Below are 144,179 nucleotides of genomic sequence, written 5' to 3' on the forward strand. Positions count from 1 at the left end.
TCTGGTGTAAACTATAATTCTTAGAAGAGCCAAGTGAACAAGGAAGGCATGATAACACAGTACCATAAATGGCAGCTCATATGCTGAGTAGGACCACCGGGGGGAAGGGCAGCACTCCACTGGTCAAAGTGGGACTTTTCCTAATGAAGGATGACATTTGAGATGGTTTTAGAAAGGTGGTAATGGTCTGTCCAGGAAAAAATTAAAAAGAGAGATGGGGTGAAAGAGGCAGCAAGTGCAGACAGAGGGATGTCAAAGCACTGGGGTGCTGGAGAACACACAGTCTGAGGAATGGTGCAGTGTGGAGACGTGGCTGATCCATGCAGGTGGATCATTGGTAGAGGACATTATACAGGTTGTTTCTTACTTCATGACAAGGACAATTGATTTTCTAGGCGATTGGGTGCTGTTTCTTTTGAAAGGTTTTAGATATGTCCTTCAGTAGGTCACCAAAATTATGGAGAACAGAAAAGTTCTGGAGAGGAGAGGAGAGAAATATTGCAGACAGAAGGACCACAGGAGCCATGCTTGGATGCATCAAAATATTAACTACCCTATCTACAGCAGAATACTAGAGTGCTTGTATAAGAGAATGGTATACATCTTCAGTTCTTTTGTAATAAAAACTATAGTTGAAAATATGTATTAACTCAACTTCCTGGAGTGGTGTATTAAATGTTATTAATGACAACCAAGTTTATTCCTCTGAGACAATTTTGCAAATGACTAGCGATTTACTTGCTTTAATTGGTTATATTATTTACCAGATGCTGTCTGTTAGAATTCTGTAACATAGAGAAGAAACAGTGGCCTTTCCTTTACTTACATTTCTGAGCCATGAAATTTTTGACACTGAGAAGACATTTCTCTTAATATTAGATTGAATGCTGTGTTTCTGTCTATTAAATGTTTTTTGAATAATTTTTTAAAGACAGACAGAGAATATACATTTTTCTAGGTAAATGTTATCTATTTAAAGGAAACAATTCACTTTGAATATGCAGTTTAATTTTGAACATTAAAATTGAAGGCATGATTATGACAGGAAAATAGAGCCTGGAAACTGAAATATATCAAAATCAACAACAATAATAATATAATGAGCTAGCTTGCAGAGAAGGCTGGAGTTCAGCCCTACCGGACTTCGTGTAATGGACAGAACAGGCTGAGAAAACCCTATATGCAAACTTTGGAGAGGTAGGTGCTTTGTAAATGTACAATAAAGCGCCACACATCTCATGGCCCAATGTCTGGGCTTTGTCTCTGAGCAGTCCAGCCCACTTCTATTCTCAGGAGTGTTTTCCATTTCTTAATAATCTGTCTCTATTTCAAATCACACGTTCCTGATGCAATCCTTTGTCTTGGGAAAGGGGACCTGGAGTGAGGTGCCCTCTGACCTCTGGCATATTTTTACTTTTTCTTTTCTCTATTTTTTTTCCCTAAATAGTAGCCCAAAGCTAAAGCATGCTTTCTCTGACACGCTTGACTTTCTTACTGTTTCTCTGATTTCCATACATAACTTTCTGTCTTTCCTGCTCTGTCTCCTTCCTCCAGCAGCCATTCAGAATTATAGGTTGCCCAATCCACTGTTTTTCTCTCAAACTTTACTAAAATTGTCCTCAACCTTCCTTCTGAGCGCGCGCGCGCACACACACACACACACACACACACACGCCTTATGGGAAACTTGGTCTGTCTGGTAACAATGTGTAGAAACACTACCACCACCAACAAAACCCTAATTCAAGGCCACCATACTTTTTAATAGAGGAAGAGTGTGAGGGGGGACTGGAATTTCACACATTTAATCTGATGCCGAAAATGAAACTGAAGCTATGTGTCAGAACTGCTGGCCCAGTTCATTTTATGTTTTCTTAAAATGTCAACACTGACTTCCTGCATGAGTACTCTGAGTAGATGGAATGCACAGAAATGGGTTTCATGGTATTTATTGTACCCTACGTAATTGAAGTATCAATAAGATGTATCACTTTACATAGTTCAGTAGCCTTGGCTACAATACTTGAAAATCAGAATGTCCACTTCCCCCACACTTTTCAAAACCAAAAGAACAGCCATTTACACCAATATTCTTTGTTATTAAAATTAAGTTTTCTCATTTCATGGTATTGTTGCTTCTAGGAGGAGGAATTTGGTTGAGTCATTGTTATTTCTCAAACAAAATTCCAATATAAAAGTTTTTGCCGAAAGGATTTTATTACGCACAGAAGCAATTATTTTAAAAGTTTACCAAATTATATCTATACCTCTATGTTTGCATAACAACCTTTAGCTGGAAAGGCATCTTCTAAAGGTATTCTCTTTGCAGCTGAAGCCTGTATAAAATACTTTGGAAGGTAGTGGCATTGATATAATGCATATTAATTGGCTGCTACAGAGCCTTGCTTATTGATTACACATCAAGATGCTTTAAAAGACTTAGGATTTTGCAAATCAATATTTGAGTCCTCTGGTATTGGTCAAACCTGTAAATTGACTTGAGTAGGAAGAAGCCAATGAATACCATTAGTCACTATGTAATTTATTTTGGGGAAATTATGAAATATATATCCAGATCTGAGTAGTCTTAAAAATATTCAATAAAACCTGAGTTTTCCATGGAGATAAAGGTTTGGTTAGGAATTGACAAAAAAGCAAGGGACCCTGGAAAAGTAACATCAATTCTTAATCCCTGTGTCACTAATACTTTATAAGTTATAGAGTGCATTTAGGAAATAAAACACATGAGTGACATGTTAGTCACCAAGATATCAGGACACGACACCATTTATATTTGGAGGCATTGATATTAGAATCCTGTTCAGTCAATAAATTAAGTGAAATTGATAACCATTGTTGAGGGCTGCTGCAATTATTGTCAAGCCTGAAGGTTGGGTCACATGGGCCGGCCCTTTGATGAAGGAACAGTTCACAAAACTGCTTTTAACTAGTCTTTATTTTGACAGTCTTCTGGGTAGATCATGTAACAGGGTGTTACAAAACTCAAGAGAACTCTTATGAATACAAATGTCAAATCAAATACAGGTTTTCATTAGTTGTGTAAATTTTTACCTGCCAATAGTAATAATAATAAAAAAAAAACTCAGTCCAACAAATGAGATACAGTAAAAAATGAAGAATTTATTCTTTTGGCTCAGTAATGAAGTAGCTCACCATTCTTTTAGTAATAGCAATTCCCTGCATGCAGTTCATCAATACACTACAGTAAATAGTTTTGTAAAAGGAATGAACATTAAACTTTTGGTTTGTGCAAAAAAAAATTATATCATGTTAGGTAATTGCACAACTTTGCCCCTTTGTTCCTGGCTAAAAAGGACAGAGCTCATGTTATATCCATGGTAGATTAAGTGCAGCAGGATTTAAAAAAATAAGCCTAGTCTGCGTATGCAAATACTACAAAAGTTGAGTTAAAAAAAACAAACTTCCATGAGTGAAGGATTACCTGCAGGCAACCAGAGTTGGTAAAAAATGGTCAGGGTTTGAGATTTTGACCAACATATCTTTTATTAGAATGGTAGAAAATATATTATAACAAAGAAATCCACAAAACCCATTGTCTAACTTTTATTTTAGGAAATTATCTGCTGAAAAGTCTTTTGGATGCAAAAGTTTGGAAATTTGATTAAAAATAAAAAGCAAAAGGATAAGGTAAAATAAATTGCCATGTCATCAACCTGAAAATAATTTTCTTATGTACAAATGCTGACAAAGAAAACTGATTATATTTTACATTATTTATATTTAAAGAAATTTTGGACATTTTTTTTTTAGCAAACTCTGAAGTCTAGGTTTTAGTGATAGGCCCTATACAGTGTGTCTCCTTTAAATTAATAAAGACACATTGTGATACTCAAGTCGATTTAACAATGCAAAAATAAAGGTGTTTTAAAATAATATCAGTGAGATTTTCTTGACAGGTGGACAGAGAGCAGGACTGAATTCATTCTACCACCAACAGTGTCTCTTCTTACCAAAACTTGTGATAAATGGATTGATTAAAATAGAGTAGCTTAGGCAATATTAACATGCATTAGTGATAGCCTCCCAACTATTTCTGTGTCATGAATGGTACAGGCTACCTCTCTGTTGGAAGCTTGCAAAGACACATACACTGTGGTACATATTTGATTTAATAGAAGTTGTGTATTAGGCTATATATACGTTTATATATATATTTGCCCAAACATGCACCACAGGATAAAATAACTATTTACATAACAGAGGGTATTTAATTGACATAAACTGTCAGTTTTGCTGAGAGCAAAAAAATGGCAACAAAATACTGCCACAGAAAGTGGAACACTATTCTAAAGTGATACTTTGGATAGATTTTTCTAGAACAGAAATATTAGATAACATTTTTTGGGGTGGGGGGCATTTAACCAAACTTAAATATAGAACTCTGAAACTTAGAATAAAATTTGCACTTATTGAAACAAAATATTTTGCATAAAAATAATCCTTTTAAATATTAGTGGAGACTTTCCAGGCACATAACTGCTCAGGTATAAACAAACATAACAGACTAAAATACTTGTAGATAACACCATCCAGAAAGTAGAAGTATTTGAAACTGTTAACATTAGAATTTTTTGTTTTTAGTTTTGAGCAATAATTTTTTATCTCTCAGGCAAAATATTTTTTTTTTGATTACTGGAGAAACTTGTGGACTTTGGAACACAGGATTCTTATATATATTTTTTTTCCCTTAACATAAAGCACACTTACAAAAATAGTGACATAGTATTGTGAACAGACTATGAATCAGGGACCAGGAAGATCCACTGGGACAGATTTTTGTAAAAACATGGCAAACGTGAATGTTAAAAATCGAATGGATGGGAGTGTGGTCCGAATGGCGTTTGGTGGTGTTATCATGGTCACTTTCACAATGGAGTTCTCCTCAGCAGTGTCAGCTGGTAATGGAAGCAACAACCTCTTGTCAACGTTGATACCCTGTCTCGCAGAGCGGCAGTGACAGAGAGGCCACTGTCTGGTATAGGCACTGACCTTCAGTATTTGTTGAAACAGTCAGTTTGGCATGGATCTCTCCTCGGAGTCCAGTTGACACATAAACTTTCCCTTCAGGGGCTGTAAACAATTGATCACAAAGATATTTCTTTGTTGCGTTTTACTTTTGATTTCCTCTGACCTCCTTTCCTTTGCTATCTTTTTCTGGTTTGTCTTTCTCAAACTTTTCCTTATCTGGTTTTGTCACGCTATCATAGGAAGGAGGAGAGGTGGTAGAGGAACTTCCATCTGTCTTTTCTGGGGTGGAATTCCCGTTCAATTTGTCAATAACCATATCTCCTTTTATAGGCAAGTCAATCCTCCCCTTGATTGTCTCTTTGTCATATTTACTTGATATGTTTTTTAACCTTTGCTTTAAAAGATAACATCTGTAGTTGCGCTGAATGATAGCAGCAGACACCTCCTCTTGTTTGCGTTTCAACGTGGTGGTAATCGGCTCATAGGAGACTTTGGAGGGGTTGGAAGCCATGAACCGATCTTCCATCTGGATTCGAAGGGCGTCCATCTCTCCGCTCTCACCCAAAACCCGCTTCGTAAAAGCAAATAAGATGTCCAGGCAGTGGATGCGGTCTCCACTCACCATGGGCAGATCCATGGCAATGAGTTGAACTTTGTTTGGCTTTGCGATGAGAAGGGGAGGATCCAGGGCAGCCGCAAAGTCAGAGAGCTTGCAGAACTCTATGAACTGAGTGGCATCAGGGTCGAACTTCTCCCAGACCTCATAGAACATCTCAAAGTCGTCCTCACTCAGGGGCTCTGCGCTTTCCTCCGTGGCGACGCTGAAGTTCTCCAGGATGACGGCGATGTACATGTTCACCACAACCAGGAAGGATATGATGATGTAGCTGACAAAAAAGAAAATCCCCACCGATGGGTTCCCACAATCCCCCTTCACTGAACTTCCAGGGTGAATTGCATCGGGGTCACAGTCAGGAGGTGCACTGTTGAGGATGGGAGCCAGCAGTCCGTCCCAGCCTGCCGAGGTGGTGATTTGAAACAGGCAGATCATGCTGTTGCCGAAAGTCTCAAAGTTGAACATGTCATCAATTCCAGCTTCCTTTTTAACGTAGGCAAAGTTGGACATCCCAAAGATGGCATAGATGAACATGACCAGGAAAAGCAGGAGGCCGATGTTGAACAGCGCAGGAAGGGACATCATCAGAGCAAAGAGCAGCGTGCGGATCCCCTTGGCGCCTTTGATCAGGCGTAGGATTCGGCCAATCCTGGCCAAGCGGATGACTCGGAACAAAGTAGGGGACACAAAGTACTTCTCTATCAGCTCGGCCAGAAACATTCCTATGGAAAAGTATACAGAAGCGAGAGATGAACAGTGAGTGTATCAATGTTTATAGGAAAGATGTATGTGTGTGTGTCCTTTTTTTTTTTTTTTTTTTTTTTGACATAGTTTCTCTGTATAGCCCTGGTTGACCTGCAACCTACTCTGTAGGCTGGCCTCAAACTCCGAGATCCATCTGCCTCTGCCTCCCAGTTGCTGGGATTAAAGGTGTGTGCCACCACCACCTGGGCTTTTTGCATATGTCTAATTAAAAAAATAATCTTACAAAAACTTACCTTAACTATACCTTTGAATCCACTCTAATATTAACATTTAAATGTTTTTGAGTTTTATTCAATGGTACTATAATACAACGTTATAAAGCAATACAGATTCTTCTAAAATCCAAAATAATCTAAAATATTACTATGCTAATTTATGGTTATAGTTTCCAGTTATTATGCTTCACTACTATACATGAAATATAGCAATTAGAAATAAAGGTTATTTCTGAAATAACTTAACTCATTGTTCTCAATGAGAGTGGCATACTTTAGTTTGAGAAAGTGGACCACATCTGACCTATAGTTTCTAAATTTGGAGCTTTATGATATCATTTCCTCTTTCTGCCTGTTAAAACCCCACCATTCTTGCAAGAGTCATGTCAAATGTCATTTCTCCTTCTTCTGAAAGACTGTTAAATGTTTTGGGCAATGCTGGCTATTTATTCTTGATTTTTTTTTGGAATTATATATAGTACTGTTTGAATGAAAATGGTTCCCATAGGCTCATACGTTTGACTGTTTGGTCCCCAGTTAGTGGAAATGTTTGGGAAGAATTATGAAATGTGGTATTGTTGGAGTAGTATGGCCTTGTTGGAGTAGGTGTGGCTTTGTTGGAGTAGATATGGCCACATTGGAGTAGATATGGGCTTGTTGGAGTAAATGTGACCTTGTTGGAGTAGGTGTGGCCTTTTGGGGAGTAGGTGTGGCTTCGTTGGAGTGGGTGTGGCCTTGTAGGAGTGGATTGTAAACTTTTTAGAGTGGGTGTGTAAACTTCTTGGTGTGGGTGTGGCTTTGTTGGAGTGGGTGTGTCACTGGGAGTGGGCTTTGAGGTTTCTAAACCCCATGCCAGACCCAATCTCTCTCTCTCTCTCTCTCTCTCTCTCTCTCTCTCTCTCTCTCTGCCTGCTGCCTGAGGATCAGGATGTAAAGCTCCCAGCTACTGCTCTAGTGCCATGCCTGTCTGCTTCCTGCCATGATGGTTATAGTTAACCCTTTAAAACTGTAAACAAGCCCTTAATTAAATGCTGTCTCTTATAAGAGTTGGCATGGTGTCTTCACAGCAGTAAGACAGCGGCCAAGTTGTACACTCACACTACTGTGCTATGAGGACGAATTTTTAAAGACGCGTGCCTTACCCTTAAGCCTGACTATTTACTGCCAGCAGAATGTTGTGCTTTGAGGGTTAGCCATTGCCATAGGCTCAAGTGTTTGGACCTTTGCCATGCTGCTGTTGGTGGTGTTTTGGAAAGTTGTGGAACCTTCAGGAAGTGAAACCTTATTAGGAGAAATGGGTCACTGGGGGGAGGAGGGGCAGGGCTTGTGGCTTTATAACACAGCTCAATTTCTTCTTCTCACTCTCCTTCCCAAATGCAGGTTCACTTGAATCAGCTGCACCTTGTGCCCCATGCCAGGCTTTCCACACCAGGATGGAGTGTATCCCTACAACTTCGAGCCACAGTGTACCTGTCCTTTGTTAAATTGCTTGTCGGTTATTCTATCCCAATCAGGAGAACGGTAACTGATACAAAGCGGACATGCTAATTTTGCTTCCTGTTTTCTTCACCTATTCCCAGGATCCACTACTAATACTTTAATTTCTAACCAGTTAACTTTGTGAATAAACTCGTTTCAAAATGGTATTCAAATATGTTAGCATTGAAATCTTCACTCTGTACACTCCATTTTCTCCAACTGCATTTCCGTGGCCAGCTGTTGGCAGGATTTGGGGGAAATGTTCTCTAGAAGTACATGTCTCTGGGATTGAACTGTCCTTACCTACAATTGAGAGAATCACCACCACAAAGTCAAAGATGTTCCAACCGATAGTGAAGTAGTAGTATCTGAGAGAGATGAGCTTCAGCACAAACTCCCCCGTGAACAGGACGATGAACACAAGGTTGATTCGAGACAAAACCAGGGTCATGTATTTGCTCTGGTCGTCAGTTTCCACCATCATGGTGACCATGTTGAGGCAGATGAGGATCATGATGCTGATGTCAAAGACTTGTCTGGTTACAAAGTCAAACACCATTCCTTGAAACTTGTTCTAGAAAAAAAAGGGAGATGAGGTTAGTGTACACATTGCACAAATAGTGATCGGGTAACATTGCAAATCAACACATGGCCCTCAGGTATGCACCCTCCTTACAGTATCCTAAATAATCTTTAAACTCCATTTTACTCCCTATCTTTTTTTTTTTTTTTTTAATGATAGGTACCATACCACATGCCAGTAGCAAACATACTTGTTTCATTTGGGTCTCATAGGAAGACAGAACTGAATAAACCAGAAACTGGTGGAAATTGGCTGGAAATATGTAGAGGCTGTTTGGTTAACTATGATAATTTTTATAAAAATGATTTCAATCATTAGTGAAGACTTCAGAAAAGGCAAATACAGACTTTTAGATGAATAATCTACTTCACTTATCAATAGTTTAAGAATTTCCTGTTGTCCCTTATTTTCTTCCCTCAAATGATATTAGTTATATTTATTCAATTCTATTTGTTTATTTGTTGATTTATCGGTTTTCTCCATCACAGTTTCCTATTTATGTTTCAGCAAATGCATGAAAGGACTAGAAAGATGCCTCAGTAGCTAAGAGCCCTGTCTGGTCTTCCAGAGGACCGAGATTCAATTCCTAGCCCTCACATGGTGGCTGATAACTCTTAACTTTAGTTAAAGGGTATCTGATTTGCTCTCCTGGATTCCACGGGTAGAGGGAAGACACATGGTGCACAGAGACATGCATAAGCAAAATGCCCTCCCACACATAGCTTTTTAAAAATGCATGAGACGTGAAGGTCTAATTAATACCTATTTCAGGAAACATATGCTTTTAGAGTCCTGTGTAAATCCAAACGTAAATGTAGTTTTATTAGATAACTAAAAATATTTATAATAAATACACAAAATCCCATGGCTTATGGAAAAAAAAATCCAAGGTCACAAACCAAGCATGTTTCCAGATATCAATGACTTTTGGTGAAGCGGGTTGGTTTATTCCTTTCCATGTGCAGTGTCTTCCCATCTTTCCTCCTCATCTTAAAACTCCCAATTTCAATTGCTTTTAAATGCACAGTAAGAGGATATCACTGATGAGGTTCACGAAACTTTTCAATTGTGAGTTTTGCTGATCACAGGCTTTGTGGTCAGGGGTACAGTTACTTTATGGGCCTCAGTTACCTTATTTTTTTTTAACCTGTCTCAGAGAGTAGATGAGTTAGGGTACAGTTCTGTGAGCATGACCCAGCATCATTATGCCATCCCACGTTAGGAGGTGTTACAGAATATGCATTTCAATGATCTTTATTCTCTTTCTGGTGAAACATAATTTTGAGACAGTTTTTCTTTCTAAGCAAGTTGGGAATATTTTCTAGTCTCAAGAGTGAGGGAACCCCAAAAGACAAATGGTTTTCTCATGTGCAGAACTTAAGTTTAATATATATCAAGTTATAGATAATATGGAGAGAGATCATGAATCTAGGTCGATAGGGGAGCATGAGAAAGAAATGGATGGGAGGGTTGGGGATAGAGCTTTGGAGTGAAGGTGATGTGAAAACAGAGTAGGTTACTATTTACGGGGGGAAGGCAACCAGAATGAAAGGTGCAGAGGAAGTAAGGAGGGCAGGAGAGGGAGGTTATAATGAAGTCCAATGATACGCATGGAAATGCTGTACAAGTATTGTTTACTTTGTGTGCTACCTTAAAAGCTAGTAACAGAAAGAAAAAGAGGAAAAGAGAAGGGGGGAAAAAAGAGGACAGAGAAAGGGAATGGTGGTGAAGTGGGCCATCTGGGAGCCTCCATCTACTTAAAACCACAGATGTCAGCAAGGTCAGAGGAGCAGCAGTCAGACATATTGGCAGCCGGAGAGTCAATCTTGATTTGGGGCCAGTTCCTGGGAACTCTTGGTGATCTCAAATCACCAACTATCAAGAACATCCCAGAATTTTAGGAACTTGACATTTGCTATCGAGTTTACATCTGTAGACTGTGCTGCACAACATGAAATTTGTGATTAGTGCTATGGATCGGTGGTATCACCCTAGATGTTCTGATCCAGACACTCCAATGAAAACCCTGTCTTAGAACCTTAATGAATACAAGATATCTGTCTTACTGCAGGCCGAGGGATGGGCTTCTGGGGTTTTTTGGAGCCAAGTTTCTTCATTGCATTGTAGTATTTTTTCTGTTCTTCTGTCATAAAGATGTCTTGACCTCCAAAGTAAACACACAGAATCACCTGGTTACAATCCCAACCTGTGTTACAACAGTATTTTAACCAAAGTATTTCTGAGTCTTCCTTTAATCTTTTCTCAATTTTAAAAGGATTTTTACCTTGCTAAATATAGATTCATTATTCTGCTTCTCCCATTTATGTGAAATACTGCAGACTTTAATATTATGCAAAGCCCATAAGCATATAAAATTCTGATTAGTACAACATCCTAATTGGATCATGTTATGTTCACAATGAGTTTTAAGGTCCTCAAATATATTTTCATGGAGCAAGCCAAATATTTTTTTTCCTCTTTTACTGTTGAGAGTTTTATTGCTTTATTCGACAATTTTTAGCATTGTTGTGTGTGTCAAACCATGCGATTGGTATGAGAATTGCATAGGTACATAACACGATGTCATGCTCCTTAAGTGGGTAGGTCATTAAAAAGGAAGTATGAAAAGGGGGAAAGGAAGAAAAAAAGAGCAAGCACATGAACAGGAAGAAGGAAGAAAAGTTATTGTAGACACAACAACAAATTGAGAGAGTCAGGCTTAAGCTTAAGGCTTTAAAGGATAATAAAGAGTTTGCAGGGTAACACATCTCAGGAAGAGAAAATATCACATATAAGGCCACGGAGAAACCAGTGCATGTCTGAGTTCAGAAAAGGTCAGGAAGATTCATGCAGCTTCCCTCTAACAAGTTCTGTTGATGACGTGCGTGGACGAGGAAATGAGTAGGTAACAGGATAGTGGATAAAACGAGATGTGGGAGAAGATGAGGCTGAGATATTGGTGAGGGTAATTCCTGAAAGACCCCAGAAGCCATACTAAATGCTGAATAATCATTGGCTGTCCTGAAATAATGGTTATATTTCTGGGTCAGGGAGATAGCTGCCCAGCAGATGAAGGGAGAGAAGCTGTTGAGTAGAGGCTATAGCTTTACTGGCCCCAGAGTAAGAGTGCAAATAATATCAACACAATCTAAGTATGTCATGACTTCAAGTATCTGGTTGGCTGTGTAGCACACAGGTGCTTTGAGCAGGGAAGGGTGGGGCGTGGGCGACACTCATCTTTTTCTTCTGCTGGTTGAAGTTGTCTATGATGACACCGATGAAGAGATTTAGAGTGAAGAACGAGCCAAAGATGATGAAGATGACGAAGTATAAATACATGTACAGATTTTCTTCATATACAGGTTGAAGTTTGACCTAGACAATAGGGAAAATATTGAATACTATTAGCCACATGGACACTTGGACTAAATAACTCAGTGAGCACTGTTACTTCATATGAACTTCTCTTATCATGTCTTCAGATACTATTTTACAAAAATAATTATTTTCTCAAACTAGTATGACATTTGAGAATTTTACATTTGAAATCCAACATGTTTTTTTCCATTGTAGCCTACCTACCAACTACTCCTCAGCACAAATAACACTGTTATAAATGCAGCTAACAGTTTGGGCCTGGTATTTTATTATTATCATCTCAACATTATTATTATTCCAACATTTTTTGCAATATCTTCAGTTTGTGTTTGGAAAAGTTTTGATAGCAGAAAATCAACTGAGAGAAAAATACAGAGTAAGCAGATGTGTTTTAACCAATTCTTTATATTTGTACTTTTGAGACTGAGTTTCCTTGAAGTCTGCTCGCTTGTCTGGCTATAATGTCCTTGGAAGCTGTTTCACAGCCTGGCTGATGATGTTCTCCAAAGGAGCAGAAAAATGAGTGTTTCCTGCATTGAGCTACCTTCCTACTCGAATAGTTCTCTTTGCAGGGCTAAACTATCCTCCATGTAATCTGACAACTTTTCAGAGTAGACATATTATCTATTACATATCATACCTATAGTAACCAAATAACTATCCCCACATAAGCACCCTGTCTTAAAACAATCATTTCTACTTGCATTGGTAAATACTTGGACTTTATGTAATATAGAATTCTGAGTCTCTCAGTTCAATTCTCACCAATGTTTACCTTGGACAATCTAGTAGCTGCAAATAGTGTCTGAGAGCTACTTACATCCCGTGAATCAACAGCTGCATACATAATATCCATCCAGCCTTTGAATGTGGCCTGTACATAACACAATAGAATTATTTATGAATGTCTCACCTAAATTTACCAGACATAAATACAACAACATTGTTCTAAGTATCTTTTCATATAATACCATGACATTCTCTACTCAGGTGTTGAAATGGGTCAAATGAGGTGTTATTAAGTACCTCCCTACTACTGAATATCAAAATTTGTGTTCAGAGTTTAGAATTTCTTTTCTTTTCTTCTGTTGGGGGCAATTCTGTTTTTTTTTCCTATAGCAAAACATAACTGGAGACTTGATTAATGAAAATCCCATCTTAATCTCATCTTAATTCCTTCCAACAAGAAGATAAAATCTGGGGTTCCAGCCTAGGGTTGTATTTAAGCGCAACTTATTTTCACTAATAATTGATAAGCAACTGTGCTGTCATGAAGTTAAAAAGAATAAGCATTACATATTTTGAAAAGTATCCCTTGAGATTTTGCATTTCAGCATGTATAATAATATCATATTATGTTAGACATTGCTATGGAAAGTATCTGGCTAAAATTCATACATTTAATTCATAAACAGAATATGTAACCAATATTTCAATATACATGATTTTTACAGAAAATTAAAAAACTGAAATAATGGTCAGTGATATAACAAGAAAAACACAGAAGAAGAAATAAGAAATCCTGTGAAAACATTAAAAACTGCACTCCCAGGGAAAATAAAAACTACAGTGTCTCCTTCACAGCCAAATAACTAATTTGAGGTGTCAACTACCTACCTACTTTTAAATATGAATTGTTCAGAGAACATCACAAAGGGGTCTTGGGCAGCACACTTCTCAATGTTTTCAAGGTTCCTACAGTAGCCACTTACCACTTGCAACAATGCCAGGTAGCCCGCCCCAACGTTGTCAAAGTTGACTTTCACATTCTTCCACCGGGCTTGCTTGCCAAGAGCCTGACAGTCACTGAAGTTGTTGACTTCATTCACGTCGAACATATTGCCTGTTGTCATGTTAACACAGTGATAGAACTTTCCAGCAAATAGGTTCACACCCATGATACTAAAGATCAACCAGAAGATGAGACACACCAGGAGTACATTCATGATGGAGGGGATTGCGCCAACGAGAGCGTTCACAACCACCTGTGGGAGGACAGGAGAGCCATGACTTGCTGACATAGAAGCCATCTCTGACGTATATGCATTTGGCACTAAGACACATTTGGAAGGGGTTAAATGGGTATCTAGGTAGATTTCTAACCCTGGAAAGCTTCTTCTAGTGTTTTCTACTGCATATTGACAAGAGGAGGCAAATGACAATACAGCTAAAGAGCTAAGCAAGGAAGGAGAACAAAATACCACAAAACTGAAAAGAAATGAACAAAACCTGAGATAGTGAGATGGAGTCAGAAATCCACGCTGAGGAAAAAGTGCTGAGGGAGAAATATGCATTAAACACCAATGGTAGTAGTCATTGGCAGTGACATATTAATTTTTGTGAACACGAGCGAATTAATGATGACCTGAAAGAATAAGTACACAACTCCTTCACAAATAAAGCATGTCAAGGGCATAAAATCTGTCTCCTCAGGCCAGGAACATTTATATGACCATGAAGGTGAGGATGAAGGGTTTAAAAGTCTTGTTTAATTTTTTTATTTTTGTATTAGAAAATCTCTGTCTCTTAAACATAGAATAAATTATAGGCAGAGGTAAGATTTATCTTTAGATGTAAGACAATCAAATATATCCCATTATTATTACTTGCCAACGCCTACGTGTTCCCCTTAAGTCTATGTTCATGTTTTTTTGCTAGGCTGATGTGTTTAGTGAAGAAAAGCCCGACCTCCTTTGTTTCTCTGAATCCAGGAACGATTAAGATGCATTTCAAGATCTCACGGATAGCAAAAGTAGCTTTTCTAACTTCGCTTATCTTACTCCATAGTGGATGACTCTGCTAAGGATTCCTACCCAATAAAACTATCGTTTTATTTAAAAATATAGTAAATGTTATTTAAAAAAATTGTAAACCAGCATTAAAAATTGAAATCCAAAATTGTAGTGTTTTCCTATATTAATTGAATTTTATTTTCTTTAGAAACTAAGTCATACAAATTGTACTTGTTAGTTTTCTTTTCAGATTAAAATTATGTACAGTGACCTCATTCATACCTCTACAAATTTTCTTATCTTCAGATAGATGTTGCTACATTTAGCTGAAATCTTAGGTATTCCATATGAATCAAAATACTAATCGTAGAATTTTTTTAGATAAGAGGAAAATTGTAGGTTTGCAGACTTGCTCAATTGCTATTTCCTTTCTGCTATAAGCTATAATTATGGTTGTTGGCCAAAGGGGTCCCATGTACACCCTCAAACAATCCAGGCTATTGCCAGGACTATAGGTTTCTCTCTTTGCAACCGACAGCAAGGCCCAATCGCCGAAGACAACCCCCACACAACTCATTGAACATGGAGAAGTAAAGCACTGAGCCTTCACACCAATGTGCTAGTGTCGTTGATACAGGAAGGTACTGTGCAGGACACCAAAGCAGAAATGTACAAACCCAGCTACAAACCTTTTGATCCACAATCATGTCCTGCCTGCAAGATATGCTAGTGCAAAGGTGACACAGATTGTGTGGGAGTAACCAATCAAAATCTGACTTGACTCCACTAGATGGAATTCAGATCTGGCACTGCACGGGTGACCAAGAACCTGAGAGATCTTGGGTAAAACCAAACAATCCTGTTCTAAACAAACAGACAAAAACAGCAATAAAATGACATTCTGCTACACTCATAGATTAGCTATCATCAGAGAAGCTTCTCCCTTCAGCATATGGGAGCACAGATAGACTCTCAGCCAGACATCATCCAGACAGTCAGATATTGGAACACGCACTCAGCGGTAAATGATATGTCACCATCAAATCCCCCTCCCTAGGGTTCAGGGAACTCTCCAGGAGAGGCTGTAGAAAGACTGTAAGAGCTGGAGGGGATGGAGGACATCAAGTAAACAAGACCCTCTAAATCAACAGGATCGATGTACATACGAACTCACAGAGACGGAGGCAGCATGCACAGGGCCTGTATTAGGTCTGCACTAGATGGGGCCTTAGAGCTGAAGGAAGTGGACACATGCCCTATTCCCTAACCCAGAAGCTTTCTCCAACTGATAACCACCTGTGAATGAAAATCTACTTTTCTCCAAGGGAGTCTCACTGGGAAACAAGCTACTCTTAAGGGTAGGCGGCATGCCCAGCAGTAGATGGCCTAGAGAAAACAAAGTCAACAGGATCTTTGGAGCTTCCTTGTCCTATAATGTTGTATCAGGACTTTTTTTGTTTATGTTTTTAATTTTATCTTACTTTTTATTATATATATATATCCACACACACACACACACACACACACACACACACACACATATATACACATATATGTATATTCTCTCTCTTTTTACTCTACAGGTCCTTTGTGAATATATTATGGTTTCCTGCTTAGTGTTTTTTATGGATTCCTGAGTGGGTCTCTGCATCTGTTTCTTGAACTCTTTTCCTTTTATTTGTTGTATCTTCTTCTGATGTTTTAAGTTTTTTTTCTGTCTTATTTTATTATTGTCCTTTAGAAGTCTGTTTGTTTTCTAATGAGAGACAGAAAGGGGGTGTATCCAGGTGGGAGGGGAGGTGGGGAGGATCTGGGTGGAGGAGAGGGAGGGGGAACTGTGATTAGGACGTATTATATGAGAAAAAAATCTATCTTCAATAAAAAAATAAAATAAAATAAACCATCAACAAGAAGCCATGAAGCATGATAAAGGCTGAGATGATGTCAGCAGTAAAAGAAGATTGTTATTTAGAACAGATTTTTATGAATTTGTTAACATAAGCAATGAGACAGAATTTGTGACAGGCAAGCCAAGCGTGTCTCGGCTCACAGTGCTGCGAGAGCAGCTGGAGGGTGGTTTCGTTTTCCACAATGAGTAAATTTTGCAGTCAAGGCTGAAGGGGTTTATTGCCCCAAACAAACCACCTCCTAACATAAAAATCCCATGGCCTTGAAGAAATTCAATATCCGTGTGCATTTGCAAAGCAGATTAAACAAAGCTGGCCTTTGTGCAAAGCAGTTCTGAAGGCGTGGCAGCCATGCATTTTCTGTCGTGAGACAAGATATACTTGCTAAGGGAGAGAGCAGGGGAGGACAAGGCTGGTACTGTGGAAAAACTGAACCTCACCCAGAACGTGTGCTTAAAAGATCCGTGAAGCAAAGCCGGCTTGTTAGAAATATGCGGCTAATTATCCTAGCAACTCACTTGGGATGTGAGGGATGTACCAGGTTTGCTGGGTGCTGTGATTTACATAAATTCAAGAACTAAAGCATTGCCTTTTAAAAAAATTTGTATTACTGATATGTTCTGAGGACTCAAACTTATCTACTGAAGGCCCTGGCAGGATGAATGTTGTCAGCCCTTGTTCCAAAGTACCCGAGCAATGAAATTAAGAGCAGTGTGTGTGTGTGTGTGTGTGTGTGTGTGTGTGTGTGTGTGTGTGTGTGTGTGTGGTGGGGGACAGGGGAATGGGGCAGGCCTGAACCGTGAACTCAAGCCCCAGATGCTGGTATTTGCTCTGTCTCAATTCCTGAGTGTGTGTTTAAATAAACTGCAATTTCCAGAAGAAAAGCTTGCTGTTCTCTATGGCTTTAGCCCTGAATTATCTAATTCTGTGGAGACTGCTATGTCTCTGAGTCACTGACTGCATGGAACTCTGCCTGGAGCTTCGGAGAGCGTCACTGAGTTTCCTTACCCTCATGCCTTCAAAGCGGGATAAGGCTCGGAGAGGCCGGAGCGCTCTCAGTGTCCGGAGGGATTTGATGGCACCAAGTTCTGAGTAACCAAGAGCAGTGGCGACCAGGCTAACCAAAGAAACCTGTAGATGGAAAATAAACCGTTAATCTACCACAAAATAAACTGTTAGATCGAGGCTCAGCATGTACTGTCCATTCCTTAGTAACAGCCAATTGAAGTGTGACTTGACTATGACCCTTCCGTCTTCATCTTCCACAGCATCCGACACTGGCTGCCTCAGCCCTCCCTGTCCTTTCCCTACCAATAAAATGTGATACTTGTTCATACTCATTAACACTTACAGAGATGTCATGCCACAGGCTGGTTTGCAAAGTGTGTGTATTTTTATCACTGATAATTCAGGGCTTAGTTCAAAAACCCAGTCCCTTTGCTTAACACTGCCAAATAAAACTTAAGACTTCTCTCCTAAACTGTATGGTATCAAGGTTGTGAATCCTAGAGATATTTGCCAGATACCAGGGCTGGTCAGCTGGCTAGGTGTTTAATATCTCCTTCCATACCATATAAGCATTTGATTAGGTGGGCGTGAAACTCTGCTCTTAATGTACCTAATATGGTTTGGTTAGATACACATTAGTGGAGCCATTGTCTCCTCATTGGATAATCTAGCATGTAATTTATAAAATTCAAAAAAAACAATGCATTGGATTAATAAAGAAGAAAATTTATCTGAAAACATTTTTATCAGAAGTAGATTTTTGATAATAAATACTTCTTATTCATAGTGATCACACATCTTTCTGGTACTTGTAATTAAGGTGAATTTTCATTGAGTATATGCAACATTAAATAACACACATCCTTTTGGGGTTAGGGGAAGTAATTTGGCTTGATATTCTTCCCATATACTTTGAGGCCTATATTCACAAGTCTCCAGAAGTCAGTACTGCTCCTGACACCTCGGTATTGGTAGGAAGCTGAGCCTCAATCTGCACACATACATTCTGATAAAGAATAACAAGCAAAAGAAAGGAAGGAAGGGAGAAAGAAAAAGAGAAAAAGAGGGGATGAGGACATGGTTTAGCAGTTAAGAACAAGGGCTGTTCTTCCAGAGGACCCAGGTTCAGTTCCCAGCACCTACACTGCAGCTCACACCTATCAGTAACTTCAGATCCAGGGTATCCAATGTCCTCTTCTAGTCTCCTGAGGGTACCAGGCACACATGTGGTATACATACAGACATGTATACAGACATACATGAAGGCAAACACCCCCCCACACACAAAAAAAAAATTAAAAATTAAAAAGAAAATGAGCTATAGAGATGGCTCAGAGGTTAAGAGCACTGGCTGTTCTTCCAGAGGTCCTGAGTTCAATTCCCAGCAACCATATGATGGCTCACAACCATCTATAGTGAGATCTGGTGCCCTCTTCTGGCCTATAGGCATATGTGCAGGCAGAGCACTGTATACATAATAAATAAATAAATCTTTAAAAAAGAAAACTTAAGAGAAAGAAGGAAAAGCAGGACGCACATCTAGTAAGAGGTGGAGTTGGAGGATGCTGGAACCTAAATCATTTGACTTAAAAGTGTATTTCAACTTTTATGTTCACTTAAAAAAATGTGGTCTTCCTCAGAATCCCAGAACATACACAATGACTCCAGTGACTACGTTCTCATTCCTTGTATGGGTAACACATCACACTTCTTTGTTTGAGAAACATTGATTCATTATATTAATTCAATGACTTAAGTGCATGAGAACTTAATTTTCTGTGTAAAAGCTATTGGGAGACTAAGTGAATTCTCCCTGTGGTACTCCGAGGCAAGATGGAGTCAATGATCTGCTCAAGCACACGTGGCTTTGAGGGTGACAGAGGGACTTTAAAAGCGTATGCAGCCGCTGTCCCTTCCTTGATTGATTTAGCATTAACTCACACATACAGTCTAAGAGAATAATAAATTACTTGAATGTTAAATTTGATCAGTGACAAGATTATTTATGAAGCTCTTTGTTTGTGTCCTGGGCTTGCTGCTACGGAAGAGCGGGGAGATTGGGAAGGCTATTAGTGAACTCTTTGGCTTTTATGTTCTCTGCTCCTTTATCTTGGGAGAAATTAACAATTCTTAAATTTTTTTCCTAGAGTTAATATCTGAAGACTTCTTATCCTCTTTATTTAAGACTAGGACTTTAAATGGAAGTGGCTGCATGACCTCATGACCCTAAAGGACATCAGCTCATACTTTAAAAGGAAAAGAATAGCATTTCTTCTCATGAACAGAACCAGTGGGTTCTGGGAGCACACGAAGTCTTGGCTTTAAAGGCTAGATGCATCCCTGGCATTTGTTCGCCCTGAACTGGAATGGCAATCTTGCTTGAGAATCTGTTAGGAAATCTGAACTTCTAATGAAACTTAGGGGTTAGAGGACAAAATGTCAGATGTCAGATCTGCACCCAGGCACAATCGGGGCTGTGAAACTTATTAATTTTCATATATATATATATGTTTGTGTGCATGTGTGCAGGCCAGAGATTGGCACTGAGTACCTTCCTTAATCACTCCCTGTCTTATTTATTGAGACATTGCCTCACACTGAGTCTGAGGCTTACTGCTTCAGCAATATTTACTGTCCAGTGAGTTCCAGGATGCAACCACAGTTGGCTTTTTGCATGGGTGTTGGAGTTCAGAACACAGGTCTTTCTGCTGTGATAAGCAGTTCACTGTCTTGTGAGATAAACTTTTTGTACACTGTAAAGATGTGTCTCTGCTTAAGGCACTTTCTGATTGGTTTAATAAAAAGCTGAATGGCCAATAGCTAGGCAGGAGAGGGTAGGCTGGACTTCTGGGCAGAGAGATGAACTGGGAGGAGGAATCTAGATGTGTGGATTTTGTCAGCCGACTCAGGTCAAGTGGGATGTGCCATACTGGGTAGAGGTAAAGAGCCACGTGGCAAAACATAGATTAAAAATATGACTTAATTAAGTAAAAAGAGCTAGTTGGAAACAAGCCTAAGCTAAAGGCCAAGCTTTTATAATTAATAAGAAACATCCATGTTGTTCTTTGTGAGCTGGTGGTCCCCAAAGAAGCCAAACAACACTCCCCAAACTATTTTTTTAGCCTGCTTTTACTTCAATATGAAAGTTTCTGGGCAGATAATCAAAAATTGGCTGACCTTGTGGGGATTTGTAACAAATTTTATTTATTTGGGATAGTAAAGAGGATTTAAAAAATGGGGGGTTGGTGAATATTGACTGTAAGTTTGTTTAATCAAGTAATGTAAAATAATTGTTTTTTCATGCAAATCATTCTAATAAGATTATCACAATTTTAGTAGTCATACAAATATTTTTCTGCTTTACATTTGACTAAAGTTAAAATGTTATTCTGTATAGGACAGAAATACAGTTTATTGGATTAATTTATATGATCAAAAGTCTTTTTTTAAACTGAAAATAGGTTGTTTTCATGCAATATATTCTGATTACAGTTTTCCCTTGTACCTTAACATCAATTTTGAGATACTTTGACTCTCTTATAAGCAGATGTAAATTACTGAAGAAAGTTAATGATCTTAGAATACTTAGTTTAGAGGTAATGGTTTTTGCAGAGCCATGGGCAATTTATAACGATCACTTTTACTCATTATCTCATGTCTAACCTAAGGATAGGCATCAGGCAAGCTCCAAGCTTGGATCTGGGCTCTCTGCTTACAAATCCGTGTATTGTTTACTTTTAGTTGGGCAAGTTTGTGCATAGCTGTGTCACAGAGTGTTCCAATCTTCTTTTAGCAGAAATCACAGGAAGCATTCCATGCTAACATGTACAAAGAGGAAGATAACCAGCTCAAATCAATTGAATTCTTAATATGAATTTACAGGAACATGAGCACATGCCACACCACACAGTAAACCTCCATGGTAGAGACTTTCTAGGGTTGTTCAGCTGTGATCACACAGTTTTACACTTGTGTGTCAGTTGAGCATGAGAAATAAAGTCCTCTGGAAGGAGGGAATGATCATTCTGAAGGACACCCTGAAGTCTGTGACCCACTGACGAACAATGCAGAAGGAGTTAGTTTCCCTTCCAGATGGGTAAGGATAAATTCTTAAATTCAATATAAGCAGTCAGTAGATTAAAACTGGGTACATCACCTCTGTACATTCTGATGATATACTTCAATCCAAAACACTTCATAATTAAAAAAAAATATATACTAGACTTTTAGAATGCTGTACTATGTATTTGTGCCTTTTTAATGGTAAAATCTAGAAACACTCCCATTGGAACTAGAATGACAGAATCTTCCCATCATTAATATTACTTTTTAATACTTTCTGGAAAATGAAGTGAGTAATAGAAACAAGAAAGTGGGAGAAGTCATAGTAAGTATAGTTGCTAGACATAAAAACACAAGAGAATCAAGAGAAAAACCACTATAAAGAATAATATAATCACTTTAGGTCATTGATTTTTTTCTGCTAATTTGTTAAAAATTTTATATAGGGGACTTGGGGACTTGGTGGCAGCAGAGGTAGGGAGGGTGCTTGTTTGGAATATTTTAACAGGGGATCCCAATTCCTGGTATACCCTTCACTGAAGACTGCTCCTCTTCTATTGGGGAAGGTCATTCTCTTCCACCCACTGCACAGCTTTGAGAGGAAGCAGATACTTAAATAGCCAGCCAGATTAGTCAAATCAACCCTAGTGATCAATGAGGTGACAGTTATCACAGCCAGATGGTCCTCACACCCTACAGGTGTGAGATTTTGAAATACATAATTTTGATTAGGTAATTAAAAAAATAATCCAAGTCACTTCCTGTTTCTGGCCAAGCTCAAGAATTTGAGACAGGGTATGATGGTTAAATTGTCAACTTAATACAATCTAAAATCACATGGGAAGAGAATCTCCATGTGGAATTGTTTGGTTGGGTTGGTTTTCAGGCATGATCTGAGAGAATTTTGCTTAGATTGGGTTAGCTGAGGTTGGAAGACACACCTTGAATGTGGGCTGCACTAACTCAAGAGCTGGCCATGGGGGCTGAATGAAAAGGTGTTTGGGTGGTATGATGCCACAAAGCAGGTCTCCCCAAATGGCAGCGCTGCTGAAAGTATCCTAAAATGATGGTCCAGGCCCAAACCAGGCCAGATTCTTACTGAGTAAACAGAAGGACTACTATCAGGTATACAGAAACCTAAATAAACTTGGTATTCCTTAGAAACCCTGTCATGGGGGAAGCAAGCCAGTAAGTAGCAATCTTCCACAGCATCTGCATCAGCTCCTGCCTCCAGTCTCCTGCCTGAAGTTCCTACTATGGTTTCCTTCGTTAGCCAAACAGTAACACATGCAGGTTCTTCTTAAACTCAAATTCCAACCTATCACTTGAGTAAGTATTTACTTATGCTCCCTATTTGGATGAAACTCACAAAAGAAAAGGACGGCAAAGAAACATAGCAATGCTAACAAAAGAAGGGACAGCGAACAGGTTAATTTGAATCCATGGATCACAGAAAGCCCAGAGACATGACTTTAAAGAAGCGGCAGAGACCTGTGTGTCTATAGTAGTGAGAAAGAAGATTGACGAACACTCAAAAGTCTCTGGACCCGGAGCCACTAGGTTCCTTGAAAATAGGATGGGGCTACCCAGAGAAGTGATTGCAAGTCTGTGTGCATGAAAGCTGAGTACTATTTCTTGCCTCAATCCACCTTGTCCAGCCGTGCAAGAGAGCAAAATGCAATGCTCTCTTCATAGCCGAGAGTGAAATCTATCCTTGCTCAAGAGATCAGAGTGTAGGTCCTTAACTGCTTGAGTTGCTCTGTCACACAGCCAAAGCCTCTTCAATGCCTCATGCAATTGAGATTTTCAGTGAAGCATGTGAAAGTGTTGGAGTGGCATGTGGGTTATCGAAATATTTCTCAGGGAAGTGGAACCTGGGAGGTCAGCATGTTGGGTACACAGGATGAGGACAGGTTAGATAGGTTTAGGGGCGGGGACCTCAAAACTAATAGTTCCAGTTCTTGAGCTTGGCCAGAAACAGGAAAGGACTTTGATTCTGTCCTAACTACAGGTGGTGAATGCCAGAGGGAGTTCTAATTTCTTCCCTCTCTAGACCTAAATGAACACCCTGTTTGCAGGCTACCTGTGAAGTTATCACTAAAACTCCATCACAGACAGACATTAATTCCTTATAGTGAACACTCTGGAATTAGATCTCTGAATTTTTATGGTAGAAATGGATACATATGTATATATACACACATGTATTTACATATATTTATAATTTACCATATACATCAAATTATATATTTTATACTATATAAAACACACAAAATTATGTTTTATAATTTATTGTATATATGATAATAACATAATTTTGTATATTATGTTATTATAGATTTACAATTTATTATATATACTAAATTATGTTTTGTAATTTATTGTATATACTATATATTATATATAATTATTTTTATATATGTTTTATATACTCTCTCTATATATATGTATGTACTTGCTCAATTTCAGCCCATCTCCTAAATTATTTTATAGCCTAAACACCTTTTTTTAATGTTGAAAAGATTAATTTTAATTCTTTTTTCTCTCTTCACTGTCCCAGGATTTAACTGAAAATAAAGCTTTTTTTTCTCATGGAATTTTTTCTGTGCTACTTTGAGTAAAAAGGAAGAACTTCCCAACTTTCATATTTGGGTCAGAAAAATGGCAAATATAGGAAGATATGTATCCTGTTTATAAACATTGAGACCCAGGTATCACCCCAGGGCGATTAGGGTCTCCACTCTTGAAGAAGAAAATGTTACAATAAACTTGCAGGACACTGAGGATGATAGCAGGATTCTGCTGAGACCCGTTAAGGGAAAGCTATTTCCTTCTCGTCGGAGGGATGTACTATTCCTCTGGCCCTGGGTGAAGACCCAACGTTGTGTTCTGCTCCAGAGACTGGAACATTACATACTAAGTGTTAATCCATGTGGGCCTGTCAATCACCTGGCCAGGAGGTCAGCTCTCAAGAAGGCTGAGTCACCTAAAGCCATGCCAAGAAGATGAGAAGAATAATTATTTCTGTAATGAGATAATGTATTTATCTCCCCAAGAAGCCTTTGCCCCACTCAGCCACTTGAAGAAATTCCACCAGGCTGGTATGTGGCTCCTCTGTCCCGTGGCCTGTCTGCTTTTCTGAGAATCAGTTAAAACAACAAAGTGTAACTTCCATCTTTTCCTTTTCCCTTTTTCATATACAAAGGTTGGGCATGCTTCCCCTGGCATTCTGGGCCTTCTCGTTCTTCTTTGAAAGCCTCCCCCTGCCCCCCTGCCCCTCCCCCCTCCTTCTATCACGTAGTCCAGGATTTACAGTTGCCCACCCTATTGTAGTTCTCTGAGACACTAATAAATTTATCCTGGAGCTTTATTTTTAGTATCTTTTCTTTTCTTTCTTATTATTATTAATGAGACTAAGAAAGGGTCCACAATTTGTCCTGTGGCAATAGGGAGAAATTCTTTAAAAAGCCAGCTGCATCCCTACCAAAGGCTGATGACGGAATTCCAGAGTTTCAGATATGAATTAGAGCAAGAGCGCACTAAACCACCTGGGGCCATCTGGAAGCCTAGATCACTCACGGGCCTTTGCTTCATTGTAATAAGATCTCCGTATCGTTAGCATTGAAACACTATCTGCTCCCTTCACTCACAGGACGTCATCAGAAAACATAAGGGCAGAAAAGACGAGGTTGTGTGGTGCTTTTTCCTCTGGGTATGTATGACGAGGTACTATTGGACTTTTCCCCTGCTAACCATGGCAAGAGTTGACAGTCCTGTGGTAATGACACTCCTTCCCTACTAAGGAGAACAAGAGGGTCCAAAGCCTCTCACCCGAGATTCCAGCTATTGTTTCTCTGCTCCCCTCCCTCAGCTGTAAGGGATTTGGGGATATATTAAGCGAAAGGTTAGTTGGAAGCAAACCACCATGCAGTTCCGTGAGGTCACCATCCATGATGGAGTGGGACCTGGCTGTGGGTCTATACTCCTGTTTAAAACCCCTCACTGTGCTCTCTAAGAAGACCCAATAAACTCAATGTATCAAGTCGAACTTTGGTGAAATCATAATTCTGTCTGCCTTTAGTGCCCCCACAGGCAAGCTGATGTTTGTGTCATCCCAGAAAAAAATAAGGCAACAAAGGAGTAACCTTATTGTAGGTAAACCCCAATACATTCCTTAAATCCTGTGTCTTCTTGCCTTAGCTGATAATTCTTTCCCATTCAAGTTTGCCAAAAGGAGCCATCCAAATCTCTGGGACATATAGCTCCCTCCTTTCTCCACCCCTCCCTCCCTCTCTGATTGAATGCAGAGCCTCATTCATGCTAGGTAAGTATTCTATAAGCTCCAGCTCCAGCCTTGCTCCTTTCTCTTCACATACCCACAATCCCTTGAGTGTGTGCTTTGTTCTATAGTAAAATTTCTCCCCGTTCGTTATTCTGTTTCATCTTTGATTGTTTGCTTATTACATTACTGGTGACATGAAGTGGGAAACCCTGGGTGGAAGCCTCAGTTTGTTTTCTGAACATGAGAAACACCCCCTCAACACACACATGCTGTTCACCACCAGTAAAAATGGGGGTTTATACTGTAGGACATTTAGTCTAAGGCTTTTAGAGCATATTTGTGGGTCTTTGTGTACTTAATTAGAGAAATCACAAGGCTCTCAGTTATGAAAATGCATGTATCCTGATGATAGTGAGAAGATGACCTGAATGCTCCTCTCTGGGCAAAGGATAAGTCCAGCGTGGTAGATGCATCACTGGGGAGTGCCATGGCTTCTACAACTAATTCCATAAACATCCGAAACACTATTTTTGTTGGTTTAAAAATGAGCAATTGGAATCATGTGATCTCTTCATATTTACTTCTTTGATCCTCTAAGGTGATTACAACAAAAATCATGCTGTGTGTTACTTATGCTAAAAAAAAAAAATCACAGTGTCTTTGTTAATGGGTGCATCATCTTTAATCAAGTGCAACCTTGGATTTGAAGCGTCGATTTGACTGTGAAAATGATTACGTCTGTTTATGATGTCTATAATTACAAGTGATGAAGATGAGTTTGCTGATGGATAATGTTATGCTTGCATAAAAACCTGCAAGGACCATACAGATGCTGGTTGTTTTCAATATATTTCAAGTAAATATTAATTAAGTTATGCATTTAGTCTAGCAGCATTGGTAAAGAGAGTTTGTATAGTTCTGGAATATTATAATATATTATGCTTTTTATGAGGATGAGATCATTTTGATAATAAATAGTTACCCAAATGGAAAAAGTGATCTGTCTTGGACAATCTTGTGGTAGACAGAAGCATGGGTTAAGACGGCCTTCTTCATTCTAAGTTGAACCATCATGCTGGCTGTGGGCCTCTTCATCTCCATTCTTTACTCATTCTTTTTTTTTAGAACTTTATCCCATCACTTCCATGTGACATCTTTTATCCACAACACCGTTGACCTCTCCTTTCTATATTCTAGCTTCTATTTTCTGTACTTACACCTCTAAACCCTCCTGAAGCCTTGGGGGGGGGGAATGTCTTCCTTTAAAAAAGCCCCACGTACAATGGGTTTTCCTGTAAATTATGACTACTTAGTCAAATTTATGGTTTATTTTGTTTTGCTTTTGCCCAGCTTCTTCATGGTAAAGTGCAGATTTTACTTCTGCACGCCCTTTGTTAATTTTCACTCTGCCTAGGTGAGGGAAAGCATGTCTGTAGCTTCAAAAAGCATCTCTCACTGGCTAACCCCTATATTCATACATGAATCCGGCTTCGTTCTTGAGCTCAAGACTTGTATAAAATTCACCATCTCCTCATGACTGTCTGATAAACATTCCTCTCCTAACCCACCATCCACTCCCTGTGCCAAACCTGTTTTCTAATAGCCTGCCCCCCCCCCCCCCCCGCAGTTGCTGGTTCTGTCTGGTACGTATGTGTTTAAGGTAGAAGAAAAACGTGTGTACGAAACCTACTCTGTTTCTTCACTCTGTATATCATGCTCATCAGTAAATCATGACCTTGGAGCCAAATGACTCTTTTTCTCTCTTTTCTTGGGTCTTTGAATAGAGGCTTCCTCTCTTTGACCACCTCTCAGGGACACCCAATTGGACAGTGCCTTCCTGACAATGACTTCCTGCTCCCAACCCAGAGTCACATCCTGTCCCTTGGTAAGCAGTAATCTTCCATTTAGACTCGGTTGTTTCCATAATCGGAGCTTATTTACCCTACTTCCCAACCTATGGAATACCGTTTCTGCTAGAAGTTGGCCCGTTTCCACCTGTCTCCTTTGTCTACAAGACCTTAAGTTTCCTATCAGGTTTTCAAACAGATTTCCCGAGTAAGTGGATTGATTTTAGGAGATTAAAAAGACCATTGTGGCCTCATTTTACATATAGGTAGGATTTGGAAGAGGTTACATTTATTTTAAAAACAGGTACATGCCTCAAGTATATGAATACATTTTCAAAGATATTAAGTATTCCTTGCTGCAAGTCTGACCTTACTGTGGCTGTTTGGTATAGGTTCAGCAATTTACTTTTAAGATATTTTATTTGGGGGCTGGAGAGATGGCTCAGAGGTTAAGAGTAGCCATTGCTCTTCCAGAGGAGCAGAGTTAGATTCCCAGCACCCACATGATGGCTCACAACCATCTCTAACTCTAGTTCCAGAGGATCTGATTTCCTTTTCTGATTTTTGTGGACTCCAGGCATACATGTGGTACACAGACATGTATGCACCAAAGTACCTATACTCATAAAAAGGAAAATAGGCTGGGTGGTGGTGGTGTATACCTTTAATCCTAGCACTTGGGAGGCAGAGGCAGGTGGATCTCTGTGAGTTCGAGGCCAGCCTGGGCTACAGAGTGAGTTCCAGAAAAGGTGCAAAGCTACACAGAGAAACCCTGTCTCAAAAAAAACCCAAAAAAGGAAAATAGTAATAAAAAAGATATTTATTTGTTTTTTGAAAAATAATATTAACCTAGTATATACTGTAACTCAGTCGATCTAGTTCTTTGAAGATAAGTTGTTATCAACAATTAACATTAATTTATATATTTCAGATCTTGTTTGGGGTTAGTAGATAAAAATCTAATATAAAACAACTTGCGTAGAAGAAGAAGGGTTTAACTAATCAGTAATTTTTTTACTCACTAAAAGACAAATAATTTGGCATAATTGTCTTGCCCTTTTAGATATTACTCAATAGAAGATACCAAAGTGCCTATATTACATATTTTTAAATATGATATAAAATCTTAGCCTTGAGAAGTTTTTGCATTATACTTTTGTTTTCTAAGTAAAGGAAATCTACGAGGTTACCTCATTAATAAACGATTGTCATACATGACAAAAGTAATATATGGACCGTTAGACAGGAAATATAGGAGGAAAAGGGAGATCTGAATTGAGAATCAAGAAATTTGGACACAAGTGTCGGCTTTGTGACTAGTAGTTATTTCAGGAAAATTATTTAAACCAGTTTACTAAGGTGTAGATTACAATAAAGGCCAGCTTTAAAGATCCATTCCAGCTACATAATAAAGGACATTAAACTCTCCTTTGTGCAGAGATTTCCAGGACAACCTAAGATACGTCTCTATTATTCATGAAAGACCGGCCATGGTGATTGGAAGTCATTTATGGTGTATTAAAAGAAACTTAACGGAAGATTTCTGATGAGCTCAGATGGTTGACCACATTTTGGCTGTAGAATAAAGACAGTAGTAGTTGGGCAGACCCAGGCTTGCTAAAATTGCTACACTGAATGGATGCTCATATACAGCAATCCCTGATTCATACTGCAAATGTGAAGATAAAAACTGCTTTTAATTGCTAGGACACCTCCAGAAGATAGGGCACGGAGTGCCTTCTTCCACTAGGAGACTGTACGGCTTTAAACAGTGAGATATCACAGACTAGAGGGTACCAGCTGACTGTTATTTCCATACTGTGTCTCTGTTATTAGATTGAAAAGATAAAATAATCTCCAGGCCAGACAGATCCCATGCTGTGATGTTGCTCTAACCACTCACCCCAGGTCGGCCAGAGCAGACCTTTGTCTTACTGGTTGCACGGTAAATAGCTCACTGGCTACTGGGATGCCCAGCTACTCATTTAAAAATATAGAAGCATTTCATTGTCTCTATGGACACATGGCCGAAGGAATATAGTAAATGAGTCAATTTATTGTTACTTAGTAACAAGAATTTTAGTTGGGATTTAAAGTGCAAATCTCACAATTCCTGCCACCAGGCCCCAGCCTATCATGACTGTGTCCCCTGGAGGTTTTTAAATGCTCTATTAATAAGCTAATTGCTCAGATCCAATCAATCAGCTAACAGACTTACTTACCTAACAAAACCACTGCCTTCTGCCTATGGCAGAGAGCAGGCTCCCTGGGTGTATTTTCTCTTACCACTTCTACGTTTGGGGCACTTCCTCTACTCTTCCATGTGAACCACTCCTCATTGTGGAATTTACTGTAGTTTTTTTTTAAAATCTCTACAGTTACATGAGGGAAACAAGGTCTCAACCACAGAAATACGTGAACGATGGAACCCCGTTCCTTTAAAGTGATTCCTAGAAATCATCTCTGATACTCACATCAACAATCAAGAAGTCCAGCCAGCACCAGGCATTGGTGAAATAGGTTTGAAACCCATAGGCCACCCATTTGAGAAGCATCTCCAGGATGAAGATGTAAGTGAAGACTTTGTCAGCATACTCCAACATGGTCTTGATCGTCTTTCGCTGCTCAATGTATATATCTTCAAAGGCCTGTGAATCAAGAAAACTTTATTTACTTTAATGGCCTGCCTTCCCAAAATGCTTACAATTTTTTTAGTCTAATTTGGATAACCAATCGACAGTTGAAGGTGTGTTGGCTAGGATCACACAAATATTTTCTATCAGACAGATGTTAAAGGCCAAAGCTAGCTGGGGAAGATGGCCAGAGAAATGTCAGCATCTTCATTGACTGTACATGTGCTTTTATCTCTACTTCTCACCCAAAAGTGTCTACCTCAATCACAGCAAAAAGACATGCTTCAGTTCATGGAAGATGAACTAAAGGCATTCAGTTCATAAGGGATAGAATTGACTTCTTCCAACAATACTTTCTGTGATTCCGTTGCTTATTTTCAAAGAATAAGTTTATTGAACTTAAAGAAAGCAAGATACACAGATCATCCATATATATAGTCATTAGGGCAGACTGGGTGACATTTATCTGGTGTGCTAGCACAGCCGGGGAAATGTCTCAGCAAATGGTGTGTCAATGAGGAAAATATCTGGTGAGAAAACACAAGATGTGAGGTTCCTTATGAGTGTTTCATGGTTGTTGTGAATATTCCTTTACTCTGTGTGAAAATGTGTCACTGTGACTGGTTTAATAGTAAGCTAAATGGCCAATAGCTAGGCAGGAGCTACAGCAAGGACTTCTGGACAAAGAGAGCTCTGGGAAGAAGAAAAGCAGGTCACCAGTCAGATGGGGAGGAATCAGGATGGACAGTACAGAGTAAAGGTAACCAAGCCACATAAAAGAATGTAGATGAAAAGAAATGGGTTAATTTGAGTTATAAGAGCTAGTGGGAGGCCGGGCGGTGGTGGCGCATGCCTTTAATCCCAGCACTCGGGAGGCAGAGCCAGGCAGATCTCTGTGAGTTCGAGGCCAGCCTGGGCTACCAAGTGAGTCCCAGGAAAGGCACAAAGCTACACAGAGAAACCCTGTCTCGAAAAACCAAAAAAAAAAAAAAAAAAAAAAAAAAAAAAAGAGCTAGTGGGACAAGCCTGAGCTAATATAGGCCGAGCTTTTATAGTTAAGTATAAGTCTCTGTGTCACTTTTTGTGAGCTGGCAGCCCAGAGAAAAAGCCTACGACACATGGTTTTGACTTGTTTTGAACAAAATTTTGTGGAGAGTTCCTATCTCTACATGGCACAGATGCACGTATTCTTTTGATTTCCAAACTGAATGGACACTTTTAATATGTCCAGAGAGTCAGCTACTTCGCTAGAACCTGGTTCTTGCTAGTACGCATTCACTTACCAAAGCACCACTACTGAGAAGAATCATGAAGACAATGAATGTCTCAAACCAATTGTGTTCCACAATGCTGTAGCAGGTCTTCCTAAGATTCCACCAGATTTTCCCTTTGCCTTCTTCTGTACTTACTTGGCAGAAGGGAAATTTTTTAATACACCCTAAAAGGCAACATTAATATAATAAATTAAGAAAAATATGCTTTGATCATTAATATGAAAAAATAACATTTTTCCTTCTTCCTCACCCCAATTCTAGTTCATCATTTTATAGGTAACTGGCTGATAACATTGTCTAGTTTTGTTTCAATCTCTCCTATATAATGAGTCATACTTAACTTATAGACTTAGAATTTATGGAATTTCTCTACATTCCCTTGAATAAAAATGTTGTTGTTTCAAATCAAATTAGAATCTCTTTGCCTTGAGGCCACTAAGGAAAATAGAGTCATTTTTCATTGCACTGGTTTGGAAGCAAAGCTAGATATGTAAATTGTTTATTCATATTTCCATGTGACCCTGGGGTTTAATTCCCTTCTTTTCAAGGACAGAAAATCCCACTGTCTCTCCAGGTGACATCCACTGTCAGTTTTCTCAAGCTAACTTACATTCGTCCTCAGAGCTTTTCTTAGTCACACCTATGACTCACTTGGCACTCATGTCTCTTACTCTGCTCTATTCTTCTCTGCCTCCTAGACTTCATATGACTTCCAATTTCTGTCTAATCTGTTGTCCTCTCTTAGCTCCTACTTGTTGTATTGAATCCAACCACAACGAATCAATGAATCTTTATTGATTTCTACTCAAGATGAGTTTATCACTATGAGAATGACATGGTAGCATACCAACATCCTACAGCTCAGCACCATCTCCACACAGCTCTCGTCAGAGCCCGAGTTAACCAAATTTGAAACTGGGAGGAATGAGATGTAATTTTTGCAGTATCTGTAAGTCCAGTGACCTCACTCCCCAAACATTTTGAAGGGACTGACTGCCATGTGGATCACATGACAGTGCAGAATGCCACACATCTCAAATGTTATTATGTTCTGGAGGATAAGGACAACAGTGCAAAGCAGAGCAAACAACAAAACAACATATGCACTTAGCACACTTTCAGATTTATCCAGGCACAGTCTCTGCTGTAGTCTCGTCTGGAAATTTAAGATCTGAGGCAATTTAAGACAGAGTTGTTGGAGGAAACAGGGAAAACAAAAATAAACATGCCCTCACCATTTCTTTTACATGTTTCTTTTAAAGGAGGCAGACATATCCAGATTCTGTAAGGATGGGACATTTCAACATGTTAGAGTTTCTTTACCTTCAGTAAAGCAAGCTTCTGGTTTAAGGTCTTCCTCAGGTTCAATTTCAGCTTGTTCGCCTTCTCGGGGAGGAGCAACATCAACTGTGCTTCCTTCAGAAGAGCTGGTTGCATTTAATTTCTGGAAACAAAGCCCATGTCAAAGATGTGACTCTCTTCCTTTTTAATCGGGTGATTGGGAAACACTCTGTCACATATGGGAAAATGGCAGTGACTAAAGGTGACGACGCCATAACGCTACTGATGATGACGCATTAGTAACAGGAGCAACATCCACTCTTCAGACAAAAAGGACAGTGGTTAGTGAAGATGACGTGGAAAGACAGACAGACTTGCTTTAGAATCTTCACTTGTGCACGAATGCAGTTGTCAAACAACTACGAATACTCCAGCCACATCAAGAAGAGTCTCATAAAGTTGAGTATGCTCACATCTATCAATGATAACTTTAATTAAATGCACCAAATCAGATCACAACTCCCACCTCTTTAGATGGAAAGTTTCAGAGGGCAAAGAACACTGTCAGTTGCTTCTAAGTACTGTCCATGTTTCTGTAATTTTAGCAAGGCAGGGCTACAGGTTAACATCAATCACATTCATTATGGCTCCGCTTTGAGCTATATTTTCTCTAGCTTACATAATTTTCTCCTTACTTTACTAGCAGAATATGATGGATCTCCCCCTCTCATTCTTTTTTGAACTGCATAAATGAATTCAACACTTGCCAAAGAATTCTAAATGAAATGGAAATTTCTCCATAAATGACATTGTCTGGAATCTTTATTAGGAGCTCATTCTGAATGCAATGTATGATCAGGCTGCAAATTTTCCCTTTAAATAAATCATTGTGACATGACCCATGGCAAGAATAGCCACTTCAATGTTGCCAGAATAAATATCTAATACATTTTCTGAGATCATGTGGGAAGACATCACGAATGTGCAATGTTTTAAGAAAACTGAGGCAAAGACATGACGTACAAGGCTTAGGGGATGTCAAGCTTTTAGGGTGGAAGAGCTGCTCATGGACATGCTAATGGTTTCCAAGCCCCATTAATTTCAGCATCTAAGTGTCTGAGTCACAGTGCTCTAGCCTTTGGGAGCAGTTAATGTGCTGTTCTAAAAAGGCCTAAATGACTCCTTAAACACAAGTTCTATTGGGAGAAATATGGCTCCTAATTCCTGGCTTATCTTAAATCCCAATGTCAATATGGTTTTAGTATTTTGTGATGTGAACTAAAGTTGAAGAATAACGTTAGGGTAGTGCTCTCTGTGCGGTTATTTTAAAGCTTACAGGAACCTTGCCCAACTAAGTCTATAAAGAAAATGGCTTTAAGTCAAAATATAATTCAATACATAGTCCCTCCAAGTGAGTATCATGCTGAAGAAAGAAGCTATCTCATAATTTGGGGCTGGTGGCTCTTAGGATTGTTACAGAATATGAATTCTTACCATCATATTCCTTTACTTTTGGAAATGTGGGAAAGCTGAGATAGCCCTTCTCCTCCTGAGAGTTTCTACTTCTTTCAGCCAGAATAAATTTATTTTTAAAAAAGAGAAAAGCCTAGGAAAACTGTCACTGGGGATAGTTGTAGCAGCTTCTGTTATAACTAAGGACATACTGGGTAATTGATTCTAGCAACTCAGCTTCACCAGTAGCTGATATAGTGAATGCTATAGTTTTTGATGAGTGAGTGCAATTATACCACTGCATAAACAGCACTGGTAAGAGACCAAAGTATTCCTGGTTTCAGAGATTGGTCATAAAAAGGCTCATTTTCATCTTCTTCCTCTTGGCCAACCAGGCTCAATAATTTCCTCCAAGCATGATCATGGTCTATCTCCTCCATGAATTCTTTCTTACACGATTGTCTCAGTCAAATTTCACAGTCCATTTAGCCCATTACACTTACTGCCTTTGGCCAAATACACTCATTTATACATGTGCATGAGTGTTAATATATAGAGAATGAACACCCACATACATGTATATGTACACAAACATATACGTACACATATATACCAAATACACATACATACTATGTATTAAAGATCAAATATATAACCAAATATGGAATAGATATTAAATCTTTACGTTGCTTTTCATGAAGAGTGAATAAAAGAATGCATTTTTATGTTACTCTTATAGAGAGAATTATGATGTTTAGATAAATTCATATGTGCTTTCTGATAAATTATGTGAATGAATTGATTTGAATGAAGTCTAACTATATTAGAAAATGCTTTTTATTAAATATAAATGCTTTAAAACTAGAAACATAAATTTTCAAAATGTTTTTCTATAATATCAGCAGACTTTCAATAAAGAAGTTTGAGGGGAGAATATTATAAGCATTAGATATAAAATACATGTACATATGCTTTCTCATGTAAAATTTTTAGAAAATATACTTACCCTTCACTTCCCATTTTACTGATGGCACTATGTTTAATTTTCAACCAAAATTTCTCACCTATGATATACTTATATCTTATATTTAAATACAAATATTTAAAATAATTCTTCGTAGCACAAATAATACTATCTACTAACTTGAATGACCAGTTTGCCCAGTGTGAGCCTCTGAATGTAATTTTGCTATTGTGTTCCCTTAAGATGAAAAATGTATGGCTCTACCTAGCAAGCTTGGATATCATGATATCTATATCCAGTTGGCCCTGGAGATAATGCACTTGAATCTTAAAGTAGGGAGAAGAGTGTCCTATTGCTCCCTCTATCTCCTAGTTCTCTGGGGTTCAGCATGTCTTCAAAATGGCGGGGAAAAGACTTTGTCCCCTTTCCATGCTTGTCTAAGGGGCAGAACCTAAGTACATGGAAAACTGCTTCGTGGCCATCCGAGGTGTTTTCTAGTTGTTAAGCTTTGGCCTGGGAAGCTTCCCAAAGAATGTTCAGAGGGATTCTTACAAGTCCTTAGGACCTTCATGAACCAATGCTAGAAAAACGGTGTCGTCTACTAGAGTCTATCTCATAAGTGTTTTTGTTTGTTTGTTTTTTACAGGAGGCTTCTTCTCTGTGGAGGCTGGCAAAGAGTCAGCTTTTACAAGTCAGAGCTCTAGTCCTGCTGAGATCTCATTGGTGAGCAAGGCCACACCACTGTTTGAACCCCTTAGGCCAGATTTTGGTTGTAGGAAAATGTGAATACTTTATTCCATGAAACTATGAAAATCCTGTATAAACTATGTGAAAACTTCAAAGGTAGCCATTTTGCTTATATTAGTAAATGAAACCATGAATTGAGTTCAGATTAAGCGACATCAACTGCCCAATATACTACCTGGTATTCTTGAGTCACTGGATACACGAAGAAATCACATTTGTACTTTAAAATCACTAATTTACATTCTAGAAAATGAAGTACTTTATACATTGATATAAGAGCAATCTATACTAATTCAACACATCATTACAATATAAATAATCTACATACCAAACACTATAGAAATCATACTCTAGTAGAGGGCAAAATTCTTATCACTATGCCAAAATGACTACCAGATTAACTGAAAAGTAAATGATTTATTTAAAAGCAGTGACTGATGATAAATACAAAGAAAAACTTACTTTCATTTATATTGCCAGAGATGTGATACTACAATGATATCAAAAAAGCAAAGAAACCAGAAATGAAATTTACCATATTAAAAATTACATAAATACACTAAAAAGCCACAGTTAATAGTTGTTCTGAGGGAGTTAAAGCAAATAAGCATATCTGGTGAATATAGGCATAACCACAGAAAGCTTCCATATAAAACCACATAGTACAAGTTCAATCTTGTTTTCTTGTACTATTGTCTCCTTAACTCATCCAAAATTACATGGCCCTTAAAAGTTAGAGTCTTCCATCCCTTGTAGAGACTGCTCAGTCTACAGAGGGATGATGGCTTATGCTCTATGAATGCACGCTGGGAAGCAGGTTTTAAGATGCAACATTCTCCAGGCCGAACTCAGCCACAGAAAACATGCCTGGTTATAGCAGAGGCCTGGCGCAATGCTGTGGAAGCTGCTCGCTGATCCAAGAACCATGACTCAACCATGGTACCTGATTATGACACTTTCAAGGTTAACTACAACTACCACACACTGAGAGGAATGGGTTATCTCAACAGAAGAAGGACAGAATTAGCAACCAAACAGGCCATGAGAACATTCCCCCCAGATCATGTGATCTTATCTAGAAATTCCTTCTTATGAAGAATAGCGCTCTTGAGATTTCATCCAATTAAATAATAAAATTTAACTTTCAGAGATAGAAGAGAATGTTAGCAACTGGCCTACTTCCACTGAAATGCGCTCACATTTCTTTTAATTTTCAATCAGCGCTCAAATTTTGGACGCTTACAAACTGCTGTATGGTTCAAGAGACAAAATAAAAGATTCAGCCATTACAGATTGCCTCAAAAATTGAGCTATCACTCTCAAGAATCTTGATTTTTATCATAAGGTAGACAAAGAAAGTCTTTTGAGAGCCTTGGTCTGATAATTTGGATATAAAAATCCATATCCTGTTTTAAAACATTTTACACAAACAACAAGCAGCCATAGACTGGGGCTGTTAATTGCTTGACCAGGGCAAGAAGAAGTGACTAAAACCAATAACTCTCTTCAACCACTTGCTGAGTGGTTAAAAAAAAATATAAACTGCCACCATCTGGTTTCTCCTTGACATATGTTAAACAAACAATACCCTGAGTGCTCCTTTTATGTAAAAATAGCCATCATAAAAGCATTGTATGTAAAATGGAAAGCAATTACTTGGTAGGTGAAGAGTAAGTCAAGGGCATCGAGAAAGCAGGAGAGAACGAACCACTTATCTCAAGAAGCGACACAAACATTTCCATCAGAACCAGACTTAATGGGGGTTTCCTCTGCAGAACACCAAGACAGTTCCCTAAAGTTCGGATGGGTTAAAGTGGCTATTCACACATCCGTCTCTGCCTCTGGAGAGGTTGTTTGAAGGACACAGGCAAGAAATCAAAAGCTAGAGTCATTTTCCCATTGTCCAACAATGTCTGAAAACAACATAGTGCTTTTTTCCAATAGGTCCAATGCTCAGGACCTCAGTAAAAACACTTATTCTTTAAAATCTCCACAAAAGCTTCAGAAACGAGTGTCCCTGTAATGACCATGAGACACACAACTTCCCGACATCCTTTCATTCTGTTCTGCTAAATCACCAGCAACTGTATTTTTCTACTTTTCATGAAAAATTTTATTTCTGAATTGGTTGTACTCAGCAACTAGGGATTGATGTCCCTACAGAAGAATGCGTGTATAAATTAAACTTACAGACAACTCTCAGTTTGAAGTAGAAGTTGGTCTTGCCGAAAGCCAGCACTTAGCAGTATCTGGCTTCTGGGTAGTTTTCCTGCCAGAGCCTCCCTTTGGCTGAGATCCAGTAAGCAATAGTACCAACAGGAGAACACTGAGTCACGAGAGTAAAAAGTTGACAAACCCAGAGAGCCACAGTAATCTCAGGAGACGACCCTGGTCCTCATAAAACTACAACCAACTATCAGAAGCAGGAAATTCTCCAAGTACTATTATTTTTGCACACTCAGTCTAGGGTCGGACATTTAGGAAGACATTAATACACACAGGGAAATATCAAGTGAAAGAGAACGAGTCCATTAGAGGAAGGACTTAGTGGCCAAGGTGCCATGTGTGTTTCCTGCTCACAGCACAGACTCTTCATTTTGACTACTTTATGGTGGTTACTGTGTGTTTTCAGACTGAAAAAATTACCCCAACTATTTGAAGTCTAAGATACATGGTGCCCAAACGCATGTTCAGACTAATATCTGTCTTCACCAAGATCTCACTGCTGTCCTCTTGTTTTTACAGAGCCCTTTCAAAAGTATGAAAGCAAACTTCCACCTGGAGCACAGAAATGGGTTCAGTTCAAAGTGCTACCCATTGATCTGAACAGAATGACTTGAAAATGGCAGTACTATCACACACACAAAAAAAGCCCCTGGAGGCTTCTTTTGGTGGCACAGTTTACATATAAGGGCTGAATCATCAGTAACAAAAAAAAGTTGTGGTCTTATTTTAATGACATAAAAAACAGAAATTAAAAATATGCATGCTCTCTTAAGTCCATGATTATATTGAACTGTAAGCATTTCTAGTATGTTTAAGATCGGTATTGTGATACATCTTATCGGGCATGCAATTATTGTTTTTTAAATTCTAAAAGACTAAAGTGGAAAGCCCATCGGCAGAATTGACTATGACGTTGGGACTGCCCGTCTCGCCTGACCATGCTGTGATGTGTCACACGCTTCAGCAGAGAGCAGCTGGGCCAGCCTCACACTTCCTTGCCACGGCAGGGGAAGGAATGGAGCTGTGGAGCATGCAGGCCAGTCAAAATTCGTTTAGGAAGTGACTGAATGAGCACAACTTGCTTTGGTAACCTGGGTAAAAGTGGTGGCTTGAGCCTCTGGATGCTTAAAAAACACCAGAGCGGCGTTCTTGTCGGCTCCAGCTTGGTCTCACGCCTGTGAGAAGCAAGAATGGTCAGAAGTGAAGGTCACAATTGGATATTGCTAGACTGAATTTGGAATTCAGCTAAGAATATGATCATTAAGAGCATTTATTCTAAATCTTTCCTTTGGGAAGATAAGCCAGTAATCTTTTAAGCACTAAATTAGATCATGATTATGAGAACATTAAAACCATAAAAAACCCCAAGACTGTACATCAGAGATTGCCACACTATTTGCAGAATTAAGAGTTTCCTTAAGATAAAAAAAATAAGTATTTTGAAATCTATGCCTTCATTTTTTCATGCAAAGCCTTGGATTTGTTTCTATTCCAGCCTGTTTACCAAAGTGGCATGTACATACACACGTAATGAACACATTTTTGAAGTACACATTCGGTAATAAATAAAAGACTAGAGTTCACACCTATATCTTTGAACCTTTTCAGAGATCACTTGTCTCTGGCTGCAGTTCCCAGTCATATTTTATCACAGAAATGAGTGGAAATACTTGAGTAGCAAGGGTTTTCAAACCATCTAAGGGGACTGGTTTACTGCCTGATGTAAAAGAAGGAAATGCATGCAATTGTGAAATAATTTTATTTTTTAAGGATAAATGTAATAAAACTCTGTTGTGTTCAGCCTAATGATTGCTTAGTCTGTGAGCGAAGCCAAAGGATATTACATGCTCTCCAAAGTATAACTAAATGTTTTACTTCTGGTGTGGTCAAGAAACTAGCAAAAACCAGTCAAAATATCCTCTCTCTCTCTCTCTCTCTCTCTCTCTCTCTCTCTCTCTCTCTCTCTCTCTCTCTCTCTCTCTCTGTGTGTGTGTGTGTGTGTGTGTGTGTGTGTGTGTGTGTGTGTGTTCAGGGTGTGGGTGGGTGTGTGCATGTGTGATGTAGATCAAAGATATACTTAGGTGAAATTTATCTAAATGTTCTTCAATGTTAGAATATACCAATTTTTGTTTTATTTTTAAAGTTCTATCTCATGTGTTGTGTGTTAGCATATATGAGAATTTTTTTATTGCTTTTGGGTAAGTTTTGGGGGTACTAATTTAAATGTTTCATCCACATAAAATTTATTGTTAAATGAATATAAAATTTATTGTTTGTTGAACAGAACTTAAGTTCAAGTAACACATATAATAACATTTTTACTTATTCTTTGAGAATTTAGAACAATGAATTTTGAGCCTACTCCTTCTCCTCCCTCAATTCCTCCCAGATCCTCCCTCACCTCCCTACCCACCCATCTTCACAACAGTAGATTTTCTTTAATTTGTAGTCTGTATGTGAGTGTTTCTCCTGCATTTATGGATGGGTACCATGTATACACAGTGCCTCTGTAGTATTGAAGATTGTCAGATCCCCTGGAACTGGAGTTACAGACAGGCGTTGCCTATCACATGAGTGCTGGGAAACAAACCAAGGTCCTTGCAAGAGCAGCGGGTGCTCTTAATCTCTAAGCCATCTCATCTTCCCCAAAGTGCAAGCAGTATTTAATATCACTTTGAAGGGTCATTTCAAAATTTAACCAAGCACAAAAACATATATGTAAGCTTATGTTTACTTTGATGATTTCCCACTAACATTTATAGATTTAAAAAATTTCATTAACTTCTGTAATTAGATTTCATGCATTCAAAATTAGGTTGAAAGAGTATAGAATTATAAAAATTATCCAGTAATAAATTCTTGTTTAGGAAAACAAATGTTTTCCAGGAATTGATGATGAGGAATTATGTCTTAATATTTCAAGTTTATGATGTTTAAGCCATTAAAAAAGAAATGTCTGTGTATCTTATGGAGGTTTTGAAATATATTGAAACCAGCTTTTTAGCAGAAGCAAATGGAGATATTTATTCTTCATAACCCTACTCTCATCAGTCTATGCTATTAATGCAAAAGAAGCTGTCTTTTCTTGACCTTAGGCTAGTCAGGCAATTGTATTCTTAGTTTTATTCTATTTTGGGCTTATAATTATTTCTTTGGCCTCTCCTATTTTCAGGGAATCAAATAATAATTTAAAGTCTTTCCTTATCTGATCAATCTACTTTTCGCTCTGACCTCTCACCCTGACCAACAATGTTACCTTCAACCCAGCTATCCCTTGTTGTCCACAGGGGATCAGTTCCAGAACTCTACAAAAATACCAACCAATGGGATATACACATCCTGCATTTAAACTGACCTAGCATTTGAAAACATGCATATAACCTACACATTGTACTCTCATATCTAGATTATCTGTAGTACAAAATACAATATAAATAATGATTACACTGTATTCTCCCAGGGAAGAATGGCAAAATAGTACATATCTATTTAGTAGCCACATTTTTCTTTGATGTTTTGATCAGATGTTGACTGAACGCCAGTATGCAGACTCCATGAGTGTGAAGTACAAAACTGAAATCTCTAATTGAACTCTTTCCACACAAACCTGCTAACCTTTCTCAAAAGACCATTTCAGACTGTGTAATTGCCACTTTTCAGATTCCTCAGATTCCTTAGGTCTGTCAAATTGCCAGTTACCCTCGGTTCCCTATTATTTTAGCCTAGAATTTCATCATCTCACTGCGATAACAATGTGTAAGATAATCTCCATTGTCTCTCAGTCTGACCTGCTTTACACTTTAATATCAAACGTTCCTGAGATAACCCTTTCTAATTGCTTCTGTGTTTCATAATACTCCTTCCTGACCACGCAGCCAATTCCAACCTCTGACTTCCTTTGAAGCGCTGCATCTGAAGCTTCCAGACACACCAACACACTCCTTCCACTGTCCCCCACTCTCTACCCACCTTGGTAGTGGGAGCTCATTATCAGTCCTGGCTCTTCCTTTGTAGAGTATTATCTTTTACTTTTTATGATGTGACCCAAATAGGAGGCCTATTTCAATCTTCTCTCATTTAACAGCCTTTCCCAATCTTAAATATCTAAGAATTTATCACAGTCCAGTAAGATCAAACTTCAAAATAGAGTTTTAATGACTTTGTGAGTTTGTTGGGAACTGTGTGATAGAGCTTGTCTTTGACCAAATTGGACAAAGTGGTCAATGAATACCTGCTAGATATTTGTTGTTTTTTCTTAAATCAATCTTTGCCATGTAAGGGAGAATAAAGCTAGAATTGATTCTTAGTTTACTAGGATGAGCAATGTAAATTAGATGTGCTACACATACTCTGAATGCAACTCTGAAAATGAACATTGCTACCTCATTTTGTTTATATTTCTAAGTTTTTAAGAAATGTTTTAAAATAGGAAAAGAATGGGGACACTAAGAGTTGGAATGCTATAAACTTCCTATAAGGATTTCAGACCAAATTATCTTGGTATCCTTGGTTTTCAACAGTTCCAAGAGAATTCACACAATCAGACATCATTGGTCTGATTCCTGGGGTGTGGTTATTATGCCCTCAAGCTAAAGCATATCTTTTATAACTCCATCTGTGCTGACTAACTTCCAGCTGTTGAGTCCAAAGGCCGTAAGTAAACAACAGCAAAACATTTTAATTGAACGAATACCACTAATTAAGCTATTGCCATTAGAGTTCAAACCATAGAGCATAAGAAAAAATTTGTTTTTCATTCTAGTAACTGCTAACACGAGAGCAAATCTTCCCTCTGTAGTTCCACTAGAACCTCAACTGTGAATCCTCAGGACTATCAAGTGAACACAGAGCATGTCATAGGTTTGCTCATCTTTAACAGGGGAAAACCATTGGTACTGTTCGTACCTTCCTTGTAAATAAAGTACTCTCATAGGTAATGTACTCCATTGTGGTGAATGAAATAATCAGAGGTGAGTAAAGAACACATAAAATTTTCACAATGATGGCACAACCACCATTAAAATACAGTCCATTGATTTTTCTAAAAAGAATAACTAATGAAGGGCAAAATATGTTAAGTAGTATCTTTTTTTAGGGTTACATTTTAAATCAGGCTTTCAAGCCATCAAGAAAATGAACATTTTAAATGCTCAAATGGTGATTATTTTCCTGTGGAAAGCTATAACTAAACACATTTACCAATTTCTCATGATGTTCCAACATTACCATAGAATATTCCATTGTTTTTGCATGTGGTGTTGGGTGCTACAGGAACTCAGGCTTGTTAAGCATTCTACACACCCAGCCCATTAATACCTTTTGATGAAGCACCTAAAACAATTTAGAGAAACCATACTGCATGGATCACACACACACACACACACACACACACACACAAAATGCAGCCCGAACCGAAAAGTACACTTACCTCTTTGCTTTCTTCTAGTTCTGACTCACTGCTGAACTCTTCAGTATTTAAATTCTCAAAGTCAGACTCTCCCACAGCTATTGGCACAGTCACAGTGAGACTGGGGTTGTTTATGAATGACATGTAGTCATTTTCATCGATTACATATTTTTCAACACTGCTTCCAGTACCTACACCACTGGTGGTTCCATTACCATCTTTAAGATAGTTAAGCTCTTTGCTTATTTCAATGCCCGTGTTATTGGACATGCAGCTGTCGATTTTGTTGCCTTCATGGATTTCTATAACTTTTGGCTTTCTAAAGAAGGCTTTTCGGAAGCACTCCCGGATCTTATTTTTCACATAATCGATTCCCTTTTGCATCCTTCCCACTGCGATCTGGAGGTTGTTCATTTCGTTATCATCGTCAGTAGCAGCAAGGTTGTCTGAGCTAAAGGAACTCAGCAGTAAGGCCAGAAAGAGGTTCAGAACCTAAACGAAAAAAGAGGAAAAGTTCCATGTTAATACTGAATCACGCCGAAGAATGGCAAGTGGACAGGGAGCTCAGATCTTTGCTACGGTGTGGTTAGCAAATTCCTTTGAATGCTTTGTGCACATCAGGCTCTGCATTAAAGTCACACACCATTTGAAGGGCATGATAGATTTTACCTGTGGTAACTGACAGGAGAATGGTAGCTTGGACAACCTTCTCCACTGAGAATAGCAGGAAAAAGCAAAGATTTAAATCACATCTACCCAGCCTGGCCAGTGAAAAGACAAAAATCCCACTTACAGCAGCTCTTGTCACAAGAAAAAAAAATATTTTTCATTTTTGATTATTTCCTTTTATCAGTTTGTCTATGGAATGTCTAGTTTCATGTGTTCATATAATATGTTTATTTAATAATCTGCTGATTTGTACAAAAACAATATGTAGCAGAAACAGATTTCTTTGGTTCAGTGGCTGCAAACTGTAATAGCTGACATAGCAATTTACATAAGGGCTAACCTATTTCTCATCAAGTATACTTTAAAAGTTAGGTGTCCAAATAGCGTAGACGGTGGAGAAAACCCTAAAATAGTCTAAGGGTTGGCCAGACTCATATAATGGAAATCCCTTCTCTCCTCCATTTTGCAGAGTCTGTGTGACTCACGGCCGAGGATACCTGGTGATCTGTGGTTAATCCAGGGATAACACAGGATATCTGATATAAAAGGAGATTTATGTGCAGGGATATTTTTAGTTTAAAATGTAATTACTGGGTTCCTTCATATGGCAGGAGGATGATGCAAAGCAGGATCCCTGGGTTGTTTTCTATCTATACATCATACAGCTAGTCTTGGTAAGAAAACACATTTTTTGACAAGAAAAAAAGTAAAGGTAGTTTGTTGAGAATCTAGGGCTCTCTAATTTATTATTAACAACCCTCAACCATGCATGAAATGCACCTCCCGTCTTCATACCCTCCACAGCCCATCAGTTTTATTCTACTGTCACAGACAGAGGCTCCAGCCCCAGAGAACTTTAAGATGGTCCTTCAACGATGGCTTGTAGGGGGATTGGACTCTCAGCTGCTGGCAGTCAAATTAGAGATACATTTTACTGCTTAAGTCACATATTATCTACAGCCCAAACTCATTCTTATTCATGAACATCTGCAGTACATACGTACCACGAGGTTCCCAATCACCATGACCAACATGAACACAATAAGGCACATGGTCTGGCCAGCGACCTCCATGCAGTCCCACATGGTCTCTATCCACTCTCCACACAGCACACGGAACACGATCAGGAAGGAGTGGAAGAAGTCATGCATGTGCCAGCGTGGCAGCGTGCAATCCTCGTTGATTTTGCAGACGCACTCCTTGTAGCTCTTTCCAAACAGCTGCATGCCGACCACGGCAAAAATGAAGACAATGATGGCCAACACCAAGGTCAGGTTGCCCAGTGCGCCCACCGAGTTACCGATGATCTTAATGAGCATATTCAGTGTGGGCCAGGATTTTGCCAACTTGAAGACTCGCAGCTGTAATCAAATAAAATGAAATTTAGTATATGTGGAAGCCAGGCTATTATTTTATGAGTCGATCATAACACAAATCAAAACCAAAAGTAATAATAATATTAGAATTATAAATCAAGTCATATCATTTAAGAGCATTTTTTCTTTATAATTTTCATTTCAGATTTATTGAAAGATAAATACCTATGAAAAATATTACTACTTTAATTGCAGACACTGTTAATGCATCAACTGTCACCTCAGATTCTACTCTAGAAATTGAAAAGGATGTGAAAGTATGAATTTCATTTTCTTTATTTTAAAATAGATGTGAAATAAACTCATATAACTTTTAAAAGCTTTCTTCAATTTGAAATGTATATATGTATATATATATATATACATATATATATTTACTAAATTTCTAACAAAAACTTTAAAAAAACTTTAGTAAATATATTTGCTATAATTCAAAATGATTTATGATATCATTGTTTAAAATACCAAACACACCAAACATTCTTGTATGTTTTGAATTTGTTTTGTTTGTCTTGGTTTTGGAGATAGTCTCATGTAGCCTAGGCTGGCCTCAAACTCAGGGTATAATTGAGGGTAACTCTGAACTAGTCCTTCCGCCTCCACCTCCTAAGTGCTGGGGTTCGAGACAGCACCACTGTTCCTGGCTTTCCACTTGCTTTAGAGTGGTTCCTCCAATAAGAGTGGGCCTGATTAGAAACCCGGTATTAACTGGAGCTTAACATTTTATTTGTCTTTCTTTCCTTCTTTTCCCTTTTTCTTTCTTCACCTTACAGATATGAAGTGAAATCCATTTCAGAATATAAAACCAATTTAGAAAGAACATATGTATTTGTAATATATATGTTTCCTACATACTGAGTTGTGGAGTATTTCAATTGCTTTTATTATTCTTAGAAAATAAATTGCACTTATCTTCAAAGGTCATGGTCGTACATTTTCTGAGGATATCGACTTAGTGTAATTAAAAATGCAATTTTCAAACTACGTTCATTATATAAGCATACATTTAAAACTAAATGCTATGCTAGTGAGAGATGGGACATGAAGAGCAGGGAGGTACCAGTCTGAAGGAACGAAGCACAGAGAGCCCCTCCACATTTGCCAGGCCAAGCTCCATTAAACTCAGGCTAACAATAATGCCATCAAAAATATTCCAGCCCTCTTGGAAATAGTAATAGGGATCCATGGCAATGATTTTTAGGACCATTTCGGCTGTGAAGATCCCAGTGAACACCTGGAGGGAAACAGAGCAGCACTTCATCAGTGCTGAGCATGCATGCTGCAAGAAACCACAAAGAGCATTCAACTGTAACAAATACAAAAAACATCTGACTTTTATATTAAACAAGTCAATACTGGCTTAGCATTTCCCCACATGCTAGCATGGTGCTAAATACATTTATCATATTTAATAAATCAGCTGGATTTTTAGGGAAAACAAACTTTAAGACCTTTCACTGTGCACACTTCAATCTCCTTCCGGATAATAGCTGTGGCATTATTGTCATTATGACCCATTTTGCTTCTACAAAGCAGCACATTTACTTTTTATAATGTTACAAAAAAAGGTTGCAAACTGCATTATTGGAAATAAATCCACAGATTATTGGAAGTTACTAAAAATTACTTAAAACTGATAAACACATACATTTTACTTCTCAATTTTGTAGTTTTCTTGAAGGGGTAGCATTTTGTTTCTGCATTTTATAAACACTCTTGAAACTAAAGAGTGTCTGCCACAAATGTTTTGTAATAATGGTCTCTGGCTGTCTGCCTCAGAATTAAAGTTAATGGATTAATAGATTTAATTGGGACAAGCAGGAGAATATCCTCAGTCTTACACATCAATAATTAAGAGTAATATAGTGAGTGGCTAGAAGGAATGTGTATTTGATGATAGAAACAAATAAAACAGAACACATTAAACATTGATTTCAAACTTGAAGCCACAGGAAATAAGAACATAAGTGCGTGAAGGACTATGAAATTATTCTTGCCCAAATCTTTTAAAATAGTTATCCTAATTCTGTATAGGTAAAAGCTCTGTTTTATCCTGGTAAAGTCAAATTTACCTTTATCTTGGAGAATCTCTGTCAAAATAAATTTACTAGAATCATTTAGTATCTTAAACTATCATACCTTTTAAAAAGAATCCAGACCCACCAACTCTTATAAAAGCATAAAGATAGCTAATATCTCATTTTTTAAATTGTACAAATATTTTAATAGGAAATATCAATTCCAAAAACATACCTTAACTGCTGCTAGTCATGTGTTCACTTATATAGAAGTAAAATGTATTGTAAGCAATGTGGAATGTATTTTGAAAAATGATGTTTTCATTTTATACAATAGCTCACCATGGGATTTCTTTTTTCAAATAATGCTCCCTGGTGAATTTAAAATCAGTTCTAACTCATGAAAATTTGATTTGTGTAAAACTTTCAAAAGCAGATATTATTTAAAATAGGCCCCCTGATGATAGAAATGCATTAAAACAAGCTAGAAACTCTTTAGCTAAATGATCCTCAATATCTCTTCTTACAGAAAATCAAAATGAATCCTTTCAGATCTGCTGAGATGACTAGCTTTCCTGCAGCTAGCAAATGGATATCCCAAAGTCAAATGTTCACCCAAAATGCAATGCCACCATGAAGGTTCTCCTTAAGAATATTTGAATGAACATTTTCATTTCAAAATTACGGGCATCTCCCCTCAGTTTTTTCCAGTGTACGGTCCCAATGCACTGCTAATGCTGTTGTATTTTTCCTGTAGTTTTAGTCAGGTAAGTTTGTAAGGAAGAGATTCTATAACACAATATAATGTGTAGACTCTCTCTGGTTTCTAAAATCCCTATACTAGCTTGAATTTTAAAGCAACTGGGGAAAGAAAAAAACGACCCCCTGTGAAAATATGGAGTACCAGAGAGAGACTCAATGGAGGTTTTTAGTTCTTCCAGATACTCAAATTGAATCAATCAAATCACCAGGGAAGTGATGTAATGTTCATGTACTGTAGAAATAGACTGCAAAAAAAGAAGATTCCTAGGTCAAAGTCAAAATAGAAGGTCCTATAACCCTTTTCTGTTCTTTTGTTCTTAATTCAGCCTACATTTTTATGGGTTCATATATAAGTCACTACATAATTATTTGAGCAACAATACACTAGTAAGTTGAAATTGTCATTTATTTTAATGAGTGAGTTTTAATAAACTCCCAACAAAACATAACCATCTGTCATCTATGATGTCTAATTTAGGGCAAATGACCTCTTGTATTAAGGCCCAGACTTGAAGCTCTTGTGCTTTTCTTCTTGAGTTGCCTATTACCCAAGTTGTGTCATCCTATGCTCACATATGCAACAGCTTCAACATTGGAGGCCCAGAAAATGTCCAGTTCCCTCTATATTCTGGAACGTTTTCCCAAATGTTCCTCACTTGTTCAGTTTCCCCAACTTCCCAATATCCTGGGAAAAACATAAGGCTAGGAGCAGAAATACTTTCCATCAATACTTCAATGACAGGTTCAAGAGGTTAATGGCATCCATGTGGGAGGAAGGAAGCCGTTCATTGAGTCCATGCTAGATTCTAGGCACGATGCTAGATTCTTTCACATTACCTCATTTGACCTGCTCAACAGCCTCTGAGATGGGTATCATTACACCCATTTCAATAATAAAAAACAAGGCTCAGAGCATTTGTACTTTTCCAGAGACTGTATTATTCACCTCTATTGACAACTATAGTCAGGTCATGCTGTCTGTTGATTCTAAAGCGCGTGCGATTTTTACCAAAGCTTCCCTCCTGAGGCAGCTTCTTTAGGAGTGGGAACAACCAGTCATTTTTTTTTTTTTATTGAGGAACTCCAACGTAGACACAGCGGATGACACAAAACAAAATGGGATCCAGGGTTTGCCACTGAAAACTCACAACAGATGGGAAAAACCACAGCTTAGAGTGTACGAAAGTCTATTAGGGATTAAGGCAAAGTTGCTTAATGTGGGCTGAATGCCATGTTAGAAGAGAGGGAGGAGGGAGTGGAACTTGGAAGAATATGAACTGAGAAGTGAGAACGCTCTAGATGCAGATGAAGAAAACAATGGGCAGAGAAATATTTAAATACGTAGGCCACTGTGCGGCATGTGTGCATGTGGCATATTGTAACAAGGCTTTTCTGATGTGGCTGAGGGTGATTATACAGGAAACAACAGACATTAGTACTAGAAATATTTTAAAGTTTTTAAGAGTAAGAGATAAATAACCTGAAAGTAAAAATAAGGGATTTTCATATCAAGTAGATATGGTAAATCAAGGAGAAGTTACATCCTAGTGCCTCTGCCTCTGGGGCTGGAAGGGACTGTTAAAGATAGCGCAAGACTTAAGAGGGGCTGAAAGCACTTCCAACAACCCTTGGCAAAGGTGGCCATTCAGCTGTGCCCACACAGTGCTTAAAGCAATCCTTGACCAATGATCTATGACAGCTGGGCACACAGAACAGAATAAAATTCATACTGCAGAATGTATCATCCCTCAAGTTGCTGGGATGTAAAAACATTGACTGAAAAACATCATAAATGATGTAAGGAGTTCAACAACCAGTAATAGGGATCACAGAGAGTGTCGGGGAGTGATTGACATTATCAAGAAGATAATCAGGAAAAAAAGCATCATCACCTCATTGTAGGTGTCAAAGTGGAAGAAAGAGGTGGATATTCTCCTGAACCAAATGGTACAGAGAGGATGAGGTGATGTATTAATATGCATATTTATGCCATTGTCTTCCAAGCATTCCTTTCCCTCTTTCTGGTAGGACTAATTTCTCCATCTGTATGACTAATCAGGACTGTCATGTTTTCAAATGGCCACACCTAGTCCTTCCCAGGCTGAATATAGCAGAAGTGACTGTCTATGAAATACGTCCAACATAGTTGTGTCATGAAAACTTTGAACTGGAATAAAATGAAATGTATCTTTTTATTGATTAAATGATGTGAAGTGTAATACCTGTGAGCTGCTCTAGAGCTGAGAGATGCAGAAAATGTTTGAACTGTATCCAAGACCAGTTCCTGCATCTAAGCTTCACCATCACCCTTCACAAGATTTGGTCCTTCATCTTTTCTATTTGAGGAGGTAACTCCCTCCCCATCCTTTACATGCACTTGAGATGGTAAAGGAAGGTGTTAATTAATTGTATATGTAAACTCAAGTCTCAAACTGAAACTCCAGGGAAGTGATAGCAGGGGTGAAGTAGAATTAGACCGGAGGGAAAAAGACTAATATTTTGTGGATTAGGTATTTCACTTACAATGAGTTAGCCTTTTCACTGATGAGACTCATGTGGTTCAAGGGTTCACTTCTACAACACTTCCCAATTATCAACAATCTTAGGACTTCTCCTTTTCATACCCCTCCTTCTTCCCTTCTCCCCATCTCTCGCTTTCTTTTTTTTTGAGTCAGGATCTTACTATGTAGACCATGCTGATGCAGGATTTTCAGTGTTTGCTACCATGTGTACTTCTGATCCTCATATTTTGAAGGTGCAACACTCACTGAGGACTTTGTATCCCTACAGATGAGGGGTTTCTAATGCAAAACTGATAGGAATAATAAGTTGTCTGCCTTAACGCAAGAAAGATTGTTTCATAGAGTACATTCGATGGTCACAATTGGAGATCTTTGCAATTTAAAGCCCTGATTAGCGCCCTTGATTGGAAAGAGTCATGTGATCAGCTTCAGGCCTTCGCAAGCCAAGCACATCCACTTCCATTTTTGACTCCTTGAAAGAGATCTATATGCTCTGGTTATAAAGTACTTCCCAGAACCTACAGAAAGGAGTCACTTGTTCCACACAGCTTTGGGGAGACATGTCTGGACATTAGGCAGTAAGGATTCATTGGAGGAAGAAGAAGTTACTCATTACCATTCTCTTCCTCTCTTTTCTATAATATAGTTGCTAATTAGTACTAAATTAGATGCATTCAATTATAAGAGCAAATGTATGTCTCAATGCAAACTGTTAAAAAAAAAACTCATGTAGCACAGAGGTTACAGAAGGCAAAATTCTCATTCATGTCCATGTTTTATAGTTTCGTGGGGAAATGTATATTTGCACACAGAAACAAAGGCAGATTCAACTCAACTGAATGAAAAGGATGACTAAAACATAAATGCATTTTAATTCAATTCTGTGTTAGAGTAGAAGCTTTGTTGTGATATTGCAAAGTGCACTGCAGGTGGACCATGATGGAGTAGTCAGTGACCCAGAGGGAAGCAAAACACATGAATTCAGGTTCTCTGATGGAACATAGAACTGCTACTTCTAGTTTTCTTTCCTGAAATGGGCTTGGGGCATCCCGAACTGCACATGGTTTGCTATAGTATATTCCTCTAAGATGTGTTCAAGATCATGATTTGTGGGTCCTCCAAAAGGCATTGAAAACAGTACTGAACAATATCATCTAGATACAGATGCCAAGTATTGGATCTTAATGAACGAGATTGCAAACCATTTCCCTTTAGATGGATGCAAAAGATGTCCAGGGAAAACTATCATCTTTAAATAACCCAAGTCTCTTTCAGTGCAGTTTTCCAAATTTTGACCACTACTGAATGTTCCGTAGAGGAAGTTAACCAAAATCAAATAGGTAAAAATACGTTAAGTCTTTGAACGGTTTTAGCTCATGGCCTTCTGTGGGAAGCAAAGGGAGCCCTGAGTGTATGAGGTCCTGATCGAATGCGTGTTGTTGACATGAGCAACCCTAGCCTTAGACCCATGGGGAAAAATGACAAATCCTTCTTCCTGGAAATGAGGCTCAAAAGAATGACAAAGCCTTCATCTGGTCCATGCGTGGATGTTGATAGTGTGTGCAGAAAACATCTACTAAATCTGCTTCCTTGATTCAGCTATATATAATAACCCTGCCTCCTTGTTTATCTGTATGTAATAACTCTGCCTCCTTGTTTATCTGTATGCAATAACTCTGCCTCCTTGTTTATCTGTATGTTAATAACCCTGCCTCCTTGTTTATCTGTATGTAATAACCCTGCCTCCTTGTCCCAATCCCAGCCAATCTGTGTCTGTGTGTCTGTTTCTCTTTTCTTTATTCACTCACTGCCTCAGTCAGGCCCATCCTGGGAGCCTTGCAAGGCTGCAGCAGCCTTCACAGAAACACAAAGTAGCCAGGTATTTGTCTACTGATGATTAAATATCAAAATATTTATCAGTACTTTATAATTGGCAATGAACTCTATACTGAGTTACTTGTGGGGCACAGGCCTAAAGATGATGTTAGAGATATGTTACAGGTTGCCAGAATGATTTTGAATACTATGAATCATCTTGAAATAGATGAGTCAATGTTGTCACAACCAAATTCTAGACATATTCTAGGAAGAACAAGTTAACTAAGGTCAGTTTTAAAGGCTTAAAAAACAGGGAAGGTTATTTGTTTGAAACTATATCTAAGTACAATCTTCCCTGTGATTAGTTACCTTCACATAATGAAAGTCCTACATGCATTTTACCAACCATACTTTTCTATTGGACAATTACCACTGAAGCTATTTATTATTAAGTGATTCACTTCTAAACAATTGGGCCTTTTAAAAATAGAAATGGATTCTTTGGCCATCCTTTCAATGTATATGGTTTCTGTAAAGACCTTGTAAGTTCACACCTTGTGGATCTCGTGTTTCCTCTGGCCCCTCATTTCCCATGTACAAGCCTCTAAAGTTGGAGGCGTTTACCACTCTAGGACACCATGCTTATTGTCCTACATATTCAGCCTCAACATAAGCTGCAATTCAGGTCCTATCTGAAGCGTGCTGTAATAATCCTTTAAATGTCTCTTCTTGCGAAGAAAGAAGATAAAATTTTCAATTTGGTACAGCACAGGTGGTATTTCTCTCTGTTCCATTGCTCTCTCCCCTACAGCACTTACCAGGTTTCCCACAGTCAACACACTGCTGAACTGGTCAGTCATGGGATAGTGCTCCATGGCCATAAACAGGGTATTTAATACAATGCAAATTGTTATGGCAAGATCAACAAAGGGATCCATCACAATTAAATTCACAAGATGCTTCACTTTCAACCACGCATCGCAGCAGTCCCAGATCAAAAACACATTGGCAAATCTATACCAGCATGGTGGACACTTCTGTCTAGATTCTTCAAGTTCTGGTGGGTAATAAAGAATAAAAGTAGTAAATGACAGTAAAAATTAACTATTGTTCATAGGAAATGACATGGTAAAACTGATGCTTATTCTGGGGCATACAAGTTCATGTTACTGGGATTCACAGACTGTATAGAAAACAATCTTTTTATATATTTCCATAAAATTTCTAGTAAATAACACACTGATATTGACCTGCTTTCTCTTTTTAAGTACAAAAAAGTACTTTGAATTTAATATTCTACTTCAAAATAAGTAATAATTGAACAAAAATGCAATAATATCACTATCAAAAAGAACTTTTTAAAGAACTTTTATGGGGATGTTAAGTAGTTAATAAAATCAGCAAATGTTTGTGTCGAGTGTACTGTAGAGGAATTTTATAATTGCGAATACAGATGATAGAGGAAGCATGCTTTTAGGGACCTTGTTTGAATGGAAAACAAGCTTGGCTTTGTCCAACTCATTGCTATCCATCTCTAACCCTAACACATCCAGGGTGAAAGGAGAAGGATCTACTCTGTTGGGTAATGTTACATTAGAATAAGTCTTCAATGATATGACTTCAAGTTGGGACAGGCAAGGTAAGGATCCAAGGGAAAGAGAAATAGGCCAATATTCATTTTTATAACCAGTAGAAAAGATGGACTCTTTCACATAAGTATATCTGTAACACAATTCTAGGCATGGGAAGCCATTAAGGGATCTGCAGAAAGAAGAGGTGTTTAGAGCAGACAGTCACTGTAAATCAGACTCTCGAAGCCTGCATCTCACCCTCCATGGTGTTGGTCAGGATGCTGGCTATGCTCATGGCTCTCTGTCTTCCAGAGGAGTCCTCCAGCATTTCCATTGAAATCTGGTAAGAACTGAGCCTTCTCTTCCTGACTTCCGCTTCAGTGGTGGTGCCCTGCAAACCAAATACCGATGGCTCAAACCATCCTTCTCCAAGGATAACATGAAAATATATAGCACCTCTCTGCAAAATCATGCTTCATGCAAGGTTTAAGGTAACAATCTCAGGTAATAATAGGACATTGAATAGATTATTATATTCGATAAACACATTTTCTTAAAGACCACAGATCTTTTGACAAGAGTTCACTGGCTGGATGCAACTGTATAAAGCAATTGTTTTACACAAGCATTTTAACATGACAAAGTTTGGGAGGGACACTTATTATAAGCATGCTGTAATTAGTTTTCATTTAAGTACAAATTATTTTTCAACTTATAGCAACAAAGACTAGGTCAACTTTCCACAAAACTAAATATTATTATATAGTCTCAAGGCTGGGTTATTTTCTATGAGGCTATATTGACAAACTGACATTTATGGGCCATTTTTTTCCATGCACAAACACAGATGTACAATGAAATGTGTGTGCTTTCCTGAGATTTCTTTATTGCCATATGCCATCCTATAATCAACAATTTTATTTAGGAATTAATTTTTGAAATAGCACTATAATATTGACAGTTGTCTAAAATTGTCCATTGTCAATACATCCATCATTACAATATTTAATTTTGAGAATACAAACATTTCAGGACACGAGCTGATGGATGATTCTATAATTTAAGGGATACGTTGAAAATGAGGATTTGATTGTGAAAGTGCTAATTATTTTGTATTTGTGGTAAATCTACTGAAGTTGCTGATTTGTGTTTTATCTCAGACTCTAAATTTTGAGTATTTTTAACCTAAAAAAAGCTAATAGTTCCACCCAAGTCAAGTGGATTTTTTTGTTTTGTTTTTTTCATTTACTTAAATCATGTGCTACTTTTAAGCACTCTCCTTTAGGGGAAGTAGGATCACAGAAAAGGCTCAACTGCCCAAGCCTGGATTTTTTTTTTTTTTTTCAAATTGAAGTAAAGTATCAGTAGTAGCTGGTTTATGTATTATCACCTCTGGCGGAAGTTGTCCAGTAGGTGATGTAAGAGCTGATGGTCCACCCACCAAGGAAACCACACCATTGCAATCCACAGTGCTGTGCATCTTCCCATTTGCTGGAAGCCCTGGCATCATCCTGGATGACATACTGGCCTGACTAACGTTACTGTTGCGTCGCTCTCCCGGTCTGTGTGGCACAAACAGTGAGTCTCTCCTGCTCTCGCTATCTTCAAAGGTGCTGTGCTCATCGTCCGCAAAGTCATTCTCAGACCCCACATCTTTCGCCCGACCTCTGAAGCTGAAAATGCTCGTTTTGCTATTGCGTCTTGGGGAAAACAGGGAGCCACGGATACTCAAGAGAGACTGAGGAGAAAGCAAGGAAGGAAGAGATCGGGGACAGGGGCAGGGTGGGACATAATTGTTTAATAGAAATCTTAAGATTGCAGAAACCACTTTGCTTTTAAGTTGATGTCACCTTGTTCTTAAATGCAGGTAATAGGATTCAGAGGGAACACATAGCTTTCCTTTTTTTGTATTGAAGACCATAGTGCAAATGCCAGTGTACATTTAATTATTAAGCATGCTACTCTAAGACTTCTGATTCACAATTGACTGAATTCATGAGTATTTTCATCTAAGATTCATTCTAGCACTGTGAGATGGAATGTCCTATCACAATACATCGAATGAAGTGGGGAGACACAAGTAGGAGGCAGCTTCCACTTCTCAGTGCTGTGATCTGAATGGCAAGCAACTTGGAGAGGAAAAAAATTGGCTCAGGTGAGACTGTTAGTTCAGATTCTAAATCTTTATACCAAATTCTAAACATACTTATATTGAATCACCTTGATAACTACAGTATTAAAAAAAGATATCATGTGTTGTTTTCCTCTTCTGGATTCTACCAGGAAGGTCTCTAGATTTGTCTCTATCCACATGAGTCGTGTTCAGACCTTGCCATCCACATTTTTTAACATTTGCCAACAGGGTGACCAGTTGTTCACTTGATCTGAGGGTCTATATGTCACAGCAAATGTAAGAGGATTTTAATGCTCTCTATGGCGTTCTGCCTACTAAAGATTTAACACTAGCTCAAAGAACCAAGGCATATCATATGACTGGAACAAAGAAGGTGATTCTTGGGACATCACATTAATTACATTAATGACAGCTACATAAACAAAAATGAAGATATTATAGGCTTTCTTGATTTTTTTCTTGTGCTGGGCAATGCACCCTCTGCCTTGCCCAATATTGGCTAGGCAAGCACATACCGCTAGGCTATGTCCCCAGCCCACAACTACGTTTATCATATATATTTACAAATAAACTGATAAGTTGTTCTCTAGTAGCAGAAAATGGGATGTAACTTAGATTCTTCTTTGACACTTTGAATGGATTTTAAACTGCATTGAATAGTTCAGGATTGATTTTATTTGGTGATAGTTTTTTAAAAAATACAACGGTTAAGAGCATTAGCTGCTCTTCCAGAGGACCCAGGTTCAATTCCCGCACCCACATGGCAGCTCACAACTGTCTATAACTCCAGTTCCAGGGGACCTAACACCTTCATACCACCAACACACATAAAATAAAGTTAAACAAATTATTTAAAAAATACACCTTGTCAGGCAAAGGAATATCGTTTGCTCTCCCCATCACTAATGTTATTTCTTTTCACTCCCTTTCTTACTCTTATTCCCTGACCTGCCTCTCTTTATAACCACTGTAACTGTACACATACACATGCATACACACACACACACACACACACACGCTGCACATGCATGCACCATGTAGCCAGGTGTGGAGGATGGAGGCACATGAATATTGTATTAGCTCTTGGGAAGCAGAAGCAGGAGAATGAACAATTTTAGGTCAATTTGTGTTACATAGCAAGATTCTGTCTCAAAAACAAATCAAATCAAGACAGAATAGACTAATACATGCATGTGTTAATATGTTAAACACACACTGGCATCAACTAATTTGCACTTCCCTCTTCTCCATGTTTATATAAAACATACTTAAAAACAAATATAATCTTAGTGGAGAGAACACAGGAAAAATCAGATTCACATTTTGTTTAAATTTCTTTGCCTAATTAGCTAAGACTGATTCTCTTGGATCCCATTTTTAGCTTTACTTTTTATGAATTTCTCCTGACAACTGTCTTTGTCCTTTGGAATTTCTGGAAAGGTACTTTTCATTCTGAAATGTTTCTTTTCTTGTGTAAATTCACTACAGGACCCAGTAGATGTAAGGTGTGCCTAGACTGTATTGTGTCTATGCAGTACTCAGTTCAAAGAAGGGTGTGGAACCAGTGCCAGGTATGGGTTAGACTGATTCCTCTTCCAAGAACTCAGAAGCTGTGTCCTGCATTTTAATAAAGAATGCTGACATGTATCATCTCACACTCAACACAAATAGTAAATATAGGTTATAGGAGAATGAGTGGTTTGAAACTTCACATACAAATCACTTTGTATATTGAAAATATATATTTTCAGGAAATTAAATTTGGAATTCTGACTCAGTACATTTAAATATTGGTACTAAACATTTATTTTTTGAAAACATAAATCCATAGTGGGGCAGTGTTCAGAGATGGAGCCTTCATGAATGAGTTAATGCTTTTCTGAGTTAATGATCACAGAGTTTGGCCCCTTTGACCTCTTCTGTATCAAGCCATTTGTGCTTCCACTCACAAGGCTCTCTCAGAAACCAGGATGAAGCCATTATCACACTCTAGCCTCCAGATAATACATCAAAATACAGATCCATATAAGCCACACTCAGTCTCAGGTGTTTCTCTACAGACACACACACACACACACACACACACACACACACACACACACACACACTGAAGACATAGTAGGTGTGATTCAGTAACTTGGATTTTTCACCCACATTCCATTTTTTTCCAAACCCAGGTGGATCTCTATACTCAGAGAAGTATAAACTTACATTTTATTCTAGTATGCCTTGTATTAATTTCTAGGATGGTTAAGTGTAATCATCTTAATCTACCTGTGTTCTAAAACTGTCTCTGGAAAGTGAAAAATCTGCTTATATTACATTGCTTGAGAGTATGTGGCATGTTTTTATGTCTATAACATATCTGAACATGCTTTTAATTGGCATGCTTTTATGTCAGGGTATTTTTCAGAGGCGTTCCAGATCTTTGAGTTTATTTGAAACTTCTTTTCACTCTTTGGAAAGTATAATAATGGGTGTGGGCACAGCTTTCAAGGCACCAGAGCCCGAAAAAGAAGATAACAAAAATAGTATTCAGAGAAAATAAACCAAAAATAACACCCTTGAAGATGCGGCAGAGTTAAGGGAATACCCACAGCTGTGGCAAGCTATTCTCAAGAGAAAGAGCTTTTATCCTGAACTAAAGGACCATTTCGCCTTGCCTCATGCCTATCAGAACATAAATTACAGGTGTTTGGTTTCATTTTGTTTTCCTCTGTTTTAAGAAGATAAGTGTGGACATTTTCTTAATTTTCAATAATAAAAGGGCAAGTGTAAGTATTGATTCTTGGTGACACAACCCTGCCAATAGGGTCTAAACCCAATGTGGGCTGAGAACAAAGAAGAAGATGCAGGGAATTAGCAGGTGTTTTAGTAGACAATAAAGAATGAATATTTGTTGGAAATACTCATCTGTGCCACATTGTAGCTTAAATATATCTGCAACTATATTTGGTTATAGCTATAAGCCTTTAGTTTAAAAATAAATGGTCCCAGTGTGTCCAAACACCAGGGTCAAAATCCCGAGGGGGAGGAGTTTCCATTATATACCTTGAACTAATTTTAAATGTTGTACAATGACTATGTATTGTGCCTATAAAATAAATAATGCAATAAATGTAAAACAGCATTTAAATTTACATCAGTAGAGGAGGACAGGGTGCCCATAATTTATAGTCCCTCTGCTTTGACATTTTCAGGAGCAATGTCGTTTTAAAAAGAATGCCCAGTCCATTTATGCTTGCTGTCTCTGCTGCCTTTATTCTCATTTCTATAAGAAAAAAACCCTTTGATGCCTACAGAGCTAACAATCTAAAGAGTTTCTGACACAGTTCTGCTTGAGTCCTGCATTGACGCCTTCTTTTTGAGTTGGATTTTCAGATTCAACACTCATCAGTATTTCTTACTCTTGAAGAGGTCTATCAATCTAGCTGTCTACTCATCTATCCCATCATCATTTATCATCTTTCATCCATCTATCTACAAATACAAAATGAATTGTTCAAAAGCACATACTGCTTTTGCTTTGAGTGTTAAAATGTCAACTACCAGCTACCTTCCTTCTGCCATTGCCTTTCTATGGTTTCCTTAGCACCAGCCACCTAAGCCTCATTGCTCTGTGAGGATTGTGGGCATATTGTCACATAAAGGATTTGCGTTTTCCCTTCCATTGAAGCTGGAAGGAAGTCCCATGCTGCAGTTTCTTCCTGTGACCCCTCCAAATCTGAGGATGTCACCTTCAAACCCTCCAATTAACATTTTATTTCCCATAGTATTTATCACCATTCAACTTAGTACGTGGCATGTCTGACATGATTACTGCATCAACCTTCAGAATAAAGTTCTGTTCTATCAGTGAATGGAATCTAATTGTTCATTAAGGCATTTTCAGCATCTAGAGCTCTTTCTGTTACATCAATGGTAATTGTGATGATTAGTGCTAATTCTCAAATTAATAGAATCTCCATCACCTTGGGAAATGGGCCTTTGAATATGTGTGCAGAGGATTATCTTAATTGGGTTAATTGAGGTGAGAATACCAACAGTAAGTGTGAGTGGCATCATTCATGGGTCAGGTCCTAGATTGAAGGAGAAAATTGACTATAGAGCCGTGAACCAGCTCTCTCAAGCTCCCGCCCATTTAACTTCCTTGCAGTGATGGACTATGACCTGGAACCATAAGCCGGAATAAACCCATTCTCACTTACATCACTTTTGTTAGAGCATTTTACAACAGCTACTGGAAAAGAAACCAAGACAGTGCTTAATAAATACACCTGCTTGAAGGAACTAATGGATAAATTTTTAGACAAGAAGGGAAATAATCTCATTTTCAAAAGACATATAATTGTCATACAAATATCAATAATATGCATGTGCATTCATAAATAATTGAAACTATTCAACATTTTTTAGTTTCTTTCATTAGAAGTTATCAATTTTAACTTTTCCTTAATTACCTAGGTTTTTTATATAATGCTTACATTGCTCTTTAAGACAGTGAAATCAAGGCTAAAGTTGTGAGTTCAAGGATAGTCTGGGCTATATAGTGAAACCATGTCTAAAAGTAAACAAAATCAAAATGAGAAAATAACCAAATGCTGTATATACTGAACTCAAATTTGTGTTTACCACTATTTCTGTTAAAATTTTATGATTGCCACACTTAATTTCATTAAAGTAATCCTTTATTAAAGGATGTCATACTCTTTGGTTGATTCACATTTTTTTTTTTTTGCTTTAAATTGATAGTTTAGCATTGACGTTAGGGTATAATTTTTGAGTAAATTTAATATAATTTGACAAGTTTGTAATTTATAGGACACCAAGTTCAAAGAGATAAACTAGGCCTCAAAGCACAATGATGTTTATTGTGGTTTTCAGTAATATTTACTGTTTCTATTAAACCGACCCTGTTTAAGTTAGAAAAGTAGAAACTATTTTATTGTCTTTGACCTAAAACAATGATGCTAACACGGGTACTGTGAACTGGATAGTTGGCCTCAATTCAGGGCCCTGATTAACTGACTTCAATGTTCTCTCTTCAAGAGAGGTTATATTGAAATTCTTTTCTCATGTGTATCATGCCATGATAGTGGAGACCTCTAAGTAGAGTTTTCAGTCTAAAGAAAACAGGCAAATCAGGAGACATTCCTTTCCAGAATTCATATATATGTTATAATAGAACCTCCTGTAATCAAGGCTGTGGCTTCATAAAGGCGTCAGGTTTATCAGTTCTAAAAATGGGAGAACTAAACAGAAGCTTCCAATATTACCCCAGTGAAACGTTCAAGAAACAGGCTGTATATTTAAAAAAAAAATGCTATCGAAATTGTGAAACGTTTAAAGACAATTATCTTAAAGTTTTGCCTGACTTAACTTCAAAATCTCTTTCTTAAGGCAACCGATGACATAAATTTACATAACTGAATGGGGCCAGCACCCTGTCACTCAAAGGAAACGCCATAAAGATCTACCAAAAGATGATGCAGTGATTTGCAGACTGCTTCTCAGACCTCGGTACCTGGTGGGGAGAGCACAGCTTCTTGTCGCCAGTCAGGCGGTTCCCGTCCAAGGAGAACAGGAAGCTTCTCCGCTTGACACTGTCTTCAGATTCTGATTTGGGGAACCTGTCCCCCTCGGTTCTGTGGCTTCCCTCCAAATGCTCCCTCTGCCTCCTCTTCTTCCTCCGGTTCCTCCACTCCTTGGCACTCTTGGAGCTTAACTTGGAAGCTTCGGAAGAACTCTCCAGAAGTTCCCCTAACCCTCCTATCCCACTGAAGTCTCTGGATGCCGCCGAGGCTGCAGCCACTGCCTGTGGAGGAAGGAGGCCAGGAGATGCTTAGAGTGAGCACCTAGAAGCAGGAGCGAGGGCAGACGTCTGCCACCTATGATCATCAACTGGGAGGGACAATTCTGCACTCTGGTTTACTTAATAGCCTCTACCTTTAACTGGCATAGTACAGTGCATCTTACAGCAAGAACATCTCAGCGTTGCATATGGTCTGCACTGGCCTGTAATGCTAAACACTCCCAAGGTTGACTTCAGTTCAGGAGACATTCGCTGACCTGAAAGAACTCTGTCTCCACTAAGGGCACGTGTTTCCTTGGAGTTGGGTCCTCTCTGACCACTGTCCAGTTTCCCCCTAGGGATTGTTCCTCTCCGGTGTGACTGTGAATAGGCGTGTGGTCCTGCTTCCTTTGTATGCTTCTCTTTTATTTTTGTGACATTTCCAGCTCAGGGTGTGGTGGTGTACATTTGTAACCCTAGCACTTGGGACACAGAGGAAGGAGGACTGGGAATTTGAAGCCAGCCTGGGCTACATAGTACAGACCCATTCCAAACCCAGCCCAAAGCAAACCTCCAGTGTGACTGTTTCACCTTAGATGTAAGAGCTGGTAGTGGACAGGCCAGTTCCTTCTCATCTTTGGCTTGGATTACACCTAGTCCTATGGTTCACGCCTCTGAGGTGTTTTAATTCCAGAGAGTGATTTTTGGTTTTTGGTTTTTGGTTGTTGTTGTTTTTTCAAGACAGGGTTTCTCTGTGTAGTTTTGGTGCCTGTCCTAGATCTCGCTCTGTAGACCAGGAGATCTCACAGAGATCCTCCTGGCTCTGCCTCCCAAGTGCTGGGATTAAAGGCATGCGCCACCACTGCCTGGCCAGACAGTGTTTTCAGTTGTAAAATTTTAAATGTTTACAAATTTTGTACACTTGTTATAAATGATAAGCATATCAATAAATAAATTACTCATTTTTTTCTTGAGTATGAAACCATCTCATATGTTTTATTTGTGTATCTCTGCATGATGTATTCTTATAAATTTCGAGGTTCTGGATTCATCAATGAACCAAAGCCAGCTCTGTGGTAAAAACATAGTGAATGGTTTGCATTTTGATCACAGGAATATTTTTAGGCTGGAAATGATTTAAGCATGACTTAGTGAGGATATGGAACAACACAACATGTATCAAGCCAAGTGCTCATTAACTATGTTCCTGTTTTTAAACATAAGCTCAAGGTAGAAAAAATTAAATTAGGAAAATATTGGTCACATTTTTTTGCATATGTCATTATCAACTATAAATACCTCTACTGCATCTACCATTTTGTCCATCTCCCTCTTGAAGTATAAGTCACACCAGCATTTTATTTTTTCCTTTACAGTGGCAGGTATGACACCTGCCATAGAAAGTCCTCAGTAAACCTTTGGTGAGCAAAAATTTCAAAGGCATACATCTGTCAACTGCCCAGCATTAGTGTGGTGTGGGGACAACTTAGCTGTGATTTTCAAGATCTCACAGAAAGCCGTGTGGGGATGGCATGTGTAAGGGCAAGGTCCTTTAGGAAGGGATAAAAGTAAAACCCACTTAATGAATTTTGTTGGCACTGTGTGCTCTGTTCCTTCCTGAGAAGAAGCAAGCCCTATTCAGTGATTTTGCTTTTCAACCTCATGCTAACTAAAACAAAAAGGCTGAAAACGAAGCACACTATGTTGCAGCGTTTATTGGGTCGGTCTCAGTGGGCAGTTGGGATGCTGACTACAGTCTTGAGTTTGTGTGTTGGACTCAGCAATACAGAACATGTAACATAGATATATGTTTATATCGAGCACTGGACCAATGCAGGGTCCCTGCTTTAAATATTGATATGAGACAATGCCGACATGTAACTGAAACTGTAACTCAGCATTTAGCTGTTTATAAAATTGTGTAAGATAGTCACTTTTTAAAAAAATTTTTGACTGTCCATCACTTCTTAAATCACCCATGATGACAGATATGTAATAATGAAGATGCTGTACAATACAACTATGTATATGCACTAAAATAAATCAACAAAAGAGTTGTCGATAGCAAATTAAATGCAATACCCCCTGCATTATGAATAAGAGGTACATAATATGTATTGGTGAACATATGAATACACATGTATCTGTGCTCTATCCAAAAAAAATCCTAGTTTTCCTTTCCTCCTTGTACAGACACAAACACAGGGCTGCCAGGAGTGCTTATCATTTAATAGACTTGTTTGTCCCCGGGAATGTAGGAAGTAGTGGTAACACTCTCTGGCCACGGTCCTGAAACGATCATTCAATTTAAACCACTTCTGGAGTTTGTTTTGCATATGACACGATTTCCCTGCCTATTCTGAGTAGCAGTTCAGACAATTCAAAACCCAAACAGATTTTTTTAAGGCAATGAAAGCAACCCACGGCGCAACACGTTTTCCATGTCACTCATCAACTCAAATCTGTCACCTGTTCCACTTTCAGAGACTTGCCGGCTCCCTCAAAGGCAGATGTTTCCTGTCGTCCCTCATGTCCACGCACCTGTTTACACATAACTCTGTGATGCTGCCAATGTCCTGCTTGCTCAGACTCATAGCCAGTTATCCACAGCTAACATCCTCAACTCCTCTCATAACAAATGCAAGTTAGTACTCAATGTTTATGTAGGTAACATTTTCTTAGGACATTTCTCTATGACTCAAAATAAACTCTATAACTTATGAGTCCTTAAAAATAAAATCACATAACTAATTCTTCATTTTAAAACCCTGTTCAAAGCCATAAGACATTAACTATATATACTTCAATTTATATTAGATATCTTAAATGTCATGATTTCAAATTGTATCCTATAGCTTACTGTAATATTTTCCCAGTAGACCTATATAGCCTAGGATAGGCTAAACTGAGTAATATTGAAATTTAAAGGTCACAAATTAAATATCAAGTACAATTACAGTGATTGGGATGGAACATTTTTGTCTAATGTTAGCTTTTCCATTTTTAAAACTTGCATTTGATTTTGTGAGTCCACTGAGCTGTGCACATTTCCTGTCTACAAAAATGATTAAACCTCCAGGACCTTTAACAAACCTTATGTAAAAATAAAAGTGATGCTGTGTTTCATGAGGGCATTGGCTAGATGGCAAGTTCTGAAAGGTCCTAGGTAATGGACAAGACCTGGGCTTCACTTAAGTACACACAGCCTCATGGTGCACTAAGCCTTCTTTCCCTTCCTCTACCCACCATTGACCAGCCATAATTAACCATGTTACCAGTAAAAAACTAAAATGGACTTGGTACTTGGATTTTCCCCCAAAATACTCCTTTCCCTGAACTATGTTTTGAGTGATATAAAGCTAATGCTATTACCAATCATGGTGATTTGGCCACTACAATCCAATAATTGATTATTGAGTGGAGAATGACACATTTAGCTGATTTAACCATGAGATAGACAATCAGCCCCTTTAAACTCTTATTAGACATAGTCTAAACCTAGCTTAGAATTTCGTTTCTGAAGTTTAAAAGACTGCACACTTTCAATTTATGTGATATTTTACTCCAAAGTAACTCCATTTCAGAAGAAATTTATTCTTATATTGTGTTATCTGTGTAGCTTTTGCAAGTAACTTATAATAGTTGAAAAATTAAATGTTGGTTCTATAAATTCCAAGTATACATTGTAATTCAAATAATTCAAAGATCTATGCCTATTCATTTGAAAAAACAAAACAAAACAAAACAAAAAAAAACCCAAAAACCTGGTAAGTAAAACACTTTGTGTGGACCTCCACTTCTAGCCCAGCAGGGCTAGCAGGAGCCAGATTTTTTTTCTCCTGAAATAATCAAGACAATAGAAAAATAGATAATGGTTCTGAAAAAATGATGATTCTGAAGTCACTGCACTGCTAGTCAAGACGTTCTAAAACACTGGGAAATGGGAAAGCATGAAAGCTCCATCAGTGTCGTAAATATGGTCTCAGACTCGCAGACTGAAATGCAGTGAAAGGGTACCACTGTCGACTTCAGGAGTGGAAGAGATGGCACTGAGAATACAGGATAACCAAGCTGGCTGTGGTTCACAGGACAGGCACACGAGGACAGGTCTAAACAGGGTAGAACCCTGGAGCTCTTGTGAGCTCCACCTTGAGTACTGACACTACTCAGCAGTGTGTGTGTGTGTGAGAGAGAGAGAGAGAGACAGAGAGAGACAGAGAGAGCAGAGAGAGACAGAGACAAAGAGACAGAGAGACAGAGAGACAGAGAGACAGAGAGAGATGAAGCTTCCTGAGGTGAGTATAGAGAGAAGGCACTCTCCACCTATACTACGTTATGAATGTCCTGACCATCTGCCCTAGCAAGCACTTCGTTTTAAAGGCTACTGAGTATTATTTAGGGAGATTGTCACTCAGTTGTAGGTGATTAATCATCTTTACATTAAATACTACTCTGGTTCTATCTGCCAAAACTTCAAATGTTTGAAGACGTGAAAGCATCAAACTGATAATTCATGTTGAAACTGTCTCATCACAAAGACCAAGAATTTTTTCAGGAACGCAAAAGTATCCAGTGACATCCAAAATAAATTCTTTAGAATTTAATTGAGGATTTTCAGCACTTTAAAAAAAAGTAACCCAAAATACAGAAAAAAATTAATTAAAACATACAAAAAACTGAAACAGACACTAGACAAAACATTAACATGGTGCTACAACTGTGCTATCTGTGTTCAAAATATTAATTAGAGACAGCCCCAATGTCTGATAGGAAAAGTACACTAGATGGAATTAACACCAAACTAGTCAATATAGCAAGAGATGATCAATTTGAAGATATTGATAGAGAAACTATCCAATATGGTGTAGACAAGCTTATTTTAAAAGTTGTTTGGAACTACAAAGACTCAAAATATCCTTGAAAAGAAAACCAAAGCTAGAGTGATAACAGGTCATCTATAAAACTTATTATAAAACTACAGTAGTTCAGAGTTTCTCTGTGTAACAGTTCTTGCTGTACTGGAACTTGATTTGTAGAATAGGCTCGCCTCAAATGCACAGAGATCAACCTGTCTCTGCCTCCATAGTGCAGGAATTAAAGGTGTGTGCCACCACTGCCCAGCTGGGCAATGATTTTTGACAAAAGTGCCGAATCAACTTAGCAGAGAAATGATATTTTGTACCAAAATGGTTTTGAAATGATTACCTTTCTATGGATACAAAACAGAATACACACAGCTAACATTCTAGGCACACATTCGTTTATAATGGACATTGAGCACAAGGTAATCCAGAAAGGTATATAACTTTGGGAGCCAATATAGGGGGAAATCTGAGGCACTTATTTAAAAAGTAGTTTAGCTGCCACACCAATAGCATTAAAAAAGAAAAAAAAAAGTAATGAATTCTGCTTCATCAGAATAAAAACATTTGCTTTAAACCCATTATCAGATGGAAAACCAGCTCCAGCAAATGCCAAAGTCTTGTACCCATAGTGTATAAAGACCACTTCAGACTCTGTAAGAAAACAAACAACCTAAAAAATGAAAACAAAATAATATTAAAAAAAGGAAGAAGATTTCAGTACCCACTTCATAAAGAAAGGCACGGAAGAAAAGCAAAAACATAAAAAGTTGTTCTGCTTCATTAGTTGTTAGAAAACTACAAATTATAACAGCCAAAATCCTTATCAGCAAGGCCTACACAAAGACTAACCATGCCAAGTGTCATCAGCGGCAGGGGGAAAGGAGCTGGGAACCACAACAGTAAGAGACAGCAACCGGGCTCCCAGTGCGTCGACTCACAACCTTCTTCTTGCAGAAACTAGAGTGCCCACCTCACACCTATTAGTCCAGTCCTGTGTTCCCATCTCTTCAAATTGTCACTGCCGTAGTCACTACGTACTACATTACTCAGTCACTACATAAACTTCAGCACTGAAAATCTTGTTACTTGATTTCAGATGCCTCTCTGGTACCTTAATTTGAACAACAATAAACTATCTTGGTAATACAGAAACTCCAAGGAAGTCTGAAATATAGCCGTTCACAGAGGTTTCTTATAAACTTTAGAGATGAATTAACTGCAGGATCCAACTTCAAAGGTTGCTATTGGAATGCAACGTTATTATTTGGAAATCTCAATTGTATTTCTCAAATCCCACCCTCAGTTTCCATGAGAATATTGCATAATCAGCCTTAACCTTAATGTATTCCTGCCCACTAGCTAATTTCTCTACGGTCTCTGATGTGTAAAAAGTTTATTTGACTCCAGTTTTATGAACGATAAAACTTGCAGTAGCTTGCAGTTTTCCAATGCCAATAGCTACATACAGTACAAAATGGTAGCTCCCGCTTGGTTATGATGGCCAAAGACTCCTATTACGAAACTGAAACAGCCACGAAGAGCTGACAGCCACTCCATACCTGAGCCTCCTCCTGCTGCTTCTTCAACTGCTCCAACATCTGCTGAAACTCCGCCTCTTTCTGTTCAGCCTCCTCCAAGGTGGCCTGATTCTGTTCCTCATAGGCCATGGCCACCACAGCCAGGATCAAGTTCACCAAATAAAAAGAGCCCAAGAAAATCACCAGGACAAAAAATATCATGTAGGTTTTCCCAGCTGCACGTAATGTCTAGTGTAGAGAAGGGATAATTTCACTGATGTTTTAATATAATATCCACAAATAAAAATCAGACTACAATTGTTAGAAATCAGGAAATCAATTTTTTTTTATATACAACTATTTTCACCAAATAATTTTTGGTGTTAAATGAGTAAATACATACACAGAAACATAACAATCAGGTCATCAGCAGTATGATTGCCATGTTATTTAACATAAAAAAAACATTTCAAAATAGTACTTGTTTGATTTATATTAAAGTATCACTGTTAGGCTTTCTAATGTAGGACCATGATATAAATGTCATGCTTCCCCATTTTCTACAGATTCAGATAAATGAATTTCATATAAGACATTCTCTATACATGTACTTTCATAGTGCGAGTATGTTTGAGTACATATATGAATGTATATGCTTCATGTAAGAAACTCTCCATATGTTTTTAGGTATCTATTCCTATATATCTATACTTTCAGAATGAAGCCCACAGCAGAGGGCCTCTTATCTAAGAAACTTACAATATTGTGTGTATGCATGTGTTTGTATAGGAAAGAGATGGGGTGGAGGAGAGACAGGAGAGGAGGGAAGAGGAGGACAGGGGAGGAGAGGAGACTGAGGAGGATTCTAGTCATATCTACTCTCGTAGTATGACCTCCTTAATATCCCTGAGTGTTACAAATCAGTACTTAGAATTTTGTATGAGTTCATCAACACAAATCCTACTCATGCCATTTAGTTCATACCAACTGGTAAAGATTCTCCCAGTAGTCCTGAGTCATGAGTCGAAACAGAGACAAGAAGGCCCAGCTAAATGTGTCGAAGCTCGTGTAGCCGTAGTTGGGGTTTCGTCCAGCCTTCACACAGATGTATCCTTCTGGACATTGTCTGTGAAAGAAAAAACAATGGTGGGGTGTCAGCGAAAGCACAGCTATTTCCACCAATCACTCTTTATTTATAGGAATTGTCGAAAGCCAAAGTTATTATCGATGATGACAAGGCTTTTGTTTCCAGAACACTTTAGCTGGTTGCTCACAGGTGAAGTTTGTTAAGAGACAGCAGCAGAATACGGAAGAACAAGGGAGTCAAATTTATGGCCATTTGGAAAGACAAGAGTGTAGCAGCCAGACAGTCCTGTTCTGATGTCATCATGATGCATGCTTCACAAAGTGGTAAGAATCAATAATTTAAAATTAAGGAGAAAGTGTCAGCAGGTGGGGGACATAAGTCAGCAAGATGGCCTGTTAGCCAGTTCTGTAGAGTTGTCTGAAATAACTTCAAACTTAGTTTTATGTAAACTGTGACGACAGTAGAATTTCCTGCATCATGATGCTCAGGTCTTAATGTCAATACATCATCATAAACTCGGATCTTTACTCACTTTTTCCTTAGCATCCTTTTATCCCAGATAGGTTTCTCCACTAGAGTTTACATTTTCCTCCCTGTCTAGACTCGACTCTTTGGAACAAAGTGAGAATGCCATGCATACTTAAAAACTAAGAGACAATCTCTTTAAAGGCAGGACATGTTCAATAATCTACGTGGGACTTTACTGCATGGGGTATTTGTCTGCAGTCTCTAAGTTTTTCATTAGTATATAGTCATAGGTATTTATTTTACAATTTGAATGATATTTTATTTCTTGCTAAAAATTCCCATCTTTGACCTCTGGGAGCTGTTTGAGTTGGTACTTGTAACAGACAACCTCCATGATTTCATACCTTTTACCCTGTAGCACTTTTTAACCTTCTCACATATTTCCGACTAATCTTTTTCTATTTCCTGAGAGAGCATTAGAATTGAGCACTCCTCTAAGCAGCCCTGATTCCTCTTAAGGAGAGCAGTATCAGAAACCAAAGTCTGGGTGGCACTTGGTGTCTATTGTTACTGAGCTATCAGTACTTCTGGACCCCTCAGCTGATGGAATAATAAAGTACTTGTGTGTATTCTCACTAATGATGTATACACACATAAACAACATAAATATTTCCACATGTAGCCATTTGCGTTTATATTCAGCCGCACTTGGAGTACATCTCCTATCTTGAACTCTAACCCTTCAGCACAAGGATCATTCTAGACCTCATCCGTTGCTTGTAACTTGTCACTCTCACAGTGAACAGCCTGGCTCCTACCATCTCTTTCCATTTTCTCAGATGTTCAATGTACATGTACAGGGGCTTCGGGATTGGCCATCCATGCTATTGTGGGAAACACTTTATTGCTAGGCAACTGCTCCTTTCTCTTTAGTGTCACAGACTCTGCTCATATCCTAAGAGAAAGTTAGCACATTCACTCACTTCTCGGTTTACCTCACATGTTTGGGTTATATCACATATTTGTTCTATCTTTAAATTCTCTTGTCATATATATATATATATATATATATATATATATATATATATATATATATATATATATATATATATAATTTCATCTTGGAATCCCCAAGCCTCCCAATGAGTTTTAAAGTTTGCATCAATTATTTTCCCCTCTGTGTTCCATGGCTTGACAAGTGCTTAATATATTTACCATTAAAGACTCAGACAGAGTGCTGTTCCCACCTTAACTATACTGTGTTCTTCACCTAGTTCACTCTCCATCAAAAGTTCCTTTAAACTCTGATCTTTTGTTCATCGTTGCTGTTTTGTCCTTTTCAGACACTGTGTGATTGTAATCTTGAGAGTATGTAGCTTTTTCAGGTTGAATTTATTTTCCTTTCTCACATATGGACGTGAGTTTCCGATCCATTGATCACTTAACAACATTGAATTATGTGTGCATACAACAGTGTATGTGTTTATTTAGATAGGCAATGACATCGTGGCTGTTTCCAGTTTGGATTGATTTATGTATACAGCTGAGGAAAACAGTAGCTTGCAGATTTCTGTGTAAGTGTGTTTTCTAAATAATTGGCTCTCTCTAGCCTTGTGGTGGTGTGGTTGTTTATTTTCTAAGTATTTTCCAAACTCTCTTACCAATGATCATTTATGATTTAGAGATTGCACTTCCTAGAGAGGCAGTCATTCTTATTATTTACACATAAGGCATTTCTCCCACCTTTATAAAAATAAAATGTCCACATCTTTATTATTCCTGTTGTTATTATTACGTCCTTCTTACCCTGCATCAGAGCCATTTCCACAGAGCAAAGGGTCTTTTTGTCCATCCAAAACATAAAAATGGCCTGTTAATATAAAGAATAACCAATTTGATTTCATATTAAATTCTATTTACATTAAACAACAGAGCAAAATTGGGGGGTGGTGAGATGAGAGGACTCAGTGGGTAGGTAAAGGTGCTTGCTTCTGACCTTGACAACCTGAACCTGATCCCCAGGACACATATGGTAGAAGGAGAGAACTGACTCCCACAATTCCTCTCATCTCTTTGTGTGTGTCGTTGTGCACAGGTGTACCCTCCCCCCACACACACTACTTTTTTTTATTTGCAATACATTTTTTTAAAGAATTCATCAAAGGCTGGGCGGTGGTGGCGCACGCCTTTAATCCCAGCACTCGGGAGGCAGAGCCAGGCGGATCTCTGTGAGTTCGAGGCCAGCCTGGGCTACCAAGTGAGTCCCAGGAAAGGCGCAAAGCTACACAGAGAAACCCTGTCTCGAAAAACCAAAAAAAAAAAAAAAAGAATTCATCAAAGTTTGATGTTATTTCCCAAGGGTTCACCAATAAAGAGGCTTCACTCATGGAGTCTGAATTGCTTGTAGTTGAAAACTCCCTCAGCAATACTAAGGCTAACAGATAGCGGCTGTGCGTCTTACTGTCATCCGCAATGTAGTCCTTCCAGTTAAAGGTGCTCATTGTTACATTAACAAATGTCCCATTTGAAGCCGCCGTGCCATTGAAGTAGGAAGTAGTGTTGGTTTCAAAAGCAGAATCGCTCGGGGGCCACTGCAAGCATTTATTCCTCAGGTTGCCCATGAAGAGCTGCAGGCCGATTAGGGCAAAGACACTGAGACAGAACACAGTGAGGATCATGACGTCAGACAGCTTCTTCACCGACTGGATCAGGGCCCCCACGATGGTCTTTAAACCTTTGGAGAGAGAACTCTATGTCAGCTGAGGGCAGTGTGACATGTGACAAGATTTCCTCTTCCTAGGTACACACATTCTCCACCTCCCATGAATGGCAGCTCAGCTACATGGACATAGAAGCTTTATGGACAGCCTCATGACTTGGAAACAGACAAAAGGCTGACTTTCTATATGAATACCATGCTGCCACAAGGTTCTGAACCACTGTTCACTAATCTTCAGGAAGTTCTTTCTGTGTGATATTATGTATTGCCACAAACATGTAGGAAACTAAATTGCGGTTGCTTTTTCTTTCAATTACTGTGTTTCGTGAAGCTGTTTCTCCCAACCCATCCTTTATGCCAGCCTACAGGAAGCGGTGATTAAAAGGCAAAATGAATTTTAAGACTGTAAAGATCCCATGCCACACACATGCTGCTCCATAACCTTTTCTCTTTTATTAATTATGATCTATTTTTGAAATAGATCTGGAGCAAATCGTAAAATACAAGGCAGTCAGTAAAGCCATTGATAGCAAAGCTTTATCAGAGTGCAGGAGAAAAGACATACATCTTAAATGCAAGAGAGGGTTTACGAAAACACTCATTGATGAGATGTGGATGTCTCATGCAACTTTCTGTTAAACTCAGAGGCTGACTTTATGAATAAGGTTGAAATTGCCAACATTTTAAGGAACTGAACCAACAAAGAAACACTCTTTGGCATTCTTGAATGTGATGGACCCGAATAACAAGCAACAAGGCCAATGGTGGGTTTGCAACTCCAATATTATTATGGTATGTTTAAAGTCAGCCTCGGTGTTTAACCTAGCTCTCACCTGGAATGACTGAAATTGTTTTCAATGCTCGGAGAACTCTGAACGTTCTCAACGCTGAGACATTGCCCAGGTCCACAAACTCTGTCACATATCTGTAATAGGGAGTTCACACACAAACACAATAACACACAAGAAAAGTTGGAGATATAAGGGCCTACCACCTTACACCAGTTTCTTCTTACCTGGAATTACAGAAATAGTTTTCAGAGCTCTCAAGACTCTGAAAGTTCGAAGGGCTGAAACATTGCCTAGGTTTACAAATTCTGTTACATACCTGTAGGATTAAATCAGAGTTACAGATAGTTTTGGCAAAGTTCATTTTAAGTAACTAATGCTGGGTTGGCATCTAGAGCCCCTTGAGATACACAAACAAAATTGATATAAAGCTCAGGGTGCCAAAGGCTGAAAGCTGCCCTTAAGGGAAAAAATATTGCTTTATTTCATTTACATGAAGATGATTGTTTGCAAAATTTATTGCAGCACAGTAGTTTCTATTAAATTGTAGTTAATGAGTAACTTGATTTTGATGAAGATAAAGATGGCAGGATATGAAGAAACTCCAGTTATTGCTCAAAGATTATGGGACAATAAAATAATTCCATGTGTTGCTAATTTGCTAGACATATCTACCTTCTAATGTTTAGTCTGATGTTTATTATTATAATGTATATGGCATAGAGTTAAGTTGACTAACAAGAAAGCTCTGTATTCAAAACATATCTTAACTTGATTTATAAGGTTAATTCCTTAATTTACAAGGTTAGTTCATTCCTTAGAATTTATCAGACAAAAATAATTACTCACGCCATCACGATGACACTGAAATCCAGCCAGTTCCATGGGTCACGAAGGAATGTGAAATCTTCTAAGCAAAACCCTCTTGCCAAAATCTTTATAAGTGACTCAAAGGTATAAATCCCAGTGAATGTATACCTAGGAAAAGCACCCAAGGCACAGTTAGCAACTGTACAGAGGAAATGGAAGAGATAGTTTTAGCATGGCAAACCCTAGCATTTTCTTTCTAAATTTTCCAAAACTTTATTTCTTTTTGTACTTACCTAAGACTCTTAATTATTCTTATTAGACTGAGTAAAGGATTACACTAAAGAGAAAATAATGTATGTCATAAATATATTCTTCAAAACTTGTTGCTAAACTACTTATGTCTTAGAACAATAGTTTCTTAGGGGACTTAGGGAGGGTGAATATGATCAAAATACCCTATACAAAATTCTCAAAGAATTAATAAAGATATTCATAAAAGGGATAATGGTTTCCCATATTTTGTGGATTATCATTAATCTTGAGCTCTTAGAGTGTCTACAGAAGTAGAATGTAAGCCTAAAGGGTAGTGTTCTAACTGCTAGGGGACAAGTAAAAATAACTAGTCAAATGTAACTTTCAGTAGCCACATAGTTGATGTCTCCTTTGAGAGGCATCATAGTGTGGACTCACGCACCTTTATTGAAATATCCCTCTTCAAGTTTTCTAGTGGTTAAATTCATTTAAGGCTACTGATAGATTTTATTTTTTATTCTTGAGTCGGGTATAGAACTATAAAACTGCGCTGATCGGTCCCTGTGTCTCCTTCATGTATGCATTTATGATCCCGTAACATGCATTAGTTTTCTAGGATCTCATGTCTGTATTTGCCTAACCTCCTCAGATCACATATACCAAATTCTTCAATCTAATTTCGTATTCAAACTTGTTTGAATCCTAAATTCAGCCTTCAAAGGGCAAACAGCTTTTTGAGTTTATGGTCTATCATTGTGTATTCTAGCCCATTTCTCTGAGTGATGGCAATTTAAGTTATTTCTGTTTCTTCCAAAAATAGTGGAGAGTACTTGTTTTTAAACACCATGTTCTTTAAAAGTACAATTTGAGCTTACTTTTCAGAAAATTTCATCGAAGTCATAGAAACATTTGATTTTCTTATGGGAACTCATTGTGTTTTCCAGCCTACAAATTGCTTATATGTACGGAGTGTTAGGATTGGTGTTTGTGAAAGGCTTTTTGTGAGATGTTCCCTCGTAGGGAGGAACAAAGAAACAGATGCAGAAATCATCACATTCAGTTTCCCAAGTACTTTTTCTCTCCATCCCTCACCCTCACCATGCTCAAGTGGTTACAGCAGAAGTAAGTATAATCAATCGTTGCTTATGAAGTAGCTGAATATTAAGAGGAGATGCATTTTACCACACCACGCTTATGTGGACTTGTATTTTAATTTGGATGTTTGTGTACTACTGCATGACATAACCTTTACCTTCACCTCAGAACTGAGGTTTCTTATTGTCTTCTTTTTTTCCTTTGACTCCATGTAGATTTGTTTCTGTTTGGTTTTACTTTTTAAATTTTTTTTCAGTGACAACCACAATTTTGCTTGTTTCCCTACTATTAGCTTTTAGTGTGATATTTATTAAAATTAAATGAAATTTATCTGTGCCTAAGTGTTTCAATTAGTCTTATTATAAAAAGTTTATACACAGCTGTTTTTACAGTTGTTTCCATTTTGTTAGCTGTAAGTCTTAAATGGCAGCTGGTATTTTGATTGAGAGAGCTGCTTCCACCTACAGACAGGATCCACTATGACAATAACATCTAGAAAATATTTTTGAATATTCTAAATGATCCTTTGCTAAAATATAAATCATTGATGAATAGTGGCTTAGAATGGCATACTAAATTTTCATAGTAATCTCTGAAAGTGCTAATAATAAAAATTGATGTCATTTGCTTGGGCATCATTCTCAAAACTATAGACTCAAAAGACAGAAATGTTTAGCCTGACTTACAAAAATAAAAGCCACAAGTCAGACCATTGCCACAAAGAGATTGTGAGAGAATCTGAATGTGTTTTCTTCATTTCAAGAAGTTGTTCCTACTTACTCTACATTCTTTGTCCAGTCTGGAGGGTTGCTCAATGTCATAAACACACAGTTGGTCAAAATAGTGCACATGATAAGCATGCTGAATAAAGTAGACTATAGTTAAGGAATAAAACGTCGATTCATTGTAGACATGTAAAACTTACCCAAAACAAAAGATTCCAAAATGTGAGTTAACTGTGAAATTAATCTTACTTAGCTGGGTTAAGACAATGGCTGATGAGAGAAGTCAAAGCCTTTCATATGGCCTGATATTCTTTCTAAAAAGTTTACACTGATTAGGAATTCTCTTCTAAACAGATCCTGCAGCAGGCTCATGGTGATGACAGTGATGGAATTCATTTCTTTATACTTTACAGCAGGTATAGGGGTGTTATTTTGTACTAACAAGGTGGTGTCATTCGCTGTTCTGCCAGGAGCATTGTTCTTGCTATTTCAATACAGATTTCACTACAAGGAAGTTCATGTGACAAATCATTTTATTTTAAAATATAAACCTTTCTAACATCAAACTTCAGAATGAGAGAATCCTTATGTACTTCAAAAGGTTACCGCTTATTTGTGGTGTCCATATCATAATATGTTTTGCATTATATATGCCTGTTTTGACTTTGTCTATAGAAAATGCCCACTATTAAATACCATCCTAAACATATTTTGTCATTACTTCAAAATCTATTATAATCTATGGTTAGTTTTCCCATCACATGTATTTTTTTTTACTATTATAATTTACACATGTGTATGTCATACTGGGAATCCATTACAGCACCTTTAACATGCCGTTAGTATTTTACCACTGAGCCATATCCCAGGCCCAAAAGGAGTTGGAAGGTTGATGACTGTTTGATATATTATTATCCAGGTACACAGATATGTAGCAGTTTCATGAATATTTACAGAATGAAGAAAAATAAGGAAGAAAGCAAGAAAGGAGTGGTGGATATGAGGGAAGGGAAGAAAGGAAGAATGATTGGGGAAAATGGAGGCAAATTTGCTGAGGATAGACAGCCAATTAAGACATGTATTTTGGAGCATTTGTTAATATGTATAGTGACACTAACTATATATGCTATGTAGTGTATACACTATAAAAACTGTAATAGGCTAGACCTCTTAAGCAATAATAAAATGATTTAGTTAAGGCTAGTAAAGGGTAAGAGGATTTGCTTTTGTTTCTGCTGCACAATATGGTCCATTGACATGCTTTCTAGCATGGCTTCATATTTGCTTCTAGAACCATGGTATAATTTTATTATAAACTTGTTATATAAATAACAGAAGACCAATGGAAATCAATCTCTTAAACTAACAATGTTATCATTCCCTGCAAAGAAATTTTATAAATATTAAAATACGAGAAAGGTGTTTTATTGGAAGTCAACCATTAGAAATAGCATTTGGACAATTTGCATGAAAAGGATATGAATGTACCAAAATCTTAATAGCAATTTTCCTAACGGGGTTTAGCGGAGTTAGGATGTACAGGGCAGAGGTGGCACTGAATCGAAAGATTGCCTTCCCTTTATTCAACACCACGAAAGTCTGAAAGAGAAAATATGAGGGAGATTACTAAATCAGACATGCGGGTTTATTCAAAGCATTTCCAACGCACACCAAGAACTCTTACCTGATTCGTTTGTTTAAACATGTTCCTTTAGAGCGGTTGGAACATAACACATATCCTGTTTACTAGACACAGGCTCTGTGTTTCTCCTCTGAACATACAGCCGCAGTAAAGGTCCCACTGGCCAGTACCTGGCCAGTCTCTAAGCCTCCAAACTTGTTGATACAAACTGATAGCCCTACACATTCTTTCAAGTCAAATTCTACAGCCTTACAGAGTTCACTTCTATTTGAAGCTTGCCATCTGTCTCCAGCTTTGGTGACTTTTCAGGTTATTCTGTATGCAGAGCTGTTAAAATCATCTTCTCTAAATATTTCAGTCATATCAAAGTCCTAACCCCAATTTTGGGGTGGCCTCCCTTCATCTCTGTAGCTGCTCCTCTGATTTAAGACATTTAGGTAAGTCACAGAACCTGATTTTGTGGGCGGAGAAAGACCCACTTTGGAGCTTATGCTGAGAAAGACAGCTGCATTGAAAATTAATTTTAAATGCATGACTTCAAAGGCCACGTCATAGTTAAAAGTCTACGATCTGAAGCACACAATCATCACCTTAGCATTTAAGCTATGCAGACCCGTGACTGCCGATCAAGGCCCCCGGGATGGAGCACACTTTATTTTTTACCACTGGAGTCGTCTCTGTTCCAACCATGTGATCCCCTTGTCAGTCTCAGTCAGAGCCTGTCAATACCTCCCTCTGGCTCTGATGGCATGCTCACAGGATCAGAGGCAAAGGCTAGACCTGGAGAAAGGGCTATCCACATCCAAGTTGACCCACCTATCACGACCCTCTATTCAAAAAGAAATTTTTAAAACACCTTCGTGCTAGAATGTCCTGGGAGTACTTCAGAATTGTCAATACTTAAATTTTGGAGACAGGCAGGTATTTAGGTATTTTAAATATTCCATTCTCCTCATGTAATTCTAATATGCAGGCAGTCATATTATTTAATCCTTTTTTCCATTCTCAGTAGCCAAATCACCCTCCCTCACATTTTCCTAGATAAATCACACTACCTTCTAATAATTCCCTAGCTGTTTCTTTTGCCAATAAGTCTTCGTATATTACTTTGCACTCTTTCACATGTTGCTTGTAATCACCATCAAGTAGCAATTTCCTCAGAGGGTTCATTCCCGGGAGAACCTGGTTAGATGTTTTTATAAGTGACTGAGCACAAAGAACCTGCAGTCTCTGGTTGCATTTGTCCCCCAGTATTTAATAGTGTGGTTTGCAAATGAACACTTGTTCTAATTAAATACGGGTTTACCTTTAAGGCACTGTTCACCTTTATGACATCTGTTGTATGTACTGCTTTACTTAATAACATGTTTGTGCCCTTTAACTAAGGCTATATCCATACATTCACAGTGACTAGCTACACGCTCTGTTTGAAGAGGCAGGCAGGAATGTTTATACTGTGAGCAGAAAAAGCAGGGACAACAAACAATCCTCTCACAGCCCTGCTGTATTTACGACCATGGAGCCAACCATTACTTAACTAACCACTTTCAATGAACTGAGCTTCATAAATTCTAAGAGGAGGGCAAGTAAACTATCCCTTACTGGCATCAGGATTATCTACAAGTGACCATGAACCTTGCCAAGCCTACCCTTGAACTACAGGAGCATTAGTGGATTGTCACGAATTCACAGTCAAGCAATCAAGATCCATTTAGGCATCAACATCAGCAACAGTGTGTAAAAGTTCACAATAATTTGAAGTGCATTAACTCATGCTCTTTGAAACAGTTTCTCTGAAAAAGCAATTTTTACTTGCAACATTAGAAGAGGGGTTTTATTTTAAAATATCTCTAAAAATAGATGAAGCTGGAATGAGCTGTCCTTTTACACATGAAGCCCTCTGCATTTCCAGAGGTTAGCCTGTGGGTGTTAGTGGGTCCTAGCTGGTGAGTGCACTGCATCTGATCTGAATTTACAGCTCAGGTACAGGACAGAGCTTAAGAACACATGCCCGATGGCTTAGAAACAAGGGGTAAAATTCTGTTGTTCTCCACAGTGAAAGAGTTACACGGAAATGTTTGAAATCTAGAGTTCTGATGCTATTGAATGATGTACCTACACCAAAAATTACATGAGAACACACCAGATGGCTGGGTGGGAGATAAATAACACCAGCTCTGAAGTCAGGTTTCTAAGTAATGGTAAGTGGTGAGGTACCTTGAAAAGATTGGGTGCCTATTGCCACAATCGTTATAAACACTGTGGCCGGCTTGTTTCAAAAGTTATTTTCTACTTTGGAATGCAGGTTGCTTTTTTCTTCTGGGTGAATACTCATGAGCTCACTGAAATTCTTGGTACTGTGAAAGGAGCAGCATTACACCTCAATGGAGCAGGACGATATCAAGTACTGAATTAAAAAAAAAAAAGTGGTGCAACCAACTTTTGACAATCTTATTTTACATGCAGTGCTCCTGCAGAGAGTTTGATCAGCGGTCAAAAGCTCGAAAGCTAGGCAAACTAGGCTCATATCCTTGGTCTGTTCCTGATAGAGTGTGACTCTGGGAAGTTAAGGCATTGCCCCTGGCTTTACTTTCCCATCTGTAGACTGTGTCTAACAATAGTAACTGCATCCCTGGCTCGTTGGTATGAAATGAATTGGAGTATTCAAGTGGCTCCTAACATGGGGTGAGCCCAGCAAATGTTAGCTATTATTATCCTGCCACTATTTTTAAGCTGTTAACCTGGCCAACTTAAATGCTATTAAAATACGTTGTGGTATTACTCATGTAGTTATATTAGGCACTAAGATACATCACTAATTAGCAACAGCAAGTTGGTACATGAAGCTCTACAGCTCCCATGTTGTCTTTTACATACATTGTCATGTAGTAACATGGATTCGAGCTATGGTAAAATTCTGACGTCATACACTAGCTCCTCCCTTTGTTTCCTAAGAGTCACACATCACTTTTTGGAAAGTAGTGTCCAAATCCTCAACCTCATAGATATGTCATAAATGAAGCCAGTGCCACCAACAGGAAAAGGGTGATGTAGAGGTCTCCCATGATGGTTCAGAGTTACTGCCAATGAATTGTGGTCCAAGTCTGGTTTCCTGCTCAGAGAGAGAAATGCCTGTCCTTTCCAGCACACAGAGAACAATTCTGTTTTCTAGTGGCAGATTCAAATCAACCAAGCTTAAAAACCTGATCTGTAAAATCATATGCTAACCAATTTACAATAAAATGTATATGTTATTTTCTCATGTGGAAGAACTATAGTGATGCTTTTCCCTCAGGAAATCTTTGAGAAAACAAATTATGGACAGAAGAGTCCTTGTTGAACATGGAGTCCAAACAGTGTACTTAATCTAATGGTGGGGTTATTTAATATCATCTTTTAGGCAGCCAAGAGTAGCCCTTTCACAGAGGTTATGTTGTCCTTGGGAAGGAAATTCTTTCAATGCAAGTAAACATAGCCCTCCATTGGTTAATATCTCTTATTTTCTCCTCCACACCTGCCCACTGTAAGCATAACAAACTGATTGGCTCCTTAAAAAATAAGTAATACCTTTACCATATCAAAATAAAACAAACTCTGTGTCCTTAAAATAACTTTAAAAAACATATACTTTGGGCTTTGTAGCTCAGGCTGTACTTTTAGCTCAGGCTACCCTGAGCTTGTGATCCTTCTGGCTGTCTCTGAAGTGCTGGGCTTATAAGTATGTAACAACACATACGGCTGCAAATGTATATTTTAGGTTTATTTTCCCAGTTTCTGAGAGGAGTTCCTTATTGTTAATAATAATTTACTAAAAACAGAGCTTCTAAATTTCAAATATTTCTTTATTATCTCTGCAGTAGAGTACTGAAACTTATTTTAGAAGCATAAGAATGTATATTTAATGCCTTCCTTCCCAAAGGACATAACTTTTTAAAAGATTGATTTTATTTATATGTGTATATGTTTGTATGTGTGTGTACATGTGTGTAAGAGTGCTCACAGAGAGGGTCAGATCTGGAGTTGTCATTGCAGGCAGTTCTGAGCCACCTGATGTGGGTGCTAGGAACCAAACTCTGGCCCTCTGTAAGAACAGCAAGTGCTCTTAACCACAGAGCTAGCTCTCCATCACCAGGATTAATAACCCTAAATTGTATTCTGCTTAAAGGATGCAGTATCTTCAACCATTGCTTTTTAAAAGTTCTATTTTGACGAGTAAAGGTGTTCTATTTCTATTTCACAAATTATCAACTCAAAATGATGTTATTCTTTAAAATGAACTGTTTTATTTGGGTAAAGGTAAGCTATAAATTGTGGTTAAAAGGTGCCAAAATATCCATTTAGGAATTAAAACAGTATTCTTTATTTAGATTTTTAGATTCTCTACAAGTTTCACAAAGTTGGCTTAACTATAGAAATTGTCTAATTCTGGAAGAATTATGTCGTTATTATGAATATCAGGAAACATAGTCATAACTGTTCCTTTAAATTACGGGAGGATTATTTTCACTATTGTTATTATTATCATCACTATTATTTTCTCTTCTAATCTTGATATTTCTTTCTTTGTGGTAATGTTTTAATTATTTGTAGGTTCTAGAGTTTAGCCTAACATAATCTCAACAAAGCCTGTAGAAGTTCCTAATCATACACCAAGTTAGAGGATAAAGACTAAAAATGTATGCCTGGGTAAACATGCTTCTCCATGAATTATCTGTCTACAGGGAGAGACAAGTAGATCACTGTCTTCTAGAACACAGATGATTGTAAGAAACATCCAGCCAAGAATGAACTAAAAAATAAGTACAACATCCACCCTCCTTCACCCTCATAACTACAATTTTGCTGTCTATCAAGCAGTTAAATGGGTTAGCAATAGCAGATATTCATCTTTGCTGTCAACTGTAAGTTTTCCCATTATCTTGATACTGTGAAATGGTAGAAATTGTTTATTCTTATTCCTCTGTAGCAGAAACATAACTTCTTATGAATTTTCTGTGTTTGCTTTACTGTGCTTTAAGATATGTGGCAGCAAAGAGCACTTTAAAATTTTTCACAGATGAAAATTATAATTCTCTAATGTACACAAGCCCCTGCTTTGCACATCTAATTGAGAACGTCTTGGTCATGTAAAATCAGCACTCACTTTCTTACTGACATAGTAGGGGTCCAGGTCCTCCAGAGGCTCCGACACCATCTCTGGAGGAATGTCTCCATAGATAAATGGGAGGTTCTTCCCAGCTTCCAAGTCACTGTTTGGCTTTGGTTTGTTCTCATCATCAATGTCTTGTTCTTTCTTGGGCTTCCTGGCTTTCTCTTCCGCAGCACGCTTTTCGATAGCAGCAAGAGATTCTCGCGTGAAAAGGCGGAAGCTCTCAGGTCCTGGGGGTACCAGCAGTGTCTGGGCCATCTTTTCATCCTGCACACTTAATTACGTTTAGCTTCTTGCATAAGAATTGCCTAAGTGGACAGAAACCATGCATGAGTGTTAGGAAAGGCAGAGAAGGAATAAGAAAGAAAAGCCTACGGTCATTGGCTTTTGGGGAGAAAATATTGTCCTGTTTTGGTGATTAGCTACCAATTTTAACTGAGAAATAGCATTCAGAATGATTTTCTGTTATTTCCAATGTGTTTCAGTAATTTAAAATAATAAATATCATAAACAGAGCAAAAACGCATTTTGAACACTAATTAGCTTAATTTAGCCACTTTGCAATGTGTGCATATTTCAAATTGTACACAATATATAGGGTGTATTGGCTGATTAAAATAATAAAACATTAAAAATAGTCTTCTCTGAGATCTTGAGTCCAAATGTATTATAGTACACTTTTGATAAAAGAGTAATGACAGTAATGCTTGTCAACCATTTGTTTGACATTTTTTAATTTTTTGTCATTTTTTGTCAACCATTTGTTTAAGGGGACACTTTCCTCCACACTTCCTGCATCACAATATATTAAATTCTCAAATAAGTGTTTATCACAACACAGTTATTGTGATGCATGCCTGATTCATTGCATTACAGGATAGAGAAAAAATTTGTCTAACCCAACCACGTTCTACTTGTCAGCATCATTAACTGAATCACTGAAAAACGTCTCAGCTGCAGCAGCATGATGGAAGTCAGTGCTTCTGGAAAGAGAGATCCATCTTTTAAAGATACACATATATCTTCCTTTATATGTGTGCATATGTACTCCTGTTCATTTGTGTGTTGGTGTACATGTGTATGGATGCACATGTACATGCAAATATGCATGCACTTGTACACCTGTGTGTGGATGCCAGAGGAAAATCTGGGTGTCACCCTCAGGAACACTATGCACCTTTGAGGATGTCTCTCATTGGCTGAGAGTTCACTGATGAGGGTAGACTGGCCCAAGGACCCACCCTTTCTGCCTTCCCAGTGTTGGTATTACAAGAGTGTGTCCCATGCTTGACATTTTTTTATGTGGGTTCTGGGAATTGAACTCACATCAACATGCTTGTCGGAGTAGCACTTTAACAACTGAGGCATCCCCCCCCCACAGTCTATTTCCTTTTTTAAATTAAGCCAAATCTTTTTGCCTTTTAGTTTTTTTCTTTGGACCCTTTGGAGGCATTTTGTATTAGCAGAGCAAACTATATTTAGCTCCTCTTCAGGCTTACTGATATTCAACTACTTGAGACAACTTTTGATGTTGTACTGGACTTTGCAGGGGCAGTAATGCTCTGAAGAGTGAACCCCGAGGCCACTCCCTAGGTTCTGCACTGTAACTCTGTCATTTATGGGTTGTGTAATATTGACTAATGTGTCCCCTTATTGCTTCAGTCCTCATCTATAGAAAAGAAAATAATAGAAAATTTGGTCTCCCAAGACTGCTAGGAATAAATGAGTTAATTTATATTGTCTCTAAAAACAGCTCTTTGGAGTAGAAATCACTTTATTAATGATACGTATCATCAGTTCTGCCAATCATTTTCCGTGTTATGTTGTCAGGAATTATCCCAAGTTAACCATTCTCCTTTAAGTAAGCTCTTGATATACTGGGGCCACCACTGACCTGGAGCTTCAGAAAAGCATGGAGAATTACAGAGTCCAGGGACACAAGCCTATCACCTAGCTGGAGAGGAGTGGAGAGAAGGCAAAGGGTTAGAGGGACCTGGCTCAATTTCTCAAGGGAGGTAAAATAAATACTTCTGCAGGAATTGTGACAATCTGTCAAAAATCCAGGAATCCAGTCATATGAACATTTAAACAAAAGTAACAGGGCTTTTTTTTTTTTTTTTTTTTTTTTTTACTGTCCATAAAATCACATTTTTAAATTCCAAGAGGGAAAGTAGAAACTTTGACAACAACAAACTATGATGTATACATCAGTCATCTTGTAGAAGGATCTGCAGCTATGGGATGAAATTAATCATCAGAGTCATCACGACATTGCCTCCATTTCCAGACCCCCTCCAGCCGCTCATTCATTCTAGTCTTGGGGCTGTTCAGTCCTAAAACACCTTCTGACACTTGGCACGTTGCTGTGTGGAAATACTAAGCACAAGATAATGAGAAAACCTGGACTATTTAGTAAAGAGAGCAGGTGATATTGCTTTGTTTTTATTGAATTTGTACTGGAATTACTAGTTCCCTGATGTATTCCAGTGGCAAGAAATGTTCTCAACCTGAGAGGTCTTTAAGTCAGTATTTATAATGCTGCCCCATCATACTGAGCCCTGTCAAAATGTTAAATCATTCTTTCACTAATTCTGTAAAGCACCTGTGTTGTGACTCTGAGTTTTTGGTTTTGTTTTGATTTGTTTTTGGTTTGTTTATTTATTTTTTCCAGATCAAGTTACACATGGATTGGAAGGGGAGATAACAGTTCCATTTTACTTAGAGATGAAGGAACCAGTTGTTTTGTGCTGTTTACTTATGGCAGGCTGCACAAAACCTAACTAACACTTTCAGTAGGTCCATTTAAACCCATTCCAGATTGTGGGTTTCTTGATTATTCAAGCCTGGGTCTCACTGTATAGCATTGGCTATCTTGGAATGAACTCTATAGACCAGGCTGGCCTTGAACTCACAGAGATGCACCTGCTTTCTGCCTCCCAAGTGCTGGGATAAAAGGCATGCACCACTACCACCTGGTGGTTGTGTGTTTCTAACTACAGAAGAAGCCCCTGTTTCCTGTTCATCTTTAATACCAGGTAGAGAATCAGAATCTACCTGCTGCACATCTCTGGTCTTGAACTCGGTGCCTATGGATCATCCCAGTTGCTAAAATGGGAAGGCCACACAAGAGCAAACATGCGTGCTTCCTGGTGGGGTGAAGTTGCTTTTCTATTTGAGCATCATGCTGAAGTGACAGAGAAAAAATAATGCTGAATCTGGGGTGGGCATTTGGGGATTCTGTAGAGTCCCCCTCAGAGAGCCTGTCTGTGGCATTTAGCCTTGCTAAAGTCATAGCATTATGGAAGAACCCTAAGAATGTTCAGAGGATAGTGCTCCTTGTTGCAGAGCCTGACAACCTGAGCTCATTTCCCAGAACCCACGTGGTGAAGGGAGAGAACCCACTACCCTAAGTTGTTCCCTGTTTTCACATGTGTTTAGTGTTGTGTGTGCCTGCATACACACACACACACACACACACACACACACACACACACACAAACACATACACACACCACACACACACACACACACTGAATAAATTTAAAAATATTTTTTAAAGAACCTTACTGTATATGTGCCAATACATTGTCATAAAAAAATTACTAGCTATACACTGATTTAATTTCATCTCATTGAAAGCTTCTAAGTCTTCAGTTTTCAAAATAAAGTTATGTTTTAAATTTCCAATGTGGAAATCTCTCAATTATCTCCATGGCTCATTCTGATTTGTATAAAATGACATGGAGCAAGATGCTACTACAAAAATCATACATATTTACTTACAAAGAAATAATCAATTATGTTCTTATTGGCTTACAAGGGGCCATAGTGAAGAATTTGATTGCTGGTCAAAATGAAGTACGAATATCTATGAAGTTCTCAGACAGACGTCTGAGCCCTGAGACACATCGGTCCCTGTTCTCAGCTTTTCCCTGACTTGGGGAATTAGAGCGTGGCCAATATTGGAACCGGCTTCCAATTCAGTGAGCCCAGGATCCTGTCTTCTCTTACCACTTGGCTGTGTAGTAAAGTCCCACTGACTTCCAGTTCTCATTAAAATTTTTTCCACTTCTTTTTAGTTCATTGAGAGCTTATTATACAGAATTCTTACATACATTTACATTCATGTGAGAACAGATATTTAAAATTTAATTCTTTTTGAAGCCTTGATGTGAAGTATATATTATTAATGAATATATGTGCATTATTATTTATGAAAATAATCCAGTTTAATGTACCATGTTGTCTCCAGAACTGTCTTTTCAGGGGCACAAAAGATACAATAAATCTAAGGAGATGACCCTCTTGATTCAAAAGCAAAGAACCTGTGTGTGGGTACATATGAGCCAAGCAAATATACACCTCTGCCAGTTAATACAAAGATGGTCATTCAGTGTTTCTTATTGTAGAGCTGGATCACAGAATTTGATACTTATAAGGAACCCTTGGACTATGCATTTAAGAAATATTTATCTCAGGAATAATATATACCAGAAACTTTCCATGGACTGGCCCTTTCCTAGAGGAGATAGCAAACCAGTGCATGATACAGATGCTAACAGATGTTAATACAGATAATTAAAATACAGTCATACACAACCGGTTATCTGACGTTCATAAATTGGATCAATTTATTCTGACTGACTAGGCAAGGGAGGGAGAGATATGGTTCATAAAATTTTCCTGAGGAAGTGATAGGTTTTGTGGGCTAAACAGGATTTGACAGGTGATTGATTGTAGTGTGGTGGCAGTTTGTAAAGAGTTGGCTGGAAGATGCATCACAAGAGACACTGAGTATGGGTATATGTGTGCGTGCATGTGGACAAAGACAAAAATAGCATGGAGAGTTTGGTAAGAACTCTCATCAGCTCATTAAGGCTAACACTGACCTGCATAAAAAACTGATATGAAATCAACCGGTAAGGTTAGGCAGGATGTAGTGCACCAAGGGTCTTGAACAGCATGCTCAGATAAGCATTGAGGTTGAGGGACACAATCAACTTGAAGATTAGCAAGTCAGAGGCAGTATTATGGATAGACAGGCAGGGAGAGATCTCAGAGCAATAGTCTCTATACGATTGAGTTTCAGGAGCCCTTCATATCCCTTTACTGGCATATCTACAACCAGACAATTCTAGGAAACTATCTGTTCCTTTCAAGGGAATTGTGATTATTTTTCTCTGGTATCATATCAAGAGTCTATGAATGGTAATTCATTATGCTGGAATCAGAAATGGTATCTACAAACTTTTGATCAATCTTGTCTTTGGAATGTAACTTTTACAGAATTATGCATGTCCCTATGCCTTCATAAATGAATCGCTTGGAGGATATCAGCACACTGTTAGGCAAATCTCCCAAATTTTGATGAATTTCATCATATGACATCCCCAAAGCACATTCCTTAATGTTGCCAATGATTACATGAGAAAAGCCATAAGGTACTGGGGCTTGTCAGGCTCCCAGTGGCAGGTGAGAGCTTTCCAAAATTCCAATTCCCCTTGAGAGCTCCAGTTCAACACTGACAACAAATGCTGTCATTTGCTTTTCCTGAGTGACAGGCTTTCTCCTTTTGTTCATTTTTGAGAAGATATGTGCCTAATACCCAAGTCTGAATATCATTGTTTGCCAGTTATCCTTTCAAATGAAACTGGTGTTCCATGACACATACACATGAGAGAGAGAGACAGAGACAGAGAGAGACAGAGACAGAGAGAGACACAGACATGGAGAGACAGAAAGAGTAGAGCAGATGAGTTTGGCTCCTGACTCCTATAATTGCCCTGGTCTCTTTCTAGAAACAGCCAGGCAGTTTTAGTGTGCAGCAGAAACACTTTGGGTATTTCTTCCATTTCATCATATAGAACATTAAAAATGTGGCTTCTTTGGGGTTGAGATTTACTGCTTCACCGGAAGTTTCTTACGTGATCTGACGTTTTCTTTTCTTACTGACAGTATGTGGCAGTGAAGCACCATGAAGAGCACAGGTCAGTGTCGTTTCCTCCAAGCCTGCTGAGGCAGCCACTGAACCCCTGCAACTATTGCATCATCAATGCAAATGATAAACCATGACGGAGGCAAATGGGATCTTGATATCATGATGAAAATAGCCTAGACTTCACAGTCTTCCCCACAAAGGGTCTTAAAGACCTCCTGCCATGTCTTTGGCAGCAGTACTCCAGCAGGAAGGTGGAGCGGGAGGAAGAGAGTCCAACCGCAGCCCTGTGGAGCAGGCATGGGTTTAGTGATAGTAAATCAACTCCGGCTGCTCAGGTGTATTAGAACAGATTTTCATCCTTTCTAGTCTCTACATCCCCTCACTCTATAATAAAGAGAATTACAACCAGGACAGCACATACTTCCTAAGCTTCATGTGACATCTACATATGAAAATCCACCTACAGTGGGAGCACAGAGGCCCACAGAGAGAGTAAGCCACTCAGATGGCAAGAAAACCCATAGCCAAAGTGTCTATTTCAGGCACAATTATAAGACACTGAAAACCAGTGAGCTTTTATGGCTGATTTGAGGCAAAGAACAAAGCTTGTGTTCTGCATCTCACTCCCAAGTCTCTGGAGTAAGCCCCAGCTGACAGCAAGCCAGTAGAGCAGCACAAGACGTTTGTAAGGCAAGATAATAAATTCTGTTCAGCACCTATTGAGTTTGAGGTGCCTGGGGGACATTTGGTATGTAATTAAAATACGTGTCTGAGATGCAGAAAAGATGTCTGAGCTGAGAAAATGTTGATTCAGGGGCAGAGAACTCTTATGACGTCATTTCAGAGCAACGTGAAAAGATGAAAAAGCACATTTCACATGACTGCCAGTCTTGAAGGAGGGACATAGAGGGTATCAGGCAATGAGGTCAGAGTGGTTATCTAAACACTAGAAGAGAAACTTCCAAGATGTTAATTAAAGGCCATGTGTTAGATCCAGCAATTAGCTGAAATATTCGCCTCAAGAAAAAGTAAGAAACAGACCCAATATTACCTCCTGAAATGGCCACAGGCAAACACACATATTGCTTTGAGACAAAAAAAAATTCTACACATTCTATTTTTTATTGAATTAGTATTTTTCATTATTGTCGTCATATTGTATTGAATCCAGCTATTTTACAACTGGATTTTAAAGACCTAAGTTGTATATAAATAACTACAGAAAAATTAATTTGAACCATTCAATTTTGTTTCCCGTATCACTAAGCTGTGATTTTATCATAAGCTTATGAATGTTTGCGAGATCAACCAATACTATGGGCCTAAACTCTACTAGTTGATAATGAATCAGAATCTGAGAAAAATAACATAGTAAACGTTAGGGACGTGCTGTGGGACTATCAAGGCACAACACACACCTCCACTTGTCATATGGTCCCTAGCTTCTCGTCTTTTCTAATTTTCCAGAAGAGACAGTTGGAAAATCTCGTTGCTAGCTATATAACCTGTTAACATTCTCTCTCCCTCCCTCCTCCCTCCCTCCCTCCCCTCCCTCCCTCCTTCCCTCCCTCCCTCCCTCCTTCTCTCTCTCTCTCTCTCTCTCTCTCTCTCTCTCTCTCTCTCTCCATCACATTCTCTCTCCTTCCCTCCCTCCCTCTCTCCCTCCTCCTCCTCCTCCTCCTCCTCCTCCTCCTTCTTCTTCTTCTCTCTCTCTCTCTCTCTCTCTCTCTCTCTCTCTCTCTCTCTCTCTCTCTCTCCATCCCTCCCTGAATCTCTGTGAGTGTCTCTCTTTGTCTTTTTTTTTTTTATGATGATGCATGCTACAGACAAAATCGATTAGTTCTGGTCTGTTATGTCAGAAGGCTGTAAATTTACCATCTTCAAGGATGGAAAATTGCTCTATGTCCCATAACTCAAAATATTTCCCCCCCTCAAAAAATTCACAATGTATTTTTATGTACTTGATGATGAATGAGTTACTAGGAAAGTCTGGGCCTGTTGCCAAAGAAAACGTGTGCTGTGTTCTTGGTATCAACAAAAGAGATAATTATAGGAAAGGCAGAGTCTAAAAGATAAGATGAACCAATGAAATATCCACTGATAAAGAAAACTTTGTTTTTGTGGTACTGAGGATTTACCTCAACCTTATACGTCCTAGGCAACACTCTACCCAAACTATATCCTCCTCAACCTGAAGAAGAGGTTTTGCTTCTATGTGTGTGTGTGCCTGCATGTGTACTTGAGTGTGTATGTGAGTGCATGTGTGTATGTGGTATGCACTTGTGTGTGTGATTGCGTGTGCTGCACCCACCTACCTATCTGCTGGAGATTGAATCTGGGACTCATAGGTAATAGACAAGTTAAGCAAATGTTTGACCACTGGATAATACCTACACCTCCTCTTTCCAACAGAACATTCACTTAGAACTAATGGCTGTCCTATACTTACTGGAGTAAGTTAGTTAGCACTATGTCTGTTAGTACTATTAAAAAAAAACCCAGTATAATGTTTTATTGAGTATATACATTGAGCATTTGACACACTGTATCAATAACTACTAGATATCCACAAGGTAGGGTTACATACTGCATTCCATATTTCAAAAGAGCTTTGAAATAATATCTGGCTGTTATAACTTCCTAGCCAGATGGCTTTGAGATTAAATGATAATAACAGAACTCTGTTAAGTGATTTGTATATTTGATACTCCCAAGTAATTTATGCCTGTGAACTTATTTAGTCATTTTAAAAATTTATCATGCTGATTACACTCTTGCCCTATTGATATTATTTTTATTCTTATTTTACAGATCAATAAGTATAGGTTCATGTCAGCTTTATAACTTGTCTAAATTCCAAAGTTAGTAAGCTGAGCAACCAATATTCAAAATCTAGACAGTTCAGACAAAAAGCCATATTTCTAAGACTATAGAATGACCAGATTCCTAATTTATATTTGCAACATGAAAGTAGGATGCCAGTCATCTCACTAGGGGATTGCTATGTGTGGAATCTGCATTGGAAATAGATGCGCTTCACCTAAGAGACTGAGAACTTTAACCCCACTTGGGTAAGTAGAAAACACTTACACAAGCATCGATGATAAACATTAGACATATATGTAATAGATACATGATAAAAAATAGCCATATATGTAAACAACATGTTCACATACATTCAGGGGACTTCTAAGCTGTCTGAAATCAAATTATAGCCCTAGGATTACTCCTCTAGGTCATGTGTCTTTCAGTGTCTAATCGAGGATGCTGGCACCTCTATCAGCCTGAATTAATTCATCAAGAAAGTAATTCCACGGCAAGGGTACCACGTCATTGTCGAGTACAAAAGCAATCCTGACTTTCTTTTACTAATGCTCATCACTATCTAATGATAAATGTGTGGTTGCCAACATATGATGCTATTTATTTATTTCCTGTTTAACAAGTGGATTTATTATTGTCTTTTTCTTCCACGGACTCATATCATGGGGGAAAAAACTTGTCAGAGGAAGAAAGCCCAGGTCCAACTCTGTCTTTGGAACAACCATCTAGGACATAATAATTAGCTCACAGAGGCTGATGTTTGCTGTGACTTTGTCCTCATCTGATCACTTATAAGCCGAGGAGACAAGAGCCAACTAATGACAACAATTAAGCCAACCTTGTTATACAGGAATCACCATTACTGGCTTTAATAGCTCTTGACATTTCTTGCTGAATGTTTGCAAACTGAAGTGGGTTTTCTGTGAGTCCCAGTGTGCACTCCACCCTGGATACCTCCTCCAAGCTCTTTTGAAATCAGTGCTTAAGGAAGTGATATGTGACCCCCATTCTGGCCAATGCCATGCCAGGAAGGTTTGTCAGGGGGCGGTCTGTTAGAGCTTATGCTAGTTAGGAAAGGGGTGAGGGAAAGGCAGAGTCTCTGTCTTGCACCTTTTTTTTTTTTTATATCAGAGGAGTATCCATAGCACTCGCTCCAGCAACTTCCAACCACAGTGGCTGCCACTCTGAGGGCAGAGCTGACACAGTGAGTGTGGCCGATCCCAGAGACATGTTTCCCCTTGGGCTCTTGACGGACGGCTCAGCTCTTGGACTCGAAGAACCTCTGCACTGCTTGTTATGTCCAATAAACATCTCTCCTGACTCCAATCGGTTCAGACAGTTTTCCTAGTTAGTTGATGCTGATACACCAAATAAACAAGTACTTGCTGGTCAGTTCAAAACCTTAGCCAGTCCAGAAGCCAGCTCACGTCTGAATGTCCTCTATCCGGTAGAAACAGGTGAGCTATGGGTCTAATTACCAAATAAATATAATAAAATTTAAAGTAAACACAATCCCAGGCAATTTATAAAATGTACAAAACGAATGTCCCTCTTAAAAGAAAAAGAAATAGAGCTGGGTTAATTTCCCTTTCTGGCTTTTGGCATCATTCCAGGGCCCAAGGCCATCCCTGCCAGGCCTCATCCATTTGTTTATCTTTTTGGAGAAACGCACTAATGGGGGGAGGGAGGGCACCTTTCTGCCTTCTTTATGTCTGAGTCCAGCTGTCCTGGTTTGCAATAGAAATTTCAGTTTGCTTTTCACAAACACAAAGTTATTCTAAAGGAGTAGGTTAGGTACCTTTGAGGATCACAGCATCTCTGTTTGGAAAAGCTCCAGGCCCCTTCTGGGAATTAGCTCATTTGTTCTTACAATATCCCTAGAAGGGATTCTGTGTTTTTTCTGAGGTAAGCCACTCCTCCACGAATCCTTGACAGATAGGTCATCGCTGACTAACTCTGCTGTGCTTGACTTCAGCTTTCTTGCTCCATAATCTGGGTGAGAAGAGAACACAGTGAGGTTAGCTGGGTATGCTGGCCACTCACCGTGTGCTGGTGCTCTGGCTCCAGGGCCTGGTTCCCGGACTTGGTTTACCTGGGACTTTTGATCAGAAAAGCACCTTGATGCAAAGCAGGCCCTTTGATCCTGTTAGACAACATGCCCTGGCGATGCTCTAGTGAGCAGGGCCAGGAACCGCTGCCAGGAACCCAGGGTGAGGGTGGGACTCTCTTCTCCAGCTGCTCTGGTTCATTCAGTCTTTCTAGGGACATGCTGACACATGGAGGCATCTGTCAGACCTGCTACTTCCTTGTCCCTTTGCCCCTTCTGTGTCTTCCCCTTTACTAAGAGATTCTAATTCCTGTTCTAGCTTATCTCACTTTTCCTCCCTGTCTGAGAAGTTGTTTAACTGACTCATTAACATAAGACAGACCTCGTTCAATGGCTTCTCTAACCGTTAGACGAGCATGTTACACCAGAGCACTATAGTAACCTAAACTATCTGATGTCACTCTCTACTGTCGACGGCTTATCTCAGGTTAACTCATTAAACATGATGTCACAGGACAAGGGAAGCTAGCCTAAAATCAGAAGCTGATATTTAAAACAATACGTACTTCAATTCGCACACACAATGTTCACAAAATCAAGAAATCCTCATTTTCCATTTTCTGGCAAAAATTAAACCCTTGTTTTAAAATTTCATAACATCTATTAAAATTTCTGTCTCCAGATGAACTCTCTCTGAAGTCACCAATCTTCTGTCCTGTCCTGTCACCGGACACAGAACATTATTAAACCCTGTCAGTGTCTTTCAGTGATTGAAAGTCACTATAGCCAGGACTGAAAACGCCTTTGTGGCCTGGCCTGTGCCTTCCTCTCCAGCCTCTTACAGTGCAGCTTTTCCAGTCTCTGGGTGTGCAACACCATGTGTTCCCCTCACCAATCCAGCTGTTCATTTCTTAAATGTAAGTGAAGACTGTATCCAGAAAGGTGTTTTTTTACAACGAGATTTTTAAATTAGCATCTGTATGTATGTTCATACATAAGTATACACATACACACATCTGTGAACTTATGTAAAGTAGGTTTTCCACAAAAGCTGGACATTTTTAATAGTATTGGTTGCATTAATAGTATCACAGATATTATTATTTTTTCAATAATACCCACATGCTGTAGACCAGATCTGGAGTATCCACCAAAGATGGACTGATGGAAAGCTTGGTCCCTAGCCCATGGGGCCATTGGACAGGGTCTACTAGGAGGAACTTCTGTTACTAGGGTCATAGCTTTGAAGGAGATATTGGGACCCTGATTTTTCCTCTTCCTGTCTCTATTTCTGGCCATCATGAGGTGAAGAAGCCTTTGTTCCAGAATTTGGACATGTTGAACTCTGCCATCACAGGCCCAAATCCAGGGACAGGGTTATGGAAACATGGACTCCAGAAACAAGAGTCAAAATTAAAGATGTGATCTTTTAAATCGATTTTCTCAGGTATCATGTCCAAGTGTCAGAAGCGTGACGTGTCCTATCATATGGCAGCGTGCGTGCTCAGACTTAAGCGTTGCACTAAAATCACAGTCATCCAATAATTGCCAATGTTTTCTACTTCCCAGACACACTCCTGCTGAACATGGCTTCCCTTGCCTGCACAGCTCACAAGTAATTTGATTTTTAAATACTCTGGCCTCCAGCTTGACATAGAATGAGAATGACCTCAAATAACCAAAACATCAATGTAGTCATACTTCTTAAACATTTGAGAGGTTGTCACCGGGACGTGGTGGAGGTGGGGTGTGAGTTGAAGAGAAGAGGTGGGTCTCAGCAGCACCCCCCCCCCAGCCCAGAAGGCTCTAATTCACCTGCAGCCTCTCTTTTCCCCCACCCTCGGGGAACTGTATTTACACACGGGAGGGGAGGAAATGCAGCTGATAGTTTAGGCTTTAAGTAGGAGGACCATTTTTCCAATTGCAAGTACCCACTGGAAAGAGCAGCGATTTCTGCATGTGCCTCCCACTCCAATCTGCATTGTCTCTTTTTTTCTTTCCTTTATTTTTATTTCATATTTTAAGCCAGGGTCTCATGTAACCCAGACTGTTTTCAACTCACTTTGTAGCGAAATCTGACTCAGAACTCCACATCCCTCACTTCCTAACTTCTTCAACTCCGTGACAATAGCACCTGTGACCACGCTTGTCTCCTTTTACTTCTTGAGACAAAATATCACTCAATTACCATATCAGCCTAGCTTTCAAGTCCTTGTGTAGCCCAGGCTGCCTTTGGACTAGTGATCTGGTCTCTGCCTCCCATGTGTTTGGATTACAGGCCTGTACCACCAAGCCTGATTGCATTGTCTCTCACTGTGACTTCTATCTCACTTATCTTTAAAAGTGAGCTGTGCTGTACAGGCTGACGGTGACATCACATTCGACACCTTAAAGTGGGTTCTGAACGGCAGTGTGAGAATTACTGAGGCCGATATTTATTTCTTTAAAACATTTGCTGTGTGCACGTGTGCACACGTGCACGTACAAGAGGATGCTAGCCACAAAGACACACGTGGAAGTGAGTCCAACACGCAGGAGACAGTGCTCTTCTGCCATATGGATCTTGGCTCAAATGCAGGCAGTCAGGCTCTGTGCCTTTTACCTGCTGACCCACATCACCAGCGCCATTCAGCTTCTTCCCAACCACTGATTTCATTGATTATTTTGTGATTTGGGGTGGCTTGCCTGCATGTATATCTGTATACTATGAGCATGCTCTGCCCCCTGAAGGGAGAAAGGGTGTCTGATCCACAGTGAGCAGAGGTACTGCCAGTTGTGAGCTGCCATGTGGGTTCTGGAGATGGAACCTGGGTCCTCTGGAAGAGCAGTCAATGCTCTCTGTCATTGAGCTATTGATCCAGCCTCTGGGCTACTTTTAAAAGATTTAATTCCTGTTTAAATTAGAAAAGAATTTTCATACAATATATTTTGATCATGTTCTTACCCCTCCCACCTCCTCCCAGATCCTCTCCATTTCTCTACCCACACAACTTCATGTTCTCTCTCTCTCTCTCTCTCTCTCTCTCTCTCTCTCTCTCTCTCTCTCCCTCCCTCCCTCTCTTTCTCTCTCCCACCCTCCGATACAGATGTCCAGAGGTAAATTGGGGTCAGGCAGGATCCAAGTTTCTGCGATTTTAAACAAATGCTCTAGGTACATTTGGAATAGAAACACAGACATCAGTTTGAGAAAGGAAAGTAGGAAGGAAGAGAGTAGTGACTATGAGGAATGTAATACGTGTTCTGTTTGTAATAAAGGCTGGAATCCAGCTCCAATTCACCCAGCAGCCAAGAAAACAGGGATGTACCATGGATCTCAAGGTTTGTTTATTTATTTATGTATTTATTTATTAGCTGAAACAAAACAAACAATTCCCGAAAGTTGTGTGTAAAAAGACAAACTTCTTCTAAGAACTGAGCTGGAGAGATGAAAGTTTGCTTAGCACTTACCCTAAGAAACAACAAGCAATGGACTCAATAGGTACCCAAAGTTAATTTAGCAGAGGCTCCTCTAAGACTTAATCACGTAAGTCTGCTATTGGATGAAATGAGTTCAGTACGGAGGACTTCATTTAGAAATTGATGCAGCGGTTCATAAGTATTGCTCTCGTGTGAGCTAAGCTGTGTGGTGAACCAAGAGAGCCTTCCTAAATGGTGAGCCTACCTTTGAGGCAGTCTTATTAGAATTTCAGCACTCTAGACTCTCTGGGGAGAGACCTCATGGCATAAATGAGGAAATAGTTGCTCAAAGAACATGATGGGGATTTTACCCTGAAACTGGCCAATAATACCGGCTGTAGAGCCTGGGACCTATTTACTACAAATTTCTTTTTCTTAACCAATTCTTATTTTCACATTTGGTCACTAACATCAAGAATTAAATTTTCTAGCAGGCTGAATTTTTTTTACTCCCTTCAGCATAATTTGGTGGCTTATTAAACTTTTAATATGTGCTAATTCCCAGAGTTTTGTGGTTTAGGGTGCATATGTCTGTGTTCTTACTCATATATGTGAGCAGGTATGTGTAGAGAGTGAGTGAAATCCTGTGGGAACATGGATGGTTTGATGTGGGCATGGCCATGTCAAGGACATCAGTGCCTCAGACCCATGAGAAATGGCAAAGTCCTCCCTGGGTGAGGCTCAGTGAGATGGCAAAGTCTTCCTCTCGTCCACGTGCAGACGGTGGCAGAGTGTGCAGAAAATGTCCACCTTAGCTTTCTTGCCCCGCTCTTTACTGCCTGAAGATTGTTCCCCTATGGACGGCTCCTACTGAGATTAGTTAAGGCTGCCTCCTTGTTCAGCTGTAAGTAACAACTGTGTGTCCCTGTATATCTGCATGTAATGGCCCCCTCCTTATTCAGCTGTATGTGACAACCCTGCATCCCTTTTTATCTGTATGTAATAGCCCTTCCTCCATGTTCAACTGTATAAAATAAACACATGGAGCTTCCGGGGTATTGCAGCTTCTCCATGAGAGAGCCCAGCTTACCTGATTCCAGCTTTTCTATGTGTCCATGCATTTTTTTTCCTTTTCTCACCCCCTCACCTCCCCAGTGAGGTCTATTCCTGAAGTCATGCAGAGTGCAGCAGCTCCCCATATAATTTTTAAAGACAGGATCTCCCAGTGAACCTAGAGCTCAAAACAAATTGTCTAGACTGGCTGGCCACCTGCTTCTGGGAATCCGTCCGTCTCTTCCTACTCCAGGTCTCAAACACTGGACTTACACACAAACCCTGCTCTGCCCAACCTCTTAGGTGGGTGCTGGGATCCAAACTCAGGCCCGCATGCTTGCACAGCAAGAACTTTACCTGCTAAGCTGTCTCCCCAGACTCCCTCCCGGTGTTTCAATATTTTTATTTTACTGGAGGTTCGTTGATTTTACTTTACTTCTACCTCCTTGCTTTGTCCTTTAGTTTGGGCCATTCGTGCTATTTTCTCTACTTTCAACACACTGTATCTTCCTTTGTATTTACAACATAATCCTGCTTCAGAACTTTCCAGTTCAAAATCAGTCCTGCCACTCAGTGGCCCGGAAAACCTCGCTTCCTCCGTACTTTGTGCAGGGACCGAGGCGGCTCAAAGCTGCTCACGATGGACTCCAGGGCAGTGTTCGGTGAGGAAGGGGCAATCCTGTTCTACTTCTGTAGCTAGGTAACAGCCCCACCTCCACCTGCTCAGCTGATTTTGAAACTTGAGGTCTTTGTCAAGACGGTGGCTTTAAATGACTGAGAGGGCAGGAAGGGAAATGCTGAGCAGTTGCCTAGGAAACCAGCCACGCATCCAGCCTCAGTGTCCCTGGAGCAAATTTGACTCCCTTCATGGTGGTCCGTGGTCACTTAAAAGCTGAAGTTTCTTTCAGTTCTATAGAATTTCATTTATTGCTTTGCTCTCAGTATGCTCTAGTCAGGAGATTCACAACTAAATGTACATTTTAGAAGAGCAGCTCATTAACCCATGAGTCCTAACTTGTGGTACACCATGAACATATTTAAAATATTTTCCCTGTCCTAAACTTTCCATTGAATGTGATCTAGAAAACAACATCAACAATAAAACATCAAACAAACAAAAATATCATTAACAACAACAAAAACCATCAGTTTATATCGTGATTCAAAGAAATGAGATGTAATAATTAAAAAAACAAACACATCTAAGTATTTCCTTTAAAAGTTTTATTCATTTTTGCTGGACAGTGGTGGCATATGCCTTTAACCCCAGCACTCAGGAGGTAGAGGCAGGTGAATGTCTGAGTTTGAGGCCAGCCTGGTCTTCAGAGCAAGTTCCAGAAAAAAAATAGTTTACTCATTCTTAAGCATGAGTCTACACTTCTTGTGAATAGCTCATGTTTTTTTTCTAGAGCATTATCCTTAATTTTGATACCAAAAATAAATATCAAATATTGAATTTATCAATAAAACAACTTTGGATTGGAAAGGATCTTTCAGGCCATCTAGATTATAACAGGGCCCTTAAGACACAGCATCAGAATCACCTAGAGGCTTCTTGTTAAAAGGCACCTTTCCCAGCCCCACCCCAAAGCTGCTGCAGCAACTGGGCTGGGTGAGGCCTGCTTTGCATTTCTGACAAGCACAGAAATGCTGATGACACTGTTGGTCAGAAGCCACGAGCACCATGACAGTGCCCAGTTTATTGAATCAGTACAAGAGAGGAAACAGAGCAGAGCACGGGAACTACAGCGGAGAAGCAGGGAAAAGAGAGAAAGGAAGCCCCCACAAGTAAGGAATCCAAATCTGGCAGGGGCCACCGTGTTGTTTTGAGAAATGATCTCATATAGCCCAGGCTTGTTTCTAGTTTACCTTGTACACTTGATTCTCCTGCCTCCTCTCTGCAAGTATTGTGGTTACAGACAGGCATCAACACAGCCAGCAATATTTTGTTTTTATTGTTTAAAGATAGAAGCACACCCACCACATACATACACACACACACACACACACACTATGTTCTACGCATATATGGAATATGTCTCTCATTTTAATGACTTCTCAGAAATGACAATCAGAGCTTCCTCTGGCTCATTTATCTACTCAATGTCCCGCAGTGTGATTCCACTGAACCTGGAGCCTTGAACTGATTGATGGCAGTGCTTCACGGAAGCCACCGACGGCTTTCTGTCTCCCTGCCTCCAGCCTGATTGCCATACAGCCTATTTTAGTCCCACCAGCCAGAGTGATCTTGGGAGAAGAGAAATTTAATCACATCATTCTTCTGCACAGAACCCTACAGCAGCTGTGTAGAAAATGTTTGAAGCCCTCACGTTGCCTGCAAACTGGCTTCTGGCTGTCCTTCATACCTGGAAGCATACAGGCTGTGTTTCCCTGAAATCCTTGCTTCTCCCTTAGGAAGCTGAAAAACCTAGAACTTACTTCACATGCTGTTCAGAGCTTGCCTTGTTAAAGAAACCTGCTCACCTCTCAGTTCCCACCCTCTCCACAGGCCCTGTCCTCTTAGCATGTGCTACATACCTTATTTGTAACACCAATTACTCCTTTTCTGCCTCTTGAGATGGCATGTAGTTCTCACAAAAGCTGGACTATTTGCCCAATTTGGGGAACCACTCCATTCACCATCCAGCCAATGTTTTTGGAACAGTGCATGGCACGCGCTAAGTGCTCAATACATTTTATTTGAATTGCTGAGTATTTTAAGTTTTTTCCTCAAAACATTTCACGGCGCTGCATTTAGAGTTAGTATTAGGAAATTCACCCCACACTTTTGAAAGTCCCGTTTCCTATGTTTCAGACATTGTATGACAATCACACAAGAAAAAAGGAAATGCGCATTCAGGTAGAGTAAGGTAGTTCGTCCACCCATTAGGACGGAAAAACAGGAAGAGGACTCATGACAATAACAAGGCCCTTCCTTCCAGGTACAGTGTGTTCTCATCATGGAGTCCTATTCAATCCAGATCAAACATGCATTATAATCCTGTGGACCCCAAAGATAAACCCGTAACTATGCCACGTTTACTAGATTCTCTTCACAATAAAGCAACCTGAGGAATGAATGCTTCCCTCTAAGTTCAGTGAACTTTTCTTGGGAAAAATGACCAGCTACTCTGAAAACATTAACCCATCTACTTCACCAGTAAAAGTGGTCCACTTTCCCTTCCCCCGCAAAGCTTCTGGAGTCTGGTCTCAGGGTTCTAATACGCTCATTCTGCTTGGTTCAAGTCCTGCCTTGGAGGACATTGCACACCGATTCCAAATCAGAAGTCACCCCTGCCTTCTTCAGGCCTCTCAAAGTACACTCATGTTGTGTTTGAATTACACAGTAATTAAAGCACTGTCTCCCATTTTCTTGGTGGGTGCCTTTCTCCATTTGCTAGGAGATTCCTTGAGGAGAATGCTCAGTGATTGCTCGCTATAACCAGAAAACTGCTCAATGAATGTCTACAGAATACCATTGCCTAATTTGAATTCTGAAAATGTCTGTTTAACATAAATCCACTGATCCCATAAAAGGACTCAGCACTGGAATTGTGGTGCCAAATTTTGAAATAATAATAATATATTGAGTATGCGACCTTAAATAAAACATATCATCTGTAAAAATTATTTTGACTTTTGTAGCTGAGGTTTTCTCTGGTCCTGCCCAGCCCCACAGACCCTGCAGCCACTTATAAAATAATCACTCAGAAGCTTATATTAATTAAAATTGCTCAGCCATTAGCTCAGGTTTATTATTGACTAGCTCTTACACTTAAATTAACCCATAATTCTTATTTATGTTTAGCCTAACAGGGCTTGGTACCATTTCTCAATTCTGCCTTCACATTTTGCGTCCTCTGTGTCTGGTTGGCAACTCCTGACTCAGCCTTCCTCTTCCCAGAATTCTCCTTGTCTGTTTATCCCGCCTATACTTCCTGCCTGGCTACTGGCCAATCAGCGTTTTATTTATCAACCAATGGAAACAACACATTCACAGCATGCAGAGCACCATCACCCATCAGACTCTTCTTCCTTTTTCAATGTTTATGTTAGCATCTAGAAAACTTAAAGGCACATGTGTGGGCCTTGTTATAGTTCTACTGGATAAATGCCTGCCTGGTGAGGAGATTTCTCCTGCTCCATCACCCTCCTGCAAACTTCTGTCCATCCCATGTTCCTGAGCAGTGCACGGAACATGCGAAGTGCTCATGAAACACAAAATGTATTACTTCAGAAAGGGCTCTTTCCTTTTCTAAGGAGTTTGAGGAGGGAGGGTATTTCTCTCTGGATTGACAGTTTCCTCTTTCCTTCAGTCAGATTGTTGTTTTTGTCCTTAGGGCATAAGATTTTTGTACGAAGAAATACCGGCGTGAACAAAATGACTTTGCCCTGAGCAAACACGCTGGGTGTGAGTGCAGTGGAGCAAAACCCACATTTAAATCTGAGTGCAACAGAATTATGGGAAGCTTTCTGTTTTCAAACACATTGGCAACACCGTGAATGAAAAGTAAACAACATACTCAGAAAAATGGCCAGTCCTCGATCCCTCCACCTGCCGCAACATCAGCCATCTTGACAGCCCTGTGAGTCGCCCTTAGCTGCATTTCTTCTACTCCTCGCTGGTACAGTGTGCTTTAGGCAGTTTCTTTCCAGGCAAACACAGACTGTTTACTGACTGTAATCAAAATGACAGCACACTGTTTTCACAACCGAGTGCTGGGAGTCGATTGCCTTTTCCACTTGGCAACCTGAGGACACTTTGGATCTGGGATTTCGGGGTACAACTTGTTTGTGTCCCTTCAAGATGGCGATGTTGGCCACCCCACAGCCACTCAGCCCCCACTTTGAGGTTTAAAATGTAGAAGATGGGGGGGGAGTTATTTATTCCCAAGTGACGAGGCTTTGAGCATTTCCTTCAGATCAGTGCAAGTGGCAAACCCTGCTGAGGGATGGGATGATTTGAGAAGTTCTGAATTGTGTGCTGTGTGATCCTTCATCAGCCAATGGCCAAGCACATGGGGAGGCATTCTCTGACAAGAATGTCCTGAGAGTAGATAGCTCTCACATCCCAGGGCCAGGTCACCTAGTGATGGTACACAGAAGGCTATGCAGCATGACAGAGTGGGTAATTTAACTCATGGCCTTCAGAAACGAGACTTAAGAAGGAGATCATGAGGGCGGGGCATATATAGGTTATAAGTCAAGCAACCTGTGTTCTACACTGACTATTCTCTGCTCTCACTTGCTAGGGTGCATACTGAGGACTCAAAAATCTCAGATATTTAGTGTCTATACCCAAAGAAGAATGAAGAGAGAGAAAATTGGTTTTAATTTGGATGGCCCCTTTTACCTGTAAAAATTCTAGGTCTGTGTTCGTCTCTTCTGAAATTAGAGATGGTGAATATAGCATTACCTGGTGTTCTCAACAAAGGTCACTGGATCCTGCTGCAAAAAAATTTCCCTGAGACAAGAGTGCTATAGCAAGTAGAAGGTGTGTGTGTGTGTGTGTGTGTGTGTGTGTGTCCTGGTTTTGAGATAATTTTAGTGAACTGGGCACTTGCCAAGGTCCTTTCTATTGTTACTTACATCTGCTTGTTGGTGAATAAATACAATGAAAGCCTTTTAGAAAACATAATTTTGAATCCTTTCTAGATGTAAACATTGACTATCTGCCTATTCAATTCTGTACACATGGTTTTTCATGAAATTATGTTATCAAATCCTCTTCTCAGGAACTCTATACAAATGACAGTTTAAAAAAAAACCCTACAAAACATTAAGTCTGCTTTTTGGTGAAATATTGCTAGTCACTTGGTTCAATCCCCTTAAAAGATAACCCTTTGAACTAAAGAAAAGGTAAAAATGCGATATCTTTGCAAGGATCAGAATTCAGGACCAAGAGAGTCTGCAACTTTCTTTCTTGTCATTGAGCATAACGGTGGCACTAAAATAGAGCAAAGAGACTGTGCGCATTGGCCTGATTTAGGTGTGGATGATGCCACTTACTGCAGTGGGAAGCCAGAGAGGAAGGGCTCCACATGTAAAGACCAGAGGGATGCTGGTCATCTTTTGCAGACAAAGAAGAGCCATTATGCCACAGGTAAGTGAGATTTTGTCTTAGATAGAATTACAATGGCAAAGTGTTCCAAGGACGTTAGATGGTCTCTCTATCTTCACCCTTCTAAAAACAAAGAACCCAGTAAGTAAGAAGTTGGTTTGAGCAGGCAGGAAGCATAGGGGGAGCTTAAGAAGAGCAGAAATGAAAGATATTTTACCATGTGCCAGGTATCCCATCAAGGATGTGAGTGATTCAGAATTCTGATTGAATTCTGAATGGGACACTGTGGTCACTCACTCTCCAAGTGCCCACCCTACTCCACATTTTAAAAATTCATAGGTCCTTTCTTAGAGCTATTTCAGGTTTTAATTGATTGGAAAGTGTGGAAATTTCCCACATCAAGTGTCCCTTCCTGTGTCTTAAATATTTAGTGTTCAGGGTTTTTACTCAGAAAGAAATTGAGAAAATAATCAGTAATAACTTCTTTGTGCATAAAACTTCCCAGATAGCTTTCTTGTGTGAAGCTGACTGTCAAAAAAATATTTTTTCTTTCTCATTAGATTGATACTGTCTAACACCAGTATCACTACTGTGCACGTAAGAAAATGCACATTACAATGACTTAAAATAGCTTTGGTATGCCAAGTAAAAACCATATCTAACAGGTGCATGGGAGGTAGCCCTAGTTTTCCCGGTGATATGTCTTGACTTTTCTATGTTAATTTGCATGAATAGCCACATCATAATTTGCATATGCTCTACTACTTTCCATTGACTCCTGAACTTTCTTTTTCAAAATGTACAAATGATATTGAATAGAAAGTTGAAACGCTCACCTCATCCAAATCAAATTCATTCTTATAGCAGACACAATGTTGGTAGAGGGGAATGGGTACATCAAAAATAAGTGTATTTTCTACACTATCAACTAACTAGTTTAAGGTGGCCCATCTTTGGTCTTTCATTATTATTAATACCTCACTGATTTAATATTTGTAGTTTCACTGTGGATTACTGCCCTATTTGGTGTGTAATAGAAAGATACATCTTTTAAGGTAAGTAATCTAGTCCCAGTGTGCGAATTCAAGTACTGTGCCAGAGACTTCCATCATAAATCGGACTTTGAACATGGTAATGCATTCCCTGCACTTCTCACAGAAACATCAATTACCTGCGTTGAAGGATAGATAGTCTCAACCTAAGATTCAGTGACTTTCTCTATATGCTGGTCACTAACTTGACGAACAGAATGTTAGGGGATGGATATGTAGCCCCATTAAGGAGTAGTGTTGAATGATGAGGACCCAAGTATGAGAAAGGGCAGGATATAAACTGCTCTAAAGAGCAGAGCATGCTCTCTCCTCGGAGCAGACTGTGACAACCAACATAGAAAAGCACCTAAGGTGTTAACCAGGAAGTGTCTCTTTAAGGAGCTGAAAAGCTGACTCACCTGAAGAATGGAATACCTTTTTAGAAATACAGTTAATTATTAACCTACTTAGCGATTATATCAATTCCCTTTCTTCTCAGAAACACCACTTTCTGGGAAAAAAAAAACATTTAACCAAGTGTTTTTGGCTTCAACTTTTTTTTATTGTTCTACAGAACCTGACTTTCTCTTAAACCTTCCAAGAATTACAGTTACAAAACATTGAAAATCAAAGGATCTCATTGTAAGCTGGATGACTTGGATATTTAAAAGTGTTCAACAGAGATACTCCTTTCTGATTATTTAAGACTTAATTCTCAGGACAGAGATTCATAAAGAACAGAATAACAAGGCTGGGGGATCTGTGGTCCAGTGAGTTGAAGTTCACTGATGGCTACTGTCCAGTGTGTGCAATGGTCTATGTAAATATTTAATATTAAGTTAGGTGAGGTCAACTTTCAGAGGTTAGAACTTACCTGTCTGAACTAAATATCAACTCATTTACTTCCATTATTCCCTTTATAGGAATGGATGTAAGTGCACTGTCTGTTATTCTCTTAGTTATCTCTAATGTCTTTCAGTAACACGTACCCAGTCATTAGCATCTTAGCATTGGAAAGCCATGGCATTCAGCTCTCTTTAAGTTCTTTTAAGCCACACTTTTTTTTTTTTAGCTTTACTTTATTTTTCCTGCCTTCTTTTAGTTAGCTGATGTTAAAAATCTGGCTGCGTATTTCAAACATGTTTCCAGGGCTTTTAAACATACTTTGAAAGCTAGACTTCACCCGAGAAAATCCAATTGAATTGGCCAAAGGAGCAGGCAAGCATTGCCCTTCCAGTTACCCATTCGGTGTGTTCACAGCTGTGGGCTGGGCTGAACAAACCCCAGGCACCCAGCATGTTTCTGTATCTTTTTCCTTTTAGTTACTTCTTGTTGTTGACTTTTCAACTAATGAGGTTTCACAAATCTGTATTTATTGCTTTTTTCTTTTTTTTTCCTTACTTTTCATTTACTGGCTAGGTTCACATTCTAAAGACAGGTATTGTAATTCAGTATTACTTGGGCTGTGTGAAAGTATACATAATGATCGTAAATTCTACTTTTGCTTCTTCCTCCAATAATGATTTGATTTATATCTATATCTATATCTATATCTATATCTATATATCTATCTATCTATCTATCTATCTATCTATCTATCTATCTATCTATATATATATATATATATATATTGGTGGTAGAGCCTAGCACAACTGTTGGGAGCTGATGGTACAGAAGGACTGAAGGATTTCTTGGGTTGGAATGGAGTTAAGTGGTAGAGCACATGCCTAGTATGTGGGAGACATTAGATTCAAGCTCTAGTAGTACACACACACACACACACACACACACACACACACACACAGAGAGACAGAGACAGAGAACGACACAGAGAGAGAAACACATACACAGAGAGAGACAGACAGACAGAGACAGAGACAGAGAGAGAGACAGAGAAAGACACAGAGAGAGAAACACACACACACACACACACACACACACACAGAGAGAGAGAGAGAGAGAGAGAGAGAGAGAGAGAGAGAGAGAGAGAGAGAGAGAGAAGGGATTTACCTTAACTAAATAGGTACTAACATATTAATTAACTAATTGGTAACATGAAAGTTACTTTTAGGACTTTGAGACTATATATGATTTAGGACGTATATACACACAATCAGTGACATTGCAAAATTCGCAGCTAAAAGGTGTGCGCATTCCCTGTATATAAAGCTTTAAAGGATACATCTCAATAGCTTTAGCACAGAGTCGAAATGGATGTATTACAGGGAACCAACTAGCCCACCAGGAGCAAGATGTAAACAGCATGGGAAGCATCAACAGAAACAACAACAACAGCAAAGGTGGTCCCGACTCTAATTAAAGTGGTATGGCACTAGAAATGTCAGTGGGAAAAGCAGAGACCCAGGAGGGATTTGAAACGAAAGAGATGGCACAATAGTGGGCAGCAGGCCGGGGCTGCAGCTGCCCAGGAGGAGTCTGGGTACCAACATGGCAGTGCTTCCACATAGGGTCAGTTGGTTCCTTCTCTATCAGGCTTGTTTTGTCTCTGGCAAAAACACTGCTTGGACTGGGGAAAGGGATGACACATAGAATGACCAGATTCTTTCTGTAGGTGTTTTCTGCTGACTGGGTCCTTTATCATAAGTAAACTGAAGTTGATACACATACAGAGAGAGGAATTCTCTTAAAACTCTGGCTTTTTTTTTTTTTTTTTTTTTTCAGAGAAACCACTCAATCTAACAGTCCCCTAGCTAGGACATGGCACTCTCTCCTTCTAGAATGGCTTAACAGGAAGTTCCTGGCTCCTTAGTCTCATCATCAACAGCTTTACTAATTCCTCAAACCCACTTTGTCTGTACATAAGTCTGTGTCCCTTTCCTTGGGCTTCGTCTGCTAAGGTCATTCCCACCATGGTCTCCTAGAACACTTGGGAACATCTTAAGTTAGACAGAAGACATTTCATAGAAGTAAATGTCACACACAGACATCAAGAAGTCAATAAATAAATAAATAAATAAATAAATAAATAAATAAATAAATAAACAACGAGTGACCGGTTCTCAGACAGTGGCTCAAGCACACAACATGTGTACCGTTGAACCTTTTGCAAGAACATGCCAGTCACAATGCCATTTAGTAACAAGAATTGTGATTTAATGAATTACTTCAACTCAAACTCTTGGGAAAGTAAAAGTACAAAATGTTCTGCATAACTCAAGAATAAAGTATATTCGGACTACCAGGAGATTAAAATTCCCCAAAGGGAACTTCTTGGCAGAAAAATGGCCAGAGTTATTTAAAGAGTGACTTCCCATCCTTGAATTCACCCACTGACTAAAACAATATTAAATCACTCTTTAATTATGTAGGGACCATCATTTCTCTTACTTTGCTCCAGCATGGAACTTGATCACATGGAGGGCTTCCTGCATGTTATCTCAAAAAGGGCAAAAGTCTAACTCAATTATTACAAAAATAAGAGAGACTTTTAAAGGGATTTTTGAACTTTGGCAATCCCTGAAGGTGCCCAAATACAGTCACATACATGTTTATCTGTACTCACTTTAATATTTCCTTTCAATTGTTCTTTATTCATACATTTTGGGCAAAATTTTCTTTCTATAATTTTCTTTAACTTCAAATCCAGAGTGAAAGAGATGGGGATCTAAAAAAATAATCTATCAATAGTTGGCACATTGAAACTTACGTGTCCAGTTGAGTAGGTATTCACATTAAATTTTGGAGAATTCTACTGAGGTTAATGACATATTCAGATAAAAACTCAAACTTCAGAGACCCAGAGAGCCAGAGCAGATGTGGCCGTTCATAGAACAGAGAACCTCTCTGTGCCTTGTAAGGAAGAGAACTTTTATTATTGTTGCCCAGTTAACGAGGTGGAAATCAGTATTATTTTGCCCTGAACTTGGTGGCTACCATTTATTACATCCCTTTAAATTGCAAAACGGAGGACTGTGCTGACTCCACCCCACAGTGAAACATATTGTCAGGTAAAGGTGACCTGTGAAAGTTGCCGATTGGCAAATCGAGGCGCCAGATTCAGTTACAGCAGTTCTCACTGTTTTCCTTTCCCAAGTTTCCGAATACACACACGGGTGGGAATTCGGATGCCTTGCTGCACACTGGCTGCCTGTGGAAAGTGTCCACGGGACAACATTCAAATGGGGGTAAAAGCAAATTTGAATTGAAGTTAATAAAATGGAACCTAAAAGTAGTGGAAGTGACTGTTTCTGTTTTAAATTGTATTTCAGGAGCAGGTGGGCAACTGACCCTCATTGTTTTGTAGAACGAATAAAACAGCCAAGTATACCAGGGCAGAAATGAAGAATATATTTTTAGATGACAAGTGAGACATTGTCACCGAGTAAGTTCACAAAGTTTCTATGCATGAAAGATAACAAGAAATAGTCATGTGCACAGCCACTCAGCCACTATCTCATCATATGCTCATTTTGTTGGAAGAAAAAAAAAATACATCATTACTTACTTGCATTTACAGATGGTTTCAGATAAACTTCACCCTGCAATTAAGGACTCACAGGAGCTAGGAAGGAGCTGGAGCCAAGAGAAATGACTAGCTACAGCAAGCTCAGTGCGTGTCCTGCTGAGAAATCTTACCCTCCAGTTGCTAAGCCTCCCCGCTTTGGCCATCGGCTCTGTGCTATCCTGAGTCCATTAAGTCATCCTGGCTGCCATGAAGATGGAGCTGACAGCCCAGTTACTGGAGTCAGTTTAAAGAGGCCCAGGGTGGTTGAAGAAAAGGATTAGGAGGCCTGGGGTGCTGAAAGGTCACCCCAGCTCTAGCTCCCAGAGATCCCCGTAGCACACAGCTGTCAGGAGTACGAGGCTGCACTTAGAGAGTCTTTGGGGAGAAGCAGGGCCTTCATAGACTGTCAACAATTTCATCAGGCATATTTTGCCTTCCCACCTTTCACTGTATCCCTAACAGGATTTAAGCCCAGAGAGTTTGTGACTCAGTTATGAGCCACGACGTTTCTGAGGTTTAGGTGCTGTAATCTGATTATCATAGGATTATAGAAATTACTTGTTTTTAAAATGTGATTTCTCACAAAATATGGATTGCCTGTGTGAGTCCTCCCAGAGGCCTCTTGTCTGAAAGGCAAGTCCTATTAAGGTAAAAAGAAATAAAGTCCTTGGATTTGATTTTGCCAAAAACATAAAAGGAAACAAACAGACACAATGCAGTCCATAATGACACCCAGGGACAGGAAGAAGCATCTTCTAGAAGCTCCAGGAACTCTCCAGAAAGTGCCTTGGATGTCACCACTAACTCACAATGTCATAGTTAACACATCTGTCTTGCTGATGTTCAGCCAAGGCCCTCTTCCAACTTGACAGTTACCCACTGCTAAGCTACAGAATTCCTTGTGGTTTCATCCCCACTTCCTGTGGCAGTAGAAGGTATTTCATCACTGGCACTAATAATAGCAATGATACCTGTTCCTTTCCATGGGTGTTGGGGTGGTAGATTCGAGAGGAAGGAGGAAAAGAGGCAATCACATCCTAACATCCGCACTAAGCCCTGAACAGAACCTATTTCATTTCCTCAGTTTTCTAAGTAGGCTCATTGTGGTTGACATATTGTGCACCCCAATAAACTTATCTGGGGGTCAGAGAACAGAACAGCCACTATACTAAGCATAGAGGTTAGGCAGTGGTAGCACACGCCTTTAATCCTAGCATTGTAGAGGCAGAGATCCATCTGGATCTCTGGGAGTTCAAGGCCACACTGGAAACAGCCAGGCATGGTGGCACACACCTTTAATCCCAGGACTTGAGATCTCATGTCTTTGCTTGGGAAAGACACACGCCTTTAATCCCAGAAAGTGATGGCAGGAAACAGAAAGGTATATAAGGCGTGAAGACCAGGAACTAGAGGTTTTTTTTAAGCGTTTAGGCCTTTGAGCAGCAGTTCAGCTGAGATCCATTTGGGTGAGGACTCAAATGCCTTCAGTCTGAGGAAATACAATCAGCTGTGGAGTTGGCAAGGTGAGGTTGGCTGTGGCTTCTTTCTGCTTCTCTGATCTTTCAGAATTTACCCCAATACCTGGCTCTGTGTATTTCATTTATAAGACCATTTAGCAATTCATGTTACAGCTTATCCTTGTTTGCAATAGACAATGCAGTAGAGTCTCCAGGAGTTAAATTACTTTTTTAGGAAACAGTGGAGCTGTTTCTGCCTGCCAGGCTCGTCACCACTTCTCCATTCACTCCTTGGTGTTTCTACCAAAGAAGGAACTTGGCCAACAACCGCGAAAATGTCTCCACCTCTCTGTTTTTCTCCCCTTGTCATACATGAGTTGGGGGAACCAGGGAGAAGTCCGAATGAATTAGAATTGGTCTTTGACTCCACTTCCTGACTATGACAGGCAAGAGAAATGCACTTCTGCTGTAGCTGGTGTCCTTTTGGAATCTACAGAGCTCTTACGTGTAGAACCTAAACCAAGCTCCCCTTTCCAGCTCAGAGCTGAACATACTTGAATCTACTACATGGAAAAAAAAATTAATATATGTCTGGATCTTGTAAATGAAATCACCATTACATTTTTGTAAAGAAGGAAATACTCTAATTTGCTTTAGATGGCATGTAATCAAAATGTTTCATTTCTGAAGACTTCCAAGAGCATGTTTTGCAAGGTGAAGAGATGTGTGCACATGGGCTTTTCACGTTATGACCATATGTATAGGAGAGTAACTAAGGGAGATGAGCAACTAGAGAAATGAGCAACTAAGGAACCATTGAAACTTTCGAAACAAAACAAAACAAAACAAAACAAAACAAAAGGTAACATTCAGGGTCCAAATATAAACATCCATTCATAAATATAAACCAGTCCAATCAACCAGCTCTGGCATTTACAAAGAACAAAGTTACTCACATCCAGTCACCTGCAGAAAGGCATGGTGTGTACTGTACAATACATCTGAGCCAATTAACATTTATTTCTGAAAACCCTCTCCAAGAGAACACTTTTCTTTATGTCCTATAGTTGGAGTTCTTCTGAAATACACAAGACCAGGGCTTTCCTCTGAGGCAGACACTATTTTGAAATGCTTTAAGGGGGAGTATTATTGCTACTCAACATAAATTACTAAGCGAGATCCCTTGGTTTGTTCACCACATGATGAGGAAACATACTTCAGGTACCTCCACGTCTGTTTTTAAGGCCCTTTGTTTGGTACAGACCGAAGCCTGGGTTGAAATCGCAGGTCTTTATTTCTCACAGGGTACATGCTATTCAGAACGGATTGGATGAAATATTTCCATGCAAATTCTCACAAACACTAATGCCTTCATCTTTGTCCTCACAAGGGACACTGCACTCCCCATTGTGTGTGTATACATACATACACAATATGTACATGTAAAGCTGTCTAATCTTAAAAACTTGTCTTTCAACTATTGCCTGTGGGTTTTCTGGTAATGTGGCAATGGTGCGATCACTAACTAAATGAAACATTATGAGCATGGTGTGAAATATTTTAGTGACAACCACAGACTCTACACAATGGAAATTATTCTCATTTAGTCTCAAATGGGTTTTCCAGGTGATTGGTAGTAATAGGACTAATAGCAAAAGCCAATCATGAAATGTTCCAGAAAAAAAAAAAATTAACCTACCCATCTATCCAGCTTATGGGACACAAAAAGGTACCAAAACAGGGCGTTGTGGAACATACAGGAATCTTTGGATCGTTTTGTCTTTAGCAGATCCTATGTATTTTAATGTTGCTCTTGGCAATCCCCCTCCCTCTAGGCTGCCAGATTTCGAAGAAAAAATGATAATGTCTAAATAGCCAAACACCTCTGTATTGTAACTGCCTGCATACATGGCCTCTCCAAAGCTGCTGAATAAAAAAACTAAGACACAGGAAAGATAGTTCAGATTTCACTACACATCCATGATTTAAAGGTGCCGGACGTGCTGAACACTTAAATAGGTGGTGTATAGTCGTGAAATCCAGTAGCTTGGCATTAAGTCTAACCAAACAGATGTTCTCTCAATACAATGAACCCCAAACATCTGCTTGTTTCACACACACACACACGCTCCTTAATCCCTAGTCTGTATTGTAAGTCACCATTTCCAGACAGAAGCTCTGTTTCCTTTGAAAAAATAAAGGAATAGTAAGCAGTTTACAAATCAAATGATGCCTTTAGTTCTAATCATTTACATTTAAATATTGGGCTAAAATATGGCAGCATGAAGAAGGATTTTAAAATGAGAAGAAGATCTGGCGGCTAGATTCTGCGGTGCAAATAATGAAATGTTTTGTCAGCTTACCTGATGGAGAGCCTTAGGAATCACAGCTCAACAAAGGCCAGCATCCAAGATGGTTAGAATGGAGCGTGCCACCCCCTGCGGCGCTTCAGATTTGGGCCACAGGGATTTGCAAATTCAATTTTTTTTTTCTTGCTTTCTCTGTGGACATGAAAACAAAGGGACCTTTCCAGAATCCTCTCTGCTTATGCCTCCGCTTCCTGTTCTGAGATTCACTCTATGGTACCCAACATATATCAGGAAACGGCCCTGGAAGGCGGAAAAAAAAAAAAAAAAAAGAAAAGAAAAAAAAGCTGGCAGCACCCAACGTGTTACCGCCATCTACTGGCAGACACACGCAATTGCGCAAACGACAAAACATTCCTATTATTCCTCATCTCTTTGGAAGGCAGGAGGTAAACCTGTATGGAAACATCATGAATCACGAAAGGTCCCCACGGTGACAGCAGTGAGGTGGTGGAAGCGAGGGTAACCTAGCTACCATGCGAGTGTGGCGACGCTTTATTTTTTCTAAATTTCTAGTTGTTTGATTAGAAATCATAAGTGTTTTAAAACCTAGGAAGTTTTGTTCAAAATTAGCTTCTTAGGTTTTCTAATATGTTATACATAGGTTTTCAGAAAGCCTTCGCTAAGTCTGCTCTTTTGAGATGTTTTTGTTTTTGTTTTTGTTTTTTTTTCAAGGTGGAGTATCTGGCGTCTTAGAGAATAGTGTAATATATATCCAGGCGTAATCTTTTCGTGTTGTTGTTTTTTGTTTTGTTTTTATTTTGGTAAAACGCCAAAAGTAACATACAAATGTAGGAAGATTCTATATCTCAATGAAGCTAGCTAGTTTTGACCATTCGATAGTTTGGGTGTGTGATTGACCCCGTCTCAAAAGACAGGGGTGGGGGGTGGGGGTGAAGATCTTGGAAGACATCTAACATTACCTCCCCCACACACACCCCACCCCTTCATGAATACATGCACACTTCTACACCGACACATATATACACTAAACACACACAAGAAATAAATAGAAATAAAGAAGACATTCAAGCCAATTGTCTATTTGAATGGTTGTGTATTTAAATCCACAAGTCTTCAAAAACATTTAACAAAGCAAACGCTTGCCAGGGTATTGAAACACAGGATTACATAATCGACGTGGAAATAACTTTTGTTAAGTAGATAAACTGCTCTTTTTCATTTGACTTTTCGCATTTAGAGAATATTTATCTCACTGAACCTGGCATTTGATAGGCCAGTGAGCTCCCAGGGTCTCTCAGCCTCCGCACGCACTGCTGGATTATAGCATTGCCTCTGAGGCAGGCTTTTTCTTGGGTACTTTCTTGGATGCTAGGGACTTTAACTGGTGTCCTCATGCTTGCCAGGCAGGTCCACTACCAACCGCCTTACCTCAAACACCCTTGACATACTTTTTTAAAGATGGATTTCAGCTATTCCCGGCGTCATCCACACACCCAGACAATCCTGTGGTCAAAATAAGCTAGCTTCACTGACGGTAGATATTGATAGAACAATTGTGCATCTATATACAACTATGTGGATGCCATCTCAGCTTTGAAGACAAGGCTAGACCATGATTGTCTATCAGGAAAGAGTTTACTCATAGCAAACAGCAGAAAATATATCGGACACCATATTTTCAGCCACATGTTCAAGAAATGTTTACTTTTTTTTTTAATTACAGCCTCCACTTTGCCTGATGGCACAAAAGGGATATACTTGAGTCAATTAACATTTATCTCTGAGAAACTTTCTCAAAGAGCTGTTTCTTTATGTCTTGTAGTCAGAGGTCTTCTGAATAAATGCACAAGACCAGGGCTTTCCTCTGAGGCAGATCCTAAAGATGTTTTAAGGGGAGCTCAGATCCAGGTAAACTGAGTCATTCAAGGCTTCTCTATATGATTTCAGGTTTATGTCAAACCAGTGTATGGTTCTCTTAGCTACTTCCCCTTCTCACTGGGGGATAAGCTCATGGAAACATATGCATGTGGAGAAAGCAGAATATGACCCTAGGCATTCCTTTCCTGTATAAGCAGACTGCCAAACCTGTCTGCTGAAGACTAAAATTGTCCCTGACCCGCAGATATTGTTACCTCTCCACACCTCCTAATAGACCCATGCGCCCAGTTACTCCATTTCTGCTTATCAGGATAGCAGCCCATGCTTAAGGCTATTGTTTACCAGTGTTTTGTTGCTCTACCTACCAAGTCACATTTGTTTCCCTGTCCTTGGGAAAGAAGGCAAGAAATAAGTAAAGTCTTTTGAGCCTCAGTCTGGGCTGTGATGGACTGACATAAGCACCTCTCTACCTCGAGCGGCCATCTGTGCCCTGGAGTTTCCAGGCACCGGAGGTCAAGCACTCTGAGTATCAGCCGAGAAAGGCACAATGTCTGACACACGAGAAATGCTCTAACTAAGGTCGCTCGTGGAGGCTTCCTTTCTTCTCCACAAACTTCCTTTCTAGCCTCAAAGAATCTGTTTGGATCTCTCATTCTATATCACACCCACTGGATCTGTGTATTTTCCTCTCAGATTGTTCCTTCTGACACATAAGGGATCAGGTATTAAGGACGTAATAACAAAGCATTGAACTGGGTGGCTCAGACTCCAGCTTCTAACCTGTGGATACCATGACTGAATATCAGGGCTGTGAAAAATCTGGCAGTTGTAACAGGTTTATGAATACACAGTGACAGACATTAATTCAAACCCAATATAGAACAGATTCCAGGTGTTTCTGACAATGCTCCCCCATGTTGCATCCTGAAACTTCGCTGCAATCTTGGTTCTTAGTACACAGCAGGCACACTCCCCATGCCATCATGCCACAGTGCTAAGACATTGCCTGAGTCACCTGACATGAGACTGATCTGAAGGAATTGCGGTGGTTTTTCCAGATATACAAAGTGTTCTGCTCTTACAGAAGCATAATAACTTTATTATGGAAAACAAAGACTTTTAATATATTCCTACTGTCATTCCTCAGCAGGAATTAATTTTATATACCGGTGGATTTTGTTGTACTCAAATGTTTAATTTTTAAAATTGCCGTATGAGTTGCTGACTTGAGCTTTATAAAAATCATTAGGTGAATAGTATCTTGGGATCAGGACAGAACTCCCAACAGTTTCTGAGATGTCCATAAACACCCATTTGCCATTATGATTACAAATTTATGGGGTAGTCCCAACATTGACAGGTGTAAAGTCAAATCATGGACCAACTCCACAAAACGTAGAAGACTCTTGGTGCTCCACAGTGTCAAATCTCAGCTAACCTTTCACATTTACACTGAAATATCTTAAATTTAAAACACAAGACATTTCCACGAAGGCTATATTTGTCTTGAAGAACTGTCTGGAAGAACCAGGAACAGTGACTATATTTATAATGAAAGAATAATAAGAAAATGAATATTTATTGGTATTATATGCTAGACAATGTTCTAAAAGTGTGTATTAATTTGAGTTTTACCCATAGAAATGGTATGATACACATTTTATAGATAAGCAATAAACTATAGAGGGAGACAGAAATGCACCAGTCACTATTTCACAGATCATCTGGAACACACAGCCTTACAATAGAGTGAGGTATTTCTGATGCCATGAATGTTTGCCATGTGCTGGAAAAATGTAAGTGAAAATAAGTATCTATAGATTTAAACCACGGCTACTCACACTGTGGAGGTTTGAATGAGGAATTTCCACCACTGTATAGTATGTTTGGACACTTGGTCCAAGTTAGGAAGTGATGCCTTGTTGGAAGACACACTCTGCTGAGGCCAGGCTTTGAGAGCCTATCACCTCACCCAATTTCCGGTTCCCTCTCACTGTGTCCAGCGTGTGGATAGAAATGTGACCTCTCAGCTTCCTGGACAGACACTTGCTGCCAAGCCTCCCCCAATATTACAGTGTCTCCCACAGCAGAAATGTAAGCCCTCCCAAATTCCTCTTTCTATAACTTGTCTTGGTCATGGTATTTTATCACAACAACAAAAAAGTAACTAATACATACATGTCCCTAAAAATTGTGATATGTTTTATCTTATAATTTTTTCTGCCATGAGATACCTATTTTCTAGAGACTTTTATATTTTTTTCTTTTCTAGTCATACCAAAATTATTCACATCTCCATCACTCAACTAAAGGCTTACTGACTCTTCTAGTCCCAAGGATAGCACGCTAATTTCACCACCACTCATATTAGTATTGAGTAGTGTGTTCATTCTGATGCTTACATACTTTTAAGTATCTAAATACTCAAACCGGTTTCTTGCTTATGTCAATGAAAGCATTGATTTGTGGAAGGGAGGGGATCCTAGGCCATATTTTAGTGAGGAATGGGTTGGACAATACAAGAAAGTAGTCATCATTGTTTCAGTATATCTCACAACAAAAAGAGAAAAAGAGTCTGCAAGGAGATCGTCCCTCTACATTGCTGATGAAACTCACTTTTAAAAAAAATTTATTAAATTTTCTACTCATTTTACATACCAACCACAGAGCCTCCTCTCCTCCCTCCTCCTTCCTCCCAGTCTTCCCCCCAACCCACCGCCCATTCCCACCTCCTCCAAGGCAAGGTCTCCCATGGAGAGTCAGCTGAGCCTGGTATGTTCAGTTGAGGCAGGTCTAAGCTCCTCCTCTCTGCACCAAGGCTGTGCAAGATGTCCCACCATAGGCACTAGGTTCCAAAAAGCCAGCTCATATACCAGCAATGGATCCTGATCCCACTGCCTGAGGGGCCCCTAAACAGTCAAGCTAAACAACTGTCTCGCCTATCTAGAGGGCTTAGTCCAGTACCATAAGGGCTTCACAGCTGTTGGTCCACAATTCATGCATTTCTACTAGTTTGGCTGGCCATCTCTATACATTTTCCCATTGTGATCTCGATGTCCCTTGCTCATAGTATCCCTTCTCTCTCTCATCGATTGGACTCCTGGAGCTTGGCCTGGCACCCGACCATGAATCTCTGCATCTGCTTCCATCAGTCACTGGATGAAGGCTCTATGATGACAGTTAGGGTAGTCACCCATCTGATCACCAGAGTAGGCCAGTTCAGGCACCCTCTCAGCTATTGCTAGTAATCTAAGGTGGAGTCATCCTTGTGGATTCCTGGGAACCTCCCTAGCATTCTGTTTCTCCCTATTCTTTTTTTTTTTTTTTTTTTTTTTCCGAGACAGGGTTTCTCTGTGTAGTGTTGCGCCTTTCCTGGAACTCACTCTGTAGCCCAGGCTGGCCTCGAACTCACAGAGATCCGCCTGGCTCTGCCTCCCGAGTACTGGGATTAAAGGCGTGCGCCACCACCCCCCGGCTGTTTCTCCCTATTCTTATGATGTCTTCATTTATCATGGTATCTCTTTCCTTGCTCTCCCACTCTGTTCCCATTCCAGCTCGAAACTCCCATTTCCCTATGTTCTCCCTTGCCCTCCATTACCTCCCCTCACCCCAAGTTTGCTCATGTAGATCTCATCTATTTCTCCTTCACTGGGCAATCCATGCATCTCTCCTAGGGTCCTCCTGAAACTCACTTTATGTAGGCAGAAGTTGTCATTTTAATAGTAGAAAGGAAAAATGATGGTGAGGGTGACATGATTTGCTATGAAGTTAGTTTCATGGTGGCTTTTGCACTCTCTACAGACAGAATGCCAGGTAACATTTAGGTTATCAGTCAGTGGCTCCTGAGACAGTCTAGAGGATACTGATGACAAGCAGAAGGCTCTGTAACACCAGTGGTATCTGATCATGCTTGGTGTAGTAGTCAGTGGTCTCCAGAGGAAGAGAACGAATAAAATGGGGACACGTTAGAGAGAGATTTATTGGGTTGGATTACATGATATGGTCTAGGTAGTCCAACTGTCTCACACTGGAGAAGCCAAGAATCTGGAAGTTGCTCAAGTCATGAGGCTAGATGTTTCAGCAGTCCCCACCTGATGTTGAAGGCCCGAGGATTCCTAGAGAGCTGCCAATCATTAGTCTGCATTGGAACCCTGAAGGAGATGGTTCTAATACAGAGGTTCTCAACCTATGGGTCTCAACCCCTTATGAGGTCTAACTACCTTTTTACAGGGGTCACCTAAGTCCATCTGAAAGCACAGATATTTACATTGTAATTCATGACAGTAGCAAAATTATAGTTATGAAGTAGCAATGAAAATATTTTATGGTTGGAGGGGGTCACCACAATATGAGGAACTGTATCAAAGGGTTGCAGCCTTAGGAAGGTTGAGAACCACTGCTCTGATATCCATGAAGAAATGTCCAGTAATGGGATAGATGAACTTGCCAGCAAGAGTGAAGGCAAGCAGGCAAAAGTGTCTTTCTTCCAACTCCCCTTTTTCTGGGCATTCGCCCAGAATCTGGGCTGCTCACATTTAGGGTGGGTCTTCAAATAATCTGATGAAGAAAATTCCTCACAGGTCTCCTAGCAGCACATCTTTTAGTTGATTCCAGATCCAGAAAAGTAGATAACCAAGGTTTACCTTCACACTTGGTAAATAAGTCGTGGACAAATTAGAGCGATTCTGGGTAGAGCAGACCGACAGCCTCTAGGCACCTCCTTGGGATTCATCCACCCTTAAGCTTCTGTGTCCGTAAGGTCTGCAAGAACAACGTGGAAGAGCTTTAATTCTGCTTGACTCTGATTTTCAGGGCATCATAACCACATAATATTTTGTTGTAGTGCCTATAAACTCTGAAAAGATTCCAGGCGTTTGGCCCCATTTCATGTGTTCTAGAGCATGATGTCCCCGAAGTGGTGTTGAGAAGGAGGCCACTGTCGTGCTGAACAGTGAAATCCTACTAAATACACACCGGAATGGCTAAAGTTCAAAAGGCTGACAGTTTTATTTATAAGGATTCGCAGAGACACTAGTGAGAATGGAAATTAGTGCAACCATTTTTTTTTTTAAATAGTGTAGTATTAGCTACAGCTGAACGCAAGTGTACCTTTAGAGCAAGGGATACTACTGGCAAATATGTGGTAGAAATGTGTGTGTGTGGACAAGAATGCTTGTGACCACATGACTGAAAACAGAACAAATGGGAAGCCACCTAAGGGTTCACCAACAAGAGAATGGTTCAAAGAGTGGGGGCATGTCCTTGATCCATCATAACAACATAGATGAAGTAAAGCCATTTCAGGTACCCAGAGAAACAAGCTGTCTTTCACAGCTGAGGAGAAAGAAGGCTGGCACACATAAACAAAACACTGTGGTTTTGTTATTAAATTTAAAAGCAGGCTAAATGAATTCTAATACCAGAAGTAAAGAGCAGCACTGGTTTGTCTTGAGATAGGACCGTCAAGCATGGTGGAGAGAGGTCATTATGTGGGTTGTATTTCCAATTCCATATACACGTTGACGGTTTGATGCTTGCCACTTACAGAGATGGGAAGGGGGATGAAGGAGAGATGGATGGGACTTTCAAGGCTTCCTGTTTATATTTCTCTTCTACTTACATTTGTATTCCACACTTACATTTGTATTTTATTCATGTAAAATTTTCTAGAGCTGAGTGTTGCGATGTCCGAACTGGGTTGACACTCATGACCCTCTTACTTCGGCCTCCTGAGGCATGTAACAACACACCTCACTTATATCAGTGTCCTTTAAAAAAATAAGTGTAAAATGCCAAGATACTTTAAAGACACACCTTCATATCCATTATATGTGTATACCCCTTGGTCATTCCCTCTTTCTGTTGGGTATAGAAAGATTCTGTCTGCTGTTTTGAGTGTGTTCTGGAATTCCTTGTCATTCAGCTCCTTTGCTTCTGTCCTGTTACCTTGAAAACAAAGTTGTCTTCTGTGTGTTTTCATTCGTGGGAAATAAACACAGGTTAACTGGTCTCTTTCCACCCGTGGCTTTCCAGCTCTGGAATCAACTTTACATTGCAGTCTTCTGATGATAAATCAGAATATAAACCTGAAAGTAGCACAGTTTAGCTCAATGCCTGGTGTGTAATATGTCATAATTAAAGGAACAAATGGTCCTCTTCTGGGAAGACAATGAAAGACTTTCTTGGTTAGTACACCCCCTTTTCTATCAACTGTCTTTAAAAATTGGGAAGTATAGATAATTTTCACATTTTTCTTTTAGAAAAAGTAAATACACTAAGCAAATGTTACATGATGGTAGAATTGATTTTAAAGTCAGGATAATTGTCTGTTTAAAGTGTACTCATTAGAAGGACTGAGGAAATGATTCATACAGTGAATTACCTGGCAATTACAAGCATAAGGAGGTCTTGAGTTCATACCCTCAGAACCCACGGAAGAAGCCAGGTATGATGCACAGACCTCCAACCCCACTCTGTGGATGTGGATATGTGTGGATGCCTGAAGCTCACTAGCCAGCCAGCCAACCTAGCTGGGTTCAAGAGGATAGTCTGTCTGAAAATATGAAAGTAGAGAGCAATCAATGAAAAACACTCAACATTGACCTTTGGCCTCCACATGTATATGCCCACATGTGTATGTGCACTTGCACACACACACACACACATACACACACACACACACACACACACACACACACACACACACATACATACACACTCTAGTGCTGAGTAAGTACACAACACCCACACTGTGTCCCACAAACGAAAAACAAATAAAAAATCTACCTATTCCACAAAATGAGGATATATCAAGGACTCGAATATTCCAGGTTTAATGACTAATTATGTATGGTATAGTAATTAGATATATTTTAATTCAGCAACATTAATTTATTTTGACTTTTATTATAAAGGAGGAATACAGTAAAACATACTCAGTTTCCACGTGGCTTCTAAGGTAGATACCTCCTGCACCACGGCTGTCCAGCTACAGGATCGCAGTGCTACCTTGAAGGACTATGCCTCTGCAGTTGTGTTCCTTCCCTAGGAAATTGCTTTCCTTTACTGCCGTTATTATCATGATTTCCCTCTAACACCTGGGCAACTGCTAATTACTCCAGAATACTCAGCTCGGGTAATGAACTTGATATCCTGTTGCTCTTCCCATAAATGACTTAGAAAACCTCCCCTTTATTCCCCAGAGACCACTTCAGTGGCATTTTTTTTTTTTCAATTTGGACTGCACTGTAAATGCTGAGATCTTTCCAGCTGTCTTCAGCAACACTTTCATTCATAAGACTATGGGTTCCTTGAGAACAAACACAGCTTCCCATGTCCTTTTTTAATTGCTTCATATGGTGCCTAGAACATGACATACAGACACTATGGTAGGATAGCACCATGATACCACCTACATGTTATTGTGTTATATGTCTCTCCCATTTAAAGAAACAGTAGCGAAACCTTGCTACCCAAGGACTGGTTAGAACAAGAGTAAGATTACTCCAGCACCACTCATGCATGGCAACCTGTACTTCAGTGTAAAACATCAACTCAACTGCTGCATTTCACCGATCTACATACGTTAGATGTGGAAATGATTCATTTGTTCAGATGACCGAATATTTTCAGGTGTCTGTAAATGCCCATGACTTATGGTAGAGTTTCATTAGAGAGAGACAGGTGTGATAAGGGCAGGTACGTGGAACCAGAGCTGTACTTTGTGGCTTTCGGGAAGGACTGCTGGATAATCTGTTTACCCATATGCACATACTCTCCACTCTAGGGCTTTGTGACTAAGCAACAGACCTTTTCATTTTTCCTACACAAACTTTGTGAGTATGACACTGTCAGACTGTTGGATCATCCAAGCTAAAGGAAAAAAAAAAAAACACTGCTGTTTTTCCCATGAGGCCTTGCATCTATTGCTAATAATAACAAGAAAGCACATAACACCTTCCAGGTAGACAATCTCTCATTCCATCATTTAATATTTAGTGCATATAAGTAACTATGCTCAATCTACATATGATTAAGTTACTAAGAGAACCATTAAGATTTTAATTCTGTATGTTCTGTGTTTTGTTTTTGAATATTGACTTGCCTTATCATTTTGAGCTTCCTTTATACATTTACTGTTTGTTTTATATTCATTCATTATAAAGTAGATTATTTGGATAAAGGTTCATTTTATGGAAGATTTTTTTGTTTGGTTTTTTCATTTTTATTTCAGAGATAAACCTAGCAACTACAATACCAGAAAATTCCTCAGAGTCTCTAAGCTCACTCTATTAGTGAAGAATGTAATTTGAAAAGACTTGGGGTTGGACTTGCTATGGATGATGCATATTGTCTGAGGTTTTTTTTTTTTTTGGCATCCTTTGTTTTGCCCTTATTTTCTCTTGGTTGATGAATCACCTGGGTCAGATATTTTTCTTAGGGATATGAAGCAAACAGTGTAATTCAAGATGAGGACTTCCTTTCCTTAGCGGCCAGAAGATGCAGCCCAGAACCTGGAGAGTTTGCTCTCTTGGCATTAATCTTGACTGTGGACGTGAGCCTAAGGTTCAGTCTGTAACTTACCCATGCAAGAAATAAATATTTGTTTTCATTATACAAATACATTTTACTTCAATTTTGCTATCCCATCCAGTAGCAAAACACTCGAAATATTATTTTCAGGGCTTATTTCTCCTCCTCCTTGACTGCCAAAAGCATAAATAATTAATTTGTCAAATTTCCTCTAAACTATCTCTTCAACCCAATTCTTTCCTCAATAACGAAGTCTCAGTAGACACCAGCGTTCTTGTCGTAAGTTTGCTTGTGTGTGATCACGAACAAGTTGTTTGACGTCCTGAAGATGTAATTCTAGTATCATTAAAAGAAAGACAACACTGACACCTAGCTCATACACTTGTGTGGGTTTAATAATAATAATAATAATAATAATAATAATAATAATAATAATAGAAGGATGTGACCCACTTAACACAGGACAGCCATTGTCCCAATAAATATCAGCATTATATTTTCAGTCATATATTATTATTTTAATTATGGCACCATAACTGTGCAGCCATGTGAAACAGGGAGACATTTTTATTTTCCTATTTCCTTGTATTTGACCAGTTTCTCATCACAGAAACCTTCCATTCATCAGCTTGTCACTGCTTCCACATCAGTGAGGTCCTCCTGACCAGCCCTTACAGATTCTGAAATCATTTTTCTGGTCGGTGGCCCAGCTCAGATGAAGCCCACCATTGCCGAGGATGCTAGCCAGAACACCACCATCAGCATGTTATTTTGCCCATCAAAATCTTTAAGGGGCTCTTGTCCTCTGCTTTAATAAGTCGAGTCAACCTCGGAGCCCTGAACCAAGTGCCTGTGCCCAGTAACCACCACTCACGTCTAATCAACCAAATAGGGAAAGCTGTTTTCGGGGGGGGGGGGGGATTTTTAAATGGCATGGGCAAATTTTTAAGTAAATGCAAGATATTTTATTTTATTGTGAGTAATTATAACATTGGATTTTATGAAAAGTAACTGCATATTTGAGACATGCATTCTTACTTATACGGGAAAATAACATCATAAAATTGGAAGTTTGTTCTAAAATGGCAGAAATAAAATGATTGATTAAACAACTTTGATAAAAATCTGAGTAATGACTGTATGCGATGATAAATGCACTAGACTTCTTTAGCTTTTATAATAAAATAGGCAATAAAAGATAATGAATTGGAAAACCCATTGCCTATGCTACATTTGACATTTTCTTAAGAACACTCTTTCCCACAATTCTTAAATACATCCTCCCTTTTATCATTTATCGTGTGTACACAGGTAAAATGATTATTAAATATGTTAGCTCATTTTGATAGCTTGTAAATGTATGAAAGTTTAAGTATCTTAGTGATCATTGTAATCACTAGGTTTTCTGAGGTGTCACTTGTGTTCATAGCACATGGTAAATAATTATGGAAATGAACATTGCAATCCAATGAAATCCAGGACAATTACCCAGGAAAGGGTTGTTTCTTTCCTCACACTAAAAAAGAATGCTCGTTGTAATCCTGCAGCATCGTACAAACCAAGACCTAGTTAAGAAAGTGGCAGGGGTGGGTGGGATGAAAATTATGAACCACGTCAGCAAACTTCTTTTTTCTTTTTTTTTTTTTTTTTTTTTTTTGGTTTTTCGAGACAGGGTTTCTCTGTGTAGCTTTGCGCCTTTCCTGGAACTCACTTGGTAGCCCAAGCTGGCCTCGAACTCACAGAGATCCGCCTGGCTCTGCCTCCCAAGTGCTGGGATTAAAGGCGTGCGCCACCACCGCCCGGCCACGTCAGCAAACTTCTAATTCAGGAAGCTTTAATGGCTGGAAACAGAGACAACTGCTTTTGAAATGGAAAATAAAGAGTTTACGGATAATGGTTCTCACATGTGGCCCCAATGAAAGGGGCAGTGGTCACATAACTGTAGTTTTGGGGGGGGGTTGTTGTTGTTGGCTTGTTTGTTTCTGCAGGAGGCCATGTCTCTTGGACTCCCTGAATAAAATCTCAAAAGGAGGAGGTTACTTATGCCTGAAGCTAGGGTTTTAAAAAAAAATCTATGGCTGTTGGGTAGCAATATCAATATAAGTGACATACTTATAGTGTGTGTGTGTGTGTGTGTGTGTGTGTGTGTGTGTGTGTGTGTGTTTGTGTGTGTGTGTGATTTTAGGTTAACAATAATATGCTTTCTATGGCTTTTTCAAACATCTTTGATGTCATTTATCTGCCCTCCTTCCCTCTCTGTATTTGGCATCCCTTTTCCCTTCCCAACTAACTGCCTCTCCTCCATTTTCCATTTATAGCACCTGTATTTGTATCGTAACTCCCCGTTCCCCTCTCTAGAGCCTCCCTTCCACATGCCACGATCCCTTTTCACTTTGCTAGTTTCTGCAGTCACTCCATGTTATATACTCACATCTGAGAATTTGGAGCTAGGAACTGCAAGAACACACTGTGTTTTTCTTTCTGGGTCTGGGTTAGCTCGTTCACTAGTTCCATCCATTCACCTGGAAATACCATTTTATTTCCTCCTAGCTGAGTAGACCTCCACTGTGTCTGTAGCACATTTTTCAATATCCATTCACCACTTGAAGGGCACCAAGTTGCTTCCATTTCCTAGATATTGTGAATAGGGCAGCAACAAACATGAATGCATAAATATCTGTGTGGTAGGATGCCAAGACCTTTAGTCATATGCCAAGGAGAAGTATTAGTCTATAAAGTAGATCTCTTTTTTACATTTTTGATCCTCCATACTGATTTCCAGAGCATCTGCAGCATTTTGCAACTCTATCAACCATGAATAAGGTGACGCTTTCCATACATCCTCACAAATATGTATTGTTGGTTGTTTCTTATCTTAGACATTCTGACCAAATGGGACTTAAGTTTATTTTGCTCAGCTATGGTCCATGGCCTATTTTTAATTGGGTCATTTTTATTTTTGTAGGTCTTTTTTAACTCTTCATTTTTGAGTTCTTTGCATATTCTGAATACCAATTCTCTATCAGATGTTGAGCTGATAAATATTCTCTGCTACCTCTCTGAGGACTAGCTCTCATAGTACTGGAAGGTGCTGTGCAAACTGCCAAGGGAGAAAAGCCATAGTCTTACCCAGCTGTAATGCCTATGAACCACAAGGACCATAAATGCAAGATGACCTTGATGTTATAGTAGTGACACTTATATCTTGGGGATAAGCAAGAGCCATGTAATTGGACTTAAGGCCTACTTGATAGGAGGAAATTTGTGCCCAGTATTGTAAACATAGCCAACTATTTCTGCCTGGAAAGGCCAGGGGATCTAGAGGAAAATCCACTACTGCCAATTATCTTAAAGCAGTATAATTTCTAACTGCATTTTAAATATGTACTCTTATACCCACAGATAAGTTTAGATCTCATTCCTCATCCAAGAAGCCCCTTTTTTGCAGCAGAAATCTACACCTGGTCAAAATATAGAGAACAACTGACCCCAGTATGTCCAATTACAATTGATACATTTACAGCCTCTGTACCCTAGGCTCAGGGAACATCCAGAGTAGAAAAATCGTAATATCAGAGGACCAAGACATCTGCTGCAAGTTTGTCTTCTATATATGACAGGAAAGCTGTACCCATGAAATCTCAACAGTATAGCTGCCTAAACAAGACCTGAACAATGACAACACCAGTTGACATGTCATTGTAGGTGAGGGAAATCTCATAAGGCCCTATCCTAGATGAAGCACTCTATGCAATTAATGACTGTAGTCAGAACGAGAATCAGTTTTCCCTACAGACAAACCCCCTAAATAGATATCCAATACCAAATGGTCAGCCTTAAAAACATATATGTAGAAGCAACATGAAACAAAATCAGCAGGTTGTATTTATTAGCATGTGCAGATACATATATGCCATAATAACCAAGAAAAAGAGGCCATGAACTTGAGAGGACAGGTAAGATGCAGGACACTGCCACTGGAGTAGTTGGAGGCAGGAAATGGAGGAAGGAAAAGATGTAAGCACAAGACCCATATATGAAATTCTCAAAAGCAACTTTTTAAACCTATTTGAGAAAAAAAAGTAATACCTTCACCTTTCCTTAAAACATTCCCCAAGCTACGGGCAGAATTCATGCCAAATTGGCAATGTTTAGCCTTCTAGAAAAATCCTTTCCTCGGTCACCTTAGAAGACAGGTGGTCTGGCTTTGGTCCTTGATGGTTAGTGTCTCTGCACACCTGGCCTCAATTGTTCAGCCTCAGGTGGAGTGAGTGGGATGACACTGAGCTGTCATGCAGCAAAGAAACAGACTTAGTGCTGCGGTGTGCTCCTGCCTCCAGCAGCCTGACTGAGCGGATGGGCGGGCAAAGACTAAGGGAGGCTCAGGAGGGAGCCAAACAGAAGCACAGATAATGCAAACACAGACTTTAGAGTCTAGAATAATTCCTGGAATTAAGACCCAGTAGTTAAATGCTGGTTAACACCAAGGCAGGTGCTCCATCTTGGCCGGACGATTGTAAGCACTTGGATAAACATTGGTTGTTGATTTATCCTTACTGTTTTAAGAGTGTCAGCTTCCAGCCTTCATGTAGAGTTTGCTAATTTACTCTGTCCAGCCCCTTATTTATTTATTTATTTATTTATTTATTTATTTATTTATTTATTTATTTGTAAGATTGCAACTGAGAATGTAGCAGCCAAGTTTAAAGGAAGATTTATGGTTCACATTGTCCGTGTAGGTTTGGAAACACCAGCAAAAGGAGATAGCCTGATCAGCTCTACAGCTTACATATGGAAAACGGGAAGAATTGTCTTTCATCTCTGAGGTTTGATTATTAGGAGAAATCAAAGAGATATTTTCAGTTTGTTTTGTGTGCAAACATAATCACATATAAAATGACTAGGAAAGGATACACTAAGTCAAGAAAATTCTGAAATGTCAGGGAATAGTTTCAGACAGTGATGTGGATGCTTTGAAAATAATTTTGAGGTGTTCATTTACTCAAAGAACTATTGGATAAGTTGCTCCAGGCATTGTACAAGATGGTGGCATGCTAGAAAGAGAGGAATGTTCCCTGGACACAGGATGCTTGCTGCACATGGGAGAAGATTATCAACAAAGCCAGCCTGCCTTTCAACATGCTGTGTGTGGGAAGGTGATGGTATGCACAGGTGTTATGGGACCCCAGATTGGGACTGCTCCTATTTGTGTGCTAGAGAAACAGTTTCAAAAATGGGATAGCAGACTTAGAAAATGTAAATGTCCTGAAGTCAGAGACACTGCAAAGAATAGTGTCTGCAAAGCATAATAATGTGCACTTCTTAAAAACAATTTAAAGAAATTTTATATCTCTATTTTTGTATCAGTTGTATTTGGTGGCTTTGTGGATTGTAACTGGCTGAACCTTGATTAAAAAGGAATAAAGAGAAAGAGGTTATAAAAGCCTCATGGAATTAAAAAGGGCAGGGACTAGATGTACTTAGGACACGTTTGTGTCCAAGTCTTCAAATGCTGACATCAAGAGTTCATGGTGGCACATACCTTTAACTCCAGCTTTTGGAAGGTACAAGCAGGAGGATCTTTATAAGTTCAAGGTCAGCCTGGTCTACTTGTCTACAAAGTGAGTTCCAGGTCCTGTTACGAAAATAAATATCCATTTCTCCCCATGTCAGATTCTATTTTCTCAAGTGCTTCCTTACCTTTCTGTACATAGAACACTCCAAAAATCATGACTGACATCCAGCAAGATTGAAAAACAGTGAAAAGTAATGCAACTTACTACCATATGCCTACTAAAGTCCCAAGAAACACTCCAACTGAGTCAGTCTCAGAGGCTGAGATAATGTGAGGCTGGCTTGGCTTCAGATGGCCAAACCTGGGTCCTGTAGCCATTTCAGAGAAGGAATCAGAATCTACTCACCCAACCAGGTGTCCTACATGCAGATAGACAGTTAGTTACCTGTAGGAACTGAGGCACTCTTCTTACGTGAGAATAATTATTGAATCGTGCTTCATGGGTTTATCTTAAATAATACTTTTGATTTGAGACCATTGTACACCCATAAGACTATTTTAAATGTCAAATCTTTTTCTCTTATTAAAAAAAAAAAATTACCGGGCTGGAGAGATGGCTCATGGTTAAGAGCACCGATTGCTCTTCCAGAAGTCCTGAGTTCAATTCCCAGCAACCATGTGGTGGCTCACAACCACTTGTAATGAGATCTGGTGCCCTCTTCTGGCCTGCAGCGGCACATGCAGGCAGAATACTGTATACATAATAAATAAATAAATCTTAAAAAAAAATACCAACTTGCTCAATCAAACATCCTCATCTACTCTTGGAAACTACTGATTTAGTGATTTGTTAAAAGAGATTTCCAATTCATAGTTGAAATCAACATCTCTGCTTGGGAGACAGAGAGAGCTTATATTAATCTAGGATCTCCAGAAAATAGAACCTACAGCATGACAGACAGACAGAAAGAAAGACTAACAGATATAAGACTAGATGGATAGACAAAGAGATAGATAGGAAGATGATGATGATGATGATGATGATGATGATGAAAGATAGATAGATAGATAGATAGATAGATAGATAGATAGATAGATGAATGAATATAGAAGAAACTAAATCAAGGTCTAAAATAGGTAGATGGAAGGACAGATGATATACTTACTATCAGAAACTCATTTGTGCAATTATGGAGGATGAGGCTCCAGAGGGAGAGCAGACAACAAGCTGGAGACCTAGGAATCCCATACATTCTAGTCCAGAAGCAGGAAAGGAGCCCCATCCCTTAGATATTTAGGCAGAGATAAAAATCTTTCTTACTCAGTTTCTCTTCTATGCAGTCTAAGGGGGTGCCTACCCACATACAAAAGGACAACCTGCTTTGCTCTCCCAGTTCAAATATTAATGTCATTCAGAGCCATCCTCACAGACACTCATAAATAATGTTCAACCCAACACCTGGGCACCCTGTGGTCCAATCAGGTGGACATGGGTGCTCAGCCTCACAGAGACCAGGTTCAATCCTAGAGTTGCTATTAAATCTTAAATATGAAGGTAAAACATGGGGCGAAAAGTAGAGATTTCTACGGTGTCTCTTGCACACATTAAGGGCATTGGCATTTGGTAGCACATTATACCTGCAGGATGCCTTCATGATGCTATAAATATGCAAAACAATTACAAATAAGATTGAAGTCATTTTCCTAAAAGCCCGGTTCATCTGGTATGGTGTGTCCTATGCATTAGCAGAGGCAAAGCCCTGGGCAGATGAGAAAAAAATAAAATGAGACATGATTAATAAGCCTTATTTATAGTTGAAAAGGAATCTCAAGTGCTAAAATTGAAACTGCTTTCTGATTGTCGTCACTGATCTGCTAGTGTTTCCCTGAGCATTTGGCAAATAAAAGGTTTTGCGTGTGTGTGTGTGTGTGTGTGTGTGTGTGTGTGTGTGTGTGAGAGAGAGAGAGAGAGAGAGAGAGAGAGAGAGAGAGAGAGAGAGAGTGTGTATTTAATATTGTGCTGTTTCATTTATGTGGTTTCCTCAAAGTCTGATCAATTACATTAATAATACACATTACTTGGAATGAAAAGACATTTGTTAAGCCAACCTCAACTTATGATTTATTCATCCATACACAGGGCTGCAGCTGCCTACCAAAAAAGAATGCTCATTCTTTTTCTGATTGCCAAGAATCATACATCTTAGGAGCAATGATGTAGAATTAAAATGCCATCCAGATCTTGACACTTGGCTCCAGAACTTGACAAGTCTGGGCTTTGCTCTCCGGTCTGTATCCTTTCCTTACTACTGAAAGCACTCCTAGACATGCTCTCCTCTCTGATTCAAGGTGGCCTCCAGGAGCTCCAAGTTCAAGTCCAATTGAAAGGAAAGCACACCTCATATGATCTGTGCCAATGGTTTGCTTTTCCAATTTTTTGGTTTGGATTGGAGTTTATGTCCAATCTTGAACCAGTCTTGGTGACCAAAGGAAAACAGATTCTGACCAATTGTAAGTTACTCATTAGTTGTCTGAAACTGAAGGTAGTGCAAACATCACTCATGCTGTAGGAACTGAGAACTTGACAAAATTCTCTGAAGAAATACTATGGGATGGAGATTAGAAGGTGAAGGGATGACCATAGGGCTTCAAGTTTGTCCAATGCCACTAGACAATCCCAGAAGGAGACAGTGATGAAGACAGGGTGTCTTATGATGACATCTGCAGTCCTCAGGAAATACCCTTCCTAGAAATGGCTTCCTTGAAGGATTATGCCCATAATGAAAATGTCTGTGGAAGTTAAACATCCAGAGGAAGTGGAAATGCCTTCCGCTGTCCCAAGGTCAGACAATGTTAGTGAAGATGCAGCACGAGTCTTCCTATGTCTTACAATACTTGTGTTTAAAATTTCAATAAAAACTTATAGAACCCATCATCTTTGATTTTTGTATATTTATTTATTGTGTGTGTGTGTGTGGACTTGTACACACTATCCTGTGCATATGGAAGTCAGAGGACAACTGGTGGAGTCTCTTCTCTTCTTCCCTTGAAGTGGACTTTGTCAAGTTCAGATCATCAGGCTCTGGAGCAAGCACTTTACCCGCTCAGCCATCTCTGCAGTATTTGTAGTTTTTGTGATGTTTTCCCATTTATTCTTTCATTTGGAATATTCCTAAGAACTTCCATCTCATCAACTAAGGAAAGTTCACTTTGCATGAATAGTGAATGAATAGGGGGTGGTCTGTAAAAGTGTTAGTTGATGTTTGTTCTAATTATCCATAACTATATTTTATATAATTTTATTAAACCATACATTTTATATAATTTTATTAAACCTAATTCACCCCATTTTTGTCATTGTTGTTTTTTGAGACAGGGTTTTCCTGTGTAACAGCCCTAATTGTCCTGGAACTTGCTCTGTAGACCAGGCTGGCCTCAAACTCACAGATCTGCTTGCCTCTGCCTTCCGAGTGCTGGGATTAAAGGCCTGAGCCACCACTGCCTGTCTAATTCACCTCATTTAAAATAGAATATTTCATTTTATATTCCCAACTCAGTGACTTGTATTTAAACCACTGTGTTTTTGTCTCTTCATTTTTTTAATAGTTGACTCCTTTTCCCCAGCAACTGAAATATTTTGAAGTCTATTCTGTTGCGAAATTATCTCCTTTTTCCTCTCTCTCCACTGCACATTGCATGGTCTGGGGTTAAAACAAAGCTTCAATGATTTCCTTATCCTTTGCCATATTCTTCTCCACCCAAAGGCCTCTGAGACAAAATATCTATCCATCGCCAGGGCCAGACTTGAGGGAATTAATCCTATAACCTTCCCAAGTGTGCTCTCTTTTAATGGTTGCTATGTACAAGAGGAAGTGGTAATAGTTACAGCACACCTCTTTCCTTGAAGCCCTCAAGTCATGGGGAAGATGGATGTGCAGTAGTTCCTTTGTTGATTGCACGAAGAGGTGTCCCTCCCAGACCATCTACCTGGATGATCTGCCTCCCATGAATCTCAAAAAGCTATCAGGAAGAAAACTTAATGTTTTTTGTTTTGTTTCGTTTTGTTTCAGTTCAAAATCTTCAAAAGGTGAAGGTTCAAAAACGTTCCTAAAGATTGGTGAGATGGCTCAGCATGTAAAGCATTGCTGTGCAAGTCTGACAGTATCACTTCAATCCCCCCAAACTACATAAAGATGGGGAAAAGACCAACTCTACAAAGTTGCCCTCTGATCTACACACACACACACACACACACACACACACACACACACACACACACACACTGTAGTAGGCATGGGTGCACACACATCATACACTTGAAAAAACAAACAAATGAAAAAGTCTTGTTGGCTTCTTTTATAAAATATAAATTTTAATTAGAGGATTCGCTCTTCCTGTTTTCAGCATGTACTGGTAAGCTATAGTAATCAAGACAGAATGGCAGCTCTTAGAAGGAAAGATGAATGTGTCAATAAAATAGAAACAACCACCCAAACGCAGAACTAGAGTATGAGTTGACCCATTCCATCATACATCCCATCTGTGATCTGCTGGAGCATGTGAAGGGGTTGGGCCTGCAGACCCAAAGTTACAGATCTCCATTGTGGGAGCCCACAAAGGTTCCTAGTGAGATCTGAGCTTGCTTTACACAGCAGGGCTGCATTAGGGGATGGCTTGACCATGTGTGTGGTTACAGGTGTTTAGAATGTTCTGTCCTTAGCTGTGCTAGGGGGAGGTCTTTTGTTCTAACCCTTGGCATTCCTTTAAAAGCCCTTTAGTGGAGACAGAAGGAGCTGGTGGGTTTTGACCCAGGCCCTCTTGAGGCTATCCTGTGTTTCTATCTATCTCTCTCCTCTATATTTCTATCTAAATCTCTTATTCCTCACTCCTCAAGAGTACCCTGGGGGAGAAAAAGTGGGAGCAGGTCACCCACACTCATGACAGAGGACAAAAACAGGATATCCAAGAGAAGCCCCAGTGAGGGCCCAGTATTGATGATGTAACAAAAGCCAGAGACCTCAAGCCAGACCAGCAACTCAATGCAACGAACACTTGCAAGTAACAATATATTGACTAAAGGACTGTGTGACTCACTGTATCACACTACAGCTTCCATAACAAGATTTTTCTTTTCTTTTCTTTTTTATCTTTTTTTATTCTGGGGTAGGGTTGTAAGGGTAGAGGGCAGATGGGAAGGGACAGGGAGATGAGTGGTATGATGTGATGCATGATGTGAAATAAAAAAAATCAATAAAAAGTTAAATTTGAAAGAAAAACAGAATTTGGAGTCCAGAAATATACTCAGATGCTTTTGGTTAATTGATTGTTCTTAACACAACACCCTGTTTTCCTTTATTTCAAGAAAAACAAAAAAGTGAACTGTAATTATGGGATGTTTGATAGTCCATTGACAAATCAGCAGGTTTATTTCCCATTGAAAGTATATATAGTGGAGATAGACAAAATCTGTATATTTTACTTACCAGAATTTGAAAGTATTTAGTATAATAACTTTCTTAGGTATAATGTTCAAAATGTATAACATGGGCCCATTTTAGATCCAAGATTTAAGATTAGTTCCAATTTTGGGATGTTGATATGAACAGGGAGCTAACACAGTGAGAGGCCTTTGAATCCTTGCCATTTGGGGACCATGTTGTAGAGGAAGAGGACAATATATGCTTAGGTAAGACAGGAAGGAGATTAGGGAGTGGTCAGACTTGCAGGCCAGTCAATCTGCAACACAAGAGTTGCAGGCACTCCAAGGTAGCTTAGAACGTGGCCCAACACAAAAAAACAACTTTAAAAAACCATCATGAGATGTTGTTTGCTTTGTTTTGTAACTTTGAATGGATCTGGAACATGACCTTTGTATATGACAAGGTCATTTCCCAATGTTGGACCCATCAGACAGAGGTTGCCCATGGCCCGGGTATGTGCCTCCACAAATAGCCAGGGAAAGCAAGCAAAACGAGTCATTGATACATCTCTTGCTGAATCCTTGATTTTTGCTTTTTGATTCCATCTCTTCTGTCTCCAGAAACCAGTTTCTCTCAAGTTACCAATGTGCTACAGTTACCAAGCACAAGGTCATATTTTTACCTCTATGTTAGATGACGTTCCTGAATTATTTTATGACCTTTCTCTTTACTCATCTTTCTATGTAATTCTACTCCCCGATGGCTTTGGGGCTCCATTCATTTTAATGACTGTGATGGCTAATTTTATGTCAACTTGACAAAATATAGAGTTATCTGATCGGAAGAGAACCTCAACTGATAAAATGCTTCCATAAGATTGGGCTGGAGGTAAGCCTGTAGGACATTTTCTCAGTTATTGATGTGGGAGAGCCCAGCCTATTATGGGTGGTGCCACCTCTCGGCTGGTGATCTTGAGTGTTGTAAGAAAGCAGGTGAGCCAGCCATGGGAGACAAGCCTGTGTACAGCTTCATTGCTTCTGTTTCAGTTCCTGATTCCAGGTACCTCCCATGAGATCCTGCCATGGCTTCCAACAGTGATGGACTTATAAACTGTAATGTGAAATAAACCATTTCTTCCCCAAGTTACTTTTATTCATGGTATTTATCACAGCAATAGAAATCCTAAGACAATGATTTTTCTCCTGTTTCTGTGTTCTTTCATTTTCAGTATCTTATTGCCCACTCCAGAAGCTAACATTTAGCACTTACATGTTTTACTTTCTAAACATGCTTAATTTTTTTTTTCCAGACAGGGTTTCTCTGTGTAACCTTGTCTGTCCTGGAACTCACTCTGTAGACTAGGCTGGCCTCGAATTCATAAAAATTTGCCTGCCTTTGCCTCCTGAGTGCTGGAACTAAAGGCAATAGCCACCACCACCTGGCTGCTTAATTTTATTTTTGATAACTTAATTTTTGAAATAGTTATGATAACATAAAATTAACTCACTCAAAAGTATACACCGAAATTCTTTGTCCATTCACAGAATTTTGCAGTGATCAACGCAATCAACTTTTAATCACCGGAGTGATTAGAAAGAGAAAACCCTTGTTAATTGTGGGTTCTTTTCCATTTCCCCACCTTTCTTTACTAGCCTAGCCCTAGCCACCATCAATCTCCTTTGTATCTCAGTTAGTTTATCTCTTCTGCATGTTTCAAATAAACTGAATCAGTTGTACATGGTGTGGTATTTTGTGAATAGCTTCTTTCACTTAGCAAAATAATTTCAAGTTCATTCATAATGTAGTATGTATCAGCAATTCATCCATTTTGTGTGTGTAGTGTATGTACATGTGGGTGTACATGTTCACATGTGTGAGTGAGCTCATGCATGTGTACATGCACAGTAGATGTCAAAAGTTGATGTTGGGTATCTTTTTCTATATTTGTCCACTTTATTTACTAAGGCCGAATCTCAGTGGTTCAGCTACTCCAGCAAGCTTGGTTAATCTAGTTAGCTAGTTTGCTCCCAGGATTCCCTGTCTCTGCTTCCAGAGATCTAGAATTATACTCAGGCTGCCATGAGAGTCTGTTTTTTGTTTTTGTTTGTTTATGTGGATGTTAATGACCTGAACTCAGGTCCTCAAGCTTATGTAGCAAGTACTTTACCTACTGGACCATCTCCTCAGGCCTCCTTTTAAAATTATTGAACAATATTCCATTGTACAGACATACCAGATTTCATTTTCCCATTTATCAGTTGATAAACATTTAGACTACTTCTTCTTGCCTATTCTGAATACTACTACCAGTATTTGTTTACAAATTTATATGTGGATGAATGCTTCTAGTCCTCTTGGGCATACAACTAGGAGGAGAATTGCTGCTATTAATTATTATTATTATTATTATTATTATTATTATTATTATTATTAACTCTATGCTTCACCTTTTGGGAAAACTGCCAGATTTTTTTCCAACAAGGTCACACTGCTTTATTCTAATTTCTCCACATCATTACTAATACTTTTTTTTATATATTGTTTAAGTTTTATAATTATAAACATCTTAGTGTCGGGGGGTAGTTTAACATTTTAGTTTGGCATTTTCTAATGTGTTAATTACATTTCTAGTGGTGTAGTAAAACACCATGGCCAGGGCAACTTCTAGAAGAACAGGTTTATTTGGGCTTACGGTTCCAGAGGGAGAAGAGTCCAAAGCTGTCATGATGGAGACGCATGGCGATAGGGAGATATGGTGACTAGAGTTGGAAGCTGAGAATTGGGAGCTCATATCTGGAACCTTAAACGTGAAGCAGATAGATCAGACTAGGGATGGTAGGAAGCCTTGAGTCCTCCAGCCTGCTCCAGTGACACACTTCCTCCAACAAGGTAACACCACCTAAGCCTCCCCAGACAGCATCACCAACTAGAGCCTGAGTAGTCAAATGCTCTAGAATACAGAGGACGCCTCCTTCAAACCCCAACATCTAATGATTAATATTGTCCTTTTCCTTACATTTAATGGTCACTTTTATATTTTCTTCAGAGAAATATCTACTGAAATACTTCAATTTGCCCATTTTAAATAGGTGATTTTTTTTACTATACATATGTAAAAACTGTTTGTTCTATACACAAATCTCTCATCAGTTCTTTGATGTGTGAAGGCCGTCCTCCTCTGGAAGTCCTATTTGCTTTCTTGGTGGTTCCCTTCGAAGGGCAAAGGGTTTCCGTTTTCACAAAATCTAATCCATCTACTTTTCCTTTGTCAGTTGTGTGCTCATCAGAAAAGTAGTTAGTTAGCAGAAGTTTTCTGTGCTTCCTTCTGTACGTTGTATGACTTTAGTGTTACAATCTAGGTCTGTGGTTTCCTTTCAGTGTTCTGCATGGTGTCAGGAGACGTCTGACTCTGTTCTTTTAAATCAGTATCTCGTATACACAGCAGTCTTCGTGAAAAAGAATTCTGAAATTTCCTGGAATCATTTTCTCCAACCATGCTTTGAGTGTACATAACAGAAATTTGTTCCTGATGCCAGGGCACTGGACGTCCAAGATCAAGGGGTGGAAGCGTCTGCCTAGGGACAGTCCACCTTCTGGTTCACAGATGGCCGTCCTCTTGTCTAACTTTACATGGCACACGTGGTCTGTGAGCTCTCTGGGTTCTCTTTGATAAGGGTATCAGTGAGAACTCCATCTTCAAAGAGCCCATGTCCAGGATTAGATTTTCATAATATAAACTGAGGCAGGTGGATAGAAACAGCACGTCTATGGCATATCTACCCCAAAGATGTTCTTGTCTCTGATTTAGTTAAAGACCTTATTGTTTTACTCTGGCTTTTTTGGTGTATGTGTGTGTGTGTGTGTGTGTGTGTGTGTGTGTGTGTGTGTGTGTAAAAAGACAGACTATGTTTATTTCTATATCCATATGCTGGTGTGAGTGTGTATAGAGTACCTCTATGTGTTTCCTGTGTGGCACCTGAAACAGCTTTTCATGAAAAAGATTACTTTTTCCATAGATATTTAGAAGTTTCAGGGGAATTCATTACTACTTCATAACCTAAAGGACTAAATTCCTAGAAGCCACCTCCTTGCCCCATTCTGTAGGATCTGATGCTGAGGAGAGGACAGAGTGACTGAAATGCGGAAAGCTAGCAAGTGTGGAGGTGCATGCCACGAATCCCTGCACTGGGTGCCAGAGGCAGGAAGATCAGTAGTTCAAGATTGATCTGGGTTCCATGACACCTTGTCCAAAGACACTTCAAAATAAATAAATATAAACTGAGGCCAGAGAGGTGGTTCAGTGGTTAAGCATGCTGGCTGCTCTTCCAGAGGATCAAGTTTGACTCCTAGCACATGGTGATTCACAGCCACTTGTAACTCCAGTCCCAGGGGAGCCAATGCTCTTTTTTTGCCTCCACAGGTACTGCATATACATCGTGTACAGACATACATGCAGTGAAAATACTCATACAAATAAAAAATAATAAATATTTTAATTAGAAAATATATGTAAGTAAAATAAATAAGTTGTAAATGGAAAGTGTTCCTGTGAAAGTATGGGAAAGATTAATACATAGATGAGGCAAATGATAAAAGAATACTGAGAATATGGCAGATTTTGATTTGTTTGTATTTTGGAGGAATTCAAGCATTGACTAGTTCTTTAAGAGACAGAAGCATAAATCTGTTAATATTTCAGAAGGGGCTTTAAGGGCCCTATGGAAAAAGTATCTAATATGAATTGATTCTGAGCTCCACTTATTTCTAAACATTCATTTGTTCCTCCACCCAAAAAGATACAGAGGAGGAATGAACCCTTTTCATAGTCTAGGGTATCATCTATAGAGATTCCATACCACAGTTAGTTAATGTCTGTCTGCTCTGGGCACTCTACTACATTCTTCACTTCTTCTTCACGAGTGAGGAGCATCTATCGCACGTGTCCCTACCACATCACCTGACACTAACAATATTAATCAAAGCTTTCAGACAGCACAGAACTGGTAAATATTTGGGCCAAGATTTCTTCTGCTCCTATTCTATACTCTCCTAGTCTACACACACATCAAAGAATCAGTCTATTCTGCATGTCTCAGAATCAAGGCAAAATGTATTTTTCAGCTAAGAAAAGCAATATGCAGTAAGATAGTCAGGAATAAGACCAAAAAGAGGAGAACAGGTAAGTAGGAATGGGGTGTCTTACCATGAAGACTAATGTGGCGTAAGGATATAGTTGCTAAGAATATTCAGCTGGGCCTAAAAAGAAATTGCCTTTTTGCTTCATCTCTTTGGGACAAATGTTGCTGCCTGATTTGACAGAAATGGTATTTTCTCTGCAGATACCTCTGAGCCATAGTCTGAGACACAGAGATATTACTTGCTGGAACCAGCTCTGTCAGTATGCTTGAATAAGCAGAATTATTCCTTCAAGCCATCTGAAATGGAGCTGACTTCCCAATAAGCAAATCATAACACAGAAGAATGGAAAAGACAAACATTCATTCCTTCCAACTAGTGCTTGCATTAATCTGATTAATTAAAGCATGAATGAGAACTATTTACTTGTGCCTGTTGTAAAAGAGCAGCGCTGAATTACTTCTTCACCCTGGGAGACACACTGTGATTGTTGGCTCCCTTTCTGTTTTTAGCCTCACTGCTTTCTCGTGTTTCCCACTAGTTGAAGCTGGGCCAGTGCATGCCCACTGAAGAGGGTTGTGCAGTTTTGTTGGTGAGTGAATTTAAAGAAAATCAGGGATTTTTTTCTAATGTCAAAATGGATCAGAATACTTTCACCAGAGGAGCTCATGTGGGTGTCCCCAAAGACAATCTAAAAGAAAGCAAGTAGATAGAAGTCATTTTTATCTTTCTGAGGATATTTCCATGTTTTTAGTTCCCCACACAGGCTTGTCTAATCTAGTCAAATTTTCTCTAAAAATTGTTGAAAAGCAGCAGGTTTAGTCCCAGTATCCTACCTCCTCCTTCTCTATTAGGCTTGCTAATGTGTCACAGGAGATAAACTGTTTCTGTTTAATCTGTTTCAAAGAAGGATGCTTCTGTGGCCAGTTGTGGTGTCATATGCTTATAATCCAAGCATTGGAGGGTAGGCTTGCTACATAACAAGACCTTTTCTCATAAAAAGAAAAAAGAAAGGGGAAGAGAAGAAGGAATGGAGGGAAAGAGAAGAGAAAGGGGCTTCTTAAAGAGTCTTTAAAAATATAGGTACCTTATGAAATCTGGCCAAAATTGTTGAAAAAAGTTTCTCTTATCAGGGTTCCATGATATCTTCAGAATCTATTTGTAACCTGGCAATGTGTGTCTATAATAGCCATACTAAATATGAGAATGAGACTTAAAGTCATCTCTTGTCTTCATTTTCAAAAAATCTTTATTTTCCTAAGACCATAAAGAATTAGTAGTTTTCTAACACAGTTATGAAAATAACAGCATAGGAAGTAAATTACAATTAGAATACATTTAACTCGTAATTAATTTTGACACTGAATGCCATAAAATTGAAACGATTAGACTGTCAAAATTTCTTAGCAAGCAAAGCAATATGCAAAGTCATACTTAAAAATACTGTCAAGGTTTATTTTCCTGAACATCAAGTTTATTTAAGACTTAGACAAGGGCTGGAGAGATGGTTCAGCCGTTAAAGGCTCACAACCAAAACATCAAGATTTAGACAAAATAGAAGGCAAGAAAGGAAAGGGAAAAGTTTATTTAGTAACCTACAATATGTTGTAGCATTTTCCCCCAAAATTGCAAGCTAATTAGTCAAGTGGCAAATTCATCAAACATATGTGGTAAAGGGATCTGCAGCACAAGAAGTTTGCACTGGACATTTCCAGAGGTGCACTAAACTATAGGTTGTTTTTCTTTTTAGGGAAGACGGGTTTTGGTCTCTTCCTCGCTGGTAACCCTGGAAGCTTACGAGTTATGTCATTTATCATGCTCACTCATGCTATGCAATATGTCCTATTTGGCCATTTGGTTGGGTCGCCTTCTCGTCCACTCCAAGGTTCCTTGCTTCCCCTCTGGGAGCCTGCAGAGAACACATTGGTGTGGACGAGCTCAGGCACGTGATGAGACAGGACCAGTTGGAAAGGGTTTGCTCCCATGTCTTTGGGTTCACACAACACAGTCCCGGAAGGGCAAAATAAGAGAAGGAGAGCCGAGGAGCTATTTCCAGTGTCGCTCGGATCCCTTGCTCCTGCCCACAGTGTTAATAATACTTTGTTCAGCACCCACACTCTCACTTTCATCCCAGCTGGGACTCTTCTGATTTGCAGTTTGCCTTTTGCTTTCACAGAGGTTGAGTAAATGGAGGAGGTGCTGCAATGGCAAAGTTAAATAAATAGTGATAACACAGTGTGACAGTGCCTTACATCCATGCCAGCAGCAGAAAAGACAAGCCAGTTGAGTCCTGTGGACAATGTTATCAGGCTCTTCCTGGCAATAATTTCAACACAATCTCATAGCAGTTGATGATTTCAGAAATATCCCTGAAAGTATACTTTCATGTGATGGATTCTCATAGCATCCTTGTGTGTTTAGGTGAGGGAAGATAATACTGTGTGCTAAGGGACTTGGCTTATAGGCAGTTGGTGGGAAATCTTCAGAGCCTGAGTGTTCAGCATTAGTGGCTTGCCAGATGGATTTATGTTGGAAAAAAAAAGAAATGAAAGAAAAGAAAAGAAATTTTTTTCAGAGAGAAAGAGAAGGGAGGGTGAAAATCCTTGTAACTGTGAGTATTCACCAATCTGTAAGCTAAGGGAACATCATGGAGATGAGGTAAAGGTCTCTCAGTAAAGATATAAAAAAAAAAAACAAACAAGAATATTGTCGCCAAGTACATTGCTAAGCCCATAGCCTTGGACAAAAATGAGTCACGGAATGGATTTTAGAAGGGACAGTTATGATTAGTTCTTTGCTTAGTAAAAATTATTCTGAAGACTGAAGGGATAGCTCAGCAATTATAAGCACTGGCTGCTCTTCCTAGGACACAGGTTTGATTCCCAGGACCCAAATGGTGGCTCTCAGACCCAGGGAATCTAACACCCTCTTCTGACCTCCACAGGCACGTGGCATGCACCTGGTGCACAGACACACATGCAAGCAAAACACCCACACATATAAAATAAGATAAAAATAAAATATTCTGATTACAGTTACTAGTGATTAGAACACAGCATAGATTTTTTTTTCAAAATTTGCTACTCCAAGTTGAGAACCAATTCCATCATCCTACCCAAAGTGCAGTTTCCAAGTTGCCAATTGTAAATATCTTTTCCTCTCTCAAAAAAAGCAAGCGACTCTGGAGGAAAGTGAGTGGGATTTGTGATAGTATGGGGGGGGGGAATCTTTAAAATATGCTTGAAGCTATATTAAAAAAGAAAGTGTCTATACCTATTAGCCCATTAGATATGAAGCCTCGATTCAGTATTGCCTTGAATTAAACATGGTGCTCTTTACACTCAAAAGACCCTTATTGGATAGAAATAGTGGGGGAGGAAAGGCAGAGAAGCATCCAGAGCCGAGGAGCAGGAGGCCTGGGCACAGGCACGCTGGGGATACCTGAGCTTTG

The 144,179-nt window shown here is 39.2% G+C and overlaps 1 protein-coding gene across 17 annotated transcripts; it reads right to left on the bottom strand.

The window, feature by feature from the left end:
- Positions 1 to 2,995: 2,995 nt before the first annotated feature.
- On the bottom strand, positions 2,996 to 83,936 carry Scn3a (sodium voltage-gated channel alpha subunit 3). Of its 17 annotated transcripts, none has more exons than XM_059260567.1 (27): positions 83,641 to 83,936; positions 78,336 to 78,454; positions 76,911 to 77,000; positions 74,823 to 74,951; positions 74,019 to 74,110; positions 72,928 to 73,200; positions 72,273 to 72,336; positions 69,896 to 70,037; positions 68,954 to 69,160; positions 62,263 to 62,553; positions 55,995 to 56,342; positions 54,863 to 54,995; positions 53,852 to 54,090; positions 46,974 to 47,147; positions 45,542 to 45,898; positions 43,890 to 44,360; positions 33,115 to 33,235; positions 31,801 to 31,955; positions 30,359 to 30,532; positions 17,694 to 17,816; positions 13,759 to 14,031; positions 12,867 to 12,920; positions 11,906 to 12,043; positions 10,735 to 10,839; positions 8,389 to 8,659; positions 5,383 to 6,348; positions 2,996 to 5,331 (listed from the first exon to the last, which is right to left on the bottom strand). In XM_059260567.1, exons 1-27 carry the CDS (start codon positions 83,902 to 83,904, stop codon positions 5,153 to 5,155), a joined length of 5,952 nt encoding a protein of 1,983 aa, XP_059116550.1. In that variant the 5' UTR covers positions 83,905 to 83,936; the 3' UTR covers positions 2,996 to 5,152. The 17 variants fall into 17 exon arrangements, with proteins under 17 accessions (XP_059116550.1, XP_059116551.1, XP_059116556.1 ...); XM_059260568.1 differs by lacking the exon at positions 74,019 to 74,110 and adding an exon at positions 74,201 to 74,292; XM_059260573.1 differs by having other exon boundaries at positions 2,996 to 6,348; positions 56,142 to 56,342.
- Between the last annotated feature and the right edge of the window lie 60,243 nt (positions 83,937 to 144,179).

Source organism: Peromyscus eremicus, chromosome 4, assembly GCF_949786415.1.
Source record: "Peromyscus eremicus chromosome 4, PerEre_H2_v1, whole genome shotgun sequence".
Taxonomy (NCBI): Eukaryota; Metazoa; Chordata; class Mammalia; order Rodentia; family Cricetidae; genus Peromyscus; species Peromyscus eremicus.

What these genes read in the sequence shown, in the direction of transcription:
- Scn3a (XM_059260559.1), bottom strand. Translation starts at nt 83,904, where the DNA reads ATGGCCCAGACACTGCTGGTACCCCCAGGACCTGAGAGCTTCCGCCTT. An exon ending in GGACTACATTGCGGATGACA is followed by an intron (nt 72,337 to 72,927) that starts GTAAGACGCACA and finishes TTATATTAACAG; the next exon opens with GCCATTTTTATGTTTTGGAT. An exon ending in ATAAACCAGCTACTACTGAT is followed by an intron (nt 54,999 to 55,964) that starts ACTTTACTTCAA and finishes GTATTTGGTTTG; the next exon opens with CAGGGCACCACCACTGAAGC.